Genomic DNA, 143,383 nt, shown 5'->3' with positions numbered 1-143,383 from the left:
CTGTGGCAGTGCCTGCGTCACTTGACCCCTGGCACAAGGTGCCACGTGAGCCCCGGGTGTCCAAGGGCCGCAGCCCTTCCTTTGCCCTTCTGTGCTGGAGCCCGGCGGTGCTGCCCGGCCGGAAGCGGGGGGGGAGGGGGGCCCGGCGCGGCCCGGCCCGGCCAGGCCAGCTGTCCCGGGAGCGCAGGGCTGGTTTATGCACCGCCTGCCTGAGGCAGCACTGGCAAGCGGCGCAACTGAGAAACAACCGCGCTCCCGGCCTCTGAGATCACTGTGAAGATCCCCTCCTGAAGCACCAAGGCACAGGTTCGGGGGGAAATGCCCCTGTGTCTCTGCCTGGCACCCATGGTTATCGACCTCTGTCAATTCAGACGTGAGAGACACGAGGGAGACGTGTATCCAGATTCTTACTGTGTCGGATCTTGCTTAAAAGACTCCCTTTCATTTCAAAGCATGTGGCCAGTTTGCCCAACTGGATACTGCTATGAAACTGAACTGCCCTGTGCCTGATGAAGGGTGGTTGCGCCCAAAAGCTTGCAATGAAACATTTTTTCCAACTATTGAGCTGGTCTAAATACCACATCTACCCAAAGACCCTTGCCTGCCTATTGCCTGATCCAAAGAAGTCGAGAGATGGTGGGGGGAGTTGTTGTTCTTCCTCAGTTCCTCTTAAATATCTGATCTAAGAAAGAACGTTTAGAATTACTGGAAACTTGCACAACAGCAAAAAAAATGTGCTTCTTATGAACTGGAATTCAGCAACAGATACAATAAGCTTCCTTTATTGCAGGCTGTGGAGGAAGGGTACAGAGTGTGCCCCTAGGGAAGAGAAAATAAAGCACAGGAAGTGGTTGTGAATGAGGCTTAAACAGAATCCTATGTAGCTTACAATTTCTAATTGCAAAACAGTAAATATTTTAAATCCGTTGTTACTGGAAAGGCTAATATTTTTAGGAACAGCATTCTCTACATAAACATTCACTTCAAATAATTTTACAAGCTACTTCATAGGCCCCCAAATGACCAGTAGCTGGTAATGTTGAACTTTTCCACCTTCTACAATCAAAAAGAAATAAATTGTTTGACTTGGTTTGGCACAGTCGTCGGTGTCAAAAGAGAACAAATCATTTGGTGTGCCATCAAAAGTATTACAAGTGGCATTTGAGGGCAAGCTTAGATAATCGCTTCTTGGCCTCTTGTGGGCGAAGATCAAGTGCAAAGGCACAGTGTGCTCTTTAACAACATATTCTTTTGCGTTTCATTGATCACTGCTGGATTTTGTAAAAGAATTCCAAAGAGAATGACATCATCTTCCCTCAGCTTTAGCCTTTGTCACTTGCAATGAACAAATGAGTCAGCGCATGACTACTGGTATTTTAGCCTGATAACAGCAAACTTTTGACCTGTCTGGAAAACCCTGCCAACATACATAATCCAAATGAGATGGTACGTAAAAAACAGTCAGTCTAGGCACCACAATACCTACAGTACTTTAATAATAATGAAGAAACTACCTGTATTATATATTTACAATATTGCTGACATATTTATTGACATCCATCACTTTAGTACTGATGACATGATGTAGGCATTTATCAATTAATCCCTGGTTCTGTGCCACTAAATTAACAGGAGCCTTGCCATTCACTTCAGTGTGCGTATGATCAAGACCTTGAGGCCTGATACTTAAAGCACTCTGCACCTAGAACCTCTATAAATCGAAGGCTTCCAAGAGTAAGCTTTCAATTACTTTGTATGTTAAGCACTATGAAAATGCTAGTTTGCATTATCATAGTTGACCCAAATGGTTAGATAGTTTTCTGGGTCATGCAGGTTGTTTCTGCTAGGAAGAGAAATTGATGATGGAGTTGAGTATTTTTTGATGTATTCATGTTAGTTTACAAAGAACGCATGAAGAAAGTTTCCCTGAACATAGTAGGAATTAAACAACAGGAGACAATTTATTTTCTCCTAATTCCAAGCCTTTTTTTAGTTAGTACTTTACAGCTTTTTCTCAGGCCAAACACCACACTGTCACGTTTCCTGGCTACCAATTCTGTGTTCTTCTGTGGTGTCTCTGCTGCTTTCACTCACACACACACACACACACACACACACACACACACGCACGCACGCGCACACACACACACACACACCCCTGCAATTAATTTGCTTCTATCTCCTATCCTTGCATTTGGTATAGGACCTGTAGAAAAATCCTTGGACTACATGACTCAGTCACTGACCAGGTTTGCATAGGGTAGGTACCCGTTCCTCATTTAGTTTGAATGAAAGGTATCTATCACACCCAACAGCTTCAACAAAATGGTGTGCATGCCCTACCTCCAGCACAATAGCATTTCCTAAAATTTTACAATTTGGAACCAGACCATACATGAATCAAGCAAGTTAAACATAAAAAAGGATCGACTGGCACTTTCCTAGTACAGTCCTAGTTTGAATATACATCAATAGGATCTTCTGTGACCATTTCTTGGGAAATTATTCCTATCCAATACAATAGTTTTCACTTTCAGGAAAGTTTTCTACATTATTTCATTTCATCCTGTCATTTCTAATTATATATCCATCCATTCTAATCTTGAGACATGTTTAAAAACCTGCATTGCTAAGATATATAGGAGTTTATTTCCTTGTATTACCTTGGACTATCCCATAATTTCCATTGTTTTTAGGTAACTAAACATGGTGCTGTGTGGCTCTGTGTTGATACCCAGATTATAAATGTCCCCTGATTTGTTATTATTAGATGTACTCTGAAAGTGGCAACAGGAAGTTTTTAGAAACTATATTTATGTACATGCAGTGCTACTTCACCAAGAATCCTTTTTTTGAGCCAGTATTCACTGGCAGGCAGATCCAACAAAGGTAATACTGCATCCAGACCGGTAACTACATGGTATAAGAAGCCCAGCTTAGAGATAAAACAAAATTACCTCTTTCTTATATGAGCTAATGAGAGAAATAATGGCACAGCCTGAAGGTTTGTTTATAAATGCATAATTATAATACGTTATGCATGCCTTGAATGAAGGAATGATGTCAGCCTTCAAGTATGTATCATACAGGAAGTTATTGATGTGAACATTTCACAAGGTACACGACTCAGATTCTCATGAGTGTCACTGTTTTATTACTCTGTTCTCTGTGATATACTGATCAAATATCTTAATTGTTCTGTACTTTTTCAGGGATCATTTTGCAAACATGTAATGACAGAGGCATGCAGAACATATTGCAGATAAACTGGCAGTAAAAGCTATCCCTTTATTAAATAAAAATGGAATTTTCAAAACACACATACACGCACACATACACATAACTTTTTCACTCTAGATTTTCTTTGAATAATGGAAACATGTTTTGAATACTAACTCAGGAACTGCTATGCTCACAATCCTTGACATTTTGGGAACACTTTACAGGTACTCATGCTTGGTTCTCATCTTACGTTTTGGCCTAAGCTGAATATTTCTTTTCCTTTGGTTCTGTCTCCTTGCTATTGTGTTACCTTCTTTTGAATATCTGAATGTAGTGATATTGTAGGAAAATTCATGTTGGCATGTTCTGATATATTATTTACAATTACAAATGCAGACATGTGAATTTGTAATTAAAGAAATGTCCAGTTCCATTGAATTAATTTATCACAGAAGTATAGTAAGTTAATAGGGTAGTAGAAGTTAGATTGCATGCATAATCAGTTATTTTGTGACTTGCACATTCATTATTGACTAGCATAATTGATGAAAGTGGAGAACAGGGATATCAAAACATTAGGAAAGTTATTTACCCGAAGCACCCTGTCTGCATTAACACAGGCAAAATACAGTATTATCTTATAACACACTATCACTTAAGTGTATGCCATATTGTATCAAACTTCTAAAAATAAACATTTAATAAAAATATCCCATGCAAGAATATTTTAATTGGTTTGTGTTCTTATCAGTTCCTGTCTGCAAGTACCTCCTGGTATGTGGCTTTAATTCTTGGCTAAAAAAAGGAGAGGTTTCTATCTCCAAATTTATATCTGTATTTTTTAAAGCCACACTACATGTTTGAGGGTATTTAATCTGAGCAATCGGTTTTTGTCCATTATATAAGTAGGAATAGCTGTAAACCTTATATTTGGATCAATGGTTCTGTTTCTGAATTTCTTATGCTGATAGCTGGCTCTGATCATTAAGGTTAGGCCTATCTCCTGCTCAATATAGTTTCAGGTTCATCCACTTCACAGAGTATTTTTGGCATAAATGTGTACGAAAGCAAATAACATTTTGCAACTAATTATATTAATACTGTTATGACTGATAATGTGATAATACATAGTAGGGCTGAATACTGTAGCTGTCAAAACATCTAGGAAATATGCAAGAAGCAAGATTTTTTGTGGTGATATTTTTTATTGGAAAAACTGTATAGTTGGGAGAGATGTTAGACAAGGTTTTGGGCACAACGTGCTCTTCTTGAGAACATTGAAGATGACAACCACAAGCTTGTCTAACATCTCTCTCAACTATACAGTTGGTCCTGTAAAAGGTGTCACCAAAAAGCATTGCTTCTTGTTACATGATAAATCTATTCACCTTGTAAGTGCCCTTCTTTGGATGATATTTAAGACACAATTAAGATTTTATGCATGTCAAATTCAAAAGGGCAAAATGCATGCATAACAAAATGTATTTATGTTGATAGATTAAAAATAAAAACCCATAAAATTATTCTTCACTATCTTTTAATCAGTTATTTATAAACTATTCCAGTAAACATGGTCTTAGCAGTATTCTCTGAATGGCTAGAAACTTCTAATGAAATGGTGAGAACAAACTCCAATTCTAGTGTATGTCAGAACACATTGAACTGATGGGAAATTTGTAATAGTGACATACTGGGCATGTCTACACGAGATGCTTGACTGCCCAGTAGCTGAAAAATACTGCACAGTAGTGCATCACAGCACGAACAGTGCTAAATGCTACTGCACACTATTACTAGGCTACTGCGTAGTAATGTCACCAGTTACTGCACATTTATTTAGTGCTTGCTAATGCAAGTACTAAATAAATGCACAGTAAGGACTGTGCAGTGACATCTTGTGTAGATGCGCCTACTGAGCATTAGGTATCTCAACCTGTTTCTGCTGAAATGTACAGAAAAAGGGAGCATAAGATAAAACACCTTACGTACTAATACTAAGATGTAAATCAGTGGCTGGAACAACTGTTTTAAAAAGATGGGGTCAGATCGACGGAGCAATGCTGATTTATGCCATGTGAGGATTTGTCCCGGTACATTTTTGGGGGGAAAACCAAAGATTTGGTGTAATGTCGTTCTTCATCTGTTAGTGTAATTTCCATCTAAAGGAAAATAAGGGTAAATCTTGTTTTTGAATAATAAAATAAAACATATTGCTTTTTTGTTTGATTATTTGTGTGAAGGAAAGGTATTAAGGTCCATACAAGTAGCTGGAGGATCAGGGAGTCAGTCAAGAAAACTATAAGATTCATTTACATTTGAACTAATGGCTGTAGAATTCAAATGTACATAAAATCATTTTATCCTTGCAGAATTAGATATTCAGAGCATTTGTTTAAAATAGTTCGAAGAATTATTAGATAAAAAGGCATAATAGGTGCAACTGACTAATTTAGGGTGAAATCACATAGTCCTAGCTCTTATTGGCACTCCTCACATGAAGGTAAGCAAAATTTAAACCTTAATGTATTTGTAGTAGGTTGTTAGGATTTAACAAAATAATAACAACTCTGTAAAACAATTTTAGTGTAATTCCTGCAGAGGGAGGCAAGTTGGTTTTGGATTCCTAAATTAAAATAAAAGATTGCCTTATTTTATCAAGAATATGCTTAAGGACATTTAGTGTGTTTTCATTGACTAATCTCTTTGAATACCTTTTCTTGAGTAATCTTCAGCTTTGTTACTAACATTCCTTTTGCTTGCTCTCCAAAGTGACTAAATATTTGTTCAGGTTAAAGATCTGTTGCTTATGAGTTCAGCTGTTTATTCAACAGAGTGCTACTGTTAATGACAGTGTGGGTTTTCTTTTGGAAATATGAAGCATTGATACCAGGCAGCTTGGCTGAACTGGAAAATAGTTTGTGATTATACTGTGTTACAATCTCATTGTTATGCAACAATTTCCATAGCTTTTATTATCATTATCACCTGTCTGTCTATCTGTCTGTCTGTCCATCCATCCATCCATCCATCTGTCTGGAGCCTTTATATAACTTATCCAAATGGTAAAAATGAGAGATATTTGGGTTGGCCAATACTGAGCTGTATTATGAAGCAGCAAAAGAAAAATAAAATTCTACTACGCAGTCAAAACAGAGTACCGTCGGATTCAAGTGGAGGTAGGTTTAATAGAATGGACATTCTCTTGAATATTTGCATAGGTAAATCCCTTAGATGTTTACATACATGAACACTCTTTTGAGAACAGTACATTGCCATACAGAATTATAGGACCAGTACTGGGTAACCATAGGAGTTTGTCCTCATTTTGTCCAATATTTAACCCAAATAATTTGCCTCAAAGGATTACTAAATTGAAAGCTAGTGGCAAAGACAAATAATTAAATATTTTTATCCCACCTCTTAAGTAATAACTAGTTAGTTGGCATAAACTTGAATCATCCAGCTCATAAGGCTTTTCATGTTATTTGCTTTTTCAGATGTGTCAACTTAAACATGTTTAATAAAGCTATGACTCGAACAGCAACTAACTTGGACAGCAATGAAAGTTTTTCTCTCCACTGTAGAGATGGGCAGAAATGTACATTACTTAAGGGCTCTCATTAAGAGTGCAGCTTCTAGAGTGGAAAAACTCTGAATATCACATTAGAACTGTAAGAGTAGCAAGTCATATTAAATTACACAGGAAGCTTTGCAATGACTTGCAACTTAATAGAGATATAACATTAAATATTTTATACACTATACTATGTCTTTGTAAGGATTGCCAACACTAAGATTATCCTTAGGAAAACCTGGTGGAGGAACTGTGGACAACAGGATGCATAGCTTGGAACACATGCTATGAAAATAACACGCATTTTTTGGGCACAAGTAATTGTTGTAATTGGGAAGGCTATTGGCAAATTAGGAATTAAAATTCCAATCCTAAGAAGTAATGCTTTGATTAGACACACACAGACACAGGGTAGTAAAACCCAGTGCTGATTTAAAAAAAACTAGCTCAAATGATCTCTTCCCACAGGAAAAAAAATGGCAGGTGTTTTAGTTCAAGGAGATTTCTATGATGAATCCTTTTCTGAGCTATAAACACATGATTCCATTGCAACAGAGGATTGCCATGGAAAGGGGTCAGGGGTTGGAATAGGACTTGCAATCTCTTGAGGAAAAAGCTGCAGTGGCCATCTTCAACCATTCTGATTCCTGGATTTCCACAGGAGACCAGATTCTAGACTCAAGTGTTGCATTTCCAAGCTGCTGTGGCCCATTTTACCAGCTAGCTGATTGAAGCCCCTGCTCATTGGTGGCATTACTCCGTTTTTGGCTTCTTTCTTAATCACTACAACTCAGTGGAAGTATTATTAACAAATCCCAAAGTATCTTTGTAATAAGTGTAATTTTAATCACATAGCATTCATTTCTGCCACAAAAGCATGGTATCATGTGTATTCAATGTTTTATTCAAAGAGAGGCTAATGTTCTTTTCCTTATTCAGATTTAATGCAGTAATAAGCTTGGCCCTTAACCCCTGTAATTTTTTAGTTTTCACAGAGGATTTAAAAATGTGCAATATGATTCCAGTAGTACAGCCGCAAAAAGTAATTTTTGTGGTTGGGGTGAATTACTCAAATTCAGCACTGATTTTTATCTAAATGGTTGTTCTGAAAACAGTAGAATTAATTTGAATGGATTAAATCCTCTTCAGGGGGCACATCTACACAAGACATGTTACTGTGCAGTTGCCTAGTTTACTGCACAGTAAGTGTGCATGTCTACATGTGTGCGGGCTTACTGCACAGTAAAAACCCTTAATTGTGATTAAATTTGCATTTGCAGGTAGCAAATTTAATCACAATTAGTTAATGCACAGTAACTCATGTGTAGACACAACCCAGGATGCTGTCCTGGGCCTGACAGTCCCATTCATGCCCGCTGGTGCCCAGCCCCCATCCCTAGCTCCGCAGGCCCCCTGGCAGCCACCCACCACCCTGCAGCAGGCCCTGGCTTGGGCCTGGAAGGAGGTCCTCTGCCACCTCAGTCCCCATCCTGGGTCCACCGCCACCCAGCCCCCCTGCCTGGGCCCAGGTCTGCCACTCATCCCAGCTCCACACAGGTGCAGTGCCAGAGCATCCAGCAGTGGGGACAGGACCACAAGCCAGCCCTGCTGGCCACGGACAGCCCCTGGCAGAGGTGGAGCCGCCCACACTGGAGGACCAGCAGCTGCTGTCACCCTGGGGTGAGCCCTCCACCACCACATGCACCACGGCATGTGCACCTGTGGGGATACAACCAGACGCCAGGGTGCTGGCCATCTGCCCCTAGACTCTGTCCCCTAGACACCCCCACCCCACAGCTTCCCACTCCAGGACACCAAAAAAACCCACTTTGTAAATAATTTTCACTGGGAAGAGGGTTTTTTATTGTTGGTGAATGGTTCTGTTTGTTGGGTTGGGAGGGGCCTTTGTGTGTTGAGCAGGGAGGGAGAGAAGTGGGGGGATGTGATGTGAGGGGAATAAAGACTTGTTGTTCAAATATGTGTCTGCAATGAGAGTGGTGCTGAGGGTTGGAAGGGGCTAGGGGGTCTGTGGGCAGCAGGGCAGGAGGGCTAGAGCATGGAGTGCTGAAGGAGGTGATCAGCTAGAGCCTCCTGCACCCGGTGCCCTGGCCCCTGCTGGTGGGGTACACAGCTCTCCTGGTGCTTCAGCAGGGGGTGAGACCCATGGCTGTCACTGCCACCACAAGTTATGCTCCATTGCCAGGTGTCCTCTGTTCACCATGCCTCCTTTGCCCAGGCCTCATGGAACAGCTTCTCTTGGGCCTTGCAGATGTAATTCAGCACACAGGCTGCGACAATGACCCAGGGGAGGTTGTTCTCAGTGACCTCAAGGTGGGTGGTGAGGGAGCGTCAGCAGTCCTTGAGGCGGCTGAAGGTGCACTCGACCAGGGTGTGGGTCTGGCCCAGGCACCAGTTAAAGTGGGCCTGGCAAGGGTCCACGTGGCTGGTGTAGAGCCACATCAGCCAGGGCAGGAGCAGGTAGGGAGGGTCCCTGATGAGCATGGATGGGACCATGATGGCACCCAGCTGCAGGTCCAACACCCCTGGTATAAAGCACTTGCTCTCCACCAGCCCCACCAGGCCAGAGTTCCGAAACACATGGGCATTGTGCGCGCTGCCACCCAGCCGGTGCTCACATAGGTGAATGTGCCCCAGTGGTCCATGATGGCCTGCAGGACCATAGAGTGAAATCCTCTGCAGCTGTAATAAAAGCAGTCTCTGTGGGATGGGCAGGTGACTGGGAGGTGGGACCCATCCAGGGCCTTGATGCACTGGGTGAATCCCAGTGCCCAGAACCCTGCCACTACCACCTGGGGGTCGTAGGCATGGAGCACATTGTGCCCCAGCATGTCCTGGAGAGCCCTGCACACCTCCAATATGGCTTCCCCAGTGGTGGCCTTGCCCACACTGAACAGGTGTCCAACAGACTGCAGGCTGACAGGCATGGCCAGCTTCAGAAGTGCTAGGGCCAGCTGGGTGTCATCAGGAAGAGCCGGGTGCATGCCGGTGTCCTGCTACTCCAGGTGGGGCCACAGCTGCTGGAGCAGGTCCCAGAAGGTGCCCTGGGTCATATGGAAGTTGTCCAGCCACTGCTTATCATTCCAGGCCTGCTGGATGACATGCAGCTGCTAGTCCTGGCTGGCATGGTGGGCCCAGGCACAGTGGGGCTGGAGGCCCAGGAGGGCAACAGTGGCCCTGGTAGTGGAATTCTGGAGCCCCTTCTCAGCATCCCTGGTGGCGGCAGCTGTGCAGCGGTGGCCCTGGGATGGCAAGCTGCAGGCAGGCAGGTGGTTGCTGGGCGTAGAGGAGCCAGGTGGGGTGAGATGGTCATGGACCAGGTGGTAGTCAAAGTGGTAGGCCAACAGGGCGATCGCAGTGGCCAGCAGGATTGCAGGGCACTGGTTGTTGCTGCCACAGACAGAGGCTGGAGCAGCCATAGTGCAGGGAGGCAGAGTAGCCACGGAGAGAGCTGCCACATACTGCCCCTGCACTTGGCATGTTGCTCCTGGGCAAGAAAGAGGCTGGCCAGAGAGCGGGGCTGGCTTTTAAAGATGGCTGCTGGCTGCTGGCAGCTGCAGATGGAGCCTGGAGCTTCCCCTAGTGGCCGCAGGGGCCCATTGCAGGGCTGCAGGGACCTGGGAGCAAATTTTCTCCCTAATCTTCATATGTGTAGACACCCATCCAAAAAACCTTACTCAAGTAGCTTACTGCCCAGTAAATCTAGGCTGGAGTAAAGGCATGTGTAGATGTGCCCATGATGGCTTATTTGGTAAAACAACTTGTAATACTAATTAATTACAGTTATGTAAGACTGTCATTTGGTTTATTGTTAAACAGGACTTATAGCTTTGTCCTTGCTGTTTTCATTAGGAGCATAGAAAGATGGCCATAAACCCTTGGGCCAAAAGCTTCAGGTCTTACAAAGTCCTCATTAAGCCAGAACTCCACTGGGAAAATTTACAGTGTAAGGACGTAGAATTTGGTTTCCAAGATAAACCATTAGACAAGATTCATACATATTACCTGGCTTCCAAATAATTTAAATTAAGGCTTGTACATGTTTGTATGTCTGTGGACACACGAGTGAACTTAATAAAGAAATTTAAGAATTGTGTTTACTAATATGCATGCCCAGTTCCAATCTCAGCCCCATTGCTACAAAACATTACCTACATTAGCAGTTTTCACTCATAAGAATAGTTCCATTTAATTTAATTGGAATAATGTCATAACCAGTAATTCCCCACCTCCACAAAGACTTGCACGAGCACGTACCTGAGTGTTGTTTCCACTCATCCAAAACTAGTCACACAGGGCTTATCCTGCCAAATTTCTTGTGATCCATGGTCATGTCTCTACAGTAACGCAAGTGGTACATACAGAATATGGAGAGGATCTGTGTTCATCATGACTCATAGGAGGAGCATCAATAGAATTCCCAAACCCAAGGTTAGTACTAAGTGAAAAGTTATGTGTGTGTTTATATATATAATTACTGCATTGTTTTAAATGGTAGTAGGTCTTTGCTCAGAAGCAATATCAAGGGAGCAGCTGAAAAAAGACCATAGGTAGAATTAGCCTATCAGACTGTGAAATCGATGTTGAAATAGGCTTATTTTTCAAAAACAAGTGCTGCAGTCTGCACTTCACCAGCTGCCTGTGTTTATACCATAGATCAGTCTTTTTTCCAACAATGTCCTATAGAAACCTGGGGTTCCATGATATGTCACTGGGGTTCTGCAAAGAGATTGGGAATAATGGCGGTCAGCTTGTAGGTAGTGAGCTGCCATTGTGGGACTGGGTTGTTTGGCTTTTCATCAGGCTTTAGGACAGGGGTTGATGTTCTGTGGCAGAAGAAGTAATATGAAAGTGTTCCATAACTTTAGGCAGGGAAGATTCTTTAGGTAGATGTGAAATCTTTTATTTAGATCAACTTCCATAACTTTAGGAAGTTTGAAAACCACTACCATAGATAAACGTAATAACTGAGAGAGAAGACAGATGAGTCTTTAAAAATTATAATATGAAAAAATCTTTGGTGCATCACTTTTAATTAACTCGCAAATCTTTCAGGAAATGAATTACATTCCATATATGTCACCTAAAATAATTACTTTTGTTGCTGTACTATGCATTCTTCTTGTAGGGACCCAAAGTAATTTCCCCTGCATATCATGAATCACTCAGCAGTTTACCAGAGTTTTAAGCATTGTGCTACCCTACCTACCAGATATGGTCCTGTTCCCACCAACTCAATGGAAGGTCTGTCTCTGCTTAATTAAGAACAAGACATTGTTTGTAGACTGGTCTGACCAAATTCAGTTTTCATGTCACTCTGTTGATATCAGTGAATGAATTAGGCTACAGCATTCTGTATTTTACTGGTGCCCTGAAATCCTTGACCTTTTGCAGATTATGGACCAAAATAGTTATCAAAACAATGAAATGTTGGCCCTGCTACTTGTTCATTCATATTCCTTTCATGAGATCATCTTGTCCTCACTAGTATCACATATTATTGAAAATAAGCCCAACTATGTCCCAGTCAACAGATTATGCAAAGTTTAAACATTTAACAAAAATAAATATCTCCTGCCTAGTACAAAAACCTCAACAATTTCACAACCTTTAAATCAGGAAAAAACAAACAAAACCATCTGCCAGGATCTATTTAGAATATATATTTTTAAACAACAGTTAATGATTTTTTTTAATTCATTGAAAGCAAAGAAGAATGAGCTGGCCTTATGATTGTACTCTGCTTGGCCTGGCAGAAGGGTAATGTGCATTTAGTTCCTGGTGTAACATTCCCCAGGAAGTATCTAGTATTGCTCAACAGTGACCCTTCCGTCTGACATAAGTAACCTGTAAAGGTTTAAAAAAAAAACAGCCAATGATGCTTGTGCCATTCTTTCGTTTTGCAAAGCAAATGACCTATAAAGAAGTCACAAGAGGATATTTATTCTAGGATAGACATTTTTTGAACCTTGGAAATATTAGGAATGTCACATCTAGTATGTCTTGTTTTCACTGGACAACTATCTGGATGCCTCCGAGTATGTGTATTGTGCACTCTTACAGCTTTAATTAAAGGATACAGTTTTGAACAAAGGTGTAAAATGCTAGGCACTAACATTCAATCCATATTAACTAAACTAGAGTGCTGGATATTTTAATGGAAAATTCCTTTTCTTTCAGTTATTCAGTCTCTAACCTCTTGGCTCTTCTGATGTCACAATTTCACCATGTCTTCAGTCACCACAGAATCTTCCAGAGCGGATTAGCTCTGGATAACCAATGTAAAAACAATCAGAGTTTCGTCATCCTTTTAGAAGAGCAACAAAATATGATATATCATAAATCAAAAGGAAGAATAAGTCCTATTTTCAACTTTTAAAAACTTACTTGTGAATATTTTGACAAGCTTGAGCACTAATCATTGTCATTCATTGCTGGCCAAAGGATGGTACTAGGGTGGCCACTGACACATCCCCAGAATACAGGACACCCTTTGGTGAGGGGGCGGGATCACCAGCCCCCTTGGCCAATCAGCAGTGAGGGGCAGGGCCACCACAAAAGCCAATCAGCAGCAAGGGGTGGGGCCACCACAAAAAGACTGCTATTGGGTCCATGAACTCCATGCCAATGAATGCATCACTCCCTGTGAAATGAGGGAGAGCAAGTGCTAGGATCAGCAGCAAGGTTGTGAGCCTCTGCAGTTCAGTCAGCAGGGAGCCTCACCTGGCTCCTCCTGCATCATGATTTCACATATCCACAGTTCTGCCATTCTCTCCACATAATCCAGCCTTGAGAAAATGTGGCATAGCAGGTGGGAGGGTTGAGCACCCCCTCCCCGCACTGGGATCTGGTCTCACTCCAGCCCAGCTCCACGCTTGGGAGCCAGGGGCACACACTGCACAGGGACCTCACCTCCTTCTCTATCAGCATTCAGCATAGACACTGGGCACCCAGGAATCTGCCCTGGCCACATTGTAGTCAGAGCTGGATGGAGTGGGATCGGTGGGTGTTGGATGCCTGTGGCAGTGCAGCCAGCTGCCCGGCAGGACCTTCCCCACCTTCCCCAGGAGACAGAAGGGTTTGACTGTCCTGGAGGAGAAATAACGGTTTAATGAGCTGGCCCAGGAGCGCAGAGGCCCCTCTGCCCAAAGCTCCCCCTCCCCATGCAGCAGGACACCCCAGGGACTTACTGGGCTGCTCTGTGGGTACAAAGACAGTGACAGGGCCCGGGCCCACCTGCACATGCCCAGCCCAGAGTCAGGGAGCTCAGGCATGCAAACAGCACCTCAGCTCTTGCTGTGCCTGCACATGCATTGCAGCCACAGTTTCTCACACAGGCACAGAGGGTCCAGCCTCTGGAATCCTCTACCGTCCTCCCTCCCTGCTCCTCCTGGCTGTGCGCTGCTCTACCTCGAGGCACAGCCAATAGAATTGTGAGGACAAATGACTGACATGTATTTTCACCAATGAACTGAAAAACAGTACTTTTTACCATCTGTTCCTCATTCAGGAATGGACAGGGAACAAAGAGTTTAAATGCAGGATGATCCAGTATAAAACAGGACCAATGGGAGCGCTAGATGGTTCCTATGATTCAGAGCCTTGAAAGGGCAGGAGGAGGAAAATTCAGGGTTCAGAAGGACTGTATGTACTTTTCTCATCAAATAATAAATCAATTGAGAAGTTACAGAATAAAGTCAAGAAAGAAGTAGAGGTAAAAAATATGATAGATTATTATTCAGCATATCTAAAAGGGTAATAACTAAATGACTTTAAAAGAAGCTAAAGGTAAAATGTAGGCAGAATATTAGGAAATGTTCCCCAAGGTGACTTTATTAGCACATAACCTTTAAATTAAAACAATAAGTAACGTATTGCTTGGGAGATGTCAACTAGCTGTTGTCAAATGCTAAGGCCCAAATCTTATTTTGCTCCTAAGGCACCTAAGTACATGGGCAGATCAAGGAGAAGAGTGAGGGTGGGGGCACAGCCACCTGCCCTTCAGCTGTGCAGTGCATAAGCAATGAGCTCTCAGAGCTTCTGGCTGGTCAGCATGGGGAGTCCTACCAGAGCTTTGCATGTGTGAGCTCACTAACTGGCTGCCATGGGCATTTGCCAGAGCCGATGCTTTCATGAAACTCCAGAGCTCAGGGTGAATGCTATTGCTGTTTGCTCCTCCAACCCTTTCTTTGTGCTCAGTTTGGGGTTGGGAAAAAGAAAGGGTGAACACGGGCAGCATTTCCCTACTAGTAGGAGTCTGCACTGACCAGCTGATGAGCTTAGAGAGCTCATTGCACATGTCAAAAACAACAGAAGTGGGGATGCAACTGTACTGGTTTATGTGTAACTTCTGTCCCTAGCCTAAATAACCTTAGTTCTTTCAGCCTTTCCTCTTTAATCTGGTTTCCTAGTCCTTAATCATTTTTGTTGCTCTGTACTGGACTTTTTCTAGACTGTCCACAATTGTCTTGAAGGGTGGGACCCAAAACTGGACACTTCAAATGTAAATCGACAGATGGGCAGATAGGTTCTTCTCCCCTTCACAAGTTTTTGTGACTTCTTGTAGAATAAGAATGATGAGATAATTGTTCCAGATGGAATTAAATGTGGAGAAGCAATAGCATAATCTGCAGGTAATATAATCCTTGCCAGCTTTAAAACAGGTCATATTTTAGTTTTTTACTACTTTATTTAATGCTTGATTCAGAACTGTTTAATTATAAACCTGCTGGTTTTTTTATTGGTAATCCAGGGGTATTGCATAGATGTGCTGTGTTTAAATAACACATAAGCATAAATAAATTAGTCTTGCCTTGGCTTATTTATTGTCATACTATCAATATTTTCAACTTTGATGAAAGGACCCCAAAAAGCTTTACAAATATGGGCTTTATTATTCACAAAATACAAATGAGGAATATGAGACAACAGTAGACAAACATCAACATTTTTATTTGAGATACTCAGAGCTACACAAGCAGATCATTATTGCCTCAGCCAAGTGGTTGTAGAGCAGCTTTGCAGCCTGCTGCGTGATTATTCCTCTTCTCTGTCTTCCTTCTGCATAGCTCCTCAGCTCACAGTTCAGCTACAATGGCTGTACACAGGGATCCAATTTATCTTTATCTGATGGAAAAATCATTGACTTGCAAATTACTGAAAAGTTACAAGGTTGATCTGCATTTCTTGTGGATAAAGTGTCCTTTGCCTAGTAGTTAGACTAATACAGTAGTCAAAAGGGGAAGTTAGGATTTAGTATTCCATTTGGGTTAGTCAATATCATCACTAGAACTTTAGATTACTATTAATTCATTAGATTTCTATACTGTCCTCCCCAAAAAGGCTTATGGCAACTTACAATAACAAAGTTAGAAAAAATAGATAAAATAATACAACAAGAGCTCTTTTTAGTTGCTCTAAGTTGGGAAAAAAGAAGTGAATTTCCAATATCATTAAACAAAAAGAGTACATGCTACATGAGACTGAGGTGCATCTGCAGGTGTGAAAAAAAGAGGGTTGCACACATTGTTATTTATGTAGGCTGTATACGAACATGGGCCTTCTCCCCCACTGTGGCCAGGCCTCCCAGCTGGGTCCTTCATCTGCATTGCATTTGGGCCCACCTCGCCAGGCCCCTCGTGATTCTAGTGAGCCTGTGCTTGCCATACATCACACCTCCTCACCTACCAGAACACTATTTTTTAGGGAAAACCACAACACTTAAAAGTCAGTCTGAGGAGCAGGGGCCTTCCTGGAGTAGGTGTAACAGATCCATGGGGCAGGCTGGCTTAAGTAAGAATTAACTGTGGGAAGGAGAGGGGTTTGGTTTGATAAAGTAGAATGAGAAACCCATAAACCATCACTGTTACCCTAATCCTAGATCCTAATTTGAAAGTCACTGCCTCATCCTACTATACAAAGTGAATTGACTCTCGTACTATAAGCCTCTGTGAGATAATAGCGTCATTCTTAAACCCTGATGAACTAATACTTTTGCAAACAAGTGATTTGAAAGACCAACTGCTTGTTGAATGGCAAAAGCTAGGCAGATGTGCCAACAGAGGTAGATCTTATAGTGAGAGCTCATCCTTAAACTAGCATTAATAAGCTTTTCTGGTCTTCTGATTTTAACCACGATCACTAAGACTCTGCCTAATGATGGAATTGAAAAAATATTGCATTCCATATAGAAAAATAGAGAGATCAACTTGAATGTAAGGTTTCACCTTGCTTGGCTAACTGTGCCTTCCACTGGAGGATGTAAAAAGAACTTACAAACATTAACTACAAAATCATTCCAGCACAATCTTGAGGTCAACAATACTGTTATCAAAGTTCAGTTGGGTAAACTGTGGGTCTGAGTGCTTAACAGCAGGAATTCAGAGAAGAGCACCCACACTTCCAAAAATTAGGCCATAAGCAATATGTCCAAGGTCACAGAATGAACCATAGTTAAGGACAGAATGCAGGTGTCCTGGTTCCCACAACCACTAGGCTGTTCTCCTGTAGGTAAAACAGCTGATATTTACTCTCAGCCAAGATGACCTTTTCCTGAATGGCTTAAGAAATCCTCTTGATCTTCGAATCCCTTTCCAAATGTCAAACCAACCTGAAAATTCAGTGAGTCTCTTGAGAAAGATCATTATAATGACATTATTCCATTGTTAGACTGCTTGAATGAAACAATTCTTAGATAAGCATTAAATTATTCCTTCACCTGGATTTACTGGGATATAGGTTACCTCATTTTACAGGGTCAAAACAGAAACTCCTATCACTATCAAAGTCCCTGGTACTCATGAGTAAACATTCATAAAGCAGTAAACAACAAATGCTGTTTTATGCTAAGCACTGAGTATGCACAAAAGGGAATATGGTACATGCATGCCAAAGAGGACTCAGAGAATGACTAACATGTTGCAAACAAGGGATTTCAAAGACAAACACAATCCTAAACTGATGGCAAATGGCAGACATATGCTAACAGAGGGAGAGCTTAAAGTGTAAACATTTTGAGAATCCTTCCTTAAGCTGTATGTCCTTCTGTGATCATTAAGCACAAGGATGAGCTCTTTGGACTGTTCTCACAGATGAGGATTTGAAAAAATCTGACACATTTGATTAGTGGGCACACAGCATCTCAAGGGATAATGTAAGAGGATCTTCCCAGATGCAACCTACCACTAAACTTGTATCACAAAAGTCAGAACAGTCTTGTGCCTGTGAGACAGCAGCTCCCTCCTAAATATTCAACACAATGAACTCAGTCCTGCAGTCCTTATTCAAAGAGGATTTTTTTCTCAGGACTAGAAATCAGGCCTTATGATTATATCTGAGCAACTAAGAAGAATGGACAGCAACCAACAAACCTGTGGGATAATTTCAGCTGGAAAATTCCTTGAATCTTCAGAGAACAGCATCAGTTACAAGAAATATATATAGCTATGTTGCACTGTTTGTCTCCGTTTCTGCAGGTAGAGAGATCCTACACCTTTTGGAAACAGCATGTTTCTCTGTGGGGGAAGGAAAGGCACTGTTTTGGAAGTATTTGCAGGAGAAGTCTGTATCTATGAGGCAGTATTCTGTATGTTGTTGCACAATAAGACTAGAGGTAGGTATGAATAGGCTGGGAAAAGGCAGGCACAAAAGACTCATTGGATGTGTCTACACAAACCACTTTACTGCACAGTACACTAACCTACTGTGCAGCAAAGCATCACCATCTACATAAGCACACATTTACTGCATAGTAAATTAGTCTACTATGCAGTTAGCTACTATCTGTAAATACAGGTAGTAAACTAACTGTGCAGTAAATACTATGCAATAACACTTGCATAGACACTGACCAGGAGCAATCCAGGTCAGTCTAGGCATCCGGGGGCCATAGGGGACAGGGAGCTCTCTGTCTCCAATTCTGGTGTTGATCAGCTCCCTGGCTCCCCCAGGACCTGGAAGCCGATCAAGCGCTGGGACTGGAGAGCTCTCTGCCCTGTGTCCTGCCTCCCAGGAAGGAGCTCTCAGGTCTGGGGGCTGGGAATCCAGCTCTTGCACACACTCCGTGAGGCGAGGAGATGACTGCTCTTAGGAGCAGGCAGGGGACTGGGAATCCAGCCCTTGCCCATCTCCTGGAACACCTCTGTGCAGAGTGGAGCTGGTTGTTCTGGGGAGTGGGCAAGGACTCGGAGTCCAACCCTCTCCTGTCCCCTGGAGCAGCTCTGCATGGCACAGAGCTGGCTGCTCTAGGGGGTGGGTGGGGACCTAGAAATCCAGCCCTCACCTATCTCCTGGAGCAGCTCCATGTGGCACTGAGCTGGCTGCTCTGGGGAGCAGGCAAGGGCTGCATTCCAGCCTGCACGCACTCATAGTTTCATACTTTCATAGTTGGTAGGGTCGGAAGGGACCTGAGCAGAACATCAAGTCTGACCCCCTGCCACGGCAGGAAAAAGTACGGGGTCAAGCAACCCTGGCAAGGTGTTCATCCAGCCTCCTCTTAAAGACCCCCAGGGTAGGAGCCAGTACCACTTCTCTTGGAAGTTGGTAACAGATCCTAGCCACCCTGACAGTGAAGTAGCGCCTCCTGATGTCTAGCCTGAATCTACCCTCTGCCAGCTTGTGACCATTATTTCTTGTCACTCCTGGTAGTGCTCGGGGGAACAGGGACTCTCCCAATGCCTGCTGGTCCTCCCTGACTAGTTTGTAAACGGCCACTAGATCCCCCCCCTCAGCCTTCTCTTGTGGAGGCTGAACAGGTTCAGGTCCCGTAGCCTCTCCTCGTAGTGCCTGCCCTGCTGCCCCCTGATCATGTGAGTGGCCCTCCTCTGGACCCTCTCCATGTTGTCCACATCCCTCCTGAAGTGCGGTGCCCAGAACTGGACGCAGTACTCCAACTGCGGCCTGACCAGTGTTGCATAGAGGGGGAGGATCACCTCCTTGGACCTGCTCGAGATGCATCTGTGGATGCATGACAAGGTGTGGTTGGCCTTCCTGACCGTGTCCCCACACTGTTGGCCCATATTCATTTTGGCATCAATAATGACTCCAAGATCCTTTTCCGCCTCTGCACTGACAAGAAGGGACTTCCCCAGCCTATAGGTATGCTGCTGGTTCTTCCCCCCTCAGGTGCAGTACCTCACACTTGTCAGTGTTGAAACCCATCCTGTTCTCATCTGCCCACCCCTGTAACCTGTCCAGGTCTGATTGCAGCCTATTCCTCCCTTCTAGCGTGCCCACTCCTCCCCAAATCTTAGTGTCGTCTGCGAATTTGAACAGGGTGCTTTTTACCCCCTTGTCCAAGTCGCTGATGAAGATGTTGAACAGTGCGGGCCTGAGGACTGAGCCCTGGGGAACCCCACTGCCCACATCTCTCCAGGTCGAATAAGACCTGTCCACTACCACTCTGGGTGCAGCCCTCCAGCCAACTAGTGACCCATCTAACTGTGTAGGTATTGACACCACAGTCGCCTAGTTTTTTAATGAGAATGGGGTGAGAGACAGTGTTGAAGGCCTTCCTAAAGTCCCTGGAGCAGCCAGCTCCATGCTAAGCAGGACAACTGCCGGCAACCCCTGTGCCCCCCCTACCCAACAGGAGGCTCACCGGCAGCTGCCTCATGCCTGGGATAGCTCCCAGTAACCCCTTGCCAGGCAGAGGGCTTGCTGGTAGCTGTGTATCCTGATGGGCACAGGGCCAGGAGAGCTGTGCCTGGTGCAGAGGCAGCTCTCTCCTGGCCCTATGCATATTAGGTCTCCTTCCAATGTGCATGAGGCCAGGAGTTGGCTGCTGCAGCCAGCAGAGCTCTCCTCTCCCCACCCCATGCTCCTTGCCAGCTCCTGGGCTAGCACCTGGGAGATTCTGGAGCTCCCCCTGGCTGCTGCAGGGGAACCGAGCAGGGTGGGAGCAACCCTGTACTGGACTGCTCCCATTGGAAGCAAATCTGCTCCCAAGAAGGAGCACATGTAGACATGTTCCTGGGAAGGCTTACTGTGCAGTATTTTACTGCACAGTAAGCCTACTGCAAATTAAAATCACATGTATGTGCACCCACTGATGCATAATTCTCTCCTCATTAGGACCACAGGGACTATTCTAGTTCTTAAACTGAAAAACCAAATCTCTAGCTGCTCCAGGCTTGATCCTGCAGTTGCAACATAGGCAGGAATCCCCCTGGTGTCAAACTGGACAAATCAACTCCGTAAGACAGGAGTAACTTCTCTATCACCAAACTGTTATGAGGCTCAAAGGATGTTCATAAAGTGGTTTGAGATCTGTTGATTAAAGCTATTCTGTTTTGTAGAGACTCATGTGGAAGGAGGCGAGCAGGAATGTGAATGTTTGCTTAAAGAGAACAAAGTTGCAAGGACCAAAGACAAATGTGTGTGTGTTCAAGAGTTTTTGCTGTATTGAGCTGTCTTAAAGCAGGTAAGTCATATCTATGTTGCTTCTGTTCTGAGCCCAGAGCTGCAGCTGGGAGTCAAGCCCAGTCTACTTCCTCTCAACTCTACGCGTGATGAAGACCAGGGTAGTTGTCTTAGAAGTATCCTCAACATATGCCCCATTGTTGTCCAGCACTCATGAGACAGAGGCAAAAAGCTGCACTGGGGTGCTTGCCCAGGACCCTCTTAGCCATCTATTCTGCCTAATTGCTAGGGTTGGGCACACATGTGAGTGTGAGTGGACTGAGCTGGACTTCTGGGGCACGTCTCCATGAATGGGAACGTGCATTTTTCTGAGGACAAACAATATGTGCTGCTGCTGCTTGTACCTGGGAAATGCCTGTGCATGTGCACTCTGGCATTCAGCATGTTGCCCTTGGTGGGGTAGGAGAGGCTGGCACTTAGGCTGGCCCCAGCAGCCTTACTGAGGGTCCTGAGAGCCTCTGGGGGCTGCAGCTGCAACAATCTAGCAGCACAGATCCTGCCCCATTTTAAGGCATGTTTTTTTTTGCCACTGGGATCTCCTAGTGTCAAACCCCCTCCCCATGCTGCAAATTAGCAGTGTGGGAAATGCCTGCATGTGCAGCATGTACAGTGTCACAGATGGGTCTTCAGCGCTGCATACCGCACATCTGTGCTCATCTGGATATACTTCTAGAGGTGTTTCCAGGTTCAGTAAGGAGGCTGTATAGATGTGTCTAGATTATTGTTGGAAACTTCTTATACCTTTTGTGATCCTGCAGATTACATCCATTACCACTCATAGTTGCATTAGATTTCTGACAGTTACAGCAAGTCCCCACAAGAACATGGGGTGCATTTGTAGCTATCTGTAGTAGGTAGATATTGGAAATAAGTAGAATCGGCACCATATGACTAGCCATTTCTATACATGTCTCGTGTATTTGTCCACAGGCCAGTTTCTGAACTTCTACTCCACGGGTTACACCAAGAGACTTGGGATCACAATTTTGGGCTTTCATTCCCAGCTTGTTCCACATTATAGACAAAGCATCACATTACTAACTTTGTTGTTGCTCAGTTTACTAGTCTGTGAAACAGATAATATATTTATCATTCACAGGATTACTATAATGCTTAACTGAAGTTGTAAAGCTCTTTGGATTAAAGGCATTTCTGAGCACAAAGTAAAAAGATAGTTAATCTGCATAATATTAAATAATCTCTTTTATAACCACCCCCTTTATAAGCTTGCTTTTAATTTAATTTATACTTCATGCCTATTCAGTGAAACATGCCTTTACAAGTGACATTACATGCTTCAGTTGCAGGAGCTCCTTTATTTTGTTTCTGTAATTGTTTCTTGATGTCTTTTTCCTGTTGTCTGTGTGTTTCTCTCAGATTACACTGATTTGCTGTTCATGTCAGCAACAAAACTTCTGTACAAATCATGCATGCTTGCCAGAATTAGCAGTTAGACAGTACAGTAAGTCTCTGTACAGATTTTCAGGCTTTTGGAATAAAGCTAGTGCTATTCAAAGTATGTCACATACATGTGTCAGCTTCCCCAAATCGGGATTTCCAATCTCATTTATGTAACATTGGGTTATGATTTATTTCCATTCCTTTGCATTGGTGGAGGTGCATGTTTTAATTTTCTACCCACGCAGCTTGGCAAAAGCAAGTGAAGTTAGAGCAATGTTCCCTCTATTTTTCCCTCTTTGTGCAGGATGAACAGCTGTTAGAGTGCAAGCTTGATTCCTATTAAGTGTTTTGTAAGAGTGGGGAAAAATGCACAGAAAGCAATGTCAAACAGAGAGAGTAAGACTCGGTAGTTGATATCAGATGTAAGGAGTAGAAACAAAGGGAAACAAATCCCTAGCCATTTGTGCAGGCTTTATGTGGGTCAATGTGCAACCGGCAAGAGCCACCCCTCCCAAAAAAACACTTATAGAAACCTCATTAAAATTCTGCTAGAGAACAAAAGGAATGGTTGGATTGATTTCCCTTCCTTAGAGGGAGTATCCTTTGCCAGAGATGATTGATCCTCGGACTTCATAACATACCTCTGCAACAAAAAAGTTGCTCCTGTGATGGAGATTAACCATTCTAAACTACTTTATGTCCTAAAAAAATGCAGGAACAGACAGAGCTCAGGGCCCTACAACAAAACCCTCCCTCCTTGCTCAGCTCAAATTACATACATAAATGCTGTACTGCATAGTTCCTACGCTCAGCATTTTTTTCAGGAACAACACATTTCCAGCAAGGACACTTAATGTGTTTTTGTCAAATGCTGTTTCCTCTCTTCTTGGTTATAGGAAAAACCCATCAACAGAGCCTTCAGTTTCTCATCACTCCTCTTGGTGAACACATACTTTGCAAGTAAGCCTGAAAGCTGGTTTCTCTGCTCCGAATTTTTAATATAATTTTGTAAATAAGAACATTATCATTAGTACTCTACAATTGTCCTCAAACTTATGTACAAAATATTAATGTACTGAATGATGCACTGGACAGTAAGTAAATACTGTTGTACAGTATTTGAAAGAGTTATCCAAGAGTCCTGAAATGCCTGCTTGTAGTGAAATGCTTCAGATGAACTAATTCTGAAAATTGATGCAAATTATCTAGAATACTATCAAGAAAAAAACCCCCAAACCAAACCAGAATGTTGACTAGAATTTCTATACACTGGGTAAAGAAAATAAAAGACCACACTTGCTTGAAATCAGTGTTAAATCCTTGAATTCCTTGGTTTCTGTACTTTCCCTCCAGCACAGCACGTGGCACTGTTTTAAATGACGATGTAGATGTACTATGTGGACACATGTAAGAACTGAACCTTTCCAAAATGTCACAGAAATGTCTTTACAGTTGTGTGAACTGTTGTGCCTCTGATACTAGGGAGAGGGAGAGTACTTGCACCTCTGATTCATGGCTCCCAGGGAATAGATGCCCTGTGGCTGTGTGTATATACACTTTTTTGCCTTCCTTTCTTCCTGAACATGAGTTCAGACTTCAATAGCCTATGATTTACCAAAGTCTGCAGTGTATTTGACTGACTTGAAGTGCCTGGTGGGGGAGGGCTTGGGCCCACATTTTTTGGTTCCCAGGACTGGGGGTACATAATTAAGGCTATGGGTAAGTAGGGAGTGAAGATTACATTTGGTTATTAGAAAGAAAGCTTTTATTGACCAAGCAAAGGAGCTCATTCATAAAAAATGCCAATAAAAGGAGAAAAAGAGTTGAATTCTGGCTTCATACCACAGTGCTAAGTTGCAGCAGTCTGTTGCAGGTGGTTAGGAGCAATGGAGTGTGGGATGCCTGGAGGACTGACCAGACCCATGTCATAGAGATTTTGATGTCCATATATAACAAAGAATTGGTTCACAGCAGACCAGTTCAAAATAGTACTTGATTTTCCAGGTGAACATTTGAATTGCTCCAGATAGCTTCAAATCAGTGTAACAGGCTTCAAGTTTAATTGGTATTTAAATTAGTCTAAGTGTTATGTGGGCCCATGCCCATGGATTCAAGTTTAGGATAACACCAATCCAAGGTCTGGTCTTCAGAGAATGTTTCTAATCTTTTACAAAGTACTATACAAATTTGTATAATTTTCTAGCAAAGAAATAAATGTAACAACTTCCTCATTAGATTTGACATTTGAGGTTGTTATTGATATGTCTTAAGTCACAAAGAAATAATTAATTTATGAACAATATTTGGTCACATAAAGAACAATTGTAACAACAAGGAACTTAGCACAACATTCCCTTTAGTTACCATTTATCAGCACATAAACGTACTTCACTGATAAAAGTGCTTCACTGATCAAAAAGAAGATAACATTTCAGTTTGGAAAAGTTTACACTCTAATTCTGTAATCAGACCTGCATGGATGTAAATGCAGGACTCAGACTAAATAAGACAAGACAGGCAAAGAATGAATAAAGAGGTTATGAGACACAATACATATGAAGTTATGTTGGTCACACACTTTATTAATACTGTTTTTATTTTTATTCCCCACCTCACAGGTGGGTCACCCATCAGAGATAGTTGTCAACCTCCCTGCTCACTGTACCCTATACTTCTATGTGCATCTTCTGTTTTGCCTTGCTCACACTTCAGATTTAAGAATGAAAGAGAAAATAATGAAAGAGCCAGTCAACTGGAGTATCATTGTACAAGTATATCCAACAGGAGAACAGTTCAGATCATTCAGTTTTATATACTTTCCCTCTTTCCTTCCAATGCCTCCTTAAGCCTTTTTCTCAAATATCTCCTGACCACTTCCTACATCTTTCCTTATTTATATGGCAAAACACCCATGTCATAACAATCTTTATCCTTATCAAAGTGAGTGAACATCAATAATAAAAAAACCTAGCTAACAGCCCATAAAAAATGAGGGGTGGGGGGCAGGCAGGGACTGAGCACTGCCGCTGCCACTTCCAAGGAGCCGGGGGGGGGAAGGGGGGAGCTTGCACGCAGCGGTTGCCACCACACTGCGCTGCTGCTGCTCTGCATCTGGCCACACGCCCACCCCCCGTGCCACATCTCCCCCTGCTCCACCGCCTCCCAGGAGCGGGGGGCAGAAGCTTGCACATAGCTAGATGCGGAGCAGCAGCAGCACAGGGCAGTGGGTGGCAGTGGCAACTGCTGTGTGCAAGCTTCCCCCCTGCCAGCTCGTGGGAGGTGGTGGCAGAATAGGGTGGTAGGTGGTGGCACTCCATCCCCACCGGCCCACTCATCATTCTTGACAGGGATTCTTGATGCAGCAGTGGCTGGAGCCATGGCCCCCAAGAGCATTACGGACACACAGACAGATGGACTAAGCCCGATAGATAGATAGATAGATAGATAGATAGATAGATAGATAGATAGATAGATAGATAGATAGATAGAGTAAATGCACAATTACTATACAAACTTCCCTACCCTTCCCCATTTTTTTTTGCCTGACCAAAAGATGGAAAAATCTTGATTCAGCAATCCAGTCTTATTCACCAAAGCACTTCAGCACATTTTAACTTCAAACACATTCTCAAAGTTACACACATACTCAGAATTAAGCATGCACTCAAATCCACTGATGAGCTGGGATAGATTTAAGTATGTGCTTAAATGCTCTGCTGAACTGGGTAACAAAAATTTCTGCTTTCCCATATACTCCAGAAACTGATGAATTCAGATCATTGACACTTCAAAAGAACAAAGCAGTATCTATTTATGCAAGCATTTCCCTTTTAAAAAAAAGTATAACATAAAAGAAATCTGAAATTTGGTAATTTGTGTGTCACTAGTTAACTAAGTCACCCTTTAACAGGATTTTTTTTTTAAATTATGACAGTTGTACCATAATTAAAATGCTCTCTTTATTCTCATTCTTCCTTTTCTTCTCAATTATAAGTTAAAATGCATCTTTTTTCTTTATACCGCCAAGAAATACCTACATTGTCTTCTATCATTTTAGATATGAGAATGTGTGGTGCTGCTTTAAATCTTGAAGAGGAAGCCAGGTAGGAACATGGTGGGCAAGGCAGAAACAGACAGAAAAAATAGCTTTAGATAATATGTTTTTTGGGACTGGGAACATTTTTCTCTTGTGTCTGTGTTGCTCAACTCTTTACAAAATAGAAACCTATAACTGTCTCTCCCAGGCACTGCTGTAATATAAATAATAAATTATAATAGTGAAGTTAACAGTTTCCCTAATTTTAATAAAATTCTTTGTTCAGTGATATAAGACAGTGAATCATGCCCATAAATCTCCAAGTTAAATGGGGTGACAAATTCTCTTCATTAGGTGCAGTGAGTTGATACTGGCAAGTTATGCTCCACATTTTTGGCTTGGCTCTGTTAACATCATTTGGAAGATACCATATTTTCTCACATACAGCACATACCTTTTTTCCAAAAAGCAGCAGGTGGAATTTGGGAAGTACATTTTAAATGAAGAAAGGCCATAATAGCTTGAACTGCAGGAGCCAGGGGGGTGGGGAAGGGGAAGAGAAAGTAACATTGTGCATTGGGGGGGGGGGGAGTAGAGGAGGGGCAGAGTGCATAGCAGCCCGGTAAGCATGCTGGACTCCCTAGCTGCTGGCTGTGGACACATTCTTGTCCCCTCCCCACCACAGATTCAATGCTGCAGAAGTTGCTACTGACTCAGCAAAAGCCTCTCTCTTAGCACTCAGGGATCAGTTCTCATGAGCAGATTCATAGGGGTGCAGTGGTGCACCCTCTTTGATTCCTGCTCCAGACAAACTTTAAAACTAACTGCCTGGGAGAGGCAACAGTACTTTTATTCAGGCAGTGCTCATTATCATCTCCCTGATTCCTATTAATCTTTCTTCACTCCACAGGTGTTAATGCCCCTCGATCCTTTTTAATGGTCTTCATGTTCCACTACTTAAAGCATTCTTCCTTCCACAATTTTGCTGTCTGTTAACCCTTCCTGGTAATGGCACTTTTAATTCCCAGCCAGCAGGCAGTTTTTAGCTGTAGCTAAAAAACGTAACTCAGGTGTGGTAATATTAAAGTAGGGTATAGAAATGACTGACAGTGAAGTATTGAAGGCACTGTCAAGACTCTCAAGAAGGCTGGATTTTGTATTATGCATCTGAATAAAAGACATACATTTCACTATAATACCTACAGGACCAATCTTTTGACTAGTTTGCCTAGTCTGTTGTGTTTTTTTAACCTAGCAAATTAGTGCCCAATCCAATAGTCCTGTTTATTTTTACTTTGATCTTAAACTTAGTGATATAGTGCTAGCCTCCTAGCATATTAGTTAAGCATCTAGTTTCTCTTTAACTGGAGAAAATGTGTGTTCTGTTATGTGTGATGATATGCCACACCATCTACACTCCCCTTTTCAAAATCCAGGATCTGCTTATGTCAGCTCTGTTGTATTTCTAAAGGGAAGCTGATCCCTGGGTGCCAGAGCAGGCTGACTGAGTTTTGTGGGCCTCAGCTGACCAGATGGGTCCTGCTAGCTACAGTTGGGCCACCAGCTAACCTGGCAGGCACAGTTGACTGCCCACCCAGCTCAGCTCAGCAAGAGAAAAGGAGCTGGGTTGTTTGACTCAGCCAGCAGCACCTGTGATATCCTGTAGCTAGGAGGCTAGCAGAGAAACCAAAGTATTTTTCACCCCCTCTAATGAGCTGCCTCTGTTTTCCCTGGGAAAACACTGTGCTTACCAGTATTTAAAAAGAAAGATTTTTTTCATTCAGTCTTAGGAAAAAGAAAACAAAGAAACAAAGAAACAAAACAACAACAAAAGAGCCCCCGCTCTAGTCCCCACCCTCCTCCAGCTGCTGCCTTCCCAAGGGCTCCAGGATGGCCTGCCTGCAGCGCCTCCTTCTGCGCCTGCTCCTCCCTGCACCACCTGGACCCAGCCCTGGCACTTGGTGCCCCAGTGCTGCCCCCACCTGGGTAGGATGGGGCATCTGTCTGCCCGAGTCCCAGCTGGGCCCTTCCTCCCAGCCTTGGGCCTAAGCTCCCCCTGCTCTGGGACCATCGGGGAGGCCTGAGTGCCCCAACCCTGGCAGCTGTTGCTGGGGTGTCACTGCCACCCTCTGCTAGACACAGCCCTGCACCAGTGGGCCCAAGCCGCAGCTGGTAGCAATGGGAGACGTGGGCAGCAAGGGACACACCTTCTTTCTCTTTCCTTTTTTTTCTCTCTCTGTCTTTCTTTCTCTCCTCTCTCTTCCCTCTTTTTTCCTGCTCTTCTCTTCTTTCTTCTCTCTTTTCCCTCTCATTTTATCTCCTTTTCCTTCTCCCCTCCTTTCTTTACTGCTTTCTCGCTCTTCTCTCCTTTTTCTCTTTCCTTCTTTCTGTCTTTTTTCTGTCTCTCCTCTTTTTCTGTTCTCTCTCTTTCATCACAGCATGCTGAACAAAACAAGAATACACAAGAACAAAGGTAGTATATGAAGTTTTATTTATTATCTCCAGGTTTAGAATGTTTAAAAACCTTAGCATTTACTGTAAAAAAAAAAGTGACTTTTATGATTATTAACTATATTAATATGCAGTGTGTCCTGTCATGGGCCTCCTAGCTTGGTTTTGTTTTTTTGGCATGCTGGCACTTCACAAGGTAGGCACTGCAGATTTTTTGGCAGGCTGGCCAAAAACATTGCCTACCCCTGTTCTAGACAAACTCCACTATGAAGCAGACAGAAATAGTATAAGACATACTCAATTATTATAGCTCCACTGAAGTTACATCTTACAAGGGAGATGTGAACCACAAAGAATATCTCCCTCCTAATACTTAATCAGTCACATTTCTACAGCATCAACCCATACTGTCAACAATCACTGAGGGACTGAGTGGATAAGAAGAAATACTTCTTTATATTTCAGTTCCAACCTGTAAGTACTGATGAAAATGCTTATTGTCTGGTAGCTGCTAGGTGGCATATGGAAAATTTGTCAGTCTCAGTTCAGTTCTGAGCAAACAATTGCACAAACCCACCCCCAAAAAACAAAACAAAACAAAAACACCCAACAAAAAAAAACAAACCCCAAGCAAGTAGCTATAACTGGCCCCTGACATGTCAGTAATAGCAGAAAAGCCATGTTTGTAACTGCAGGAAGGATGGACTCTTCTCACCTACTAGTGGTCTCTGCTTCAGGACTGAAGCATGCTGGTGAGGCTATGACTTACCCGGCTGCTGCTCTATTCCATAAACAGGAGTATGGAAAGAAAAAATATTTTAGCAGCTGTAGTAGTTTGGAGAATTTATCATGGTATCAGCATATTTAGCACCCCTGCTTAGTTTAACTGCCAATGAACAGGCTTTTCTTAACAATCTTTCTCTTACAGCATGCTATAACAGTAACCACTTCAGTTACAATATTGCAACACTTCTCACTACTCAAGCCTCAAAGCTGCCTGCCTGTTGCAACCCAGGTCAGGGTGGTTTGGATATTTAATTTTGCTTTTCACTGGCTAAAAAACAAAACAAAAACAACCCCCCCCCCCAGTACCTCTGAAACTGTGTGGAGATCAAAATTGGATGTGGAACAAAAACTACAGACAGGCTGAAAACTGTTGTAAATAAGAAAGCTTACAGCCATAGTGGAGGCAGCCAATGAAGGAAGAATCAATGTTAATATAAGCGTAATATTGTTTTGTAGCCAGCAAGAGAAGATAAACAGTATAGAAATTAAGATGTGAGAACATAAACTGCATTGATCAGTGCATTAAAGTGAGTCTTTTTCATCTTGTCCATTTGATGCGCAAAACCAATTTTTGTCTTGAACCCAAGCAAGTTCTGGGCTTGTCTATATACTCAGAATTTGGCTGAAATCAGAGGCCATTGAGCTAGCATAAATGCACCTCTGCTCCTCTTTGGATTGCTAGTGGAGAAGAGACCCAGGTATTTATTACCAGGTGCTTTAAACCTGCTCCTAAAGGACTTGGCTGTCCAACTGGGGAAAACATCATCTGCAAGGCTCCATATTGCAACCATTAGCAAGTGGGGGAGACCGGTTTCCACAGAGCTTCTGTCATTATAATGAGTTGAACACAAGTCCAAACTGTCCTTGTAATCAGGTTAAAAAGTCCCAGTTGTGGTATAACTTTCCACTGTGCCCTAACTAGGTCAGGGGACAAACATGTTCTAAGCAGGTCACCTGAGTCAGTACAGCCAAAGTACAGAAAGAGCCTTACATATTCTCTTTTCTGCCTGAGAAGAGAGAACACAAGCTGTTCCACAGAATATATATGCTATGATACTGTTTCAGTGCCACATAGAAATGGCACCCTTCTGCTGGTGACCCCTGTGACATCCACAGATTCCAGTTACAATGGGCCCCTGGTTGACAGCTCTCATTTGCTGTACAACACTGTGGCTCAGCAGATAAAAGCACAGGGTTACAAATTAACAGGCTCCTCTAGTCCATGTTTTTGCAAGGACTGGAACATATAAAAGATACTTAAAATTCAATCATTTTTCAACAGTCCATACCAGATGTACTATTTAAATTTTAAAACTATAGGTCATGTTTAATCATTATAGTACACATAAGAATACAAGTTTAATGCATGTTTCAATATTGGATTCATAACAGATTACAAGTTATAGTGCAATTGAATTTTCTGATAATGAAAAAAAAGAGAACCATATTTAAATTAAAAAACACTTTGAATATCATGTTCCTAGTGATATTTTCCTTGACAGGTCTAGACAGCTCTGAACTGTTAGTTAATTTGGGGTTTTGTTTTGTTTTAAGTTTTATGGTATAGGAAAGTTTCATTATATGAAGTTTATTCTTCTACTTTTCCTTCACATAAATAACCATTAAAGATGAGGTTACCAGATACTTTAAAGCATGGTTGCTCAGCCTGGGCCAGCTGGCCAGATCTGGCCCACAGAGCCATGTAATCCAGCCTGTGGTGTTCCCCTGGGTCCAAAAATTTGGCAGCTGGGGAGTGGCAGCAATTAGTTGCTGCTCTCCTGCTGCCAAATTTCCAGGCCTGGGGGGAACCCTGCAGCCAGCATGGATAGCATGCTCTGTACACTAGAGCAGGAGTGCAGGGCAGCATTGGGGCCTGTTCCTGGCACATGAGACTGAGCAAAGGAAGCTTATTGCCCGATTGGGGTGTGCAGGACCAAGTGAGAGTGAGGGTGACATGGACCAGACTGAAGTGTGCAGTGGCTGGTGGGGCCCAATCCTGGCACATGGAGCCATGCAGTGGCAGTGCAGGGCCCAATCCAACCCATAGACTGGCCTTGTGCCACTCATCTGGCCCATGGGACCAAAACTACTGTTTTAAAGAAATATTGATTCTCAATCCCTATTTTCATTGGGTATCCAACCCCCCTGACCACTTCTGAATATCATGCCTAATTTAAATAGGTTACTGTGTATAAACCCACTGTCTTGTTCTTTTTATAATCACATTGCTAAAAAACTCGCAGATTTAACTTAGCTGTGTTGCAGAAACACAGTAACATAAAAATAAGTCAGTCAAGTCAGTCTGATAAAAATTTTGCAATAATCTACGCCCTACAATAAAGAACATGTTCACTCCTATAGAAATTCCAGTTGAGAAAGGCCATTCAGAGAATCTTGTTTCATTCCAGAAGTAGGTATAGTAATTATATTTACTTTCCTAATTTTAACATGTCTACACAGAGTTATCCTGAATAATGCCAAGTATGAACACTTATTGTGAAACAGGCATCCACAAAAGCAGTTAATCAGTAGCAGTTGTTGCACTTTAAATTCTTACCCTATTTTAATCCAACCCCCACAATTCCACCCCCCCAAACAAAAGAAAAACACCTTACAAAAACTAAACAAAACAGACAGAAAACCTGCAAATATGGACAATTCCATTACTTGAATGAGATCCTCTTATTTGTGTAGCAGGGGATAATAAATGATAGAGAAATGTCCAGGATTTTTCATAGCGTCATAAAGAAGTGCGCTGGAAGGGACCTCCAGAGGCCATCTAGTCCCACCCCCTGCCTGAGGCAGGATCATCCCCATCCAAACCATTCTATACAAATCCATTGTCTAATCTATTAGACAAACTACACAGACAACCCTGACACAACACAAGACATAGCATACAGACCTGGCACAGGTTACACAGGGTGTAACAAGGCAGGAGCCCTGTTCCTTAGGATAGCTCTGGAAGGAGTGACCCGTGGATGCACCCTGCCGGGTGGAAAGGATTTCACACCTGGGGAAAGATTGGGTGATTAGCCCACAAAAACCAGAGATAAAACTGGCAGTGGGACAGTTACTGATTGCCTTTGGGCACAAGATGATGAGTGCAGGGGTAATCAAGACCCCAGAGAGACAAGAGATGTCTGACCTGTGATTTGGAAGGATGTTGAAAGCACTGAACTTCCTGGAGATGCAACAGGTCAGACTCAGGGTGATGTTGCTGCTGAGGATCATGCCGCTTGGTGAGTGCAGTAAGGCCCTGAGAACCGGCTCGGCAGGGGAGCAAAGTAAGAAATGGTATTTCTGGGATGAAGCATGGGGAAATAGAGTACCAGACAGGCCCTTACCTCGCTGGGACTACGATCGTGTAGGGGATAGCCAGAAGGATTGTAGGGAAGCAGCAGGGAGCCGCTGCTGGCATAAGCCGCAGTTGATGAATGAAAAACGTGGAGACTGCATTCCACTAATAAGGCAATTAGTGGTTAGATTAGTTTAAACAATGTGTCTTTAAAAGTATCAGCCTGGGCTTTTTCCTCACTTCCAACACAGATTACCCTGGCCAATGAAGTAATTGGCAAGGTTATTCTTACTGTATCTGTTACTTCACAAAATAAATCTACAAGCTGAGCAGGCAACATCCGGGTGATATTTATTGATCACAGACATTAAAAACTCATAGATCTCCTCCCTTTTCTTATTACATCCAAGTCGTGGCAGGAGAGTACAGAAAGGATACAAAGTTATTACCCGCTCACACAGGGGAACCATGGCAGCCAATGTCCTGCTTCTACAAATAGTGACTAACACATTCAAGGGATCCCAGGTAGAGGGCCATGCTCCCTGCTACAGAGGAAGTCAAAACTCCCAACAGTCCATACCAATCTGAACATAGGGTAAAATTCCTCCCTTTATTTTGTTCCTTTTTAAAGCAATAAGGGGAAAACCAAGCATCTTATTTCTCCACGACTCCACACAAGAAAGAAAAAGAATCGAACAGAAGTGCACAAGAACAAGCAGCAAGCCCAGAAGAGACACTGGTTTGTTTTTCTTTAACCCATCAGATTTAAGGGTTGCCTAATTTTCAGGATGCTGATACTTTGAGAAAAAAATGGGCAGAGGGAGGTGGTTAGCTGTGTAGCCTGAAGCTAGGCAGAAGGCAGGGCAGCGTAGAATCAGAAAAATGAGGGCTGAAGGGACCTCAGGAGGTCATCTAGTCCAACTCCCTGCTCAAAACAGGACCATCCCCAACTAGATCAGCCCAGCCAAGGCTTCATCTAGCCACGTCTTAAAAACCTCCATGGATGGAGCTTCCAACACCTCTCTGGGTACCTGTTCCAGTGCTCTACTACCCTCCTAGGCATAGAATCATAGAGAATTAGGGTTGGAAGCAACCTTGGGAGGTCATCTAGTCCAGTGTTTCTCAACCTGTAGGTCGTGACCCAAAAGTGGGTTGCAAGGATATATGAAAGGGTTGTGAACAAACCTTAAAAATGGATCAACAAACTTTAACAACAGACTGTCCTTCAAAGAAGAAAATGTGGGAAACTGTGGTTTTCTTCTTTCAGGCTGGCAGAGTTCCAGCCTAAAAGGGGCTGTTTCAGATCCCACCCCAGCCCCACACACTCACCCCGTGCCCCGCGCACTGGGGGCCTGGTGCAGCAGGACTAGACTAAGGGGCACTGGGTTGGGACTGACCATTGATGTTTACAAATGGGTCCTGGTACAAAAAAGGTTGAGGACCACTGATTTAGTCTAACCTCCTGATCAAAGCAGGACTATATTATCCTGACCAAGGCTTTGTCTACCTGGGTCTTAATGGACCTCCAAGGATAGAGAGTTCATAGCCCTCCTGAGCAACCTGTTCTAGTGCTCTTCTGAACTCCTAGCAAGGAAGTTTTCCCCAATATCTAACTAAACTTCCTTAGCTGCATCTCAAGACCATTGCTCCTTGGTTTGTCATCTTGGTTTGCCATACTGAAAATGCTGCTCAGGTGTCGGTTGTAGCCGTGTTGGTTTAAGGACATAGGCAGACAAAATGCTTTGGGTAGATGTGATTATCTTTTATTAGACCAACTTAAATAGTTGGAAAAATCCTTCTTGGCCAGCTCTCAGGTGCAAACAGCCATTGTCACGTGTCTGTACCCAAAAGCTTCAGGTGATGCTCCCTCTGCTGCAGTGAGTGCAAACCCCCTTCCTCAGAGACACGGGAGGCCTCTCTAGATCCTTTATGTCTCCCTTCTGCATCTCTGAACCAGTGTGGGGAAGCTGCCTTGCTCTGCCTCCTGCCCTCAGCTGAAGACATTTGCGGGAAATCCCATGCGCCCAAAGAAAAACAAAAAATCAGACGCCCACAAAAACCGATTCCCTCCAAAAGCACGTGGAAAAATAGGAGCGGCTTGAAGTGGGTTCTGCAGTGAGAGGAAAGCACAGCCAGAGCTTCCTCCCGGCTGCCCTGGGGCCTGCATCTTCTCTGGGAAATCCCCGTGTGTTTTGGGGGGGGACGCCGCGGATCCAGGGACAACCAAGAGGGCATGCAACGCAAGCGCCAGAGCCAAGGGAGAAAAGGCAAGCGAGCCTCCCCCAGAACGGGCCTGCGGGCGCAGAGGAGCTACAGGAGAAGCAGCGCCCGCCAGCAGGTTGCAGCCGAATCCCCGCGACAAGCCCCACCCCCTTCGCCAGCGCCACGTACCTTTTCTGCGCAACCAAACTTAGCTCCACTGCGCAGCCTAACCCCGGCTGCCCCTTTCCCGCGCCCAATCGGGCCCCTCCGCGATGGCCAGGCTCCGCCAATCCGCGCGCCCCGAGGGTGGGCCCAATCGCTATGGCAATGGGAGCCGGGGAAGTGGGGGGGGCGCGGCGGAGAGCGGCTCGTGGGGCAGCAGGAGGAGGGGTCGGTGCGCGTGCAAGTGCTGGTCTGCCCCTGGCTGCTGAGCCCATCGCGGCACGCACGCGCCTGCCGCTCCCTCTCCCCGGCGGGCAGGGCAGAGCGGCTCGGGACCGGAGGGCAAGGTAACCCCCTGGGGCGCCGGGGCTGGTGAGGAGGAAGGGGGGCTCCCTACTTGTTGCAGCGGCCGGGGCGCCCCCCACGTGGCGTTCGGGCAACTCCGCCGCGTTCTAGAAGCCCGCGTTCAGGAACCCCACGTTCTAGAACCCCGCGGGGCTCTCCACGCGGCTCAGCACCTGCCCGGCCCGGCCAGTGCTGCTCGCTAGCGGGGGGTGGAGCGCCCTCCCCGGGATGCGGGCCGGGGCTCCTCGCTGCTGCCGCCCCGCTGGAGTTAGTGCCCGGCTGGGAGTCTTAGATCCTCAGGGCCGGGGAGCACCTCGGGAGGGTACTTAGTCCAACCCCCTGATCAAAGTGGGGCCGTCCCTGACCACATCACCCCAGGCAAGGCTTTGTCCAGCCAGACCTTAGAAACCTCCAAGGATGGAGTGCCCCCCCCGCATGCCTTCTGACCCTTTGACATCACTCCTGTGCCAGTTTTTGCTTTTCATTTCTCCCAAGAAATGAGTTGGTGGTGGCACTTAGACCTCCTGCCCATCTCCACGTAAGCACTTAGTCCTAAATAGAGGCACTGGGTGGCAGCTATCTCGCTGCAGGACGGTGCTCAGGGACCATTTGTTGTGCAAGGGCCATGAGGGCTGTTTTGGCCAATTCATCCGGCCTCTTAAGAGGACCTTGTGAAAGACCAGATGGCAGGGTAATCCTGGGCTGTCAAACTCACCTGGCCCCATGAGCCAGAGCGGCTCAGGCCATGGGTTGGATCAGGCTTTGGACCCCTCCCCCACCATGTTCCCAGCCCACATGCCTAATTCAGCCCAAGCAGCACCTGCTCAGACCAGTCCAGGATGCTGGCCTCAGTGAGTGCTGTGGGCAGTGCTGCCAGGGACCTAGCCTGAGCAGGCACTGCAAGCACTGTATGTCCCAGGCACTGTGCATGAGGGGGATCTGGTGCACTGAAAGAGGCAGTGGCAGGGGCCAGATTAAGGGGCATCATAGGCCAGTTCTGGGCCCATAGAATCTTAGAGAAGATGGGTTGGAAGGGACCTGCAGAGATCATCTAGTCCAACCCCCTGCCTGCAGCAGGATCAGCCCTAGCCAAACAATCCTGTATAAATCCATCTAGACTCTACATCTGTTAGACACCCCTGGTTTAATACACTGGGCCAAACTACTCCAGTTGACAGTAGCACTGCTGAACTGTTAAGACAGAACACTGGAGTGTATTGTTATGTTAAGCAGAGCAAGAGAAGTATTTCACAAGGGGAAAAAAAAAAAAAAAAAAAGGCATCCTTCTTGGAGAATAAATGCCCATTTTCCCAGCCAGGACCAGAAACGTGACTGTGTGGGGTTACAAGCAGTTTGGGTTTGAGACGCGTTTCATTCAGTATTCATGCGCGGGTAGAACTGCCTCTGCTTGTGACAAAAATGTTTGCTATGGAAAAATAACGTCTGGCATTTTTAGATTACATTATCATGGAAGTAACAAGGCTGACACTGAACAAGGAAGGTTTACTCCCTTTTCCTCTTAATCACCCTGACAGTCCTGCATCTAGCACAGTCTAAACCAGATGGGGTTGCTAAACCAGGTGGGGCAACTGACAACTGATGCCCAAGAAAAAACGAACTTGCTAAATGGGCACTTTGTGTCAGTTTTTCACCAGTCCCATGGGATGGTCCTGCCCACTATGGGTCAGGGAGGCCCAGGTGAGGGAGATTCCTTGCCCTCCATTGAAGCTGACCTTGTGAAGGAACACCTTGACAGGCTGGATACCTTCAAGTCAGCCGGCCCTGATGGGTTACACCCAAGGGTACTCAGGGAGCTGGCAAGCATCATAGCTCAGCCCCTGGCATGGATCTTTGAGAGCTTTTGGCGCTCTGGTGAAGTGGTCGATGATTGGAAGAGGGCCAATGTGGTGCCTGTCTTCAAGAAAGGGAGGAAAGTAGATCCAGCAAACTACCGGCCCATCAGACTGACCTCTATCCTGGGGAAGGTCTTGGAAAAGATTAAAGAGGCCATCCTTAACAGACTAGCTGAAGGCAATATCCTGAGGGATACCCAGCATGGGTTTGTTGCAGGTAGGTCTTGCTTGACCAATCTCATTTCCTTTTATGACCAGGTGACTTATCACCTGGATAAGGGGGAAGAGATCAACTTTGTATATCTTGACTTTAAAAAAGCCTTTGATCTGGTATCCCACGATCACCTCTTGGCTAAACTGGCTAACTGCAGCCTCGACCTCACCACGATCTGTTGGCTGGGGAATTGGCTCCGCGGTAGGACCCAGAGGGTGGTGGCCGACGGGAGCCAATTGTCTTGGTGTGCTGTGACCAGTGGGGTTCCCTCAAGGCTCTGTCGTAGGGCCTATACTATTTAACATCTTCATCAATGATGTGGACATTGGTGTCAGAAGCAGACTGGCCAAGTTTGCTGATGACACCAAACTCTGGGGTAAAGCATCCACCCACACCTGAGGGCAGGAGGGTGATCCAGGCAGATCTTGACAGGCTCATGAAATGGGCGGATGAGAACCTGATGGTTTTCAACACCGAAAAATGCAAGGTTCTCCACCTTGGGAGGAAAAACCTGCAGCATCCTTATAGGCTCGACAGTGCTACGCTGGTTAGCACTACAGATGAAAGGGACTTGGGGGTCATGGTTGACTGCAGGATGAACGTGAGCCTTCAGTGTGATGCTGTGGCCAGTAAAGCAAGCAAAACGCTGGCTTGCATCCATAAATGCTTCTCAAGCAAATCCCAGGACGTCATTCTCCCATTGTACTCAGCCTTGGTGAGGCTGCAGCTGGAGTACTGCGTCCAGTTATGGGCTCCACAATTCTCAAGCTTCTCCACATCCTTTTTGAGAGTGCAGAGGAGAGCCACACGCATAATCAGAGGTCAGGAAAACAGACCTTATAATGAGAGGCTGAGAGTCATGGGACTCTTCAGCCTGGAAAAGCGCAGGCTCAGGGGCGATTTGGTGGCCACCTATAAGTTTATCAAGGATGCTCATCAGGATCTGGGGGAACGTCTGTTCACCAGAGCGCCCCAAGGGATGACAAGATTGAACAGTCACAAACTCTGCCACGACTGTTTCAGGCTGGACATAAGGAAGAACTTCTTTACTGTCTGAGCCCCCAAGGTTTGGAATAGACTGCCGCCAGAGGCGGTTCAAGCACCTGCTTTGAACGCCTTCAAGACACATTTGGATGCTTATCTTGCTGGGATCCTATGATCCCTGCTGACTTCCTGCCCCTGGGGCAGGGGGCTGGACTCGATGATCCTCCGGGGCCCCTTCCAGCCCAAGTGTCTATGAAATCTAAATGGGGCAGGCAAGCATGGAAAAGACTGTTCTCTGTGACGTGGCAGAGCATCTGATGAGTCACTCCCTAATGCTTACTTAAGGCCAATTTCTGGGTCATCCTCTTTTGTTCCTTACCCACTGCTGTCTGTGGGAGATACTGTACATTTTAACTCTACTCTCGCCCCTTCGTATTGGGTCACATAGGGAACTTGCAAGACTTCATGCAAGCAGCATACCCCTCAAACCAGTGGTGCTCACCCTTTTGGCCCCACTGGGCCAAATGAATGGTGTGGGGCTGGGCTGCAGGACAGTAGTGTGCAGGGCCATGGCTGGTGGGGCTGTCCATAGGTTTGTGTAGAGTCCTGCAAACCAGATGACAAGTCACCAGGGACTGAATCTGGCCGGTGGGCCAGGGGTTGAGCTCCCCTGCCTTAAGCAATAGAACTGCACTACATTGACCATGTAGAGTCTCTGCACTCAAAGGCAAGGGCTACATTTGCCCCTTTATACATAGATCTTATATTAAAACCAGAGAGAGAGTGAGATTAATAACTGTTTTTAAAATACAGGAATTGAATGTGCAGATTTATATTTAAACAATATGACATGAATTAACAAGATCAAGGAAATGCAACATTAAGGACTGTAGCCTCCCTTTGGTCTGCTCCTGACTTCCATTGCCATTAAAAGTTATGCATGACGTTTGTGTGTCTGATTTATTTTCTGTTGAGGGAAGGTTTGATTAAATAGCAGCTTTAACCTCAGGCACTAACGAAATCAGATATAAATTTGTTCGTTGCATCTTGATGCTGTAACTCAGTGTTAGCTCATCTTTTCTTTGGTTTTTGAACTTATGTAAAAATAAAACCTGGGCCTTTTGTAATTTAAGATAGTATCTCCTTAAGGAAATATTTCAGTGAATTGTCTGCATAATACCAGCAAGTGTTAATGCAGAACATTAGCTAATATGAAGGAAGTTACAAATTTATTTTAAAGATAATATTAGTTTCCCTTGGACATTCTAGGTCAAATGTTGCCTTAAATTACATACATACAACTCCACTGTGGCTATTGGGATGGTAGTGCAGAAATAGTGAGGCCTGTTACATCACACTTCTTTTACATATCACAGAAGCGAAAATATTGACCCAGTGATATACTGACTAAATAGATATGCATTATCATAAAGAATGAAAACAGTTCATTGTTAATTTAAAGGCTCTCATCTCAGTTGCTTTACCCTGAACTTGGGTACAACAAAGATGTTTGTATAGCAATGTCTGGCAATTCTGTCCTTTTCTTTGTTTGCTCAGCAGTCAAAAATATTACAGACGCTCCTGCAATACCCACATTATAAGGAAGCCTATTGTATCTGGAGCAAAAGTCAAAGACACCGCATGTCACCTAGTGCCAAGTCCTGCTTGAATGGAAGTCAGTGGCAGAATTCACAGCAACTTCAATGCACAATATAATTATTTGGAGAATGAAATACAGTTGATACAGAATATAGTTGATACTGTAATTGTTTTAATATGATTTAAAAAAAATCATCAACTTCAAATGTTTTTCTGCACAAAATAGTATTTGAGTAAATATAAGCCTACATAAACATGAACCTGTTTATGACAGAGAGTTCTCATCTTTTGTGGTGGGATTTTTAAGGGCCAGGGGTCAGATTTTAAGGGCACATAGATACCTAAAGACTCAGGCTGCTAAGGAGACTTTTCAAAAAACTGAAGAACCTAAATCTCACTGGAACCATGCGAGTTAGGCAGGTAGTCACTTTTGAAAAAACACTCATTGGATAACTATGTGCATCTTTAAGCATCTACATACCTGTAATAATCTGACTTCAAACCCTACTCTTACAGGTAATCCTGCTGGGCCATATTCTATGGCCATCACTGACCCAGATGTCCTGATGAGCTTAAAGTTCAATTTGTGGTGTTTAAGTATGTTATTAAGGAACAGGTGGTATACATTATGTGCGGTTACCTATTGGAACTGAAAGGTATTTTGGGTTGGCTCTGAGGAGTATGTATTATTAGGTTATGTTTGAGTAATGCTAGGCATTTGAAATTAAGTTGTTTTAGATGTCAGTGTTGACTGCCCTGCTCATGTTTATAGATAGGGAATGGACTTGGGCAGTCTTAACTATACAGGTGCTCTATGTAGAGAGTATATATAGTACTCAGAACTTTTCTTTGTACCAATACAGATCTTTACCAGTTCTCCAGAAGTGTTCAAAACAACACTGATTTTGGAGCCAGTTGGTGTTTTGTTCAAATAAGTTGCACAAATCTGGCCAATTGAATTCAGTAAGACTACTTGCATATGTATTTGGCTCCAAATCTAAAGGCACAGCTAATGATGCTGTAGGACAAAAGAGTTTTTCTGATCTAGCTTTATTAGGAGGAAGTAACATTAATTTGTATAAACCGTCTTATGCAAGACAAAATGTTACATGATACTTCATGAGGCTGCCTATTTCTCAATTAATGAAACAGCCTCATGGGTGTTTATTGTTCAAAGAAATGGTGATAGAAAACTAGTTGGAGAAAGCTTAGTGCACAACATATCGGTATTAGAGATTTTTTTTTGTTAAGTAGTGAAACATTAGCATTGTTATTCAGGTGCCAAGAAAAAACAAGCAGGTGTTCAAATCCTGCAAACCTTTCCCTGCAAGGGGAGGGCTAAGTTCTTGAATAAAGGCTTATGCAATAAAGGCCCCGCATGCAGCTTGCTTAGATGCCCTAACACTTTCTGATAGGGGCTCAACTAGTAAATACTATAAAGACTCAGTTGTTTCAGTTGCATTCTAGATGATCATATTTTTATGGTGCTTGGTAGCATCTCCTAGCACTATTTGGTATAGCTTTATTTAATAAAACTACATAATGATATATAGAGTGTTCTTGATGTATGTAGGTAGCCCTAACTGAGAACAAGTTGAAACAGTTAATCAGCTGTTGACTATGATCCTGGCATTGGGAAGGTAGGACAGGGAAGATGTAGTGAAAAATTGGCTCGAAATGACAAAAAAGAAGAAAATGTAAAACCATGGTCAAAGAGTTTTACTGGGGGGGGGGAAAAGGGGAGGGGGGGAAAGAGGGAGCAGGGGATGGTGATAGGGGTGCACCAGTAAAGATTTTTTGGCAGGTACCAATGGCCGATTATTAAACCGGCCATATTGGCCATTACTTATCCGATTGCTGATATGCAGTCCAGCAGCTTGGAGAGCAGTGTCCAGCTGGTAAGTCTTGGGGGGGGGAGGACAACACACATGCAGATTGAGACCCTCATGGTGAGGGAAGGAGTGGGGCAGGTGTAGGGAATGGGAATGGCTCCCTGCACTGCACACACCCTGAGGGGGAACAGGTACACCTCAGAGTTGTGCACAGGGCAAGGGCAGGCTGCCTGCTGTGGCCTCTTCCCAGCAAGTGGGGCTGCGCTTGGGCTGGGTGGGGTGGGGCAGGGTGGGCAGCAGCTGCACTGGGAGGGGAATTATGGGGTGGGTTATAGCCACCCCAAAATTTGCCTTAGCCTCCTTGTAGCTCTCCCTCCCAGCACTGGTGCTGCCCACCCCACCCCTGCCCCGGGCACTGCTCTGGTCCAGCCCCCATGCCAGGAAGAGGCCAGTGCAGCCCCTGGCCCCAGCCTGCAGCATGCCCCTCATGCCTCCCCTGGGGGTGCGTGCAGTGGCAGGAGCCACCTTCCAAGCCACCCACAGCTCTGTCCCATGCCCCGCCCTGCCCCAGCTGAGCAGTGCCTGCCCCTGCCCCATTCCCTCCTCACTGTAGGGGCCTGAATCTGCCCTCTCACATCCCTTCCCTCCTCCACAGGCATAGCTTGCCAAGCTGCCAGGCTGCACTCCTGGTGTGTTGCAGCTGCGTGCATACATGTGGCATTTATCTGTGACGTTATTGGCCACACTGACCAAAAAAAGCTGATTGCCAATAATGTCAGTTTTCCTTTTATTGGTGCCAATACAATATGGACTGAGATATCAGTGCACCTCTAGATGGTGATAATGCATAAAAGGCATAAGAGTAACATTTCTTGAGACTTAGCATGAATATGAATTACATACAACTTTTCAAAATACTTCAGTAAAGGGGGTTATGGATGTGTCCTGCCCCAAAGAGCTTACCATTTATATGTGTACACAGATGTACATAGACACCCCCCTTACCCTTCCACTCCTGCTGTTCTGCTGTCTAACTTTACTAAAGGCGAATAGAAGAAAACGAGTTGCTGCATGAAACAGTGGGTTTTGAGACGATGTGAGGGAGGAAAGAAAGCTTTCTATTCCATTCTATTTCAGGCATGATGGTTTTTATAGGCGCATCATTTTATATGTAGTTCACAGGCTTTGTACTTCTCCAATGTACAAAAATAAAATAGCCATAGCATGTTTATGAATATAACCAAGAATGATAGCATCCCCAAATCTCTGAGTTGTACTTCTTGCCTGCATAAACACTTCCATGTCAGGTTTAGCAGTTGTGCATCAATTATGCTAAAGCGAGACACTGCCATTTTCAGGTCATAAACCTGGATTTATGTGCACATTTACAGTGGCTGTACAAGTGAAGTTAGAGCTGGGATGCCCTGATTGTATGTTGCTTCTCCAAAAAGGTTTGTTGTATTGCTACAAATAGCCCTTGCTTTGAGGATTAAAGCCATGTTTTCCTCCCATTGGCTAATTGTTAATTAAGAAAATGAAGTGGTTAGGTTTGATACTTCCAATATTTGGTATTTATTTCATTATAATGTACTAGTGCAGAGTTTAGCTTGCCATCTTAGCACCACCAAAACATTCTTTGGAGCCCCTGAGGATATGGTTAGTAATGATCTTCTAAAGATTATAGCTCTTTCCACCTCCGAATATCTAGTCCTGCTTCACTGAAGTCAGAAGGAATTTGTCATTAACTTCAGTGGGAGCAGGATTAAAGTTGCTGGTGCACAGAATCTTCTTAATTTCTGGGGGGTGGTGGTTTCTGTTCACATAAGCACCGTAGTGGTTTCTTCCTTGGTCAGCATCTCATTCTAGTTCTTTCTTTTTTATCCTCTCCTGATGACTAACTGCCCAGTAGAGTGTCTTTGTTTTCACAGGAAGCTAAGAGTATTAGCTTTCATCGTGGACTTCAATATTTGTAATTTTTATGTTACTACTTTTGTAAATAGTTTTTTTTTCTGTGTACTTAAAGCAGAAATCTTTATAGTGCTAGAAGGGTAAACAGATAATACTTCATTAGTTTGGAAAGATAAAAGCTTTTGTTGACATCAAATGCTGATGATTCATTCTGTAATAAAGTTATTTTATATGCCATTGTTGGCATAGTATTCTTTGTATTTCCTTTTTTCCCCTGTTTTCACATTTGTACCTTGCTTACAAACTTCACGCCATGTTCAGTGGTTAGCTTAATAAATAGTGCACAAATAGAACATTTTTACCTCTCTGCAACTGTTTTAATTGATTCTCTTGAAAAATGCTGAAAGCATTTGCTGACAAAACAAAGGATATTTTCTTAACAATTAGTGATTGTGATGGGGGGCCGTCTTGAGGCCGGTCCCATCATCAGCCCACCCACCTGTCCAGGGCAGTCCGCCCACCTGACTCACCTGCCACAATTGGGTTGGAATTAAAAGAGTTGTTCCCAGGCGGGAGGCTGCCCATTTAATGCCCTGATGCCAAGGCGTAATATGTGGCTCCAAACCATCCCTAAACCATGTCCCATGCCTTGCAGATGGCATCACATACATTTCTCTTGGCCCCTTACTGGGCTGAACTCAATCTTGTGCCAAGCCTCTGATATACTACCCTTAGTAGGACCACACTCACTCTGCCCTTTTCTTGGGCCTCAGTCACACTGCCCTAGTTTATATAGCCTTTCTGGACCACCCCAGCTCCCTGCTCTGTGCACCCCTTCAGGCTTCATCTTTTGCACTCATGGTCCTGATCCCTTGCAGACCTTTAGGCTACCCAATTCAGGCCCTACTCTATGACAGGGTGTCGGGCCTACTGCCCCGCACACTGGGTTGATTCCAACCTCTGGTGTCTTAAACTCAGCCTGCTGCCCACTGAGGCCTCAGGTGTCTATCAGCATGCCTGGACCCCAAGCCTGTCCCTTCTACGGGGGAACCTACCAGGTCATGGGGGCTGAGGCTATATGGCACCCCATCCTTGCCTTTTACTGGAGAAGCACAGTTGTGGCATTTCCTGGAGACTGCCCCACCACAACATCCATCCCCAGCAGGATGCAGTTTTAGGTCTTACCCAGGACCAGGAACCTCCTCCATCCCCATAGTTCCTACCCTGACCTCCAGATGTTCCAGGAGCAGCAGATCTCTGGCTGGGGGATGTTACTTCAGCAGCATCCCTGCAGCAACTGCCCATTATGCTCTCAGGGCCTAGTCTTATACTTAGGCTTCCCAGCCCTCCACCAATCAGGCAGCCTCCTGGGTGCTTGTGACTACCTGATTGGGTTTGCTCCCACCCGCGGGCTGGTCTGGAGTCTGCTCAGGCCCTTAAAGTGGCAGGGCCCAAAGGTGTGCTGCCACAGTGATTAACCCTTGGCATGTAATTGTTCTGCTAATGCTTTTCATGAATGAAAGTGTTATCTGTTTCTTTGGCCATGTTTGACTGTACTGTTGCTACTTAAATAAAAAACAAGGGTGCAAACTAGAGGCTTTTCTCTCAAGATAAGATTTGTAAGATAATTTACAAATGATTTGTGCAAATCTGTTGAATTAAGTGAGACTTGCTGTACTGTTGGTAATTATCTTTCTGGTATCTCTCTCTTGTGGTTAGCACATATCCAGAGATGATCAAGAGGCTCTGATGGATCCACAAAGGAACTTGGGTCTTTCAATATTCAGTGATGTGGCATATAACTAACTGTTATGTTCCTAGTCACCATAGAGGAATAAGAAACCCTGAATTAAGGACATGGATATACATAACAGTGCAAACAATTTAAATGTGGGTTAAACCTGAAGTAGAAAGACATGCAAACTAGTTTAAAGCCATCTGCAGTTGTTCAGAAGTGTACTGGGACAATCAAGTGCTATTTTGAACAGGTTCAAAATTATGTGTGGACACCAAGCATTCTGCAACATAGGTCTGGTCGGTCAGGCCTCCAGGGTTCCCATGCTAGAACTCCTCCCCCTGCTCTCCCAGCCCTTTCCCCATCTTCTCCCCCACTGTTGCAACTGGCATGCAGCTCAGACTCTACTTACCCCTGTTTTTCTCTTTCTTTTGTCACTTATTAATGATTAAGCTCCTTTGCACTGCTTGTTCAGTAAAAGCTGTCTTCCTAACTAGCAGGTGTCTCCTCTCTCTACTCAACTGCATCCCTTTATTATGCCTCTATAATCCCTCAGAACCAAAAAGTGTGGATCCACACACCCTCTCCCCCAAAATCCTTCTCATCTGCAAGTCAGGCAAGCACACTCCAGACTTTTCTTAGTTGCAGGTTGTTGGTATTTATTGAATTCATGTTTAGGAGAGAAGGGAAAGCAGACAAGTGAAGATGCAGTGATCACCTAATAATAGAATTCAACATAAGACGGCGAGTGGGTAAGGTAACTAGTAGGGTGAAAGTGCTAGACTTTAGGAAAGCTGATCTCAATGCACTCAGGCGATTAGTCAAGGAAGCACTGCAGAGTAGGAGTTTTGAAGGGATGGGAGCCCAAGAAGGGTGGCTGTGCCTAAAGGAAATGATCCTTCGGGCACAAAGCAAGAAGATCCCCGAGCGAGGCAAAAAAGGGAAAGGGGCCAGGAGGCTTCCATGGCTGACCAGAGAAATCCAGGGCAGCCTAAGGGCCAAAAGGGGAGCACATAAAAAGTGGAAACAGGGTGAGATCACTAAAGATGAATATACCTCCTCTGCTCGTGCTTGTAGGGAGGCAGTTAGGCGGGCCAAAGCTACCATGGAGCTGAGGATGGCAACCCAAGTAAAAGACAACAAGAAATTGTTTTTTAGATATATTGGGAGTAAAAGGAAGGCCCAGGGAGGAATAGGACCACTGCTAAATGGGCAGAAACAATTGGTGACAGATAGGGGGGACAAGGCTGAACTCCTCAACGAGTTCTTTGCCTCAGTGTTCCTAAGTGAGGGGCACGACAAGGCTCTCAGTGGGGTTGTAGAGAGGCAGCAACAAGGCGCCAGACTTCCATACGTAGACCCTGAGGTGGTGCAGAGTCATTTGGAAGAACTGGATGCCTTTAAATCGGCAGGCCCGGATGAGCTCCATCCGAGGGTGCTGAAGGCACTGGCCGACATCATTGCAGAGCCACTGGCAGGAATATTCGAATGCTCGTGGCGCACGGGCCAAGTCCCAGAGGACTGGAAAAGGGCTAACGTGGTCCCCATTTTCAAAAAGGGGAGGAAGAAGGACCCGGTCAACTATAGGCCAGTCAGTCTCACCTCCATCCTTGGTAAAGTCTTTGAAAAAATTATCAAGGCTCACATTTGTGAGAGCCCAGCAGGGCAAATTATGCTGAGGGGAAACCAGCACGGGTTTGTGGCGGGCAGATCGTGCCTGACCAATCTAGTCTCTTTCTATGACCAGGTTACGAAACGCCTGGACACAGGAGGAGGGGTGGATGTCGTATACTTAGACTTCAGGAAGGCCTTCGATACGGTATCCCACCCCATACTGGTGAACAAGCTAAGAGGCTGTGATGTGGATGACTGCACAGTCCGGTGGGTGGCGAATTGGCTAGAGGGTCGCATGCAAAGAGTCGTGGTGGATGGGTCGGTCTCGACCTGGAAGGGTGTGGGCAGTGGGGTCCCGCAGGGCTCGGTCCTTGGACCGATACTCTTTAATGTCTTCATCAGCGACTTGGACGAGGGAGTCAAATGTACTCTGTCCAAATTTGCAGATGACACAAAGCTATGGGGAGAAGTGGACACGCTGGAGGGCAGGGAACAGCTGCAGGCAGACCTGGACAGGTTGGACAAGTGGGCAGAAAACAACAGGATGCAGTTCAACAAGGAGAAATGCAAAGTGCACCTACGGAGGAAAAATGTCCAGCACACCTACAGCCTAGGGAATGACCTGCTGGGTGGCACAGAGGTGGAAAGGGATCTTGGAGTCCTAGTGGACTCCAAGATGAACATGAGCTGGCAGTGTGACGAAGCCATCAGAAAAGCCAATGGCACTTTATCGTGCATCAGCAGATGCATGACGAATAGGTCCAGGGAGGTGATACTTCCCCTCTATAGGGCGCTGGTCAGACCGCAGTTGGAGTACTGCATGCAATTCTGGGCGCCACACTTCAAGAAGGATGCGGATAACCTGGAGAGGGTCCAGAGAAGGGCAATTCGTATGGTCAAGGGCCTGCAGACCAAGCCCTACGAGGAGAGACTAGAGAAACTGGACCTTTTCAGCCTCCGCAAGAGAAGGTTGAGAGGCGACCTTGTGGCTGCCTTTAAGTTCATCACGGGGGCACAGAAGGGAATTGGTGAGGATTTATTCACCAAGGCGCCCCCGGGGGTTACAAGAAACAATGGCCACAAGCTAGCAGAGAGCAGATTTAGATTGGACATTAGGAAGAACTTCTTCACAGTTCGAGTGGCCAAGGTCTGGAACGGGCTCCCAAGGGAGGTGGTGCTCTCCCCTACCCTGGGGGTCTTCAAGAGGAGGTTAGATGAGTATCTAGCTGGGGTCATCTAGACCCAGCACTCTTTCCTGCTTATGCAGGGGGTCGGATTCGATGATCTATTGAGGTCCCTTCCGACCCTAACGTCTATGAATCTATGCCTCCAGCCACAGGCCACTTATCCTGTGGTGTCCCCACAGCATGGATGCAAGCACTCCCTTCTCAGTTGCCTATTGTGAGGTATGCTGGGCTGGGTGCTTACTCCCGTGGCATTTTACGCAATCATGACTCAGTTCCTAATCAGTGACACTTTGGAACAGTTCAACTGCTAGTTGTGTCTGCACCCTTATATTCATTGTTGTTAGGGTCTGGAAGGGACCTCACGATATCATCAGGTCCAGCCCCGCTGCGCTTGGGCAGGAGGGACTGCTGAGATCAGATGACCCCAGCAAAATGTGCATCAAGTTGTTTTTTAAAGATCTCCAGGGTAGATGATTGTACCACCTCTGGGGGGATTCTGTTCCAGACCCATGGCACTCCAGTCATTAGGATTTTTTTCCTTATGTCCAATCTGAAGCGATCTTCAAGCAGTTTGTGTCCACTGTTTCTTGTCTTCCCCTGGGGTGCCTTGGTGAACAGATGCTCCACCAGGTCCTGATGTACACCCCTTCTATACTTATAGGCTGCCACCAAGTCCCCTTTAAGTTGTCTTTTCTCCAAGCTGAACAGTCCCATGTCTTTCAGCCTGTCCTCATATGACCTGCTCTCCAGACCTGTAATCATTCATCTGGCTCTCCTTTGGACTCTCTCAAGCTTCTCCATGTCCTTCCTGAAGTGTGGTGCCCAGAACTGGACGCAGTACTCCAGTTGCAGTCTCACCAAGGCCAAGAGCAGAAGGATGACATCCTTAGTTTTGCTTGAGATGCATTGGTGGATGCATTCTAGTGTTTCATTCACTCTTCCAGCTACAGTATTGCATTGATGACTCATGTTCGTTCTGTGGGCTATCGCAATCCCCAGGTCTCTTTTAGTTATGGTGCTGGCAAGTGTAGCACCGCCAGGCCTATAAGTGTGTTGCGGATTATTTCTCCCCAGATGAAGCACTTTACATTTCTCCATGTTAAACATCATCAGGTTTTGATCTGCCTACCTTGCAAACCTGTCCAGGTCAGCCTGTATCCCCAGCCTGTCCTTCAGCTTGTACAACAGGGGTGGGCAAAATGCGGTCCGTGGGCCAGATGTGGCCTGCCAGGCCATTCTATCCGTCCCACAGGGTGCCTAAAAATTTTAGAAAATTAATATATATCTGCCCCTGGCTGCCTGTCATGTGGCCCTCGACAGCTTGCCAAAACACAGTAAGTGGCCCTCCACCTGAAATAATTGCCTGCCCTGTTGTACAATATCTGAGGAGAGGTGGGCATGTAGGAAAGAGAAGCATGAAAGTTGGCACACTGAGAAGACAGACACCTAAGGCAGCCAACAGGTAGGCTTGGCAGAATTCAATTTTTATCTTTTTATAATTTTGATGGATAACATCAGTGTTTATTTTTAAGCATTTATTTTGAGTTTTTATTGATTTAAATTTTCAGGATCGCATGAAATTAGGAGTGTGGGGGCAGACAATTTATTAATGACAAATGTAACTACTGTAGGACTGCCACCAACTGAATGGCAGAGCTGCCATCAGGCCCAGCTCTGCTCACTTATAGCTTCCTCGTTCGCTTTGTCACTTCCTTTGTTTCCAGTCACTTGGGGTTTTCGGGAGTTTGTCCAAACTAACTACAGTCAGCACAGTTTTGTAGGACTGCTCCCCCTGTTGTCTCACACTCCATCAGCCATCACCTTTTTCTTACGTCCCCTTTCTATACATTTCAATTATTAACGATGGAAATATTTTTTCGTATGTTTGAGGTGAAATTGATGTTTATCAGTGCTTCCCAATTAAAAATGGCATCCTGCCAAGCCTAGCAGTAGAAAATGCTGAGGGCAGAGGTGAGTGCTTAATATAGACAGTGAAATATTCACGGGACAAGAACTGGAACCTAGGGCCTTTCTCCCAGGTGAGTGTGTAACTAGGAGTTTGGAGTTGTGCTTATGTGTTCTCTCTCTCCCTATATCAGTGATTCTCCATCAGGGAACTACAGTTAGCTGTGCAGACATGATTCACCAGATAAACCTAGAGTTTTCACATGAGAATTCACAGTGTTCAAAACATTCTGACCTGTTGGGGTCTTTCTGAGTTCTTTGCAACAAAGCATTGTTCTTATTACTTTTCTGTATTCGAGCAAAAGAGTAAAAACTAAGAACTAGCATTTTCTGAAGCATGCCACAAGTCTATTGAGAGGTGCCTGGAGTCTAAAAAGGTTGAAAACCACTGCCCTAGATCAAGGAATATTTAATTACTGGGGTAAAATACAACATGGGGGAGTAGGGGTGTGTGTGCGCACACGCATGTGTACCCATCCTCCCAATAGAGTATAGTTTGGGAGATTTGATTTATGTCTGCTGAAATAATAAAAGCTCACTCCTTTTTGTGTTTTAGTTATAGGACTAAGATGATAGGGAGAGTTGCATTAATATTTTTTCTGGACTTGAGTAAGGTGGAAAAGAAGTAAACTTAAGTGCCTAAAAGGTGACAGGATTTGGTCCTTTGTCTATAGCACCCCTCACAGCAATGAGGAACAGAAGTCTGACTTCCAAAATGGATTATGTGATTTCTCTTTAAAAGGATCATCAGTCAGAAGGGCCATGAAGGCCCATGTTGATGTCTTTTGACAGAAAAGTATTTAAATAAAAGGTACATCTTTTCTTTTTGCTTAATAGCTTAATGTCAGCTCTTGGTATCAACCTATTTTGTTTTTGCTGTATGTTACACAGTAGAATGGTTTCAGTGACTCATGGTAGTGATTTTTCCCAATCTGAGCACTGATTCATATCTTAGTCACCAGCTCTTATGCATGCAATGTTGATAAACATAATCTTGGGCTATGACACGTCTATGCCAGATGACTGTTTTCACTTTGTTAGTTCTGCAAAGCATGTTTCTAACTTTTAAAGCACAACAATTTGGGTGCCTCAAAATACTCTAAAAGCAATCGAGTGCCTCCAAATTTCTCTGGAAACCAGCTATTAAAATGTAGACTTCTGCGAAGTGAGGACATTCCTGTAGGTTTCCTGTTGGTCCGTGGCAGGCCTCTGACAAGCTTTAACTCTTCCTGGTACCCACATGTTTTTAGGCTTTGGCTAGACTATTAACACAAGTACTGCAATGAGGGCAAGTCACTTATAAAATGTAAAGTGCCTGATCCATGAATTCCTGATCCCCTTCTTTTGATGGGAAAATACCAGAACGTCTGGTTTTCAGAAGGCAGATGAGAGGGAAAGGGAGGGAGAGGGGAATCGGATCAAATGTTATCTGATAGCTATTTAAATTGCAGAAGATGGAATTTTCGAGAGAACCTAACTTGCTTAACTACACAAGACCCACTCAACTAAATAGCCAGACTAAAAATGACCTATTGAGCATCCTATTTAAAATGCCTTTAGAATCTGAAAGGGGTTCTCAAGTTCATGGGTATATATCCACAAACTCTTTTTACAGGCATGATTTAAACTAACAATACGTGCATCCACAGAATGAACTGGCTGTATAAATCTGTGCAGTTGTGTTGCACAAGCAGCTACTTAAAGGTACACGCATTCATAAATGAATGTGAATTTCAGTTGTTGACGCAAAAATGCATGTGAAAATCTTGTGGGTATCATGCCAAAATGTATCTGCATTAGAGGCAGCACTTCTTGAAAAACTGGATTAAATTATTTACTCTTATACTCTCTTTCTCATATAGACTGTGTTGACAGTAAACAATTGTAAGATTCATCAAGGTCCTATTACACTCTCAGGTATTTTAGCAAAAATTGCCAACAAAGGAAGCAAATAGAACCCAGATTTCCATTTGTGTTACTATAAATGTCTGGATAATGCCTGTCAAGCCTCGTTTCTCTTTGTTTCAGTGCAATGCAGATTAGGCTAGTAATTGTACCAAGCTCACCTTTAGTGTATGTGTATAGATGTGCATCTAGCATTTTAGGTGCTTAAAAGGCTGTACAAAGCAGGTGTGAAAAGGTCCCCGTGTAGTGAACTATAGGCTATATTCTGATCCAAGATACAGCAATGTAAATCCAAATTTCACTAACTTCTATTACACTGATATAGTTGAGGGACAAATCTGCCTTTGTTTGTTTGGTTTTCGTTCTTCAGCGTTCCTGAATAGTTAAAGCTAACATGTTTCAAGTGTCTCTGATTTCAGTGCTCAACCTGAGATATTTGGCCTAATTTCCAAAGCTTCTGAGCACCCTCCCATGGTATTAGTTGCAACTGTGGAAAGAAGTGACTGGATAAATAAACAGTACACACCAACGAAACTTTTTCGGCCTTTGTGATTTCCCCGAGGCTAAGGAGTGAGTCAGTGGTAGAACCAGAAATAGAGCTTGATTTCCTGGCTTCCAATCTCATGTTCCTCCCACGAAAGGAAACTTTAGTCAGGTTCACACAGAATCAGTATTAGTAAAAAAGGCTTTTGCAACTTTTGAGAAATATAACATATGACCACTTGCGTAGAATGGAAACTAATGTTATGCTTGTATTGCTAACATGCATTTGTATATTTGAAAACATCTTGGACCAAGCAAAGTCTATATATGTTCAGAGGCCCAAATTGTTTGCTTCATAGAAAGTGTGTTTTCTTTCAGTGAAAAAATAAAAATACACATTTCTTTATAACCTTAAAAAAATTCAAATGATGCATTAGAGCAGCATTGGCCACCTGTAGCACAGATACTACAAGTGACATGGGCAGCCAGTGTGTATGGCATGAAGCAGATTGGGAAGGGACAGGCAGGCTGCACAGTAGCAGATAGGATAGAGGGTGGAAAGCAGAGTATCAGATCAAGTGCGGAGCAGAAAGCAGAACAGTAGTTTGTCAGGGAGCGCAGGCCAGGGAGAAGAAAGCTGAGCAGCAGACTGGGTAAGGGAGAAGGATTGAAGTGGCACTTGGGCAGGGTGTGAGGCTAATTTGTGGCACACCTGCCAAAAAGTTTGGCCCACATTGCATTAGAGCGCATTAGAGGTCCCTTGGCTCTCATAAGCTTTTGCTTGTCTTTAGCTTATGGTCATGGCTTTTCCTAGGATTCCTGCTCCCTTGTTCTGTTCTGCTTGTCCAGTTCAGCAGGTGGCCCTGAAAGTGCATTTGGGGAGTATTTTCAGGGATGTGGTTTCTGCAGTTTGACTGTGGTTCTGTCTGTTAACCAAGGCTGCTTGCCAGCACTGCTGTCTTGTCTACAGCTGGTTTCAGAGTGGATTCCAGAGATCCAGCTCTTATTCTGGTTTGTTGTTAAAATATGCTAGGCTGGATTAAACTTTAGGTTTAACAAGCACCCACCCTCATTTAATGCTTTGTTGTCTTTTTCCTCTGAAAAGGGAAAAAAAAAAATTCTTCCCAATGACTGTACATCACCGTACTTTAGCAGTTAACCCTCCCCCCCTTCAAACATTTTAGATCCATATATGTAGGCTTGGCAGAATTCAGTTTTTATTTTTTAATAATTTCAGTGGCTAAAATTGATGTTTATTTTTAAGCATTTATTTAGATTTGTATCAATTTTAAAAATTTGGGATTGCGCACAATTCAGGATGTGGGGTGCAGACAATTTAATAATGACAGTATACTGTTAGCTTTATAAAATTGTAGGTCAAAATATAAAAAGTAAATATCCATAAGTCAAGAAAACATACCTGCTTTAAATCATTCTGTTCATTTGGTAGTATATTCATACCAGGCTGGAGCCTTCGCTCCCAGGCCCAGGGGCTCGGTTAGGGGCTGCAGGCTGGGGCTGCCTGTGGCGCTTGCTGCCAGAGGAGGCTTGTCCGGGGATGCCTGGCTGTCAAGTGCTGTTGAACTGCCTGAGCCCCGACTGCCAACAACCTTGCACCTCAGCAGCAGGACCCCACAGCAGTGTGCCCTCCTCCAGGCTCTGTTGCCAGCAGCTGGCATCAAACCAACCCTCCTCCCAGTGCATCCCACTCAGCACAGCTTGCAGCTTCTGCAGCAGATGCCCAGGCTGTTGCCAGAGTAGTGCGTGGGCAGAACAGCCGGGGCCCCCACCACCCCAACTGGCCACTGTGTATGTGTACATGCATGCGTGTGCACTCTCACATACATGTGCAGTGCCCCCTGTTCTGGATTTTTTTTTTCCTTGTGTCCCCTTTCTATAAATTTTGATTATTACTGATGGATATATGTTTTCATTGGTCTGTGAGTGTGCCGTGAAATCAACACTTATCAACATTTAGTGATAAAAATCGAATCCTGCCAGGCCTACATATATGCTATTAATATGCCTTCTCCCATCTTTTGAGGATTTTTTAATGGAGTTTTCCTCTAACTGAAATCAAACATGCAACCAATTTTTTAGCACAGATTAGAGCAGCAGGAGTTGTAAAAATTATGATACATAATCTTGGTTTCATTTCATAGCATGGACTGGATTATGCTTATCCCCAGGATTCCTGACACTATATTTGTAACGAAGGGTAAAGCAGTGATTCTCAACTGGGCTTCTGTGAGATCCTTTTAAGGATACCGGGGGTGGTGCAAAGATGTAAGCACATGCAGAGGGGCCAGGCAAGGGGAGGGGGAGCAAGGAGGCGGTAGTAGGCAATTGTCAATCCTTCTGGACCATGGTGTATGCATGAGAAGTCACCAGGCCCTTCGATGCATATGCCTACACAGGAATACAGAAGAATGGAGGCTGTCCAGACTTCCTATCTTCCCTTGAGACCCTTGAGACAGAATTCAAAGGCCAGACTGAGTCTGAGGGTCTGGTGGCTTGATAGCTGTAGTTATAGATGCGCCTGGGAATCTAACCTGGTCATCCCCCTGGCAGACAAGGAATCTACCACTGAAAGATTGCAATAAATTAGTTTTTGAAATGGGGTGATGCTAAATTCAGAAAAGTTATGGAGGGGTGCCTAGAGTCTCAAAAGTTTGAGAACCATTGGTCTAAGGCAGTGGTGCCCAACTTTTTCCCCCTTGGGCCAGATGGATGGTGCTCAACTTTTTCCCCCTTGGGTCAGTGGGCCTAATCCAGCACACAGGGTGGTGAAGTGGGACCCAATCCAACTAGATTGTGGGGTGGAGGGGTCAGGAAACAGCCCAGCTGTGACTGGGCCCTACGGAGGAAGGAGGCATGGCCCAGCTCTGACCTGGCTGCATGGGAGGGACATGGCCTTGCCCTGATCCAGTCCTGTGGAGCTTGGGAACATGGCAGTGGGGAAGCGTGGCAATTTTATTTGTCACTGCCCCTGCATTAAGTTTGCTGACCCGTGGGGAGCCCCGTGGGCCAGATGCCATGGCTCTGCAGGGCCACATTTGGCCTGTGGGCTGGGAGATGCGAATCCCTGGGCTGAGGGGCTGTTGCTGTTATGAGTAAAAGAGTATCTCTCTAACTAGTCACAGCATTGTTATCTGAAATGCTTGCAGCAAACGTGGTTCAGGTCTTTGCACTTTCTTTTCATTAACTGAACCAATTTGGTACATTCAGACTTATTTTGCTGCCTGCCTGTGTTTGTATGTGGGAGATGTATCCCATGGTACCTCAGCAGGAGAATAATGTGATAGGAGAACATATATAAGGAGAGGCACTAGCAATGCAGAGAGCAGTGAAGTTTAGGAGAAAGAAAGGCCAGGCAGTAAGGTGGCACAGACCAAGATACCAGATCCTTCAACATAGGACAGCAAGATTGCAAAGTGGTAACAGGAAGACAGATATGCCTATGTAGGTGGCTGTTGGCATAGGCAACATACTGTTAATTATTGTTGTGCTAAACAGATATTGTCATGACACAAGTTATGCCACGAACTGGTTACAAAACTGCTCAGTGGAAAGCTATATTTGGGCTGGGTCACAGAGTAGTTGTTCTACCCTGTCTGGTGATCATTTTCTTGGGGGTGGGCCAGAATGATCCAGTTCAGGTTGAAGGAAGGCTGTGGCAAGGATCTGGCTAAGGGTGAAGCATCTGGCTTCTGGGCTGTAGTGTGGCACGGCACAGCGTGGCCGAAGCCTTCCACTGCTTACTTGCACCATAGGCTGGAATCAGTGGCTCTGTAGGCCAGATATAGTCTGTGGGCTGTACGTTGCTGACCCTTGGTCTAATACACATGAAGAACAGGAGGGGAAATTAACTGCAAGTCTGCCGGTCTTAGAACTACCTTTTTTTGTAGTTCTGATACCAGTTTACTATTTGTTTCTCCCCTTACTGAGTACAATCTTACAGTTCCTATTGGAACATGTACCGCTATGTACCTGCTTACTCACACCTCACGCACAAGAATATTCTAGTGTCAAAAGTTGCTAAGTATTGATACATATGAATCCTAGTCTACTAGCCCATCACATTTAAGAAGGTTGGTAGAAACATTTGATTTGATAGTTACTATAAGACTCTGAGATTCATTTCCAAAGTATTTTCTTGAAATCAGGAAACTGGGCAGAGAGCACTGTAAAAAAAATTTGCTTACCTTAATTACTGCATATTTTTGTAAGATGACAACATTTTAGTCTCTGATGTTAACTCATGAACTTCTTCATGCATTAGCTGTGCAAGCTCAGCACAGGCCACTTGTTTTAGAAGCTGTCAGCTCTTTGCAGAGGGCTAGAAATTAGCTTACTGATTCTAGCAGATCAATTCCATTTTGTTTTTAAAGGAGGCAGCAAGGATTTTTTTTTGAGGGGGGGAGGTGATATTTTAATTGTAATATGGAAAAAAAGTGTCAAGTTGGAGTTGCAGGCATCAACACTAGTTATTTAATGATTTTAACATTGCTATTTTCATTTAGCTTGTCACTTAAGGGCCATCTAAGGTCAAGCAAAAGCATGAAGGTCTTATGGGTGCTTCATTTTACATCCAAGAAAATTGGCATTGCATGCTGTAATTCTAGCTCATCTCATAAAGATATGCTGTCACTGGATCTCAATACTTTGTGATAGAATTAACTGCATGGCTAGCTAATTCACTTGTACAGAAATTGCCCTTGTAACAAATATGCTTTTTTTTTGTCTGTCTCGCTCTACATTCATGACATGCTTATATCTCTTTCTTTGATTTGCCTAAGCTAATTATACACTGACAATATTACATCAATATTTCCAAAGTCATCTGTATTACCGACCTAGCAAGGAAGTCTGCAGATATTTTATCATTAGCAGTTGAGCTCTGAAATGAGTAAGTGCCCAAGAGCTGCTTCTGCAGAATATAAGGCTTTGTCTTTTAAAAATAGTAGCCAAAATATTCAAGGACCTGCCTACAGTACCAATAATTGAAAACCTCTGGTGACTATGGCTTTTTTCCCCTATTGGTCAGGGGAGAACAGTTGGGGAGAATCTTTATTCCAAAATAGGCAAATATGCCACATCTCTAATACCTGATCCATCTCCCCTTCATATCATTAGGGTTTTTTTTTTAATTTCATTAGTTGTAGCATCAGGTCTTTCTTAATACCAACTAATTGATTTTGTGTGTCTGTAAACATCTAAAATCAGTGTAAAGTTGCTAAATATTCTTTCATCCCGAACTATTCTACAGAGTTAACATACATTACAATAGAACAGCAGCTTTTTAGAGCATCTTCATTTACACATGTAGAAGCCAATATAGTAATCTTTGTCATGTTCCATTCCTGTCCTGACTGTGGTTAAAGTATTAGCTACATTACAAACACAAGCAGTGTAGTATTATTTCTACTTTTGTTGAGGCCTACATATAATAAAAAGCTGCTTCTTCTATTGCATTTTTTAAGTCTTTATACTGTATTTGTGTTTAACCCTATTGGGTTCTTGATAGCAACAGAACAGGTAATTGGTGAGTTATTATTAGTGCATGCAGGCATGTTTGTTTGTACTGAATATTACAACACAATAACTTAGTTGATACTTAGTTTTATGAGTTATATTTTTTATCTTTTATTTCAGATGAGGTGGACAGCTGTCCTAGTACAACAGTGTGTTCTGCTGGTGACATACCTCCTAATCACTTTGGAAGCAGTGCCTATAGACATAGACAAGACAAAAGTGAAAGGAGAACCCCATGTAGAAGGAGAGAAAGTAGAAAACCCAGTAAGTAAATTAATTTTAGTAAATGAAGATCATGTATTATGGTTTTAGTGCTTTCCATCTTGAAATGTAAATGCATTTTTGTTGGAGTTACATATGGAGAGAAAAATAGTCAAATTCTGCATGTCCATGTGGGTATCAAAATCTCAGGTTTAGGCATTTAATATTTGCTCCAGATTCCTTGCTCAGATAGGACTGGCAAGGTAACTAAGGCAATGCACACAGCTTCTGATGGGATGAATTGCCATTGTTTAACATAAACTTCTCCCAGTGGATTGAGTATCTTTAAAAGAATTTTTCACCCATTCATCTTTGCCGAGATGAACACAACTCCTAATTTGGTCTTCTAAAGTGAATGACAGAATGTTAGATTAAGTGAACACAGATTTTTTTCAGACACTGAATTTTCTTGGTAACAAAAGCACAATGTCTGTGAATGCAGTAGGTAATCATGTCAAAGAGACAGAGTTAAGATTATGTGTTCACTAAAGCGGAAAATGAATTTTTGTCCAAAGTGTATGTAACAGTTTTTAAGCAATAATATTATTTGATGCCCACTGCACAGCAAAGTTCTGCTATCAAACACAAAATCTTGGAAAGGGCTTATTCTGTTCCCAAAACGGTTTCAGTACCAGCAATCTGGACTCCTGTGAATTGTTCTTTTTGCTGAAAACTCATAGGGAAAACAATGGATGTAAATATAGCCTGATGCTACAAGAACTTTGTCCAGCTTGTGAAAACGCCCCTTTTTCACAATCTGGATTGTCTGTTAAATCCCCAGCAATGCAGTTTTGATACCCTGCACTTCCATTAGGTTCCCCCACTCTGATTTACTTGATATTTAGAAGGCAAGCAGGGTATTGGACTTGCATTCCTTGTGGTTGCTTCTTTCAACATTGGAAGTAGGTGGAGAGAGAGAGGCAAGGAGAGAGAGAGACTTTTTAAATCTTTATTATACAAATATTAAAAACCAATGGTGCAAGTTCTAAGTGTGTGGCCCTCCTGCGGGTTGATGATCATGAAACACTTGGCAGCGACAAAAAACACCATGTCACTGGAGTTTGAAACCCACTCTCCCATGCCTCTCAACAAGCTGTCTGTCTTCCTTGCGGAGGGCCCCCTTGATGGCCCAGCACCGCACAAGGATGTCTGCATTTTGTTGCAAAGTGAAGTATCCAGATTCACATGTGACATGAACCTGGACCAGAAAATGGAGGAGGCAGAAGACTTGGAGGGTGTCATTGGAATCAGCCCAGAGGGAGAGAGAGAGGTGGGGAGAGGTGTGGGTGAAAGAGAGAGAGAAGAATTTTGGGTAAATGGATCAAGTGGAAACTCAAAGCTTTTTTCCTTCTTGGGGGAACTAAAAAGATTTACAGAATTCTGAATCACTTTGGCTTATTTGTCTAACAGGTGAATTATAAAAGCTCTCACAATCTATTTGCATGATAAACCCCAATGGGTGTGACGTGCATTGTAACAGCTTTCTTTATTCCCCTGTCGGGTGCCAGAATAAAGCACAGGAATTTAACTTGTTATATTTTGTACAACTGAACAAAAGCACAGAAATTCAAGTTTTATTGCTGATGCTTTGCAAGTCAGAGCATTATACCTTGGATGTGGCTGGGGTTTGAGATTCAGTGTAATTTTTATGCAATCAGACTTATATGAAACAAATACATATAACAGCGTATTTTCCTGAACTGAAACTTTTTCTTCTAAAGGATACTGGACTTTATTATGATGAATATCTCAGGCAAGTGATAGATGTCTTAGAAACAGATAAGCATTTCAGAGAGAAACTTCAGACTGCTGACATAGAGGAAATAAAGGTAGGTCAAAGATCAACAGCATTTAATTAACAATGTTTAGACAACTACAAATCAATGAGATTTTAAGACTTTAGCATATTGAAATTTGTTTGTTTGTTTTACTTTTTTTTCTTTTATGTTACCTTTCTCATTTGGTTGTATTTAAATGCTTTGGCTAGATCTTTAAGTCTGTAGCTATGGGACAGAGTCCCTGTTTTTTAAAGGAATGGTGATATTGGATATGGGAACTATATATCTCAGGGCAGAGTTTCTCATTTGCTTTCTAGCTCAGGGGTGAGCAAAATGGTGGATTCAGCCCAGCAGCCAGACTCCCATTTTCCAGCAGCCCCTGCCCTTGTCACTTTCCATTGAGATCCCAGCAGTGGCCAGACTGTGACAGCATGGGGCTGGGGTTTTTATGTAGACCTGCCCTAGCACTGCTGGCAGGGTGTGTGGTAGGGTGGGGACCTGCTTCAGGTCTGGGGGCTGGGATCTTGCAGCGGTGACAGCATGGTCCAGAGCCAGGGCACAGCCATGATCTGCTGCCTGCATGCTGCTGCCAATGGTGTGGGCTGCAGATCGTGGCTCTGCCCCGACTCCAGATCATGGTGTTATTGCTGCAAGGTCCCAGATCCTGAGCAGCAACCTGCCCAGTTGTGCACCCTGCCAGCACTGCTGGGGCCAGCCTCAGTGGAAACTCTGGCTCTGCACTGTCACAGCATGGCTACAGCTGGGGTTTCCCTGCAAACCAGCCCCAGTGACATGGGCAGGGGCTGCTGAGAAATGGATTTCACTGTGGGCCCAATCCAGCCCACAGGCCGGACTTTGCCTGCTCCTGGTCTAGCCACTATAAAGGAGCTAGAAGCAGATTTCTTGCTTCAGGAAATGCATGTTAGAGACTCTCCCCCAAAAGAAAACAGGAAGACTTAGAGTAATTTGAATTTTTGAGTCAAAGCTCAGTATTCAGTTTTCACAATGGTTTGACGACATTGGTAACTACTACTAGTACAAATGGGGTCTGATCCCTCATCTCAAAATTGTGTGCCCTGCCTTGCACATGTGGCATGGTAGGAGTCATGATTGTTGAGATTGGGGTTCAGATTCCATTGTACCATTAAATAAATGTTTCCCAGGGACTTTCATATCACACAGCTAAAAGCATAGCCCTCACTTGTTACTGCTGGTCAAATCATTCAGAGTACTGCTAAGCCAATCACAGAAAGGCTTGTCTACCCTCCAAAAAGAAAATAATATGTAACAAGTGAATACAACATAGAAGAGAAACACAAAGGCTGCTTACAGACTTAAAGAAAAAAACCCAAACCAAAACAATGCTGTAATTTAAACTCAGTGCACCCCCATGCCGAGCCCAGCACATGTCCAGAAGAGGCATCATGTTAGTTGGATCTGGCTAGCCTAACATCTGTATAGATTGGGCACTTCAACAGGGCTTTTTTGGTGCATTTATGTAATAGCTGATTCAATCAGCTATTAGATAAAAGAGCTGAAAAGCACCGCTGAAGCACATGATCTATACAGACATTGTGGAGCTGGGTCGAACTAACAAGCTGCCTCTTCCAATAAAGCAGATTTTTTTTTCTTTTTCTTTCTTCCCCTCCCCCACTCCCTTGTGTCTGTCGGTACCTAAAAAGGCCAGTTCCAAAGACATGGGGAGTCAAGGGCATTTTATGCCTTGAAGTTTTGTGCTAGAGGTGATATTAGTGTTTGGAGTGTGACGGGGTCATCTTGAGGCCGGTTCCAATGTCAGCCTGCCCACCTGTCTAGGGCGGTCTGACCTGTCTTGTCTGCCATGCCTTGATGTAAAAAGAAGATTGCCTATTTAATGCCCTGATGCCTAGGGTGTTATACACAGCTCCAAACCTCCCCTTTACCATGTCCCATGCCTTACCGATGGCATCCAGTTCCACTATTACTCCCCCAGCCCCTTAACTGGGCCACACTCAGCCTCTGGCCCAACTTGGCCTCAGGTGTCCTCAGACATGCCTGGGCCTCCTGTCCCCTGACTGAGGCCTCAACTACGGTTACTCTGGTCAGCCCATGTGCAGTCCTTCAGGCCCCATAAGGCCCTACTCTGCCTCCTCACTGAGGCTGTGAGGTCTTATACTCCATAGGCCTCAGGTGTCCGTGAGTGTGCTTGGAGCTCACTCTCTGCCTACAGCCCACTTAGGCTTCAGGTGTCTGTCAACATACCTAGACCCTTTCCCAGGCCCCACTCAGTGGGCTTGGGCCTCTGTGCTTTTCTATCAGGGTGTGCCCTACTAGCCTTTCCCCTCCACAGGGTACCCACAAGGCAGCGGGGTCTGAGACTTTCTGGGGCCCCATACTTGCCCTTCACTGGGGAGGCACAGGTGTGGCATTTCCTGGAAGCTGCCTTGCCACAAGCAGCCCCACCACACCATCCAGCCCCAGCAGCGTATAGTTTTAGGTTATTCCCCAGGACCAGGAACCTTCTTCATCCCTATAGTTCCTACCTTGTCCTCCAGGTGTTCTGGGAGCAGCAGCTGCAGCCAGGTATTGTTCTCCCTCCAGCTCCCTGCAGCAACTCCTGGCTCTAGTGCTCAGGACCTGCTCTTATTCTCCAGCAGATAGGCCCTCCCTCCAATTAGGCAGCCTCCTGCTGGCCATGTGACTCTCCTGATTGGCAGTGCAGTTACCTGCAGGCTGCTTTTCTGCCTGCTCAGGCCCTTAAAGTGGCAGGCACCAAAGGTGTCCTGCCACATGGAGGATATGAGATTGAAATGGATTTCTTTCCTTTGCACAGTTCTACTACATCAGGCCCTACTCCAAACAGTACACTAGTGTTCTCCTTTTTTCCCAGTCTCTCACCATGATCACTTCTCTTAAGCCCTATTTCAACCCTGCATTCTAGCTGGCTACTCCAGATTCCCTCATGGACTGGCAATCAGTAGGGGATCAGCGAGGGAACTTGATCTAAAGCAAATAAACTAAGTCTGTGGAGAAGAGAGCACTACAATTAAGATCATATGGGGATTTAGGCACCTATCTTCCTTGAAATCAAAGGGAGTTAATCACCTAAGTATCTTGAGGATCTGTACCTAAGCCTCCATTCCTTCTGCATTACATTTTGTCTCTGATGTTGCAGCTAGTGCCTCACTGCTCATGGCTCCATATACACAGTGCAGTCCCTGGGGCTAGCATCAGTCTTTTGAATCACACTGGTGATGACTGATGGTGTGCTAACTGCTCCTCAGCTCTTACAGTTATCAGCAAGAAGGTGGAGCCTGCTGCATCATGTGGATCTTTAGGTCCTTGTGGACCAGAAGTTGAGAAGAGTTAGTTTAGAAAGTGTCAGTTTTGAAGAAATCTTTAAATGCAGATATCAAGTGGTGCTTTAGGCCTTGGTTTAATTATGGTATATGGAGCACCATAATGTTTAAAAAATGTTTTTGTTCAGGGTCTTTCCTTGATATTGTTTCCATAAGTTTGTATCCTCTCTCACAATAACATTTGAGATGCTTTTGATGTTGATAAAGACTTTAGTATTGCCAGAGACTGCCAAGAGTAGTCCTACAACTGCATGACTGTCTTACATAAATCATTTACTCTGTTAACAGAATGGAAAGCTAAGCAAAGAGCTAGATTTAGTAAGCCACCATGTCAGAACAAGACTGGATGAACTGAAAAGACAAGAGGTGGCAAGGTTAAGGATGTTAATTAAAGCTAAAATGGATTCCATTCAAGGTAAGAATACAAAGAAGAATTTACAGGTGGGTTTAACTTAACATATGGGTCTATAGCAGAGAGGGGCTCCAAATCCTTCAACTGGATCTTTTGCATAACAAATCAGTGTTAATAACGAAACTAAGCTGTAGCAATGAGTGGGTCCCAGTTCACATTCCTTAGCTGGAATAGCACTAGAAAGTGACCCCCTTCTAGGAAATAATGGAGAAGAGAGAAAACATCTGTGTCTTACAAGTTAAAAAAACAATTGTTGCGAGCATTTTCAGATACTTACAACCACTTCTCAGGCATTTTTCTCCACCAGCATAGCAGTTTCCACATCCCTCATTTAGGATTAGTAACATGACAGAAGTAATTTATCAAATTTCACTGTTTGGGCATTTTCTAGGCACAAAATAGCATTTTTGAAAATGTGTATAAGAGTTTCTTTAGGATCAAGGAGTTCAAATCTGCTAAATTTTCCTCCTCTAAATATTCATTCCACCACCAAAGGTTAATTTTCAGGCTTATGCCAATAAAGTAAAATTTCAGCTCAAGGGGAATTTTTTTATTGATGTACCAGTTCTAAGTGCCAGAAAACTGGTATTTGGAATGATTGCTTTCTCATCTATACTTATACCATTACTAGTGCAGTTCTACAGTCTACTCATTAGGCCTTCATTTTAGAATAAAATGTCTGATTTCCAGCAAATATAGTTAGTATCAGTTTGTTTGGCAAGTGGTGCTGTCTCCCTTTTTTGCCCAGTGCTGTAGGATTAAATTATAAATGGCAAAATTTAAATTAAAAAAAATCCAGAAACACTTGAAAACTTTTTAATAGGTTTTTTTCCAGAAAAAAAAATCTAAAGACCTGGGTGGAATTGGTTCCAAAATGCTTTACTACTTTGTAAAACTAACAAGCCATAAAAAAAAACAATCCTCAAAACAGGCCAGCAAAGAAAAAGATTAATCTACCTGTATGTTAGGTGCTTGATCCCATTCCCTTTTCAAGTCAAGGAAAGGCTTCTACTGAGTTCAGCGGACAAGGAATTAGTTCTTAGACTTGTGAATACTTTATATTTTGAGTACTATGGCCCCTGCTAGAGGTTAATTTAATTGTGCAATGGGATCTGAAGAATTTTATCTGAGGATCCCCCAAAACACATATCTTATCATGCCAGATGTTAAAGGTACAGCATGGCAGGACACACTGTTTTGGGGATCTGGGATACAATTCTTAAAATTCCTTTGCACATCTGCTGGTGCTCAGGGAACCTGGCATTGGAGAGCAGTTCCCCACCACTGCATCCTTGAAACTTGCTGGCATATGGGGAACAGCTCAGCTGTACACATGCTTTAAACATGTCATGGCATGAGGACCCAGCATTGGGGAATAGCTCTCTAGTACCAGGCTCCTTGCATTTCAGTAACTTTTAAATGGGTACATGGGCAGCTTAACATGGGTTAGGTGGCCTCTGATGCATGCTTCTTGCACACTGACAAGTTTGCCGGGGCAGCAGCCCTGCACTAGGGAGCAGCTCCCAAATACAGACTCTCTGCACATCCTTTAAACTAAGCAACATACCAGATATTAACTTTGTTTCAGGAATCTTCCTTATCAGTGAGACATAGCTGATTTAATTAGGAACTTTCCAGAGGTGGATTTGTAAATTGTGCTGTGGGTTTTTGCTGTCTTTATCACTTGACAACTTGCCTGAATATCTGGTGTGTTACAAAAAAATTGTGTGAAACTCACTTTTAACCTGCAACAAAAGTAGCATCTGAAGAGGGCTTCTGTTGCTCTTCCCTGGTGCTAAAACATTGCCAATGAGCCTAGTCTGGAGGCGGAGAATGGGTTATGGGTCACTCATGCCAGGAAAACCCCAAATTATTTTAGGAAAGGCATTAATTTTACCATCTTTGAGTTTAGTGCCTATTCCAAATGGTATCTCCACTACACTTAAGTAATATAAAATAGGATCTTGGGGCTATTTTTCTTTCTTTGAATAAAGGTTCCTATCCAGAGAGCATAGTAACCTATCACACACATGCCTGAGAACCACAGTTCATTTTTGTTTTCTAATATATACATTGGGGTGTGATGTTATATTTCTAGGGCAGGCAAAGCTCTCATACAGAGCTCTAGCCAAACTAGTTAAGAGCAACTAATAAATATAGTAATGTGGCTAGTAATCCTGTATAAGTGATGGCCATCTGTCACTGCCTCAGAATATGAATGTTATTGTGTCTTGTACAGTATAGTTTGTACTGAAACTAAAACTATGGACAGATGTTACATTTGTAGCACTACATACATTTGTATGGCTGTCCCCATAAGCACTACAAAGATGGTGCAAGTGCTACAAACCTGTTCCTGTTTGAAACAGGAAATTCGCTGTAGTTGTATGTTTTGTAGTGCCACGTGTGATGTCCATTCAGTTATGGGAGGTTTACGGGGCGGGGGGGAAGTTCAGGCTTTTTGTGATAGCTCACTGACAGGTTTCCTTGGTGAGAGGAGAAAAGCAGCAGCCCCCCCCCCATCTCTGTCTGACTAGAGAGCATGCCATTGTGGGAACTTTGTTGTGCTCCATCTGGGGGGCTGTGTATGTACTTCCACCCCGTGTAAGATGATTTTTAGCACTACAAAGTGCTAAGGCACTTGTAGTGCTACAAATTACAGCTTGAATCATCTAAATGGAGATGAATATGTACCATATATATTTACCAGTAGAACAATGTTAGTGGTTGCAGTGTCATGAGCAATGCAGATTGTGATGCCACTGATTTAAATAGGAGCTGCAAGCTTTTCTGTAAATCAAGCCACTTAGGTCTCTCATTTCAGGCACCCAAGCTTGAAAAATTTGCCCAGAGTGTATAATGCTAATGACCTTGTTTTCAGAAATGCTTCGTGCCTGATAATACTGTTGTGGCCAATGTGAGCTGTCAGCCGCTTTGAAAATCAGGCCTTAAGCATGCACTTAAGACAATGCTTTATCATTTCTTTTCAGCATATTATCTTTGAATACTTTTTGATTGCTTAAAATTGTTGGATTCGAACCTAGAGAAAGCATATACTTCTCACTGAGGTCTATGTTTTACTTTCCAGTTTAAAATTGCAGCTGGTTTGGTTTAACAGGGTGTGCATTTAAAAAAAAAATATCCAGATAATAGTTTAATGGATTATTTGTTTTTATCCTACTGTGCAGTCTTATTAATCAAACATAACACAAGGGACTTATTTTTAGAAAGTAAATAAACTCTCCCTGAAACAGGATATTGTGCATTCACACTCGTGTGCACACGCATTCCATTGTTTTGGAAATATCAAAACGTTGAGCTTGGGAAGAAGGCAAGAATTGGACATTCTGTCTCACAAGGGAGCACCGGTCAGCAGGTTATAATCATGTAAAAACAGTTAAAATTGAAAATATTTGTTATCATGTGCAATTACTCTGGTAAGCAGTCTTAACAGCCTCCATAAAATAAATTCCTAGTTCTGCACTTGTTAAAAAAATTCCAGAGGCATCTTAAATTGCAGGATATATGTATATTGTGCTGTTTAAATTGCCTTTATGCATTCTGCTTGTTAATAGTTTTTTCTCAGGAACCATGTCTAACATTTCAAACTTCCAACTTGATTTCAGATAGCTGTCTCTGTTTTTTTGGTTTTTTTTAATAAACATTTGTTTTTCTTTCCTTACAAATGTAGATCAGGTGAAAACAAGGACTGAGGATTTTTCTGTTTCTGTTCAGTGCTGGGCCAGGGGTCCTATTTTATATCTGGCCAGACAGTAGCATAAGCTGTGAGCAGGGAGGGAGGGGGCAATGGTTAATCACTTCTTTCAATGCCCCATATTCTGGAGTTTCTACTGGGTTAGTCCTCAAATTAATTTAGAGCAGTCTAAGGGTAATTATCCTGGCCAGGTCCCTAGGTGCTATTCTGCCTGTTGGGATTGTTAAAGCTTATAGGTAGTTCCCCAGGCGCTCTATTTGGAGCATTCTGGCTGCTTTCTACTGCCAGATAAAATAAATTAAAATACCTGTTGATGTGGTATAAAGGTCTTATTGTAAGCATGTTACTTCCATTACTCTCCATATGAGATCTTGAGACTGAGCCTTAAACATACATACAAGCTACAACAGCATCTGTCATGTACTTCAGAATCATGGGGGGAAGAGTTCAATGGCTGGGAGAGAATAAGGAAATATTTCTCTGATTAGTTAATTTGGAAAACAACATGTCTGTAGCTATGAGAGGGTTGAATGTTAGCACTGGGACTAGATGGATTTGGCAGGCAGGTGAAACAGTCAAAGGCACATTATAGATGTGGACTTTCTGTATCTTTTGCTGTTTACACAGTATCCATAATATGAAGGAACCACATGAACCCAGTGGAATGTGAAAAACAACACTTATTATCTATATATAACATGCAAAACCGAACTACACATACATGCCACTGCTCTAGCAGTGTCTATAGCTTCTGAAATGGAAGGCAATCTGGCCCAGCTAAGTTCAAACTATTTAAAAAGACACTGTCCGATTACAGTTCCCTAAGGGATTCAAGTGCTAAACTTGCTGTATAATTTGGCCCTGTAATTTTTCAAAAGACTGTAACCGTGGCAGAGGGGGTTGCGTATCTGTACGCAGAGCCAGTCCCTTTGCCTTGCTCTGTCTCCATTTTCCATTTTGTCAAGTAGGGAGAATATCACTCCCCTATTTCACAGGGGTGCTGGGACAATATATATATTAATGATAATTGCAGTTACTGGAGTAATGCGCATGGATCATTGTGATACTGAAGTAATGGGGGCCATATAAGTACAATCAAATACAGAGAACCTTTTGCCTGTAACTAACAGGAATGAGTAAAACCTATTACTACATTTCTAAAAAATGTTTTACAACATATAAAGGAGGGAATTTAATTAGGCAGAAATTGTGATCTCACAGTGGAGGAATGGTGGTTGGAATATGCAGTGGCCAGTGTTTGCTGGCATATGATAATAAAAACACAGTGCACAGTTGTGGGAAGAATATCTTCAGTTCACCAAAGGATGACAAGCTGAAGGAGACACTTTCCCAAAATGTTTTACTTGGATTCAATATTTATTTCCATTTGCCGAGACATCTAGTTGCCCAATGAAAAATTGATAGCTTTCTAGAAATCATCAGACAATACTGATGACATAAAATGTATGCTGTTCAAGATAGTAATATTCAGTGGGTGTGTTGTCAACAACCACAGTAGCATTTAGAAAATCCCATTAATGAAGAAGCACTTAATGCTGTCTTGAACCGTGCATGCTTATATTATTAGAGGCAGTCTCTAGAGAACAGAAGCAGGGAAGTATTTACAGCGTGATCTTTGCACACAGGGTCTGACTCCCCACTGCCTTTTACCTCATAGTCACGTACAAATGGGATTTAAACTGCTGCCTGTCTAATTTGGTATGTTTTTACATACACTTTGGCCAGGTGTAAGTGACTTTGGAAGGTGTGAGGCAATCAGGGAATTGGGTTCTGAGTGCCCCTTCAGCAGGATGATGAGAGTCATCTTGGCAGAAACTCCCCTCATATGTCTAATCAGGTGCCTTGTTAATATGTTGGTTTACGCAGACTAGAAATAGCATGCCATTTATATACCTTTTGTGGCACTTAAAATGTTTGTAACAGCTGCTTGCTGAAATGCTTTAATTTTTGCATGTTGAAATTACAGTGTAAAATGTAACCTTCTATCATGGTGGGAGGAGAATTGCAAGGGTCCACTGAAGCTTGCTGATCTTTGTCAAGCAGTACTATTCTGGAAGCATTGCTATTTTACCTAAGTGCCTATTCAGTCCCTGGGGAGCCATCAAATATTTGCAAGCAACATGCTCATGTATGAAAATGTTTAATGTCCAGATTGCTATCCTCCAAACTTATCTGATGTGGTTTGTATTTAAAATTAATGTGCTAATATATATTTTCACCTTATTCTTTCAGACACTGGCATAGACCATCAAGCACTTCTTAAACAGTTTGAACATCTCAACCATCAGAATCCTGACAAGTTCGAACCTAAAGATTTAGACATGTTGATCAAAGCAGTGGGTATTAAATATAAAATACTGTAGCTGTCCACTTGTTATTGATTGTTTCTCTCTGCAGTGAAAGCAAATCCTTTCACTTTATATAAACCAATCTTATTCTGAATGCCACACAGCTTTTATTCTCAAAGGAATGTTGTTAGTTCCATTATGTACCAGAAACTTCTGTGCCATTGGCATGCATTATCCTTAAGAGACCACTTATTTTTTTTCAGGCAACATCTTGTAGGGTTCTCATTCACATGCTGGTGTCAACAGCTTTGTTAGTAAAATTTGACTTTTCAAGGGCACCTATAATTAGTGAAATTTTGCTAGATGCTCATTATGCCTGTAATATATTTTCAAACTCTTGATTTTTACTCCCAAATAATGTTTTGCTTGCCACATAATGCTTTTAATGTAAGCTAATAACTACTCCTGTGAAGGTGATCAGGTGAATTCCTGGACCTAGCTTGTGTAGCAGAGGCTGCAACATCTCACCACAGTAGAATTTCAAAGATCTTGTAGTACAAGTTGCTTCCACTGAGGATCATTGTACATTTGGTACATTTTGTAGAGAGTTCATATCAATCATGGGCATGGTTCTTGTTCAGTTGACATCTTATCAGAGAGAAACAATTTAGCAGAGTGCAGCATGGCTTTTTTCAACAGTTGCAAAATTATGCCTCCCACAGAAAACAATTTAAGCCTCAGATACACAGCACACAGAACTGCACATCTGAGATTAGAGTCTGACTGAATGTATTAGCCCAAAGACTGTGGTGACTTATGTTTGTTTTGATTAGCTCCCCTTAATTTACTCTGGAGAAATTGTTTTTTTTAAGCTTCTTGGCATTTATGAACACAATTTAGATATATATTTAGGTGAACAGGGAGAAAGGAGCAAGTCTTCAAACTGTTTAATCTTTTGTGTTTGGTTTTTTTTAATCAGCTGAAATAGTGACACAATTTACCAAATATTTTAGGAGGACACTTTTCTCTAGAAAAGTTTGTTTCAAAATGTTTGTTTTAAAAATTGGGGCATTTAGATAGGAAATAAGTGAACAAACAGTATCAGGCAGAGATGACCGTGTTCTAGAAGGGAGAACATTAAAATGGTATACATCCTTTAAGACCTAAAAATCCCAAATGGAAAACTACCCACCTCCAAAACACTTCCCATAGTAAGCATACCTCCAATAACTAGCCACCTTAGTCGGTAAAGTCAAGTAATTCACATGATAATACATGCTAGCTTACACAGTTCCATATGATTATGGTTTACCTTTGGGCAGTGATTCTCAACCAGGGTGCCATGAAATCATTTTATCAGTGCTATAGGGTGTTGCACAATATTAGCACTGTTACGTGTGCAAACACCTACACAGGATTTGCACAATAAACCCAGAGGCTGTGTCCACACAAGCAGGGGTGTGCATTTGCAGCAACACAAATAATAGCAGCACTACTTTGTGCTGAAGGGCATGCCCCTCTCATGTGGTTTGCAGTGGGACACATTGTCCTGCTGCTCCACATGCTGCAGTGGGGGCTGCCTGGGGAACAGCATGCCTTAGTGCATGGCTAGCCGGTAGGCAGCCCCCATTCTGAGGCACCCTGTGCTCCAGCCAGCCAGGGAGCAGTACATGGAGACACTGGGCTGCCTGCTCCCCCATCTCCATGCACTGTGGAGCCCCTGTGCTGAGGCACCCTATGTCCCAGTCAGTTGCTTCCTGGCTGGCTGGGGTGCAGCAGAGGCCTTGTGTTGAGGCATGCAGAGACAGGAGAGGAGCCAGCCCAGGGCTGCCTGCTCCCCCTGTCTCAAGGCACACTGTGCTCCAGCCAGCCTGGGAATTTCTGGTTGGGGTGCGGAGTGCCTCAGCGCAGGGGCTCTGCAGCACAGAGACAGGGGAGCAAGCAGCCCTGGGCTGCCTGCTCCCCCATCTCCACATTGGTCCTGGCACACAGCACTTTGGCATGCTTTACACCACTTTTTCTCAGGGTTTTTTTTTGCTACTTGGAAATCCCAGTAGCAAATTTTGCCCCAGCACTGCAAATGAGCTGCATGGAGCACAGTTTAGCATGCAATGTGTGTGGTTTGTGGCGCCACAAACTGCACGTGCCTGTGCGTCTAGATGCGACCAGAGATTTCAAATAGGAATCCATTTTGTCAAAAACATTCTAAGTTCTTTGCAGCAGGAGAATCAATCTGTTATTATTGGGATAATTATTTGAGGAGTGTATGCTACTATTTACAATTATGTTAATTGTATTATCAGCATAGGAGATGCTGAACTTGAGTTAATTGATTGTTAGCTCATGTATAATACTTCCTCTTACACTACTGTATGGACAAGAAAGACAAAACATAAGATGCTAGATTCTGTGAAAGTGACTGGTTTTGTTAAAATGGATAGAATGGGAAGAGTGAGGATCTCAGGTAGTTAAATGCACGTTTGGCAGATCAATGGGAAAGTGACCAGCCTCACTCATATTTCTAAGCATATTAGTTTTAAGCAAGATGGTCTCTTCAGCCTAAGTGTTTCTATTTGTAGGCTACAAGTGACCTGGAAAACTATGACAAGACACGCCATGAGGAATTTAAGAAATATGAGATGATGAAAGAACATGAGAGGAGAGAATATTTAAAAACGCTGAACGAAGAGAAGAGACGGGAGGAGGAATCCAAATATGAGGAGCAGAAGAAAAAACATGGAGACCACCCTAAAATTAATCATCCTGTAGGGACACAGTCTTGTACAATTCTCTTAAATACTTTGCATACTGATAAGCAAATGCTTATAATGAGAGAGGCATGGATAACACCTTGGTCATTCTCAGTGCTGACCTGATTCTGACCACACTGAAGTCAGTGAGAGTCTTACTGCTGACTTTCTTTCTTTTTTTTGGTTGTCCCTACATTTTGGACCCAATCTGAAGCCTACTGATGTTAGTAGGAGTCTTTTCCCATTTGAGTAGATGCAAAGAGAGATCAACATCAAGTGCATTACAGTATCTTATTCTACCTACCTGTTATCTTTACTGTTTTTGATATGTAATTATGTTATATATAAGCAAAATGCTAGTTCATAAAGAAGGCAGAAGTAATTCAGGAGGAAACCAGGAAGGCATTTGAAGCTTTGAGGATTCCTTCATTCCATCCCTAGCCTTGCTTACAGCAGTCTTTCCTCCAGGCAAGGAAGGTTGATTGCAATTCCTTTGAGATGCAGCTTTTAAGTGAATCTGTGGAGTTGTGCAGAATGATGCCTATTATTCTTTTTCCCTGAGTCTGAGCATGCTACTTCTATGACACTCTTAACCCCTTTATCTTCTGGAAATATAAATTGTGAACCACAGCTGGTGGACATCAATGGGAAAAGACTCCCATTAACATCACTATGCTTTGGATTGGTTCAAAAGGTTGGGGCAACTGAAAAAAAACTAAAAAAAACAAAAGAGAGAAAATTTAAGTCCAGGTCACTGTAATGACGCGATCACTTCTTGAGCTATTTTTCTTTTTGTATTCTGTTGACAGGGTAGCAAAGACCAACTGAAAGAGGTATGGGAGGAAGCAGATGGGCTAGATCCTAATGACTTTGACCCAAAGACCTTTTTCAAGTTACATGGTAAGAGCAATTATATTTGATTTAAAGATACAAGTGACTCCTGCATTCTCTTCTGCTGAGAATGTTTCTTCAGAAAGTTTGTTATCATATGCTATGAAGAAATGTTATCACACAAGCTGTTTGAATGAGTCTACAAATATGGAGAGGATTAAACAACCTGTTTTATTATTTCAAATTGCTCACACAAGAGCACTCCAGTATGAAATCAGAAGGAGCTTCATAGGGCAGGGTTTGGCAATCTATGGTCTATGGCAATGTTTCTCAACCCATGGTACGCATACCCCTGGGCATACGTGAGACATGGGCAGGGGGTACGCGGGTGCTGCATTTTGGTTTTTGCCTGCTTGGGCTGGAAGTTCTGGCTACCACCCCTCCCGCCGTGTCCAGTGTGCTGGGGCTTTCACTCCCCAGTGTGAGGGTACTGGGGGATAGGGAGGGAGGCCCTGGACAGGCTGCTTTGCCCTGGGCTGTGATGGAAAAAGTGGGACTCGGCTCACAGCAGTGAAGTCATAAGTGCCACGGTGGGACTTCTGCTTTTGCCGCGTCAGTTGGCAGGGGGTGCGTAAGGTACCAAAGGTTGAGAACCACTGGAGTCTATGGGATGAACCTGCACCATGGAGCCCTCGGATCTGGCCTGCAGATGTGGCGCTTTGGCAATTGGTTGGGGCTTTGGCTGCAGGTGCTTTCCCCATGCCACTGTGGGGAAAAGCACTGGCTATGAGTGGGACCTAGCACCTATGTACCTGCCTTTGATCTAAGGTGGGTCATTCCAGCCCGTGGCCGGAAAATGTTACCTAACACTGTCATAGGGTATTTGTATGAGCGGGTCACTAAACTGTCAAATGGGATAACGTTCAGAATGTTAGTTCTTCATACATTTATGCTTCACTGGTAAAAGCACAACACTTGCATGTGGCAAGTGGGACAGTGCAGTTATTGAAAGGGGCTGTCCTTTTTTGCCATCTTACCAAAAAATGACCCCCTTAGGATGAACAAAAGAAGGTTGTGGGAATGAACATGCAGATTCACCATCTCATTCCAGACCAGTATCCATAGTGCCAGTCACCTCATTGCTTCAAGAATGACAGTGGAGATATCAAGCTCCTTAAGACTGTAATTCTTTGAAAGAAAATACAATCAAATATGGTTGCTTCTAATATTTCTAGTTAGTCTGCAGCCAGCAATTGAAACAGTGGGACAGAGGTGTAAATTTTCTCAGTCATCCTAATAGGGCATTTGGTTTTAAACATAATTACAAACCCTTACTTCTCAACCTGGTTAAATGCTTCACCACTGAAGAAGAGCTACGTACAAAAATGACATTTGCTCTGTGCAGCTGGCTAGGCCCAGCAATAAGCTGGCAGTTTGTTTTAAGTGACAGGTTGAACAGTAAATGGAGGAAACTGGTTTTTACTCACTCAGCCCACGTAAGAGACAACAATGCATAAATTGCAGGAAATGTCAACTTACAACTCAAGTAAAGTACTGAATGTTATGGTTTATCATTATGTTTGAAATTGTTGTGTAATTTAGTCACTGTGCTTCATGATAAATGTATAAAAATACTAGATTTATTTTTTCTTTTCTTTTTCTAGAGATCTAGATAGATACTTCCTGGAGAGCTGAATAACCTCTTTCATAGCAGTTTCACAGAAACATAAATAACCACCTTTTGCCATTGAAAGTTATATATTAAAATCTTTGATGCAGCTAGCCTAAATTACTGTATAAGCATTTATTTTAAGTAGACTAGGCATTTTCTCTCAAGCTCAGAAGTACATTTCAAATATTCGTATTAAAAATGGATAGTCATGTAATTTGAATCATGATTCCACAGTTACCAAGTATTTCAGGTATTTCCGTTTTTGTGTTCATCAGCAAAACCATTCAGCAGTGAATCTGCTCTGAAGCAGGTTTACAGAATTCTGAAGATGTGGAAATTCGCTTAGAGAAATTTCCATATAGTTGGCCAATTTTTTCCTACTAATTTTTGTTGTCCCTGAATATATTTGCAAATCTTGGCTAGATTCTGATACCTTACTTACTTATGTTCAGCAGCTTTTTTGCATAGTCCCACTGTGACCTTTTATCATGCCTTTAGTTTTCATATTTGAGAAGTAGAGGAATCTCTGCAGACTTATTTTATCAAAAGTGAATATTCAAGTAAACAGAAATGACAGTTCACACCAATCAAGGCCTGATTTAATGTTAAGTGGTATAATTTCCATTTCAGATCCTGTATCCAGCAGTTTATTAGATATAGAGTTTAAGCCAGTCTAGGTTATATACAGGCAACTATTTATTTGACCCAGTGAAAACTGTTGCATTCACAATTTTTCTGTATTCATTAAAGTTGTATTTTCAACTACTATACCTTTATAGATGTCAATAATGATGGCTTCCTGGATGAGCAAGAATTAGAAGCCCTGTTTACTAAAGAGGTAAAAAAAAAAAGTCAGAACATTTCAATTCATTCAGTAGGTTGATTCTTCTCCATTTTAAGTGGATACTTGTTTTGTTTTGACTTAACTACAAATTAAGTCGCACATCAAACTCCAAGCATCCTCAACACGCTTTTAAAAATGATCTAACTCGATAAGGAGACAAAGAATGGAGAATCTAGTGGTTAAGGCACAGGGCTGGGACTCTAGAGGCCTGGAATCCACATGCCACCTCACCATAGACTTTCTTGTAACCACATCCCATTTGTACCACAGACCTGGTATAATCACCTTAGTATCTTGTGGCTGTTCTGTAGGGCCTACCTGCCTGCCCAAGACTGCCACTGAAGAAGCAAACCAAGCCCATTCACTGCTTCACATTACATACACCCAAGCCTGTTATTTAGGCTAGATAAATAGCATAGAGTGACCTCAGTGGTTTGGAGGGTATGCCTGGAGTGCATATTCTGGAGCAGGGGTGTCAAAGATCTGACCTACCAGCTGGATCTGGTCTGTTGAGCCTTTTCATGTGGCCTATAGGGCTCCTGGAAGGGCTGGAAATGTGGGGGTGGAGTGACTGGGGGCTCTCAAGAGCTAGAAAGCCTGAGAGTGGTGCTGGGGGATATATCCTAGGCTACTCAGGGACAGTCTTGGTTTTCCTAGTATATTTTTCCTTTGGGAGGGAAAAATACAAGTTAACTCCTTAGTTAACCCAGTAATATTCTTACCACTACCCAGCGTAAAAAATGTTCTTACTTCTCCTTGGGTCAGAGACAAAAGGTGGGGCTTAAAGCATACATGCAAAGTGAACAAATTCAGGCTGGTGTGGATCAAAGAAGGAAATGAAACCCAGAAGCACACAGCCCTAGTGGACTACCTTGCCATAGGTCTCCTCTTACACTAATGGAGTTGGAGTATAGTACAGGGAAAGAGGCAGCCTTTTAGATGGGATTGCGTCCACCATCACCTTAAAATCAACTCTGAAACCTATTCAATAGTCAGTGCAAATCAGAGGTCACGCTGGAAATGGGATAATGCTTTAACAAGTGGGCCGCTTAGTTCAGTACCAGATATATGTGCAAATCTTGTACCTGAATGTGTGGAGGCACACTTCTGTGCCTAGGTGGATCCCCGCAGATGTCTACTGAGACAATTACTGGGTCAAAACCTGAATTTTCAAATGAATTTTGAGAGTAATATCCCATAGCAGGTATTGTAGTACTTCATTTGAAGTAACTACAAATATCACCCTTTACCATTCAAAAATTCACTTGCTGCTTACAATATTGTGTTGAAATAAATTATTTTTTTTACATAAAAGCATTTACTTTTTGTGGCAAACCCCTCCCCCCACAAAAACAAAATCCCTCCAAAAAAACAAACCCCAAAAACTTAGCTAAAATAAAACAAAAAGATGCCAATTTTAGGACTGGTTCAAATTGGTGATACTTTGTTGTTAAGCAGTACTGCCCACAATTTTCCTAAATGTGTTGCAATGTGAATGAGCAGCTCTTTCTTCCAATTAATGTTTGATACTTTTTATTTCAGCTGGAGAAAGTCTATGACCCCAAAAATGAAGAAGATGACATGGTAGAAATGGAAGAAGAAAGGCTAAGAATGAGAGAGCATGTCATGAATGAGGTGCGGTCAGAAATGTAATGTAATCTGCTCATTTGCACATGTGCAGTCCTATTTTAGTGAATAAGGTTGTTCAGGTACAGCAAAAGGGAAGTCAGGCCATTGTACTGTATACAGTGTTTACAGACATTCACTTAATTGCAATCCTACAGCCACATCATGTCCTCTCAGAGACATGCCTGATCAATGGATGAAATTGCCTGGAAAAAAACTTCTGTGTTTTCCCCATGTCCTAACCTCAAGAAGGCTAATATTTTGGAGTGGTTTGTGGCATGGTCTTTCATCCCTACAAAGGTTCACAGATTCACAGAAATTACTCATGAATCCTAGACCATGCCATAGAATAGGGCTGGCCTTTGCAATAATTCCTGCTTGTTATATTAGTCATCATAGGTCCAAGTTGAATCATTTTGCCAGTGCTCTCCTGCAAGCAATTCATCCTCGTTTTGTTTTAGAAGTGTTCCAACAGCCCCAAGTGTCAGCCTGTGACGCTGAAGGTCCATGCCAGTTCTTACAGTTATTTCCTTTGGGGCAGGAGAACAGGAGTGTGGGGACGGGGAAAGGGCAGGAAAGGCTGCTGCTGCTTAGAGTGGCTGTGTGTCCACAGCAGTTCTTCTGCTCTTTGCTGTACTCTCTAGGCCTGAGAATTACAGATGGGTAGCTGTGAATTTGATGGCAAAGCAACTATCCCCTTCGTCTGGTAGAGGCCAATTGGTTTCTTGCTATTTGAAACCCCTCCAATTCAAAAGTAGCTGTTGCTGTGGCTTATAGATAAAAAATATGTACCAGAAAAATCAGTTGTAAAATATTTTGTCAAGGAAAATGTTGTATGCCTTTGAGAGCTTCTGTTAACTAATTCTTGGCTTAATACTAGGACTGTACATAATATTTTCAGGGAAATTTAGAAATATTAACTAATCAGATGATTAGCTTTTATTTCAGATTTTTGAAATTGCATCAGGTTTTTGAAAAAAGAACTGAAAAATGTTGCTTTTTTCTTATTCAAAGAGTCCATTGAAAAATGAAAGGGACATTTGAAGTTCCTGCATAATTGTAGGCTCAAAGCCCCAACATTTCTTGCAATCCATAAATATATTTTCTTCTATGTCATTTCTGCTTTAATTAGGTTGACCTCGACAAGGACCGATTAGTAACTTTGGAAGAGTTCCTGAAAGCTACAGAGAAGAAAGAATTTTTGGAGCCAGATAGCTGGGAGGTAATTATAATGTATTCAAAGTGGAACATAGTGTACTGTTATCATTGGTCAAACCAAGAAACCAAGCGGCATGTCTCTGATTTTCATGTTTCCTCTTCGTCTTTGGTATATGTGCATGCTGTGGTGTAAAATGGGTTAGTTTAATAAACATGATCTTTATGTTCAAGAACATAAATAATAGATCTTGCGCCATCATGTGGATTACATGAAAGCTTGTTTGCATAGGTCTTTGAAACATTAAACAAATGCAGGCAGTTTCACTGTAGATGTCTTTAGATATGGATCGAGTTTCATTGGAAGCATGAGAAATTATTCTTTTCTGCTTCCCCTGAGATAAGCAAAAGGGAGTATCTCCTTATGCTTGAAAATAAGCTGGAGGGATGAAGTCCTTTGCAGTGGCATGTATTTTTGGAAGTATCAAACTGAAATTTCTTGCATTGTTAGCTGGTGAATGTTCACTGTGAGGATAACTAACCCCCTCTCAAGATGTATTTTGCTCATTCTTGTGTAAGGCTCCTATCTTTGTGGCATTTTTCTTGCAGACACTGGATCAGCAGCAACTTTTCACTGAAGAGGAGCTAAAGGAATTTGAAAGCCATATTTCTCAGCAGGAAGATGAGCTCAGGAAGAAGGCAGAGGATCTTCAAAAACAGAAGGAAGAGCTACAGAGACAACATGACCAGCTTCAGGCTCAGAAACAAGAACTTCAGCAGGTGCTGTCAAAACAATAGGAAGATTTGTTCCCTTCCATGAGCCATTGTTTAAATTTTAGACACAAGTTAGTACTAACTCTGCTCCCATTGATAGTTTTAGACATGAGGGCTGCAGATTAATTGTAAACTAATTTTTATACCACAGTGTGCGAGCTGTGACTTCAGGCAGTGTCTCTCAACTCTGTGTTTCCATTGATGAAACTCAGAAGTACAGTGTACATTTTGCCAAGAGACACTTAGTTATGCAAAATAAAAAGAAGTGGAGGCTATTGAGTTTTAACGCTCCCTCTTTTTATTTTTTTCCTATCCGCCAGGTTGTACAACAGATGGAGCAGAAGAAGCTTCAGCAAGGAAATCCTGCATCAGGACCAGCTGGGGAACTAAAATTCCAGCCCCGTATGTAAACTGCATGATATTATGGGTACATGTTTCAAAGTTTTTAAAAATCCTTCCTTTCTGGGCAAACCAGCTTGCTTGCAGTGGTCTGTTATCTTCTCCAAAACAGATCATTGTTAGTAAACTTTCACACTTTCTTTTTAAAGAATTCCCAAGAATTCCAAATGGATTGGAAAAGCCACAATTCAAACTTGGCATCATGTGGCCCAGAGAGATGGGGTTTGCCCTCTTTTGAAGTGAGCATGTTTGGGCCTTTCACGCTCTGCATGTGTCCTGAACTTTAGGAGGTTCTCAGAGCATCTGAGATGGGAAAAGATAGGGCACATGCAGATGGCCAGCTTCTGATTGGTATTCTCTGAGTCTCCATTTGTGAGATTGAACCTGACTGCTAATACATGAGCCTTCACTTTCATCCTTGTATTCTTGCAGTTTTTCCCCTAAGTCAGTTCTCATCCTCTGCACACTCCAGAATAGAGCAAAACATTGATTCCTGAACCCTTTCTTGAACTACAGTTGACTGTGTGGTTTTGCTAATAGGTTAGACAATGGATTTGTATAGGGTGATTTGACTAGGAATTGATTCTGCCTCAGGCAGAGGGTTGGACTAGGTGACCTCTGGAGGTCCCTTCCAGCCCTTTCTTTTTACAATTCTGTGGCCTCTGCATGTTACAAGTATCACATAATTATCTGGTTAATTGTACAATTATCTGGTTAATTGTGCAGTTACCTTGAGACCAGCTACACATGCAAAGTAGTTATCATGCCAGAAAAAGTTCCAAACAGCTATAAAGTTAGACCTTGAAAATGTGTACTAACTTTATAGCTGGTTGCTTTCAAGCTGTAATTTGTACATGTAGCAGGGTCTCTCCTGTGGCTGACAGCTCCATCAGCTGTGGGCTCCCAGTTGCAGGGATGCACCATGGTCAGCTGGGGCTGGAAAGGATGGGGACCCTCAGCTCCAGCAACTGCCAACTCTGTGTCCCAGCAGTCCCCTGCAGCTCAGAGTCTTGCAGCTGCAGACCTCATGAGGTTCCTGCAGCATGCCTCCCTCCAGTTGGGTCCTGGTAGCCCCAGGGCACACTGTGATCTCCCAGCCCCTGGAGTACATGAAACCCCCATGGCTGGGCAATCATGGCTGCCACGATCTTGAAGCCATGGGGTGTGTCAGACCCAGGATTGGGCTCCCCCGTGCACTGGCAATAAGGTGCAATGTGATTTAATACATAGGAATCTACTTAAATCATGTTTTTGCATTTTTTGGGGAAAGCAGGAAATCTCGCCCCAGTACTGCACCAGTAATTACCATTCAAATTTTTGGGTGGATTTCTCTCTTATCATTCTAAATTAACTGTGGAAGAAGTCATAGATTCATAGATTGTAAGGCTGGAAGGGACCTCAGAAGATCATCGGGTCCAGCCCCCTGCACCGGGCAGGAAAGACAGCTTGGTTCAGGTGGCCCCAGCAAAGTGACCGTCCAGTCTCCTCTTGAGGATTTCCAGGGTAGGCAATTGCATCACCTCTGGAGGGAGCTTATTCCACAGTCTGGACACTCTAACTGTGAAGAAGTTTTTCCTAATGTTGAGCCTGAAACAGTTTTCCAGGAGTTTGTGGCTATTACTCCTGGTTTTCCCCTTGGGTGCCCTGGTGAACAGATGTTCACTGAGCCCTTGATGTATTCCCCTGATATAGTGGTAAGCTGCTACCAAGTCCCCTCTCAGCCTTCTTTTTTCCAGGCTGAAGAGTCCCAGGTCCCTCAGCCTTTCCTTGTATGGCTTGCCATGCAAGTCTCTGATCATATGGGTGGCTCTTCTCTGAACTGTCTCAAGCTTTACCATGCCCTTGTTAAAGTGCGGCACCCAGAATTAGACGCAGTACTCCAGCTGGGGTCTTACCAATGCTGAGTAGAGCAGAAGAATCACTTTCTTGGTTTTGCTAGAGATGCATAGATTGATACATGCCAGAGTATTATTTGCCCTGCTGGCTACAGCTTCGCACTGCCAGCTCATATTCATATTGTGGTCTATTATTACCCGCAGGTCCCTTTCATTTGTAGTGCTGGCCAGTTTGGCGCCATCAAGCCTGTAGGTGTGTAGGGGGTTGTTCATCCTCAGGTGGAGCACTTTACATTTCTCAATGTTGAACTTCACCTGGTTCTGATCCGCCCAACTTGCTAGCCTGTCTAGATCCACCTGTGTCTGTAGCCTATCTTCAGGTGTGACCACGCTTCCCCATAACTTGGTGTCATCCGTGAACTTGGCCAGTGAGCTCTTCACATCCACATCCAAATCATTGATGAAGATGTTGAATAGTACCAGACCAAGCACCGATCCCTGTGGGACACTGCTGGCCACTTCACCAGGATGACACAGATCCATTCATTAGGACTCTCTGGATCCTACCCCACAGCCAGCTTTGTACCCACCTGAATTTCTTGCAGTTAAGCCCACAATCCTCCAATTTTCTTGCGAGAACATTGTGAGATACCAGATCAAAGGCTTTTTGGAAGTCAAGGTATACAATGTCAACCTCCTCTTTCTTATCCAGGTGGCGAGTTACCTGATCATAAAAGGAGATGAGGTTGGTAAGACAAGACCTGCCCATGACGAAGCCATGCTGGCTGTTGTTCAGAATCCTACCTTCTGCAAGCTTATTGCACAGACTTTTTAATGAATTTTTCCAGGATTTTCCTTGGGATAGAAGTTAGGCTGATTGGCCTATAGTTACCTGGGTCCTTCCTCTTCCCCTTCTTGAAGATGGGCACAACAGTGGCCCTTTTCCAGTCCTTAGGGACCTCCCCAGAGCACCACAAGTTTTGCAAGAGTTTTGCCAGGGGTTCTGTTATGACTTTGGCCAGCTCCTTCAGTACTCTCAGATGGAGTTTATCTGGTCCTACTGACTTATATATGTCTTTTTTTAATTGGTCACGCACCAGTTCTACAGCAATAGTAGGAAGGTGGTCATTCCTACCCTGCTCATTCTGTACTCTATCTGGCATGATTTCCCCTTTGGCCTGGTGAAATACCAAAGTAAGTAGTCATTCAGGAGTTCAGTTTTCTCCTGAGTGCCAGTAACCAGCTGTCCTGAGTTGTTGAGCAGTGGCCCCATACTCCCATTTGTTTTTCTCCTGTTCCCTATGTACCTAAAGAAGGATTTCTTGATGTCCTTGATTCCCATTGCTAATTTGAGTTCAGTTGCCACCTTAGCCTTTCTAATCTGTTCCCTACAAGTGTGGGCTGTTGTATAGTTCTCTTTGGGGCCTGTCCCAAGCTTCCATTGTTTGTATGCCTCTTTCTTCTTTCTTAAGAGGACCATGATTTCCCTGTTTAGCCAAGAGGGCTTCCCAGCCCTTCTGGTACCTTTTCTCCACATGGGAATGGACTTCCTTTTGTGCTTCAAGGATCGTGTCCTTAAGGAATGACCACTCTTCATGCACTCCTTTCGCCTAAGTCCCTGGTCCCGCAGCACTACCCCTACTAGTGACCTGAGCTTGTTGAAATTCACAGTTTTGAAGTCCAAAACTTCAACCCTGCTATCTGATTTGTCTGCCTTGTGATAGACAGTGAACTGGATGGTTTCATGGTCACTGTTGCCCAAGCCACCTTCTATATTTAAGTCGGTCGTCTTTGGCCAGAACTAAGTCTAGGAGAGCGTTACCTCTGGTTGGCCTGTGCACGTCCTGAGCCAGGAAGAGCTCTTCGATGTAGGTCAGGAAGGAACATGACTAATCTGACTTGGCTGAATGTTCCTCCCAAGAGATGCCTGGGCAGTTGAAGTCCCCCATGATGACCATGTCCCGTGCACGTGAGGCCTTTCTCAGTTCTCGGGTGAACTCTAGATTGAGTTCCTCCCCCTGGCTATATCTGTAGTATACGCCTACAGTTAGGTCTCTCTTGCCACGGCCCCCCCTGCAGCTTGACCCAGAGAGTTTCAAACCATTCATCTTTGGAGCCGATGTCGGCCTCTAAGGAGGTGCACTGCTCCTTTACATAGAGAGCTACACCTCCACGTTTCTTCCCTACCTGGTCCCTTCTATGCAAGGCCTCTATGGCTGCAGGCCAATCACATGAGGAGTCCCACCAGGTCCCTGTAATCCCTACTAGATTGTAATGCCCACTGGAGAGCAAGAGGGCTAGCTCCTCCTGCTTGTTCCCCATGTTCCTGGCATTAGTGTACAGGCACCTGAGTCCTCCTGTTGAGACCCTTGGTTTTCTGTCAGGCTGAAGGAGAACTATTCCCTCAGCTCCCACAAGAGTGGCTCTCCTAATGTCCATATCTATGGAGCTTTCTTGTATGATGGTCCCCAGACAAGCTGCAGCCAGTGTTTCCCTGTTCCCCAGCAGTCTTAGTTTAAAGTCCTATCTAGAATGTGGGCCAGGATGATCGGCTCTATCTAGAAGATCCGTTAAGAACAGGACTTACCTTTCCGTGTGAGGTGGATGCCATCCCTTCCCAGGAGTCTTCTCTCTCTCTCTCTCCCTGAAGCGCACACTGTGGTCAAGGAAGCCAAAGCCCTCTTGGTGGTACCACCATTGGAGTCATTGGTTCACTTCCTCAGTGCATCCTTCTCTCCTAGGACCATGGCTTGCAACTGGGAGCATGGAGGAAAAGACTACCCGGGTCCCTGACCCCTTGAGCCCAGCCCCCAGAGCCCTGTAGTCACACATGACCTGGTCTGGATTACTCCTAGCTGTCTCTTTTGTTCCCACATGGATGAGGAGCATGGGGTAGTAGTCATAGGGCCAGATGAGCCTGGGGGTCTTCTCTACAACATCTCGGATGCGAGCCCCAGAAAGGCAGCAGACCTCACACGGTAGGGGTTCTGGACAGCAGATAGGTCCCTTGGTGCCCTGCAAGAGGGAGTCCCCCATCACCACCACGTTGCACTTCCTTTTGGGGGTGGCAGCGCACTGCTTACCATCCTCCTCCTCCAGTGTCACCATCAGAGCCTCTTTGTGCATGGGGAGGGGAGCATACCTGTTGTGCAGGATCAGAGGAAGGGCAACCATGGCCTTGTGTTTTCTGGAGCTTGAGGTGACCATCATCTAGGTAGCTCCAGGTGGGTCTTTTTGGTTAGCCTTCTCGTTGGTCACGATCTCTACTTCATTCCCTTCTTCCTTCTTTTGGAGAAGGGCATGGCAGTAGCTATCAATGAAGTCTTCGTGGGCCCTGGTGGTGCATAGCTGGCGTACCTTCTCCTCAAGCTCATGCACCCGGCCCTCCGGAGGCTCCACTAGGGAGCGTGCCCCCACAAGCAGGGGTGCAGCTGTTTCAGGCAGCGCCCACAGTCCCAGGCCAGGGGCTCTGTCTGGGTGAAGATCGCAGTGATGCCAGGAAACCTGCAGGCAAGTCTTCCTTGAGCAGCTGTGTCTGTGCTAACCAGCAAACTCTAAGCAACTGATAAAATAGATATGCATGTATAACTGAGGTTTCAGTGCTGGCTATTTTATTTGCCCAGTGAAATTGTGAAAAATTTTGTTTTTCTCCTATTTAGAGTCTTTGCCCACATGGCCCATCACCCAGGTGCCTTCTTTGTTAATGTCCTTTCTTTTTGAGATCTGGATATCTCTATGCTAGTAGGATCCCAGGAAAATAAGCATGTCTGAGACACCATCTGTCTCCTTCCAGACATATATATTCCACTTTTATCTCCTCATACTCACTACCCATCCCTATCTGCCTCCAGACAGCTTGTGTCTTTCTGTTTATGTGCTTGAGGATCTGCGACTCTATAGTCAGCTCCAGAATTGACCAGGAAGCAGGGAAAATGGACGTAACAAGTTTTTTAATCTCTGCTGCAGTTTCTGACTGTGAGAACCAGCTAGGACCACACAGGCCAGGGTTACGCGTTAGCGTCAAGTTCTCGAAGAGGGGAACACATAGATGTGTTGGTCTTGGTATTTGGTACTTATATGGCATCTAATGTTTTCAGTGGATTGTACAAGCAAGTCGGACCTCAACATCCTTCCTCATGTGTACTGTGTCCCAGGGTAGTAGTGCTCATTGTTGGCTCTGCAGTTGAGTGATGTGGGACTGATTCACAGGCTGGAATCAGGCCCTGTGCCACCCCTGCCTGGACGTGATCAAGCTCTGAAGCCCCCATGCACCAGGATCAGGCCCTGTACCACCCTGCGCACCACATTTGGTGTGTGCAATGGCCCATGGGTCTTGCCACAAGTCTGTGGGAAGCCCCAAAGACTGGATGACATGGCACTGGGGCTAGATATGACCCATGGGCCAGGGACCAAGCACTCCTGTCCTAGGGGAAAGAGAGGGGATACACATCTTGTGGGAAGTCACATTAAACCTGGGATTAAAACTTGGACATCATGGTTCCTAACCATCGGGCAGTTCTCTAGACTGTGCTGCTTCACTTCCATTATCATTGGACTTCAGAGGAGGTGATCAACTGTTTTTCCAATCCTGGATCTATTATTGTTTCTACTGCAGTAGCGTCAGGTCAGGACAGGGTCAAATAGGACTAGGTTTCGTTGCTGATTTGATCTTAAAAGATCTGCATGAAATTATGTACAATTAGAGCTAGAGTTCCTTTCCTTTCAAGGAAGGAAGACCAACCTGCTGCCTCTGGTCTTAGCCAGCCAGCATTGGAATACACAGTCCCAGGAAAATGCGCTTAGGGTCACACACTTGCTACTAGCAGCCAGTTTGCCTTTTATTACAGTCCAGAGAGGGTGACAGGTTTTCTGAAATCCATATTCTTGAGACACATACTGCACCAGTAATTACCATTCAAATTCCCTGGACTATTTATTAGAGGAGTAATGGCATTCATGTTCCAGTCAGAGTGGGGAAACCCTCAGATTGATTTGCAGTAATTACTGATGCTGTTTACATTGCTCAGTGATAAATTGCTTACGTCTCCATTTTGGTGTACAACCAAATTAGTATCTTGACATTATATAAGGGCAGCCAACAAAATATATTAAAGGTCACTCTCTCTACCACACTGTAATACAAAACATTGGACTACTGGAAGCCCTAATGCAAAGCACATTTTGCCTACTACGGCCAAAGATACATTTTCTTCGAAAAAGCTTCCCATGCCAACTACTTTAAAAAAGCAGGAGTCTCTAAAGGCTATAATTAAGTATACGACTAGCAACAACATTTCAGAATACCAGTCAGTATATACGCTCATTGGGATTGACAGCATATAAATGGTTTGCTGAAATTGTTCAAGAATATCCAATTCAATTAGAGGTGGATACCCAATACCTTATATAATGGCTGACATTCCCAAAAATAGCTATTTCAATCAAACAATAAAATAGAACAGTCTTTTGCACCTCTGAAGGCATATATTGCCTAATGGGTAGTCCACTGGATTGGGACCCAGGAGACCTGGGTTGAATTCTACCTCTGTCACTGCTTTACTGGGTGACCAGGCCAAGTCATTTCCTTTTTGTGCCCCATTCTCCCCTCCCCTCCTCCCCCCCCCCCGGTCTCTAAAACAGGAATAGAGATACTGGACTCCTTTGTAAAGAGCTTTGAAATGTACTGGTGGCAGGTGCTGTGTAATAGCTAGGAGTTAAACAGATACAAAACCTTGCTGTACATAAAAAGACTTTTAAAATGTATTAATGGAATTAACTTTGGCAAAAGTATGATCCTGTTCTCAAAAGTAAGGTGCCTTATTACACATGACCAGGTAATTAGACAAGTGATCTCCCCGTGTTTGATGCTGACAACATGAGATATACATACAAATTGTTCCTGCCAGCTTTTTGTATGAAACAGGATTTTCTTCAAAAAAAAAAAATCACAAATTACAAACATTTTAATATTCTCACTAGTGCATAGCCAGTGTGTATTCACCAAATTATTTTTGCTGAGAACTTGAATAGCTGGTTTAGCCAATCTGCAGCTGTAAGATACTGGCTCCACCAATGGGAAATGAAAGAGAGATACATTTCTTTCTCTCGCTTTCATTTCTCTCTTGTACAAAGAAAGTCTGACTGTTGCCCTGAAGTCTCCATCAAATTATGAAAGCTGATGTTATATAAAAGTAGGTGAGGGGATGATGAATTTGCAGAAATTACTTGTTGGCACTCTGGGAGTAAAATTCAGTCACTTGGTTCATGTTTTCAAAAGAGTTTTAGAATTAGGAGTCCATTTCATGGGACACAATTTAGAAAAGGCTAATTCAGCTAATATCCAAGGCATCAAGTTGCTAAATAACATACCGAACAGAACATTTCATAGAGCAAAGAATGTGTGGAAACAGTGATCCAAAAGAAAATTCTGCATAGTGACATGTGTTTATAATGCAATTTAGATACAGTGGTCTTATTCCTTGTGATACTTTCTCCTGGGCTATTGCTCAGATACAAAAATCTGACTGCTTCCATAGATCAGACCTAGGAAGCTTTTAGCAATCAAATCAAAGTATTTAAAGGGATGGTAAGGAGCTGTGGAATATTTTATTGTAAAAAAGCTTTTCCTTTTTTGATGTCAGATTAAGGAGTCATTTTTTGTGTAATAAAATACAACAGTATGGAGCTGGAATTTCAGCTCAACACGTTCATCTCTCTCCTTCTGGCTGACATAATTCATGTTTGTCATATACACAGATTTACTCACATGCAAAGGGAATCTTCAGAATAGTCTGTTTTGTACCTATTAGAATCAATTAAACGCTTATATTAGGAGAATGTTGATGTTTAAAGCAGCGACACTATATCATATTTACATTTAAAAAGCCTCTTCTTTGCTGAAGTTGAAGACAGAGACAAAATACTTTTAATCTTAAATTGGCAAGGAGAAGAACTGAATGACCTTGAGGGTTTTTATGTGTAGACTGTTGCTTTCCCTTCTCGCAGTGTTCCATCCTCTGTCTCTCTTTTGAAACAGTAGTCAAGAAGATCATTTATGTAGACTATTGCTGCTCTTAATTACAGTGTTTTTCTTTTAATCTAGTCAGTCCCTGTTACATTTCATTGTTGTGATGTCTGAACATTGCTGTTCCAATTTTGCACAGCATTATTACTTTATCTCTGCCTATAAAGCATTTCATATGAAGCAGATCAAGTGACATCATAGGCGCACCATTTACTGAACTGAGAAAAGGACAGTGTAACAGACCTTTACAGCTTTTAGTAAGAGCAAACATTGACTTATCCTAATTGCCATATCAGGGCACACGATACAAGCCATTTCCTGGGCAATATTAACATGTCATTTCTGAAAATTTGCATCACAAATATGTATTTTTAAAAATCTGATTTCTGTCATCAGAATAGGAAGCTGGGTGCATTCTGACTATCACTTATGGTTTTGCTTGGTATCTAAAGATAGAAAGGTACCCGTCTAAGTCCATGCCTTTTATTAGTAATTAGAAATGGGCATTTCCTTTGTTAAATATGCACTTGTCAGACCAAGAGCTGTGGGAGCAAAGGATCCCAGATTAATACGCAAGTTAAATAGAACCTCAGGACCTTGTTACATGTTGAACTGTGAGCTGCTCAGATATTGATGGGAGTTAGTGCTAGCTCGAATTCGAAGTAGTCATATATTCAGGCCAGCAGGGGCCTGGAGGGCTGAAAGGTAAGAATTCCCCACCTCATTTCAGGCTTTGTTCTGCCTCCAGGACTCCCCTCTGCCTCTCAGGGTTCCCCCTGCCCCACCACCCTCTGTCTCCAGAGTCCCCCCCACTTACTTGTGGCTGCCCATGCAGTCTGTCCTGGGGGAGCAGGCAGGGAAGGGTTAACCTGCCTGTCTGATCCTTGCCGCAGTCGTCATCACCATCACTGCTGGGCTGTTGCTCTTCTCCAGGCTGAGCCCAGCCCAGAGAGCAGCAGCAATGGTGGTGGCTGGGCAGGCAGGTCAACCCCTTCCCTGCCTGTTCTTCCAGGACAGACTGTGTGGGGTAAGTGGAGGGGGAGAAGAGTGGGACAGTGGACCCAGTCTGGGCCAGTGAGGGAAGGGGGGGCAGGTGGGGTGTTCACACTAACGTGGCCTAGAGTAGCTACTTGTTAGTGTAACATGATCTGGGTAAAACAGGTTAGAGAGAAACCTTGGCTTGAGTGGCCTAACTTTAAGCCACCTAAAGAGTGCTTCAAACTAGTTTCAGGTGTTAATGTGTAGACAATCCAGGGGTTAAGAGCTCCAGGAGCCACCTAAAATAAATGTGTAACAAGGCCCTCAGAGGTTCTGGATCCTGCCTTTAATAAATTCAGACTTCACTAAAATAATCTTCCAGGTCTGCTGTAGACTTATATATTGTTTACACAAAATGCTTCTCTCTCTTTTGGTGGGGGGTAAGGGGTGGTGGGGGCTGCATGCTTCAGAGTCTCCCATGACCTCTCCCTTCTTACATTCTTTAAGATCCCTGCATCTGACTCATCTTTATGGATGGATTGTGTTACCTGATTAAACTCATTTTTAAATTATCTTCTGGGCTAGCAAGAGATGAGAGAAAAACAAGAAAAAAAACCCCCAAATAAACTATGGAGAATGAATTTATTATTACTTGGCTAGCTCATAATCTAGCACTTAATTTTATTAACAGCAAATACATTGCCTGTGGGCGCATCTACGTGTGGCGATTTAAGGTGCATTAGCCATTTTTAAGGCACATAAAGGACATGGGTCTACACATGTGTGCCCTTAATGCATCTTAAAAATGGCAATTTTAGGCTAATTGTGCCTAAATTTAATACCTGCATAAAGAAGTATCAAATTTAGGCACGGTTATTTAAAACACCTTAACCCACATGTAGGTACCTTAATGCTCCTTAAGGCTTTGTGACTGAGTGGGCTGGAGCTGAGCCTGCAGGGCCCTGCACTGCCACCAGGTGCTGCCAAGCAGATGCAGCGGGTGCTGTTCTGCAAGACACTCTGGAGCTGGAGCGGCGGTTCTGGCAGCAGCGGTCCCCATCAGTATGCTGACCGACTTAGAACAAAGTCAGCGGGGGGCAGGAGGCGCGAGGGTTCCTGCCAAAGCACAAGGGAAAGTCCCCTTCTTCTGCATGTCATCCCCCCCACCCCCTGCAACTCCATGCAGGGGAAAGGGGGGTGGGGTAGGGCTTTTGCTAGTGGCTCTGCTGTGCCTCTCCCTTGGGGCGTGTTTGCTGGCAATGCAGCCCTGCAGCGGTGGGATGCCTCGCTGTCTGCTCGTGATTCAGACAGCCTTGCTAGGGCTCCCACCCAGGACAGCAGGCAAGCTGGGACTATGTCTGCCCCTAGCTCCTGGTACGACTTTCCCTGCTCCACCAACCTCTGTCCTGGGCAAGCACCTGACTTCCATGCCAGACACTGCCCTTGGGAGAGGCAGCATGAGCTCCTGGGGGCTCTGCATAACTCAGCCCTGGCAGGCTGAGTGCAATGTGGGTGGGGCTCTGTCTTGGATCAGGTGTACCAAGGACAGAACCAAGCCCCCTCCCCCATTGCACTCAGCCTGCCAGGGCGGAGCCATGCAGAGCCCCCAGGAGCTCACACTACCTCTCCCACCCTGCAGTCCTAGCCTGCTTGCTGTCCCATGTGAGAGCCCCAGGGCACCTGAATCCTGGGCAGGCAGTGAGGCGTCCCATCCCTATAGGGCTGCATTGCCTGGTCGGCAAGCCCACCCTGAGGAAGAGGCAAAGGGAAGCCACTAGCAAAGGCCCTGCCTATGCTGTGCTGTCCCCTTCTCCTGCAGGGAGTTAGGAGTTTGAAGGGCGGGGGGCAGCTTTCCCTTGTGCTTTGGCAGGAACCCTTGCGCCTCCTGCCCCCTCCACTGATTTACCTCACACCGACAGGGATCGTTGCCCACAGAACCACTGCTCACCTGCTGTGTCTTGGTGGCGCCCAGTGGCAGTGCAGGGCCTCATGGGCTCAGCTCCGGCCCGCTGTCACCTGATGCTGGGGAGACAGAAACACAGGGAGAGGATTAGAGTCAGGGCCAGGGCCAAGGCCAGGCCAGCCACATTCAGGGGGACTGGCAACTCCCACCCCAATGGTCAATGTTGGACTGTACTGCCCAGTGGGTTTCCAGTGGCTGTCCAGGGTGCTGACCAGGGCAGGCTGCCCAGCAAGCCACATTAAGATGCCTTAAGTCATCCACATGTAGATGTGTGCCTAAATAGCCTTAATGTTCCTTAGGCTAAGGTGCATTAAGTTTAGGTGCACATAGATTCACTCTGTGACCTGCACTGGAACCTTCCTATTCTATTCCTTTTTCAGTTTAGCACTTTTACTTAGGAGACTGACACTTTCTTGGTTTTTTTGTTCTGCAGCTGAGGAACACCCAGTTGGAAATGCACAAAACCATCCTGCAGGAGGTGCTCAGCTTTTACCACCAGGACACGTGCCAGTTCAAGAAGCAGCTGCTAGAAATGATCATGTTCAGATTCACCCTTAACCACTGTGCCTCAACTTTATACCGTCTTTAATATTTTGTGGGTGGGGACAGCGACTGAAACAAAATCAGAGTTCATATCAGAAATATCAACTCTCCACTTTCTTCCCCTGAAGATAATAAAGTCATTGAGAACGTTACATTTACAATCTAAATTCTGTTGATATCTAAAATATGAATGAATTCTCTCCAATGCATCAGTGACAAAGATAACAAAGAGACTACTTGCAGGCAAACACTGGGGGAGAAGGATAAAAGACGTTTAAAGCAGTTATCTCCTTCCATTCTGTAAGCGAAATCTCCCATGCAATAGGAGTCTGTATTACCAATAGTTAGGTAGGAATCAGCACCTTGCTCTTGGGAAAAATGGAGAACTGGACTATGGATCAAGTTAAGTTCTCCCTCACACACAACTTTTTTCCAGAAGTATGGAACAGCAGACTATGGAAAAGCTAGATCTGTTGATGGAGGCCTTCAGTTTCTAGCATAGCCAACCCCTTTGAAAATGACACCAAATAAAAACAGCTTCCTAGGATTAAATTCAAGAAACCTGCCCTTTCAAAATCCATGCTAATAAGCTACAGTGCAGTGTTATTAGGCTACTGTGCAGTTACCATCACGAAAAAGCCGTGCACATTTAGTTAGTACTTCATTAAGCAAGTACTAAACTAAATGCGGAGTAACTACTGCACATTAATGAATGTGTAGACATGCCCACAGCAAATAGCTTTCATGTTTACAGATGCCTAAGGATTTTGCTATAAGCCTTCCATAAAAATACTGTATTGATGGGGTATTGTTTTGAACCATCCTCATTGTTAAAGATAAATACAGTGGAGCAGCTGGGTGCTCATCTTGCCTAACTGGCTCTTGAGGCTGTACTTTTGTCTCCATTCCTTTCACAACATGCCAGCTGCTCTCAACATTTTGCATGCTGTTAAAATGAGCTTTTTATGTTGATGAAAAATATTGCACAAAATAGAAGGACTCATCGTCTTTTTCTGTGCCAATTATCCTACCCCTTGTGATAAAACCTTACTTTCCAAATCCATTGTGTGTTTCAACAAACGTTTCTCGGACATGACATTTTGACACTCTCACCTTTTCTACTATTAATACCCCTTCATTTTTCAACAATCAGTATAACCATATGAAATCTCCTGAAACAGGCACAATAACCGATTATATTGTTCTGGTATCGGTACCTAGTTAGCTTCCCCAACATAAGCCAAAACCATAATTTGTAAGCCATCTTAAAATAATTTGATTTTCCTGTGAATTCTGGGAGAGAGAATGCTACGGAGTTGTCTTAACTCTTGCATTTCAGGCTAAAAGAGCATCTTAAAACCCAAACAGGTCTTTTACATGAATATTTTATGATAGAATGCTAGTCTGAATGTATACCCAAATGCACATTTTGGGAGGGATGTTTCAAATTTCCTTCCCATTCTATAACTACCTGCTAACAGTGTCACTGTAGGGGATCCAGTCACCTTTAACACAAAAGCATGCAAGCAAAGCTGTTTCAGAGAAATGTTCCTTTCAGATCAAGACTTGTGTTTTTTCTGGTAGTGCGATGGGTGTGAATTACTAAAAATTATACTATTTATAAAGCTATTACTTTACAGAAAAAAACATTAAGGTGCTGTAATAAGTGGGCCATCTCAGGGCTGGTCTAGACATTGGCTCAGCCACTTGTCTAGGGCAGTCTGCCCACCTGCCTTTCCTGCCATACCTTTGATGTAGCTGAAGATATTCCTAGGCAGGAGGCTGCCCATTTAATTGCCTTGATGCCAAGGGCAAATACATGGCTCCAAACCTCCCCTAATACCATCTCCCATGCCTTGCAGATGGCATCCATATCCATCATTACTCTCCGGCCCCTTAGCTGGGCCATCACACTCCTTCCCCGCACTGAGGCTCCTATCTTCCCATGCCCCCACATTGGGGCTTCTGGGTCTAATGCTACTTGGGCCTCATGCCTCACTTAGTGGGCCTGGGCCCAGTCTCAGGCCCCCTTCAAATCAGCCTGGACCCTGCCTCAGGCCCCTTTCAGCAGGCCTTGGCCCTGTGTTTTTCTTTCAGTGTGTGCCCCCCTAGCCTTTCCCCTCCACTGAGTTATCTGCAAGGCAGTAGGGGTGAGGCTTTCTGGTGCCCCATACTTGCCCATCACTGAGGAGGCACAGGTGTGGCATTTTCCAGAGAATGCCCTGCCACAGGCAGCCCCACCACCCCATCCTCCCCAGCAGGTGTAGTTTTAGGTCATGCCCCAGGACCATGAACCTCCTCCATCTCCATAGTTCCTACCCTGAAGCTCCAAGCTGTTCTGCCAGCAGCAGCTCCAGCCAGGCAACATTCTCCCTCTGGCTCCTTGAAGCAACTACCTGCTCTAGTGCTCAGGGCCTGCTTTTATTCTCCAGTAGCTAGGCCTTCCTTCCAATCAGGCAGCCTCCTGCTGGCCATGTGACTCCTGATTGACAGTGCAGTCACCTGTAAGCTGCTCAGGCTCCTTAAAGTAGCAGGCACAACCTATGCTCTGCCACAGATGCCTGTTCCAGAACATCTAAGGAATTAGGCATCCTCCATCCCCTATCAATATGTCTTTTGGCAGTAGGGAGCATAGTCATTCTCCAGTTTAACTGTAAATGACTTGTGGTTTCCATTGGAAAACTATTCCATATGGTTTAAGAGCTCACTGTCAAGATATTTTTTCTGATGAATTAGATTTCCTCCATTTTATTTTAATTGCCTTTGTGCCTCAGGTCCTTCCTTGTTGACATTTATACTACTCAAAGGCTTCATCTACATGAGACACTGACTATGTGGTCATTTAGCACTAGTATAAACAAGTACTAAATGACTGCATAGTAACTTGAGTTACTGTGCAGTAGTGCCAACAAACAGCTTTTTTGTGATGCTGACTGCAGCAGCCCAAGACTGCTGTGCACTAGCATTGTATCATGCTTTCTGCCACAATGATCTCGGGTTACTGTGCAGCCAGCATCTCATGTAAACAAGGCCAAAGAGTAGTAGATCTTCTTTGAAGAGGAGTAGAATGGTCCTTTAAATCATTCCTTAAATCAATCCGTCCAGCTCTTGAGCCCTTTCCTTTTTGGTTTGACAACCATTTGATGACCCTTCTCTCCAGAGTCTGAATTCCTTTCTGTAGTTCCATCCCTTTGCTAGGGATCCCTCTGTAATGAGCTCCAGGGATAGTTGCAGACAGGACCAATGGAGTCATACTGTCCAGACTCAAGATACACTGGGACCTTAGTGTGACATGGGGCTCATCCAAGGGGTAGCTCGGACTTTTGGTTTGTATGTTTATAATTGCAATTGGGCAGTTCTTCCAAACAGTTCAGGAGAAAATCTACAAGGAGATTCTCAGGGAGTTTTCCTTTATCCCCTGCTTGCAAATGAAAAGGTGATAAGGCCATAAGTGTTTGTACAGGCCCAGAATGGAGGGACTGTAATCCTTGTTTGAGATCTCTTAATACTGTTTAGCCTTCTGGCCCCATGAGCCAGGTGCAGGGCTGGTCTGTGGACCAGATCCTGTACACAGGATGTGTCAGTATGGGGCACTGGCCCCACCATACGCTGGCCTGATCTAGTGCTCAGGGTCACGTCATCCAACTTGCAGGGCTCCCTACAGGTCCAGAAATTTGGCTGTTGAGGAACAATGATTAATGCTACCACTGCTACCCCACCACCAAATTTCCAGACCTGTGGGGAGATCCACTGGGCCAGAGGATGAGTACCACTGTCTTAGCCCTACTCTAAAATGAATGTGCCCTTTGTATTACGTCTCTTTCATCACAGGTCTTTGCATCGCATGTCAATTCAGTGTTTTTGTGTATAACGCAATATTGACTCTCTTTTAAATGATTAATAAAGCTGAACTTGCCACAAATCACTCATGCTCCCAATGGTACATGTACCACTGGCTAAAGAACTCCTTTACTCAAATGTAGGATATCTTTTTTCTTGTTTTTTAGGGTAGATTGACCCACCGCGCACCCCTGGACAAATTCTCTTTCAAGTGCCGGATCTGTTTGACATCCAGTATATGTGACTGTAAGAATTTATGTCTTTTTCTGCTTTACAGAAAGGCATAATGTAGCTTTTTTTCCCACACTTATTTATCTTTAGTCCAGACCCTTGAACACCTAACTTTTTATAGAGTATGCGGTAGCCAGGCCAGGCCAGGCCTTCCCATTCTGGAGCTTCTCTCTTGGGGTTCATTCATCCAGGGCATGGTGCACCACTATTTAATTCACTATTTAAAATTTTAAAAAAACCCCAACCCTGTTTCATGTTGAGTCTCCCTCTGTCAAGAACTTCTGCCTTACAAAGAAGTTGTGCAGCAAAAGGTTTGGTTAACTTGCTGCTTGTACCTTGCCTTGGTGCTGCTGCTTTCCAGATGAAACTACTGGAGATTCCTGCATGAAAACAGACTGAAATAGTGCTATCCACTTCCAGATGTGTATATCTCAACCAAGATTTTCTTATTTTGACCACAGAAAGTTCCAGGAAGCTCTGCAAAATCACAACGTTTGCACTAAAAGTGACCGTTGAAGCTAAATTGAGGAAATGGAAAACTGTTAGCTTCTAAAGCAGTGGCTCCCAGCCCCAGGTCACGACCCAAACGAGGGTTGCAGGGGCAATGCCGGGGGTGCTGAACACAAAAGATGACCTGCCTCTGCCCCAGAGCTGCCGCCGCCGCCACCCCACTCTGCTCCCAGCAGCGGGTGGTGGAAAAACAAGGTTGGGAACCACTGCTCTAAACCCTCAAAAAGAGTGATCAGGGACTGAAAAGGCAGGGGCTGCTGCTCCTTTGGGGGACCCACTTTATTTTGAGAGCCATTTAAAAGAGCACTGGGCGCAGCTACATGTTCGCTTAGATACTTCGTGTAATAAAGGACTAACTAAATGCACAGTACCAACATTTCCTGCAAATAGTGCCAGCTCAGTTATTTAATGACACTGCAGGTTAGCCTAATAACACTGCCCGGTAGGCTCTTAGCTCGGTGTTGCAGCGCCCCGCTACTGCGCAGGGTTATTTACACTAATGCGCAGCAAGCGTCTCGTGTAGACGCGCCCACCGAGCGCAGCGCGGATGCGGACTCGGCTGGCGGTGGCTGTGGCTGCCCCGCAGCTCTTGTCGTGTCGGGGAGGCGGCTGATGCACGGCAGTGCGGTGCCCCGCCGTTGTCCTGCTCCTCCCTCGCCCCGGCTCACCCCGGGCGCCGGCAAGGAGGCGAGGCTGGCAGGGAGGGGGCAAAGGTGCGCGGGCGGCACATTGCCCCGGCCCTGCCGCCGCTCTTCCCGGGGCGTGGCGGGGGCAAGCGAAAGCGAAAGATGAGCGGAGCACCATGGCGCTGCCCCGGGGCTCGTCCTGGCTGCTCGCGCTGCTCGCGGCTCTCAGCAGCGCGCTGCCGCCCGCAGGTACTGGGGAAGGGGCGCTGGATCTCCTCTCCTCAGCCTAACGCTGCGCGGGAACGCCCGGCTGCTCCGACCGCGCACAGCCCGCTGGCACGGGGCAAGGGGAAAGCAGAGCTTGCACGGGGAGGTGGGAAGAAGGGGCTGCAGGAGGGAGGTGGCAAGGGGCGGAGGTGGCAGGCAGCTGTGATCGTGGGCCCCTGCCCTGGGGAGGGGCTGGAGCCAGAGCCACAGCAGCCACCTGCCCCCCACCCATACTCAGGTCTGAGATGAGGGGCTCCCCCATGTTGGGGGGGGGGGGGGGGGGCTTGTCTTAGAATCACGTAAATACGGTCCTAAGGGACCCGTGGGAGGTCTCCTTGGTCCATCCTGGGCCAGTGGCTGGTAATGATTTGGATAATGGTGTAGACAGATTCTTGAGCAAGTTTGTGAACCACACAAGCCCGGCAGGATCGCAAGTACAGAGGGTGGAAGCATAACTCAAAAGGATCTCACCAGCTTGGCCTGTTCTGCAGCCTGTGGGCCAAGGTGCTGACCTGCCATCTAAAAGGCTGTGAATTCAAGTCTGAGGCCACGTTTACATGTGCCCCTACTGTGCTGTTGTTACTGTGTCATCGTATAGTACTTCCTAAGCAGGGAACTCCTCGGCCTGTGAGTGCAGGAGGACTATTAGGCAGGCCAAGGCAGAGATGGAGCTCAGGCTAGCGTCCAAGATTAAGGACAACAAAAAGTCCTTTTTCAAGTACATTGGGAGCAAGAAGAGGGCACCAGGCAATGTAGGGCCCCTGCAAGACACAAACTGTAATCTTGTGGCTACACCAGACAAGAAAGCTCATATTTTTAAGTTTCTTTGCCTCTGTTTTCTTGAACAGGCACTGATCCCACCTACCAGAGGTAGGGACAACCTCAGGGATAGCTCTATCAAGCCTTCAGTCAGCGCAGATGTAGTTAGGGATCTTCCGGAAAAGCTAGACATTTTTAAATCTGCAGGTCCAGATGCCCTCCACCCAAGGTTGTTAAGGGAGCTGGCAGGGGTCACCTCAGAGCCCTTGGCCTGGCTGTATGAGCTTTCATGTTCATCTGGCCAGGTGCTGGGGGATTGGAAATTGGCTAATGTGGTCCCAATTTTCAAGAAGGGAAGGAAGGAGGACCCAAGTAACTATAGGCCTGTAAGCCTCACTTCAGTGCTCGGGAAGATCTTGGAGAGAATCATCAAGGAGCACATCTGTGGGGGGCCTGCAGGGGAGATCATGCTCTGGGGCAATCAGCATGGGTTCATCAAAGGCAGGTCCTGCCAAACCAACCTGATTGCCTTTTATGACCAAGTAACTAAATCCTTGGATGATGGTGTTGCTGTGGACATAGTCTTTCCGGACTTTAAGAAGGCCTTTGACACTGTCTCTCACCCCATCCTCATCAATAAATTAAGCAACTGTGGTATTGATGCCTACACAGTTGGATGGGTAAAAAATTGGCTGATGGGGCGCACCCAGAGAGTAGCGGTGGACGGGCTGTACTCAACCTGGCGAGATGTGAGCAGTGGGGTACCCCAGGGCTCGGTCCTCAGGCCCGCACTGTTTAACATCTTCATCCGTGACTTGGACGAGGGCGTGGAAAGCACGCTGTCCAAGTTTGCTGATGACGCTAAGATGTGGGGCGAGGTGGATACACTTGAAGGGGGAGAGAGGCTGCAACTAGATTTAGACAGACTACAAAAGTGGGCAGATGAGAATAGGATGGGGTTCAATGTAGACAAATGCAGTGTGCTGCACCTTGGGAGAAGAAATCCACAGCACACACACAGGCTGGGGAGTTCCCTTCTTGAGAGGTGATACTCCCCCTCTATGTGACTTTGGTCAGGCCGCAGTTGGAGTACTACGTCCAGTACTGGGCGCCGCACTTCAAAAGGGATGTGGCCAGCCTGGAGAGGGTTCAGAGGAGGGCCACCCGCTTGGTGAGAGGGCAGCAGGACAGGCCCTACGAGGAGAGACTGAAGGGCCTGAACCTGTTCAGCCTCAGCAAGAGGAGGCTGAGGGGGGACCTGCTGGCTGCCTACAAGCTCATCAGGGGGGATCAACAGCAAATAGGCAGAGCTCTTTTCTCCCCAGCACCACCTGGGGTGACAAGGAACAATGGTCATAAGCTGATGGAGAACAGGTTTAGGTTAGAGATCAGAAGGCAATATTTTATAGTTAGGGTGGCCAAAATCTGGAACCAACTTCCCAGGGAAGTGGTCCTTGCCCCTACCTTGGGCAAATTCAAGAGGAGGTTGGATGATCACCTGTCTGGGGTCTTGTGAACCCAGCATCCATTCCTGCCTGTGGCAGGGGGTCAGGCTAGATGATCTGTTCAGGTCCCTCCTGACCCTAGCTACTATGAAACAAGGGAAAGCCAGGAGAGCAGCCTGACATTCAGATTAGAAGATACAATCAGGACAATCTTTAAAAACTCTTATCAGTTTCTTTACTAAGAGGAAAGCTGTGTCGACTAAATAGAATAAGATCCCGATTAGAAATATATACTTCTGTGTATAGGTAAAGTCTTTTAAAGTCTTTCTTTGGCTTCCATAAACAACCCATAGCCATTTACATGCTAAAGATCAATTTTATACAGTCACTCTCTCTAGAAACCTTCACTTCATTCTGTGCAAAACAAACCAGTGCCAGTACCATGGAATAAGCCTAAGTGTTCCTTTGGGGAGAAGATCCCAGCTGAACTATTTTTAAGCAATTCTATTTGTACCTATTAGGTACCTAGACACATGTCCAATACCTCCGAACATCAAACAATCTGTAGTTAAAGCACTCCTGCTGTCATTTTGAAGTGTGGGATGTTGACTATATGAGATGCTGCAGACACTTTAATTAGAGTGGCTCCCAAGAGCTGCTCCAATTAAAGCACCCCCTCCCCTGCCCCAACCCCAGAGCATGTGTAAGGACAGCCATTGAGACTAAATAAACTTGTAAATGGGAAATACTATGCCAGCTATTCTCCCAGATGAAGTCCTCAGGGTGGTTATGGGTAAGAATGAATGCCATAACTCCTTCTTGCCACAGAAAACAGGCCTCACAACTTTTGGTTTAGTGTGGAAATGTCTTGCATTTTCTTCACAGAAGCAAGGTTAGGAACTATTGGGGAGAGGAAGAGCTCATATAAATCAACTCCCTATCCCTCTGAGCAACCCTTCGCCTATCCTGATTTTTCCCTGTTTCTGGGGGAGAACTCGACAGCTATCTGCTGCTGGGTGGCAGACAGAGCCAGGACTTCTGTGTTTTAAAATATTTGGAAAATGTGTCCCTTTATTTCTCCACCTCATTATTTACCTGGGTAGATGGTTCAGTTTCAGGCCTGTCAGATGCAAATGTTGCACTAAAACAGACAGCCCTTTTAAAGTTTCTCTACATTATGGTAGGGGAGTAGGGAAGAAATAGAACCCAACCCACCATCATACATATCAGGGGGCCATAATTAATCAGTGCTAACCCAATATCAATTCCTCAGTCTCACCTCCTAGTTAGTTAAATTCGGGAGACCACCTCTGGGCTTCTTTGGTCTGTGCAGGTCTTGCTAATGCATAAAGCACACTAATGAAGTGATATAATCTCCATTACATTTCATAATTTGCCCCTGCCTCAACATGTGCTGTTTCATAGCATCTCTCCATTGGATGAAATCCAATCCAAGGATTATTAATGGCCCTGACCTGAAGGAGTTTAAAATCAATCAGACACTACATGTGCTTTACTTTATGAAGAAAACATAAGGCTGGAAAATGAATGAATCTTGCTGACAGATTCATAGATGTTTGGAGCTGAAAGTAAAACATACCTTCTTTAAAGGACCTTTTGTAGGACGTATTTCTTATATATTTTTCTTTTTTGAAGGAACCATTACAGTGAGGATGAAGACTAAGCCTGTGATTGCATCACTGAATGACAATACCTCAATAGCATGCCAAATCCATGGATATGATATACCACTGGATAGCTCCAAAATGGGAGTCACTTGGTCTCGGAAGACTTCTAACACAGACAAAGAAGAGACACTGTTCCAGTTTCTTGCTGGAAATTCTACTTCTTATAGATTAGGAACCAGTATATCTAAGGATGAGCTTATAAGGGGAAATGCTTCACTTTTTCTACCAAAAGTACAATTTAAGGAAGCAGGAACATACAGATGCAAAGTAACTGTTACACCTTCTGCAGCTGAAGACACAGGTGTTTTGGAGGTAGTTGGTAAGTAATTTTTAGTTCTTCTGTTGTTTTAGGCTACTGCAATCCATAAGGTAAAAAAGACTGATATATCAGAGGCATCTTTGAGGGATCAGAACTGTATGATTATCCTAGGACAACTAAGGAAACAGGGAAAGTTGTGATTCCAATCCTGGTGGTGGGGATGCAGTATAGAGATCTTGGACTCTGTGTTTCCCTATTTATGACCACCTTTCATTTCACAGCTAGAAAAGATGCAGGTCCTTTTCCATTGCAACAGCTCGACAATTCTACCTATTCAAGCATTTCCCTTTCAAGCAGAAATATAACTTTAAACCTGGGGGTGTCAAACTCATTTCATCCTGTGGGCTGGATACAGACAACAGGGCACTTTTTGAGCCAGAAGACTCACCTCTAGTGGCAGGGCCAGGGTCAATGGTGGCAGGGCCAGTGGCAGTAGGCTCTGACAGCTGCCACTCCCCCTGCTTCCACAGAATTGCATCCCCAACAGGAATCCCAAACCATGAACTAGATAGCAGGGCTTGTCACAGAAGTGTTGTGCTGGCCCTTCTGACAAGGTACTTCTGGCAAGCCATGGGGGTTAACACTGCCACTGTTCACCACATGACTGAATTTCTGGATCTGGGGGCTGGATCTGGAGGTGTGTTTTAAGACCCTGAGAAGGCCTGTGGGCCAGCCAGCTTGACACCCCTGATGTAAACAATCTATTTGTCATTGTCATTAAGCTTTTGACCAGGAAGGGCTTTTAGCATTTAATTCTTATGGTTGATACTTGTATTAATTCCACAAATATTTATTTACAGTGAACAGTCTAACAAAACCATTGGGATCCTAATGATAATGCATGCTATTTATAGTCCAAATGTTATTGCCTACTGTATTCATGTTTGTGAGAAAAATTCTAACATAAAAACCCTCTCACTGCTCCAATGAAGATTAAGCATTGCAGTTATCTGAGATTTCTGTAACACCTGTGTACAAAAATAAAGAACTCATGACGATGACTACAATCTAATTCTTATCTTGCTGCAGCTCAGCCAGTTGTCAACTTGTTCCCAGAGGAAGTCACAATTGAAAGTGACAAAGAGAAGACCCTGTCATGTGAAGTAAAAAATTTCTATCCAAATTCACTTAACATTAGGTGGGTTAAGGTTTCAAAGAAGCATCAGGACAGTGGTGTAGCAGGAGAAGACATCTGCACAGGAACTTCTGTGGAAAATGAAGATGGCACGTTTAATGTCATCAGCAAATTAAGGCTGCAGCCATCTTTGCAAGATAGTGGAAATGTCTATAGGTGTATAGTGAGTCACAAATCATTGCAAGACAATTTACTTGTCACTGCCACCTTGACTGTGACAGGTAAGCATTCCTGCAGCATCCTTTTCTCTTTCCTTTCAAAACATTACTGGTTCCAGAACACTGCAGCTAGACCCATTTTCTAGGAAGTTGAATCATGTCAACCTTACACTGTCCCCATAGTGCAGCAATAGTAGGTGTCCTTTGAGAGAGACAAACAGGAGAGCTGACCATGCAGTGGCACTCAGAAGCGGCACATCCAGATGAGCGTGCATGTGTAGGGATGCATGTTTGCTGCAGCACAAGTGGTAGCAGCACATATTTGTGCCACTGCTTTGTGCCCCAGGGCATGGCCCTGCGTGCATGCTCCGGCATGCATCAAGTAGTCCCCGGTAGGGAAGAGGAGGTTAGGGCCAGAAACTGTGCTCGCCTTAGCAACCTTACGTGGGATCCTCCTAAGGTAGCAGCAGTGTTGATCTGTCTGCATGAAGCCTTTCTGGCAGCCAGAGCATGGCTCTAGCCAGCCAGGCTCTGTTTCTGGCTGCTGCTGCACACACTGTCCTGCTTTTTTTTTTTTTTGCAGTGGGTTTTTTTTTACACCAAGATCTCCCAGTGTCAAATTTTGGTGCTGTGCTGCAAATGAGCAGTGTGGCAAATGGGTGCACATGTGCTGCGTGTGGTTTGCAGCACCTCAAACAGCTTTGAGATACCACAAACCATACGTGAGTGCTCGTCTGGATGTGGTCATGGGATTGACTTGACTTGCCTATCAGGAGAGGAAGGAAAGCAGAGACACTATTGAGAGCCAATTCTGTAAAGAGAAAGGGTCGATATGACATCAGTGCTGTTTGGGAGGCTCCATGTTTTTGTGGCAGTGGAACAAACAACATTTTAGAGCCTCAGGGAGATTACTGAGTTGATCCAGAGGTGTCTTTTAAGAAAGGGTACTTTTATAAGTTTTTATTGTTTTCATTCCTTGGACTGTTGCTAATATGCATATTTTAAGTGAGCATCCTTAATGATCTTTCTGGTGAAAGCATTTTGTAATTGTGATTTGATGCAACACAATGCGGCTGGCAAGCAGTAGCAGGTCCAGGAATGGGGACAGCCACCACTTCGGCGGTGTTGTGGATGCTCTGAGCTCTCTGCCTGGTCAGTGCAGGCTCCTGCTGGAGCTCACCAGCTGACCAGGGAAGGGTTTTCCCAAAGCACCTGCTTTCACATGGATCCTGAGCCCAGGGAGTGAGTGCTGCTGCTGTTTGCCCTTCCTCATCCCCCCACACCCACCTGAATTCAGCATTGGGAAAGAAGAGCAGTGGTAGCGCTAATTTTCTGGTTGTCAGAGTTGTGAAGGAACTTTGGGTGCACCCTGCACCAAGACCTCACATGCAGCACAAACCAAAGTAGGGTGCAGCTGGGCCACCACAACCACACTGGATCCTCTCCTGCTGGCAGTTATTCTCTGATTCTTTTAGAAATAGGATAGCCAGAAATAATTCTGATTCTACTTAAACTTGCCACATTTCAGATACCATATTTACTCAAATATAAGGCAACTCCCCAATAATTAGATTTTAGACATGGAAAATTATAAATTTGTTATAATATTCCACATCTAGATCTAGTTAATCGGAGGGTCATCTTAAAATTTCTCTCTCCCACCACTGCCACAAAGAAGGTAGTGGCAGGAAAAGCAGCGGTTGGGGGGCAGGTAGCCTGCCCCACAGCCCTTGTCCACCTCCTGCTACTTGTCTCCCTTTGGTGCCTGCCCCACCCTCCCCCCTGCTTAATCTTTGCAGCTTCTCTGGCTCCGTCTCCTTCAGGAGCATGGAGCACTCAGCCATGGAGCTGCCTTTGCTCTGTGCTCCACTTCTCCCATGCTCCACACAACTCTCCCTTCATTTCCTTCACTCTACACATCCTTTCACTTCTGCTTCCTCAACACCCTTTCCCTGTACTCCCCCAACACTGACCGCATGTCCCTTCCATGTGCTCCCCCTCCCTGCGCCGCACATCCCCTTCTTTGGACTTCCCTTTATGCCCTCATTCCCCTTCCCCTGCACTCCCCCTCTGCACCGTATATCCCTTTCCCCATGCTTCCCTCTGCACTGCAAACCCCCTTTCCCCTTACTCCCCCCTGCACCGTGCACGCCTTTTCTCCCGTGCTCCTCCCTGCACTGTGTACCTCCTTGCCCCACTCTCCCCTTGCCCCATACATTCTCTACTTGCTACATGAGCTACCCTGACCCTGTCCTGAGCCACAGCAGCTCCTTGCTTGACCTGTACTAAAATCTAAATAACTAGTTCTCCATTTACATGGAAGATTTAGTCCTCATGTCAGACAAGGAACTTATTGGAAGCAGGCAAAACATAATCAGAATGTTCTTTAATTTTTTTCATTCACAGCCCCCAAGTCAGATGTGGGCACTTTAGCTGGCATCTGTGTTGGAACCATACTACTTTGCATCTTCACGACTGCAGTGGTAGCTTTCATATACAAAAAGTATTTAAAAAGAAGTAAGTAATTTTCAAGCTGCACCTCACTAACAATTCACAAAAAAATGTTTTTGTGAACATTTTGACTTCAAGCCTAAATCTCAGTGAAAAACTAATAGAAAATATTGCATCAGGATGCTCTTTGCTCACCTAGCAATTGTATTAAGGCTAGCTAGGTCATCCAAAATTAGAACCCTTGTTCCTCTACTTATCCAAAACCCCAGTTTCCTCGAATGCTTCAGATGTTCCCAAAGCCCTTTTAGGAAAAAGAGAGGCAGAGTGATTCTGTGCTTGTTGAACACTTTTAAATAAACTAGATTGTGGTAACAAGGAAAAGCAGTAATTTTGAGTAATAAAGGTGTGCTGAACTTATATATCATCCCAAAAAGATTTACTCTTAAAAAGTTGCCTTTTATTGGTTAGGCGATTAAAGAGTATCATTCTAAATTACCCCACCCAAACACATCACCACTAGTAAATGGCACTAACTTAAACTCAATGTAATGAACTGTTTTTATTACTAACATCATTAAAATATTGACACACAAAGGAAGAGCTGTGGTCAAAAAAGAACTCTTGACTAATCTTTCACATACAAGATTAACATAGAAGACTGAAAATAGCTAAACTCTATAGTAAGGTATATTTCAATGATTGTAGTAAGAAAAACAATTGAAGGAACACAATTGTAAGGCAGTGAAATTGCACAGTTCAGTAATAAAAGAATAAAGACAGTACTGCTAAAAATGCTCACTTTGATAATTGCACTGCTGTAATGTATGGATATAGAAGACAAGCAGTTTACTTTTTTTTCCATTCTTGAGTTACTGTATTGAGCTACTTACTAACATTTACATTTTTCCTTACAGTTCCACCAAACATAATAGCATTCACAGGGAATGTGGAAATGAAACATTTGGAGGATTCTGTTTTGTACTGCCAGATTTCTGGCTTTCGTCCAAAATGTATAATGGTAGATTTTTTTCTTAAAAAACATCAGCAAGAAAAAGAAAAAATTTACTCCTGGAAAAGCATACAACAGGACACTAAACAAAGCAGTGAAGGAACTGCTCTCTTGGAGAAGTTCAGAGATTTTCAGTTTCAGTTAAATTTGCAGTCACGTGATAATGGCACTTTTGAAGTTTCATGCACCATTCATGTACGTCCAAATGTTCATGAGCATGACAATGCGGAGCTTTCACTAGAAATTAGTCACGAGGCCCTTCAGAGGGGGCCCACTATAAGAACGACATTACTGAAGGTCAGAGGTAAGCAAACCACTTTGCAGCACATGAAGGGGAGGGAGGCAAGGTAGAGATGCACCTTATACACTAAGGGCATGTCTACATGCGATACAATGTCACTGTAGTGACATGCTATGGCAACGTAGCGACCACGTGAGTCTACATATGACCAGCACCTACTTCACTGTAGTGATGTGCTCCCTCATTATAGTGCACCACTATGGCAAAGTAGCGGCAAAAAATAATTGTGCACCCAGTATATGGTGCAGTACAGGCTGTTACTGTGCTGTGCTCTTCCGGCCCAGGCCTGTTCCTCCAACCCCTGCACTCTGGGTCCTCCAGCCTGTCCCCCACTTTCAGCTGCTGGTAGGGCATGGTGGTGGCAGCAGCGGTGGTAGTGGCATGCTGTCACCGTACCTCCCCTCTCCTCCCTCACTCCCCTCCCTGTTGGCTTTTGTCCTGGCCCGGTGGCAGCGGCAGTGCACTCCCCACCATCATGGCAGGCAAGGACGGAGTCCCACAGTGAGCCCCACCCCTGTTTTCTCATCCTGTCGGAGAAGGGGGCGAACGGGCCCACTCCCCCCACCCTCACCCCCGGTGCTTTGGGACTGATCCCCCCTCTCCCCCTTTCAGGGCTGTTGTCGGGGTGTGGCTGCAGCAGGGCGCTGCCACCTTGCCTCTCCCCCCCACCCGCCTTCCACTCCTGCTCCCCTCCCCTGCCAGCTTTGTCAGGGCCTGGTGGCTCTGCATCCCCCACGTCTGACCCCACCCCTGCTTCTTATCTGGTTGGGGGGGGAGGGGGGAACAGGCCTGTTCCCTCCCACTCTGTCTGCCCCCCCCCACCCCACTCTGTCCCGTGTCCCTGGCCTGGAGGTGCTCTGCTGCGCTGTCTCCTGTCCAAACGCTCTTAGACCACTCCGACTGGTTGTTTCAAATCAGCCAGTCAGAGTGCGAATAAAGCGTTATGGACAGACAGATAGACAGACGAAGGCTTTTATGATATTAGAATAATATAACTTTCAATGTGGTATATTTGTGCATGCGTGTCATATTTTGTACTATTTAATGCTCTTTAACAATAAGAAAAAGTAGCAATGGTGTGAAGCAGGTATAGTAGAGTTGGGTTTCTAGTTTAGCTTTGTCAATGCATCTCAGTACTGGCTGGTAACACCCCTACTAACCCTAGCCCTTGTTTTCCTTGAATAAAGTATATTTAAAGATAGTACAAGAGAAATAAATCAACCTAGAGGTGCCAGAAAAAATATTCTATATAGGAGTCATGGAAAGGTTGTGTCAATGTCAGAACATTTGATAATATTAAGGATATTCTGGTGCATGTTTTCATATTTTCTCAAATTAGATTGTATAACATTAGATGGAAACTCCTAAGTATTTGACCAGACATTTAATAATACAGGAACTTTTAAGTGTAGATTTGTCATTTTAAATTTCTCTCATGATTAAAGCAGCCCTTTTAACTGAAATATGAAGATTTACATCTGTCACCTTTTCTCAAAACCCAGTGTCTTCTCTGTCTTGCTCTGAGATTCCAAAGATCTTGTCTACTGTATTACTGAAAACAGTAAAACTAGTTCTGGAATCACTTGTATTACCTTTAAATTAATAAATTATTTTCCCTACACTAGTGCCATGCAGTCAGAAATACAAACTTCTTTATAGGATAATTATTTTTTGTCTGTCCATACAATTTAGAAGGTTTGGTCCAGAATGCAGATGATGCCTAATCTTGGTTTCATAAACTGAGCAACTGTGTAGCAGAAAGGAATATTAGGTGCAGCTCAAGAGGCACTGCATCAGTCAAGCAAATTTCTGCTCAAACTTACGAGTAGCAGTATGCAGTGCTTTTTATGTCAGAAAAATGTGAAATTAAAAATATTTCAACAGTATAGTGCAAAATACATACCTGGTAGTTTCCATCCAGATCTCTACGAACTTAGGTCAGAGGGCCTCTTATATGAGGCTCAGCATGCACAATTCCCATTGATGGGAGCTGATGGTGTTCAGTACCTGAAAGGAAATGCTCAGTAGTTATAGAATTGGTCATGTATTGTCCATCATATTTTCAAAGTTGATTTTGGTTATTTTCCTTTCTAGCTGAGCCAGATTTGGATCCAGTGCTGTGTTCTACTGATGAGCTAAAACTTGATGAGCCTCTGACTCTGACCTGCAGAATTCATTCTTTTTTTCCTAAAACAATTGAATTACAGTGGTGTAAAGATGAACAAGCATTGGAAGAATCCATCACTAGTGAAGAGACTAAGAGATCAGATGGACTTTTTTTCTATACCACTAATTTAACATTTGTTCCTAAAGCTGAGGATGTTGGAAAGAGATTCACATGCAGAGCAAAACATAGGCACTCACACCTGTATAAAGAATCTTCCTGGCAGCTGGAAAATCTGGGTAAGTTAAAGTACCAAAGCATTATTTAATTTCTTTTCATAGAAATGAATTTGATTAACCATCTTCACCAAAACAAATGTTCTGCTTCTAAGAGATACAATCCTCCTTCTCCTCCTCTGGGTCATGAGATAATACTCAGGTGTTCCTTACTAAAATGCCACCTGTTCAGAGAACCAACACAAAGCATAGAAATAATGATACCATATTTTGAAGAGTTATATAGTGCACAGGTCTCATATTTGTGAAGTTCTGCTTATGCCTGAATTTCATCTGAATGTCATGTCCATGGCAAGAGAAAATGTTAACATATTAGAAATATAGAATCATTGAAAATTAGATTTGGAAAGGCTCTCAGAAGGTCATCTAATCCAACCCCCTGCTCAAAGCAGGACCATCCCCAACTAGATCATTCCAGCCAGGGCTTTGTCGAGCTGGGCCTTAAAAACTACCAAGGATGGAGCTTCCACCACCTCTCTAGGTAAACTGTTCCAGTGCTTCAGCACCCTCCTAGTGAGAAAGTTTTTTTCCTAATATCCAACCTAAACTTCCCTTGCTTCAACTTAAGACCATTGCTCCTTGTTCTGTCATATACCTGACACCTGTTAAGCTCCAGAGCAGGCAAGACCATTGTAGTTCTAAAAAACAGGGTTTACATCAACTAGTTCTGTGTTAAAAATACAAGTTGTCTTGTCCACACTACAGTTTAACGTAGGGGCATGCAAAATGCGCATGTGGCCCTCCAGGCCATTCTATCTGGCCCCTGGGGCCCCTGAAAAATTTAGAAAATTAATATTTATCTGCCCCTGGCTGCCTGTCATGTGGCTTTTGATGTCTTGTCAAAACTCAGTAAGCGGCCCTCCACCTGAAATAGTTGCCCGCCCCTGGTTAATGGTGTGTTGTTTTCTCTTGATGGCAAGGCTCATGTGACCTGTCTCCGAGTGAGATCCTTAGATCCGTTATCTTTCCAATATGCTGAACTCTTTCCTGAGGATGTTCTTCAAAACCCTGCACTTTGTTCAAGTTAGCAAAATACCTTTTCTGATACCAGATTTATAACTGAAATTGTGCGTGTGTAGGTACCCGTGCAGCTTTTATTTATAAATTGACATACAAAGATACAGCATGTTAAAGTCTCCAAAAGAGTTTTCTGGGAAATTGTTTTGAACATATTAGAATAAAAGCACCAGAGAATGGAACAGACTTTCTGTCTCCGACACCTTCTGTCTCTGACAGAAGAAAGTTGCTCTTCCTTGAAGAGTTATTTTATTTTGAATCTCAGCTAAGGTGCAGTTTTAGTCTTGTTTTCAAACTTGTTTTAAACCCTTCCCTCTGTCCAATCACTGTGCTCTCTTCTATGGAAAAGTCCACTGTGAATTCATAAATCAGTGGAAGCCTCATGGAAAGTGTACACTTTGGTTCTGTATCTTTCAACTCCCTAATCATTTTATATTGTTTCTTTTTTCCTATTTAATTTGCAGTACTTAATCCACAAGTTTCAGAAATTGTATGTGATCCCAGTATTCCTGAAGTTGGGAAGTCTGTCACGCTATCCTGTACAATGACTAATTACTACCCAGCAGAGTGTCAGGTGCGCTGGATAAGAGACTTTGAAGAACTTGGCAATGCTGCAGTTAGAATGCAGGACATCCAGCCGAATACAGCAACAAACCTGCATCATAAAGCAAGTTATATCACAATTATGCCTCAGCCAGAGGACCATGCAGTCACATACTTTATGGAAGTTACCCATTGCAGCAGAACTATAAGAAAAGCTTATCCTCTCATGTTAAAAGGTGACTAACTAGCTCTTTTTTGGACAAGTTATTTATGTGCTCTCCTTTGTTCTAATTCACACTGCTACTCTAGGTCAGTGACCTCTTGTAAAGTTGATACATTTTGGATCAGTTTAATTCTCACATTGACATCTGACCATTGGTTATGTTAGGGAAATACTAGGAAGAACAGCAGTTCCCTAAGCTTTCCCAATAATAGCTCAATTCTCCCAACTCCAGAGACCCCAGCCTCACACATTTAAGGGAAGGATGTCTTATGTGCAGAGGGTAAATGTCACTAGGCAACCGTGTCAGGATGCTACTGCACAGTAATGCCGGTTATTGCTCACTCATTTAGTACTTGGTTATGCACTGCACAAGTCAGTGTCTTGTATAGACGCAGTTACTAAAGGCAGAATTAATCTGGGAATTTCAAAGCTTCTCAGGGGATTTGGAAACCAAATTCTCATGAGTTTTAACAGGAATATGGCATCCAAGTCCCTTACATGGATCTGAAAAGTCTCAGCCTTATGTTTCAAGCCTATGAACAACAAGAAAGAATCAACATCTCTTAGAAGTTATTCTTTAAAAAGTCATTGGCAGGGAATATAAGCATATGAAGTATCTCTGCATACTTTATAAAAAAGGTAAAGGAGTTATTCCTGAGAAAAGTAGTGAGTTGAATAATCAGTTAGATAGTGTAGGTGTTTATATGGGAAGCTGGGAATTTAGCTGTCTTGTAATGCATTAAATCCACCAAAAGAAAAAAAAGTGTCTCATGTTTAGTAAATCTTTGGTAACGCTAATCCATAGTTTTCTGTCTTTCAGAATCATTAGCTAAGCAACAATAAGGTCTGTTTGATTAATTTTCACATCCTCCTCTGCATGTCTCTAATACTGACACATATTATAGCATATCTATATTTTATTTTTTCCTTAAAGAACATATCTCTTTACTTTTCAACCTTCTGCAGGTTTTCCAAAGGTTACAGGTCCTGTTTTTCATCCAAATGATATGAAATATGGAGACCCATTCTCTGTAACCTATGAAGTGATGGATTTCTATCCCAAGGATTTTCAAGTCCAGTGGTTAAAGGAAGAGGATGAAATCAGGAGTGGTTCAATCATGGAGGACCTAAAACAGGACTCAAAAGGTTGTTTCCACACATCTTGTAAATTTGACCTAACTCCCACTGCTTTGGATTATGGCAAAAAGATTGTCTTCAGAGTGAAGCATGAGACTCTGACACAGCCCATTACAAAATACATGTTCCTAAAACTCCCAGGTATGTATATGAAGTCATTGGATCCTTTCACTTTAGTGCATGATAGAATTTAGTGCATCTGGACTTCTGTCCATTACCCACAAATATATTTTTCCTTATGGTCTATCCAATATTACTCTATCTCCCCATGACAGGAAGTGACCCCACAAGAGGGCAGAAAATGTTTCTGCTCTCATTCCCCCACTTCCTCCTTCCAAGTACAGGTTTAGGTGTTATAGCAGCCCAACAGCAGAGGCAGCTTAAGAGATCTTGCCTACACCCCACTTCTGGCTACTTTTTGATGTACTACTAGTGCATACAACACTTCATGCAGACATCTCCACTTGGAAACTTTTTTTGCCTCTGGAACTCCCTATGTGGATTGTGACTGACAAAAACTAAGATAAATCCTGACTGAATTTAGCTGAGGGGGGTTTATGTTGTATTTATCTAGAAATTCTGAATTCCAAATGGGAGAAGAACCTGAGATGCTTTTCTGTTAAATGTGTTAAGAAGAAAGACCCACTTTTTCAGGCCTTGTCTATATTAAAGAACAAAACAAAACCACAAACAAGAAATGATTCCCCCCCTCCCCCCCAAAAAAACCCAACCCCCCCCCAAAAAAAACCCCACAAAAAACCCAAAAAAGAATGTTTCCCTCTCTCATGAAATGTTTGGGTTTCACCATTTCAGCAGCCTGTTAGTATTTTTATCAGATATATTATGTTTAATCTGACCACATGACCCCCAACTCTGTTTTCCTCAGGCATCATTTCTAAGAGGAACATTTTTACTGGGTCCATTTACATGTGCGCTTTACTGCAAAGACTAATTAGCTCCACAGTAAAGTGTCACTGTCTACACATGCATCAGTATTGGGATCCAGTAAATTAACTAACTCCATCATCAGATAGTATTATCTCCGTCAGTACTATTTTACAATTGAGTTCTTGTGTGCCAATATGCATGTATACATGGTGACAGAGGATGGCTGGGGCACAATGTTGCTGAAGTGCAGGGGCTGCCTACTGCCTAGCCCTGAACTTTAGCACCCTCATGCCTCAGCCAACCCCTCCATTGCCCAATGCCACCAACTAGAGCCTGGGGCTGATTCCCCAGAATCTCTATCCAGCCTGGGAGTTGCTCTTCCTCCCCTCATCCCCTGGTTCACAGTGGTGCATATAAATGCCCCCACTGGCACATCAAGACATTTCCTGCAGAGCTGCCTAATTAGCTCTGCAGTAAAAGTCTCAAGGTCTACACTGGTGGTCCTATTAGGCCACAGGAAACTAGTTAGCTCTGCCACAAATTTGTACTTGTAAATACACTTGATCCCTTAGCCTGTTGAACTGGGTCAGAGCAGCTTCAGCCTGGCAGGTTGACCATCAGGGCCCCTGCCAGTTGAGGCTGCTCCAGCTCAGCTCAACATGCTGCAGTCTTGGGAGCACATGATGACATGGTATCCAGGAGCAAAAAAAAACTTTGGCATGATAAGCACCAGAGTTTATTGCTTGGTATTAATTTAACATGCAGATGCATCCTCTGGGCAGATCTACACGTGCTATTAATGCACTTTATGCTTACTAGAGGCATCTACCTATGCAAATGCTGCTGCAGGGGTTTACTCCAGAGTAATCTACTCTGGAGTAAATCCACCCTGGGCAGGCATTTGGGAACAGATTTGCTGCTCCTGGTAGCAGTTTGATCCTGCCCCCTCTGGCCCTGCAGTGTTCCTGCTGACTGCTGCAGAAGGCCCCTAGGCTCCCCCTGGGTGCTAGCCCAGGGAATGGCAGAGAGCACAGGGCCAGGAGACAGCCATCTCCTGGCTAGTGCTGTGAGATTTCTCCCTGCCCCCAGGAGCTGCCTGCTGCTGGGGTGGGTTCTGGTGGTGGAGCCTGCGTGGGGACAATGTCCCTCTGCCCCGGTAGCAGGGAGCTCCTGGCCTCTGTTCTCCAATCAGGGGAAGGGGGTTTGGAAAGAGCTGCAGGGGAGGGGCAGGTCCCAGCCCCCTGCCCCAAGATTGTGGTGGGGCAGCTAGCAGTGAGCAGTCCCAGCTGGGTGGGGATTCCCCACCTGGGTGGAGAATCCCCACCCAGCTGAGGGCTTGCTGCTAGCTGTCCCACCAGCAACTTGGAGCAAGGGGCTGGGACCTGCCCCTTCCAAGCCCCGTGCCTTGATTGGCCAATCGGGGCACAAGGCTGGGAAAAAGTTGCAGGGCTGGGACTACCCAAGACTGGGACATTTTCCAGCCAGCCCCAGGCTGCACAGGGAAGTCTGCATGTACAGCTGGCTGGGTATTGCCCAAAATGGGACAGTTCCTTGTCAGCTCCAGGCTGCACATGCAGTCTTCCCTGTGCAGCCCAGGGCTGGCTGGGAACTGTCCCAGTCTAGGGCAGGTCTGAGCCAGCTCCAGGCTGGCTGGGGAACTCTCTCCATACAGAGACCTCCTTGCTCCAGCTCTGCAATCATGATCACAGAGCAAAAGCTGGGAGATTGCTCCCTGCCCCCGCTCTGTGATCGCAATTGCAGAGCAGGACCTGGGAGCTTCCTGCTGCCAGGGCAGGGGGACATTTTCCCCACCTGGGCTCTGGTGGCCGAGCCTGCCCTGGCAGCTCCTGGGGGCAAGGAGTAATCTCCTGCCCCCTGTTGCCTGGCCAACAGGGAGCAAGTTTGTCCCACCTCCGGGGTAGCTGCCTCCCAGCCCTGTGCCCTGATTGGCAGGTACTGGGGCTAGTAAATAGTCCCCTGCCCTGGGTAGGTGCCTATTTCTCTGTACCCCATTTTCATCAGTAGATCAGAGTGGGGGCTGGGACACTGTCCCCTACCCTGGGCTGCTGCTTGCTCCCCAGCCCCCATTCCAATCTGCTGATCAAAGCAGGGGCTGGGAAGCAGGCAGTTGCCTGGGGCTAGGGACAGTGTCCCAGCCCCCTACTACCTGGGCTGACCAGGAGCAATTTGCTTCCAGTCAGCTGTCTACATGTGTGCTATTGTGCAGTAGTTGCTGGACAGTAAATCTCCTACCTGTATCTATAGGTAATAGCCAACTGCACAGTAGACTAATTTACTGCACAGTAAATGTTGTGTATGCATAGATGGTGATGCTTTACTGTGCAGTAGATTACTTCAGAAGGGTCTGGGGCACAGGCTGAATGAAAATGGGTGCTGGTCTGAGATTTGTTCAGTCATAATCAGTGTGCTAACAAAGTACATTGCATTATAGGGCCTTATTTATGCCACTAGGGAGAAATAACCTGTTGGCACAACTATTTAATACAGGATTGAATCCCCCTGCTTATCTCAGTAATTTAAATTTAGGGGCTCTCAACCTTTGGCCCATAGGCCAAGTCTGTCCTTCAGTGCCTCATCGTCCTACCCACAAGCCATGGCCCTGCATGCTAGGTTGGGTGTGCAGGGCCCAATAGTGCATAGGGCTGAGTGGAGGCAGCACGAGGTCCCAGGGCCTGCACAGAGATAGTGGAGAGCCCCAGGGCCCAATCCTGGCATACAACCTGATCTCAGCGCACTGGGGCCAGCTGGGGCAGCATGGGGCCCGAGATGGGCAAATGGGCCTGATCTGGTACACAGGATCTGATCCAGCCTGTGGGCCAGCACCACACCACTTATCTGGCTCACGGGGCCAAAGGATTGAGTGTCACTGCTGTAAAATGTGCAATATATTGCAGCTGACTTATACAGGATCAAGGCCAGGTGCTCAATGACACAGGAAAAAAAAAGTCAGACATAATTACCATGGTCTGCACACTGCTTGACAGCTGTGGTAGGGGTTGAGCTGGTTGGGACAATGATAGTGGCTGGGACAGCAGTGGTGGCAGCTGCCATTTTTGTCCCCCCCTCCTCTCCAAGGGGATGCCTGGGGCTGGGTTCCTCTTTGTTCACTACTGGCTTCAATGCTTCTCCTTTGGTTCAATTTTTCTTCTCCCTGATAATCGCACTAATATATTTCACCAGGAGTATCTTATCTCAGTCTTCCTAATGGAAACTTTGCCCTTCTGTTTAGCAAAGTCTCCTACCGTTTCTGAAATAAGAGCAACTCCTGCCCGACCAAACGTTGATGAGACCATCTGTCTTGAAGCTTCTATATCTGATTTTGCACCCAAGGATATAAAAGTTGCATGGTATAAAGACTGGATGAAGTTACAGGAAGACAATACCCTAAATCCTCAAATTGCAAGAAATGGTTTATGTTTCTATGTGAGCAAGTTACAATTTTCTCCAAAAGCATCTGATAATAAAACTTCTCTCAGATGTGAGGTTATTCATCTAGCAACTCATTGCTTTATAGAGAAATTCTTTGAATTGAAACTCAGAGGTAAGTCAAGTTCTTTAAGAGCCAATTTAAGTGCAAAAAGTACCTTACTTCCTGAGCCCACTGATTTCCACTACACAATGCATAGAAAATTACCAGCAACTGGCCTAAATAAGAATGAATTGCTACAAAAATATATATATGCTTTTTAGCAAAGATTTTGCTTTCCTATTGATACCTTATCTACCCCTATGGTAAGCATATGCTTATTATGACAAGGTACTTTAAGTACAGAGCATCAGGGGTGAGAAAAAGGCTGTGTACTTGCTCAGAACATGGGCACTGACTTCAGATAATGAACAGTGAATCCTCTTTAAGGATACTAGTTGTCAGTGGACACATCTACACGAGCAATTAATGCACAGCAATAAACTGCAGAGCTTATTGCTCTATAGTTTGTTTGTGCTGTGAAGCTCATAGACATGCAGCTTAGATTTGTACCTGGACCACAACACACCGAGTTAGGTCATAGCAGCTTTGGTTGCCAGGCCCCGGGGGGCAGACTGCCAACCTGGGGCTGCTCCAACTGGGCTCAACCTGCTGCAAAGGGGCTGGCTGGGGCACAAGGGGGCTTCAGTGTGGGATTAGCCAGTAGGTAGCTCCTCGTGCCCCAGGCAGCCAGCTCAGCATCTGCATGTGTGCTACTGTGCACAAAAAAAAAAAAAAATAAAAAATAAAAATAAAAATAAAAAACCCACTCTGCAGTATTTACTAGTCCTACCCTGCTGCAGAGTTTATTAGTTTCCTGTGTCCTAATAGAGGAACATGTGTAGACACTGTGGTGTTTACTGCACAGTTAATTAGTCAACTGCACAGTAAATGTCTCATGTAGACAGAGCTGTCCCTTGGGTAGGGCAAATTGGGGCAACTGCCCAGGGTCCTGCAGAGCAGCTGCAGCCCCTCCTGCAGGGTCTGCCAGGAGCTGGTGGTTCAGCCCCACGCTGCGGATGAAGTGTCCAGCCGCTTGCTGCCACCCCCCCTACTGCATGCTGCCTGCCGGCTTCACATCCATTGAAGAGTGGCTCGTTAGGGGCACACAGGATCTGCTTGGCCCCAGGCGCCAAATGTCATTGCTACAACACTGCCTTTGCAGGGGCCCCATGGCCCTGTGCAGTCTGAAAGAGGCTCTGCACAGGCTGATTTGTCCCAGACCCTGCACCCACCTAGGGTCAGCTCTGCATGTAGATACTCCCAGTATTATGCAATTAGCAGCCCTGAAAACTGACTCACTTCCCACATTTGCAAGGCTGCTAATAAGTGTCCCAGAAGTAGCTATTAGAAACTTTGAAAATGGTGGGAGGTAGAGACTTCAGGGCTGCCAGTTCCACAGCATGGATAGTGCTGTGTACTTAAAGAGAATTGTCTACAGTCCTGTCGATGCTATAGTATTAGGAGCTCTGAGACCGACTCAGTCCCATTGTTTTTGAGGCTTCTAAAAACAGCATGTTGCCACCTGTTTCCCCTTTACTGTTTTCTGGTGCAGTTGCTCCGAGTACAATTTAGGTTATAAAATAGGCTGAAAGATCCTATGGATTTAAGTGGCTTATGCATTTAACCAGTAATAGATGTTAATAACAGATAATAGGCAACAAATTGGGACAGGCATTGTGTTATACAGTGAGGCAAACAAGGTCTCACTCCAGCATACATATAAGTGGGAGTACACTGTATAAATCAACAGAATATATTTTCCTAATTTACAGATTTTTCAACCAGTACTGGAGATCTGTCCACTCTGACTACAAATCAAAATCACGAAGGATCATTAACAAGTAAGTATATTAACACACAGTATTATTTCTAATGTCCAGATTAGTTCCAGAGCCCCATGCTAACAGTGGTCTAGAACAGGGGTAACCAGCTTGGGTGTCACAAGTGGCAGCCTCTGTGTAGCATACAGGAGACGGGAGAGGAGAGGTAGCACAGTTCCAGCTAGGGCAGGAAGCAGAAAGCAAAGCAGCAAATCAAGCAGAGAGCACAGGGCTAGGAGCAGAAAGCCGAGCAGCAGATTGAGCAGGATAAAGGGACCAGAGGGACACCTGGGGTGGATACAGGGGTAATTTGTAGCAAGCCCACCCAAAAGTCTGGCCCTCACTGGTCTAGAACACTGTTTTAATTTTCTCAGGCACAGTAGAAGGAAAGACTTATGGGGCATGACAGGAGGCAACACTGTCTGTGTGGCAACATCCCTTCTCTTTCCCCACAGGAGGCCCTGTGATCTATGTGTAGGGAGGGAGTGGGGCAGGCTAGATGTGTACCGTTTTATCATCTAGACTGCATGTAAAGAATTAACACAAAAAAAATTAATACCACCCTGACAAATAGCCCTTTTGGCTATAGAAATCCCTCAAAGATGGCAAGAAACAATTCTGGGGTCCATGAGAGGCAGGGCAGCTGATGGGGCCTGCAGAGGCCAGAGAAGAAATCTGAACACAAAGAGCTTCCATATGGATGGTCTTGACTTCCAATGTACCCACCAGAACTCAATAAGGGGAGCCTAGGCACTTTTGGCCTACACCACTTTGTCTTTGGTTTATTTAAGTGCCTTTGAAAAGTATCAATGATATGTAAACAGGAAGAAATAGGATTGTTAAAAAATTACAAACCCTACCAATCGAACACAGTTTAGTTAGCGAGTGTGGCCAGTTAATTAATACTATTTATTGCTGAGGGCTTTATTTGTGATCCCATTATCTGTCAATTCCATTTTAATCCAGACCCAAGATCCTCTATTCTTGAAAGAGCTCCTACCCTGACAATACAGTGCCTTACCAACAACCCAAAGGCTGGTGAGAATGTAACACTTCAATGTTTTATATATGGAATAAGTACAGACAACACTTATGTTTCATGGTATAAGGGAAGATATCCTATTGAAGAAGGAATAGAGAACACAGACTGTGAGGATAAGCCTGGTTTTACTACATCTGTAAATTTTAAAACCAAAGGAGATGAGAAAGAATGTAAGATTAGGTGTGAAGTTGTTACTGAAGATGAAACTTTTGAAGAAACCTACACCTTAAAACTTGGATGACCTCCATTGAGTGAAGATCGTAAACATCACCACAATTATCACCATCTGTAGACTACTCCTGTTATCAAAAGACAGGAATACCCAGTTACCCGTGAGGGCACACTTCTCACAGGAGGGCCACTCTCTCTCTCTCTCTCTCCAGTCTCTCAGTCCTGATCCTCAAGGGAAACTTACACAACACTTCCCAGAGACAAGCCTATGAACTCCCTTTCATCAACCTCCTGGATACTAGAGATCATGGACTAAACATAGACATTGGATTTTTGACACATTATAATCTGCCTGGCAACTGACTCCCCAGCCCAGCCCCTGGCTTCTTTACTTTTCACTCCATCCACGAAGAGCACACACCAGCTGCTGAAACCTCCTTAGCCTGATGAAGGGTTTTTGAACCCAAAAGCTTGCTTAATAACTATTCGGGTTGGTCTAATAAAAGATATCAAGTTCACCCAAGGAACCTTGTCTCCCTTTGAACAGTATAGGCTGAGGAGTCTTCAAGGCCATCCTTTTCCACCAAAATAAAAAACCAAAATCCGTTTAGGCACACTTGAGAGAAGGTGGTGGGCAGCCCCAAAATAATGACAGTCATCCCCACGGTGCAGCACCCCTATCTGGAAGTACCCATGACCCTGGTTGGGCAGACTTCTTTGGCCCTCAGTCTCCTTAAGAGATGTGGATCAAGGTAGGCTTAGACCTCACCCTTCCACCAAAAAAAATCTATTCAATTGCAACCAAAATGAGGCCACAGGCAGCCCTGAACTTGGGCCTCAGCCTGCTGGGGTTAGCAGAGTAGCTGTGGGGCTGTGGCAGGGGGCCTTTTAGCCAGCCTCATGCTCCCCAAGATGGTGGCTGGACAGCCTTACAGGAAAAAGGGCCACGCCTGGGGCGCTGCTCAGTGCCCTGGCCACAGTTTGCTGGGACCCATCTGCATCAAAGCTCCAAGTGCTCAGAATTAAACATGGGGTGGAATCAGGGCCCAGTATGCCCAGCCCTTCAACTTTCCACCCTAGAGCCCTGGCACTGGACAGGTGGGCTCAGGAGTCCATTGGAGCTCAGCTTGCTGTAGGAGGGCATAAGACAAGCCTGACCTTACCCCCTCAACTGACAGTAATTAATTCACATTAAAAAGCCTTAGATGGGGTTATTGCACCATACCTACTTAGCAGCTGGGCACCCATAGTAGGGCCAGTCAGGCTCTACAAAAATGTGCCCCATGGGCTCAGAAGCCTGCCCAAGTTATTCTTGTGTTAAGGCGCCGGGGGCGGGGGGTGGAAAACCAAAAATAAATCTTCTGGCACCAGAACACAAGCACCTCCACCCAGCCACAGGAAGATGGGGACAGTCTTGGCTCAAGAATAAAGTAACTGCAACACCAAAAACACAGAAGCCAACAAGAAGCCTGACTGAGTAAATTTCTCCCCTAGGTCCTCAGATGTAACAGGCAGATGACAACACCTGTGTTACCCAGAAGGCTCTCCTGAAGAGCTCCTGGTGTCCTTGCTTGTTGCATGGGCACCCCTGCAGGAACCTCTGCCCCATTCAGGAGGTCAGTCAGCCTGGAGCTCCTGGCCTTTCACTGGGCAGCTATAATGCAAGTGCCAGAGATACCACGGTGCAAGACTCAATAGCTCTCTCACTGCAAGTCCATATGTAGTGTGAGCCAAGGCATCCTGGAAATGTGAAAATCTGAAACTTGAAAAGTTGGGCCTCATCCGAGTGAGTCCCCAAGCCAGATGAAGAAAGCTGAAGGAAGGTGCAAACACAGCACTTTGCTCCCTGTAGCCTGAATGCCCAGGTCTGGAGTCAGCAAAAAGCCTGCCTGTCTGGCATGTTCTCTGGGCTTCTTTGCAGCCAAGACCCCTGGGTCTGTACTGCACGTGACCCACAGTAAAACAAAGAGATAGTGAGGGAACTATTAAAGGGCAGCTTGTGATCTGAACAGCAGATTTTGGGTGTAATAAACAAGTACTCAGAAGTCCACAAGGGGGACTTGTACAGACTGAAGATCAGACACCCACAGCCACACTTGAGCCCCCAACTTTTCGAACAGAAAGCCAACACTTGGCTGCTAGGCCACAAAACAGGACAGCTACCACAGGTTGAAGGGTAAAACTACCATGAACCAAGAACAGATTCAGACGCTGGTCACAACAGCATTATCATAATTTAAAAACAATGTTTACAAGGCATGTCAGGGGGCCTTTTACTCACCAAAGAGAGGCAACAAGCAGCCACAAGCTCCACGCTTTACTGGTCAGCCTGGTGTTGAGCCTCAGAGATGCTATGCAAGCCCATAGGGGTGCTGGGGCTCAAATGGTCTCGGTTGCCCCAAAACTGAAAAAGAAAAAATGTATTTTATCCACACCAACTCTCCCATCCCCAGAGACATTCCCAGGGCTCCCATTGAAGCATGGGGTAGAATTTGGGGCTTGGCGTGACATGCCATGCCAAGCCCTGCATCTTTGCAAGCCTGAACCCTGGCACTCTGGGGCCCCATCTCAGCTTGACATGTGTCAGGGTGGGGAAGGATCAGCTTCAGAGATGCTTTGAAAGCCCTAAGGCCTTCTTACCTGCCAGGGCCTCAACCCTCTCGGCTGCCACAAAACAAAACAACTCTATAAGAGGGCCCTCTGCCTGGCAAAAAAGAGCCCATAACAGTCCCAAACTCCCCTTGTAGCTGCCAGCCTCACACTGAACCTCAGAGATGCTTCGCAATCCCCCAGTCCTGCTGCCTTCTTACCTGCTAGATCCTGAACCCTCTCCGCTGGCCCCAGACTAAACAAAACAAAACAAAGCAAAACAAAACAAAAAAAACCCAAACACACACCTTATCCCCCCCACCAAACATTTGGCCACATCGACTGCCCATCCCTACACACATTCCCAGGGCTCCCTTTTGGCCACCAGCTTGCAACCCAGGCCTTTCTACCACAGAAGAGGTCTCCACAGGCATCTCCCTACTGACCCAGGGCTCCACCTGTCACCAATCATAAAAAGGCACGCACCCCACCACTTTTAGGAGCCCCCCCAAAAAGTAAGGGGCCATGTAAAAGGGCTCTCTGCCCAGCAAAAAGGGGCCACAAGGTACACACACTAAGAACCTCCCCCCAGATGAACTCAAATTTTCATCCCTCTAAATCAACTTCCTCTCAGAAGAGGGAGTTCTTCACCCTTATCCACCATGGTTCCCCTGACTGTAACTGTGACTGTGACTTCCACAGTCACCTGCCTAGGAGCTCACCTTTTCCCACCCAAAGTGAACTCTTTTGGCCTGAGAGCAAGCCTTTCAGGATAATAAGCCCCTTCTCTTCCAGCCAGCCAGTCCTGTGGCTCAGCCCCAGCACAGGGGTTTCTCATTAGCCCTTCCTGTCCTGCCAGCTGTCTCTCTTTTGCTGCAGTCTCTGCTTGCTTCCAACCCACCTATGCAGAGCTACCGGAGGCTGCAGGTACTTTGCCTTTCTTCCATTTGCTGCCTGCTACACAGGGCTTCTCCCTAGTGGCATTTTTGTCTGTCCTTTGAGCTGGATTTTCTTTTCCTGACCTCTTATCCCTTCAAGCCACAAAAACCCTGCGGGTTTTGTTTGCCCTGCAGACTTTCCCTAGTGACAAGGCGAGGGTTCCCTGTTTCAGTAAGGAGAAAACCTTGTGTAACAAATAATAGTAGGTAATGGAGGATAAGAACAAGATGGCATAATTGACTTGATTCCATACAATTATGGCACACCAGCCCAGTGTCTGGCTTCTTTACTTTTCATTCCATCCAGGAAGATCACGCACCAACTGCAGATGCTTCCTCAGTCTAATGAAGGGTTTTTAAACCTGAAAGCTTGCTTAAAATTTTTTTTCTAACTATTGAAGTTGGTCTACTAAAAGATATCAGACTCACCCAAAGAACCTTGTCTGCCAATGTCCTTAGGTCAACATGGCTGCAACCTACACCCTTGATTCCATATGTACCTTGGTGATTTGAAATAGACTACGAGACCATACTAACCTCCCTTAAAACTTCTATTTTTTATTGCTATTAAGAATCCACTCTTCTAATACATGAACAGAACAGTTTGATTATTTTTTGCAAAAAGATCTGGTATAGCTTCATTGTATATAGAGCTGAGAAATCTTATTTCCCACATAAATGTGAACCTGCTCCAACTTGAACCTCCTTAACCAATTCATATACCAAGAATAAAATATTAACATTAGGGCTGTGCGAAATTTTGCCAGCTGTTTCATTTCAACTCGTTTCAAGCTGATAACAGCAAAATCAAAATGAAACAAAGGGCTTTGAAACTGCCTCAAAACAAAACGAGGGCAGTCGAAACATTTCAAAAGTTTGAAAATGTTTTTAAATGTTTGCTAGGTTCTGGTAATCCGTGCAGAAGCTGGGTGAGCTGATGGGAGCTGGGCAGTCCTGATCCCAGCTTGAAGTGACACTCTACAGAGTGTTTTGCATCCCTTAGAGGAACTGTCAGAAAAACCTGATCCCAGAGCTTCTCAACAGAGCCCTCGACTGGACTCAGTCTGGATTAAGGCTAGGGACAGACATTGCACCTACATCAGTTTAAGTGATCAGAAACTGGTTTAAACCTGTAACAGAACAGATGTTCAGTGCACATAAACCAGTCTGAAAGTGGCTGAAACCAGTTTGAGATAAACCTGGTTGAATGTAGTATCAGACTTAACTGATTTGGGTCAAACCGGTTTATACAATGTCTGTCCCAGACCCCTTGCTGGTTTAAGTTAAACCAGACTCCCCCAGCATCCTGGCAGGCTTTCTGGGCTGTGCAGGGCTTTCTGCTCCACAGCAGGGGTGGCCCCTCCCCTCTGCTTCCTGTCTGCAGCTCCCACAGAGACTGTCTGCCTGGCTTCCCCCTGCTCTCCCCCCCTCACTGTCCCCTCACCACTTCCTGCTACACAGGGATCCCCCGTCCCCTCTGCCTTACACAGACACCTCTCAGCATTAGCTAGCAGACCACATGCTGGCTATGGTCTGTGCTGTGGCAGACAGGACAAAGGCAGAATTAACAGGTAGCTGGTAATGTCTTTCTGTTGTTTTCTTAATGGGCTAATAAACTCTGAGTTAGGGGTGATCAACACTATGTTATCAATTCTCTGCCAGGCTGGTTAGAAGTGGGGGTCGGGGGGGATAACCCCTTCCTAATCAGAGCATCCTACCTTAGCCTGGCTACACCCCTCAGCTCAGCACCGTGGAAGGGAAGGAAGGGCTGCTCTAGCACTCTCCGGCTTCTAGCCTGAGCCACTGAAGGCATGTGTCTGCACTTTCTCAGTTGGAAGGGGATGTCTGTACAGTTACAAACTGATTCAGTCTAGTCAGGTTAGACTAACCTGTCAAGATTGAATCAATTCAGGCTCAGGTTTTTTGAATGTCTGTCCCTAGCTTTTAGGTCACTCTTAGCTCTGTCTGCCTCTGCATTTGGGATGGCAGACCTGAAATGTAACCCAAGTAAAGCAGCTGTAGTTCTCAGAGCCCAGGGGTTGCTGTTTTTCTGCATATGGGGCAATGACATTAGCAAGGGGGCAGTGTGTGGTTCTCATCCCAGAACATGGGCAGGCAGGAGATTGTTTTGGAGTGCTTACAGGAAAGGACAGCTTTATAGCAGGAACCAACACCCTCTTGGGGTCTCTCCATAATTCTACTGGGCCAAGATCCTAAGATTTCCTAAGGAGCCAGGACTCCAGTTTCCTGTTTCTAATTTTGCCCCAAACTGTCATGCTGAAATTTGCTGTTGTAATTTGTGCAAAATGCACAGAAGCCACTGGAGAAGATTCCTACTGGGCTTCTGATCAAACCCGTCTACCCAGGACATAAAGCAATGAGCAGTCTCTCAGCCAATGGCAGGATCCATCTTGGGCTTGATTCTGCAGCCCAGGATGTTCAGCAGCACCAAGGAAAGCCCCCATGCAGCTAACTTGAGAAAATGCATTTCAAGCAAAGGAAAAACTCCATACTTGGGTCCTGTGAATCCTTGGGACTCTCAAGGATTATGGGAAGCAACAGATGACCCTTGAAGGAATTTTCTTGTCAAAGAACCACTTCCCCTGGAGCTCTTTGCTAGCACTGTTAGGCCAAGGGAGTCTCCCTCGCTGGGCTGGAAAAGACATGGCTTATTCAGCTCCAGGGGGGGCAGAAACATGAGCTCTCCTCTGGGACCAGAAAGTAGGCTTTCAGGAAAACTCTGACAATAATGCAAAGTCCCTGTGTATGCAGCTGGTGTAGAATTATTTGCCCTGTTTCAAATCTTTGTGCTTTGGAACAATTTGGCCTAAATAAACCCCTGTATGGTGGCCGATTAGCAGTAAGCCCATTTTACAGACGAGGAAACTGAAGTTCAGAGGAGGTTTTTGACTCGCCTAATATCACAGAGAGTTTGTGGCAGAGCCAGAACTAACACACAACAGTTCCTGCCTCCTATTTCATGTCTAACCCCCAGCTGCTTCTGTGTCAGTAGGGTCCTGCCAGTATAAACACCACTGCATGTGTGAAGAGAATCCAGGCACAATGTCTGGATCTAGCTCTCAGTCCTGATCGCCAGGTTATTTGGGTTTGAGCACATTGCTCTTGTATCACCAAGGGAAAAAAAGGTGTGGATCCATGGAAAGGAGGAGGCCTGCAAACATAGGTGTCTCTAAGATGCAGCGAAAGCAACGAGGAAATATACTCACAATGCATGATATCAGATAGGGCCTTTGTTAAGGTGTTCCCTGGCTGAAGCCTGCAAAATTGTTTCCATCTTTCTTCCCCTCAGAATGCTAGTTACTATCCTATGCTTGTCACTGGGCCTGACCCTTATTAGTACATGGATGAAGGTGATTGCACTAGTTCTCAGTAATTCTGTCATCATCTGAAAGGCTTTAAGGCAGGAGCGGGCAAACTGCAGCCCGCAGGCTGGATGCGGCCTGCCAGGCCATTTATCCAGTCTGCAGGGCCCCTAAAAAATTTAAGAAGTTAATATTTATCTGCCCCTGGCTGGCCTGTCATGCAGCCCTCGATGGCTTGCCAAAACTCAGTAAGTGGCCCTCTGCCTGAAATAATTGCCTGCCCCTGCTTTAAGGATACCACCTAAGGCTTTGCTTATTTCTACCCCCATTCCTGTCCTCTCACAATAGGTTTCTCTTCAGGTAGACAAGGCCAGATCTGTTCAAAAGTATTTAGGTGTCTAACAGTGCAGATATGTGAGTAGTGGGGTTCTCTAAAACTGTGCCTAATTCACACTGTCAGGTATCCAGGTTGTAGCTGTATCGGTCTAGAGGAAAAAACAATCAGGACTCCTGGTAGAGGTGATATCTTTTATTAGACCAACTAGATTTTTGGAAAAAAAAATATATATATTTGCAAGCTTTCAGGCACAAGCACCCTTCTTCAGGCATCAGAGAAAAAATTGTACAAGTTCTCCTGGGTAGAAATGAAAGTTCATATTTCATAGGAGAGTTGAAGGTGTGGTAATATCTCGTTTGGAACAGATCATTTTAGAGGCAGGTTAGGCTCAGAGAAAAGTTGGAATAGTCCGTTTACCTCAAAGTTATTTGGTGGTAAGCAGGATGTAGTCATATTTCCTTCTGGTTATGGTGTTTCATATTTCACAGAGGAGTAAATAGATGGAGTGCTCTCCTGGGCTGGCATTTCTTATGTGGTGAGGTGTCTCTGAGCTCTGTGATGATGTAAATTACCTCGAGCAAAGGCAGGAGCAGGATCTCATGTTTCAGGTGCTCAAACTTGCTTCCTCCTTGTAAAATTATGAAGATTTCATTTAAAAAATTGGCTAAAATTCAATATCTTCAATAAAGCTTGCAAGTTGATAAAGCTTGCAATTAAAGACATTTTTCTTTTGCAAAACTCTGGTTGGTCTAATAAAAGATATTACCTCTACCACAAGTCCCGATTGTTTTTTCCTCTAGACCAATACGGCTAGAATCTGGCTACCTGACACGTGGAAGATATCGAATTTTGGCTGATTTTTAAAATGAAATCTTCATAATGGAACAAGTAACATTTAATGCACAGCTTTCACGTGGACTACCACTTAGAACTTGGCACCAAAGAAGAAAAGGGCAAGAAATCCTGTGTTCTGCAGATAACTGCAGGATTTTAATAGACTTTAAGGCTAGAAGGCTTGATTGTGATTAGCTGCTCTGGCCTCCTGCCTAGCACAAGCCAGAAAAGGTCACCCAGTATGCAGTAATTAACCATACTAAGCCCAATAACTTGTGAACCAAGAACACCCAGGAGTTCTGACTGCTGGGCCCTGTGCTCCGTCTCCAAGACTAACCTCCCTTCCTCAATATGGGCAAAATACTCAATGGAAAACAAAGGCTTTTCAGAGCAAAGGCTGTCTTCTAATGTGTAATTGCATAGCATCGCACCCCAGAGTCTGTCTCCAAGTGTGGCACAGGGTCAGGGAGCCTGTCTAGAGAGGCACCAGCTTCAGAGAATATATTCAAGCCAGGGAAATCTGTGGCTAGGGTGGAGCTGGTGGAGCCTGCAGTGACAGGACTATTGCGCTACATTTCCTCAGGTCACAGTTTCATCCTGATGCAGAAGAGGAAGCATTTTTAGATGTTTTTTATTTGTAAGAGAGAAACCTCATTTCCTGCCCACCTGAGCTTGTAACTGCTCATGTCTGCCCTACCCATGTTTCAAAGCCCCTCAGAGAGAATACAATTGCTGATGCTTATTTTCCAGGGACACTGGCAGGGGCTGGGGTGAATGGGGCCGCAGGGTAGGTTGTAGGATGCTCAGAGCCTGGGAAGCTTGTCCAGGGGAAGGGGTGTCCCACCACTGTGCACACTTTCGGAGAGGCCCAGGAGCACATGCCCCCCAAATTTGTCTGTAGTGCAGAGGCAGGCTGCTGCTGCAGCCTGGGCTCTGTGCCCCACTGCCATTGTCTAGGGTGTCTGGATGGTCCATGAGTGGTGGCATGGGGGGCAGGGGTTAGGGGACTAAAAATAACCTGGCATTCAGGGGTTGGGGGCTAGGTAGAGAGTAGCCCCAGGGCTGGGACCAGTGGCTGGGCTTTTCAAACCCCAGGGCTGTGCTGGGAACTGTACAGAAGTTCAGTTAGATCAGGTGGCCATTTTTAACCCAATCTATCCTCCCCCTAACCTCCCCAACACCTGTACCTAGCCTATCTGCCTGGCAGAGCCCCACATCTTGGTTAACATGTGGTAACACCTATGCCCTCAGCAGCAGTACCCAGTTCACTGCCCACACAACCCCACCAAAAGGCAAGATACCCAAACCTGACCATAAAGCCCAAACCAAGCAGACACACACTCCCGAAGCTACAATGCTTCACCCTCCTCTCTCTCTGCCGTGTTCAGGAGAAGAGAAGCAACAACAATCAGAACACAGAACATAATTTATTGTCAAACACATTCAGAAACACTTTCCCACACAGACATGGCTGTGGCTGCTCCCTTGGGAACTTCCTGCATTCCCAACTGAGGGGAGATGCTGATTCTGCTGGGCACTGAGCAGCTTTGCTGCCCATGGAGGAAGCTTCCAATGACAAGATTCTCCTGCCTCTCACCAGAAACCTTGGCAATGGCAGCTCTTGGGAAGGGGATGCAACTGGGCACTCAGGCCTAGTGTGGAACAGGCCTGGTTTATGTTGGTTTGCACCTGATGAAGGGACCCTACAGACAAGCTGCCCAGGGGAGGATTGGCAGTGGCACTGGCTACAACTTTCCCCAGCCTGAGGGACCCCAGGAAGCCAAGGGAGGCCAGAGCCTGGGCAGCTGTGGCTGGGAAGGGGCCTGGGCAGGACAGGCAGGAGATGCATTCAACTTCTCCCTGCTGCACCAGGGGAATGTGAGCAGCCTGCTTGGGGCAAGGCTCTCTTAGGCTATTTTCAGGGCAGAGCAGATGCACTGGGCTCCAAAGCAGGAGGGGTCAGTCCCTGTAGCTTCTCAGCTTCTTCTGGGCTCCAGAAGGGAAGTACAGGGGCTGGATTTCTGACTTACAGCTCAGCAAGCGGGCAATATCTATCCGTTCGGCACTCCTTGGGGTAGCATACTCCATAATGATGCCTAAACACACAACAGGGAGAACAGATCAGCTTCCCATGGTCAAGGCACAAGGAGAACTCAGCCCAGAGGCAAGTCTTCAACTCCCCTGTGCTGTATTTGCCATCACAGGTGGGTTGTAGCCAACACGCTCACTGTTGGGTCTCATGGTCTGAGTAAAGGGATGGGAGTCAGGAAGAAAAGGGCAGTCTACACACAGGCTGCTCCCAATGTCTCTGGTAAACCACAGAAATCTGCCTCTCTCCCTGGGCTGGACGGGGGGGTGTAAAGGGCACCGGGAGCCTCTCCGCACCCTGAGCACAGGGGCAGGCTGAGCAGGGACTCAGCCTTCCCTGACAAACTGGGGTGGCAGGAACTCCAGCAGCAGGTGGACATGCAGCGAGATGCAGCCTCCTTCCCAGAAGAAAGAGAAGCCCCAAGGAGTTTCAAGATGGGTTCAATAAGATTGTGCAGGGATCTCTTTGACAGGGCTTTTCCCAGGACCCTGCACTCAGTGGCCCAGGAGGCCCGTGACCCTTTCCATCTGCCTTCCCCATGAAGTGGTGCTAAGCAATTGTAAGCCGTGCTGGGTGACCACATACATCCTTGACACGTCTCCACCACTCAGGATTACTGAATCATGGCACAGGGCTTGTCTGCCAGAACCCCCAGCCATACTGTCCAGTTGAATGCCTCTCAACACCAGCATTGCAACACCAGGATCATCATCCTTTCCAAATCCTTTCTGGGGAACCTGAGGCACAGGCTGATTAACAGCCTGATCCTGCTCAGCAACAGCTTTACCATTACTCTTGGGGGAGGTGCGGGGTGGAGGGGGAGAATGAAGAGGGACCAGGCATCTTCTCTCACCCATAAATTTGATGGCTGCTACCCAGATCTCTGGCCACAGGCTCAAGTAATGCCTCTGGGCTGCCTGGCAGAGACCCTCCAGGACAGCAGGTTTTTCTTTGGCTTGGAGGGAACCAAGGACATGTGAGCTCCCTCTGGTGAGAAGTGCTCTCACACCACATACTGGTACTGATCAGGAGGAAATGGGAGCACCAAGGGACTAGAAGGAACAATTTTGGCTTGTCCCATGCCTCATGGTCCTAGACCCAACCCTTGCAGCTATTTACACTGTGCCCCAGTTCCCTCCATCCATCCTACAATGAGCCCTGCCCTCAGTCACCTCCTGCCACTCACGAACTCACTCACCAAGTGCCTGCAGATGTCCCGCAGCAGCTGCTCTCATTTCACCTGCTCTGACCCCTGGATATGGAAGGCCAGGGCTGCCTGAACCCTCCTTAAGCCCAGGTAAGGGCAGCAGAGGCCCAAAGTTGTTCTGCACTCCTGAAAAAACATGGTCACACCAGGTCTGAATTCCCTGCTGAGCTGAGGCCAAGGATTGCCTCTTGACCCAGGATTAAGCCCAGGCCAGGAACAGGACAGCCTGGCCAGGAGGTGACTGGCACTAGGCACAAAGGAGTGACTGTGAGCAAAGAAAGGACTTCTGCCTTTCATATGGCATCTACAGACAGCACCCATCTCCCCCTCAGTAAGGCCATGCAGGAAGATTTTTGACATGCACAGGGGGCAGATGTGCAACCTACCCTAGACCTGAGAGGCAGCCCTAAGCTCAAGGAGGTGCCTGGATAAAGCCACCTGAGTGGAAAGGGATGGTCACCACCGGACGCAGAAAGGGCAGGGTGCCCCTGGGGCTAGACTGTGGAGACATGGTGGGGCTGAGGAAATCAGTGTCACTGGTTCTTACCATGGCCATCTGCGGGTTGGGGTCCTCCAGATGAAACAGGAGCATTGCCAAGCTCTGCCTCACTTGACTCCTATAATAAGCGTGCTATCTTCTCTTTATGCAACCTGCCAGGGCACTGAACAGGGTGAAAGCCATTGAGCGAAGATTGTCATTGCCCTGTGGCTGAAAAACCCCAGTGTGCTCACAACCAAACTTCTCTCTCATGGGCCTGGCACAGCTCCTGACAGGAGCCTTTGGTTTCCAGCCTGTCAGGTGGTCTGCCATGGAGGTAGGCTCTGACAGCTCCTGTTCCAGGTGGGCTGCCCAGGAGCCAGTGCACTCACTGGAGCTCAGGGAGCAGCAGCAAGCCTCGTTCCCTGAACATGCTGTCACTGGGGGCTCCGATTCCGAATCCCAGCAAAACCAAATCCCCCAGCCCCTGTGCTCACTTGTCTCTGCCCAGCTCTGCTTCTGACTCAGGAGAATCAACACAGCGGAGAACAGCACCAGAACCCTACCGAGCCCCGTGACCACAGCTGCAGCCTCGCCCAGTCTCCCGAGAGTCCCTCCCGTCATCCCGTTCTCTTCACTTGCTTTTCCTCCTGAAAACTCATCTCTTCCACAGAACTTAAGATCTTCCAGTTCGGACTGGAACAAGGGGCAGCAAGTGCATCTCCTACCTCTGAAATGGCCCCAAATGAGGAGCATTGGAATGGGGGTGGGGAGTGCTGCTCACTCACATGGTTGAAGAAGGTCCTGATGTACATGACTACATCCCAAACCAGGGAGCCCCGCATCTGTCCCTAGATGATTCAAGACAGCAGCCAGTGAGTGCATGCCCTCCCCGCATGATCTGAGCATTGGTAGGCACAAACGATGCCTGGAACAAGGTCTCCAGGATGACGTTCTGGTGTTTTTTCAGCTGTATGAACAGAAGACATGACACATCGATCAGTGCTCACATTACTCACCTTTGGGCTTTCCCATTCAGAGCGTTTGGGACTTCATCTGAGCAAGCCCGCGTGACGACATTCCCATATGCCTGTGAGACACAAGGCACCCACTTCTGCACCAAAATTACACTAGTTACACCCAACTGTCTCCAGAGACACCACAAGGGGTGAGACAGCAAAACTGGACACACTTCAGGTTCTTGTGCCCCCTTTCGGCCCTACCTCATTGTTTGGTCTCTACAGTCAAGCTGCGTTCTAGAGTGCAGAAGGATTTCAGCCTCACTTGCTCAGGGGCACCACAAACTATATTACCCAGTCCTTTGGCTGCCATCTGCTGAACCAGGTTATTAAAGTCCCTGGTCACTGTTGAAGTAGATGAAGCACTGGCTTCAGGAGCTTCTGCTCTTCGATGATGGGGTCACAAGCTAAAAGAAATCAATGTGTCTGTGAGATCCAGCACAGTCATTCCCAACAGCCCAGCCCTGCAGCAGAAAAGTAACCCGTGCCAGAGCAGAATCCCACAGAACACCGTGAGGAAGAGCCTCAGCATGCAGTGCTCTCCTGTTGGACATGGGGAGGCTTGTCTGCTTAGAGCCAGGCAAATCATGAAGACAGGGGCTTAGACTAAGTGGGAGTGATAATGCCGATGTGAGTAGATCGGGACATTGCTTGCTTTAGAGTAGTGTCTTCCTGGGATGCTGGGTGGATATAGAAGATGCACTAGTCAGGACCAAACTCAGAGCTGCTGGCTAGGATGAGGGCTCAGCAGGGGCAGTTAAGTAAAGAAATCCTTGTCTGCCTCTCCTTCTCATACGGCAGAAGTGGCGATGCAAGGGCAAGGATGGAAGAGAAACCTCTCAACTGCTTCCAGTGATCCTCCTTCCTAGGAAGGGAACTAAGGGACTCCCCAGGGAAAGAGCACAGCAAACAGCTGCCTTTTCATCAAGCTGCTCATTCTCTATGGAGCCTTACCTAGCTGACGAAGGCCGTACCAGTAATGTGCAACTTTTCAGTTGTGGAACTGACCCACTGCAAGACCTGCCCTATGAATTTGGGCATTATTATGCCCAATGGGAGCAGAGCCCTGCAAGAGAAAACCACTAGTTCTGGGACCGGCTGGGCACTGCCAACCCTCAGTTGCTCCAAGGCGGCAGCTCTCATCTCTTGGAGCACAAGCTCCACATCTCCAACCACACGCAGGTTCAGCACGGAAAGTTCCCTCTCCACCACTCGTTCTACTGCCTAGAGCACAGATGCAATCCAGCCTGCCTCTTACCTGGCCAGCTGGCACATGCCCTCCTGGTGCATCTGGGGGCTCTCAGGGAGTGGCCAAGTTCCCTCTTTGCAGAGGGCTGCAGTCACTCTCTTCCCAAGGCTCTTAGATATGGCATAGGCCATGGTCTCCACATAGAAAGCCTGGGGGGAGAGAAGGCCCAGATTTACAGACTGTAATGAGATGCTGCGGCCAGAGCAGAATCAAAACTCCCTGTTACTCAGGAGGTCCATTACTCAGACCACTTGCTGCACAAGGCAGGCAGCTCGGATCAGACTGATGCTGCCATTCTCTCTCATGCCTTGCAATTCCCTGACAGGGAGGGCAGGGCCTTGCACAAATCAGTGCTGGAAGCCAGATGGGATGCATGGAGGCTCTCCCAAGCCAATGCACTACAGAAAGAATTGGGCAGCCTTTTTTATCTCCCTACAAGGACAAAGGCCACATGTAGAGCATGGGAACATGCACAAGTAACATGCTCAGGTCCCAAGCACTGGGAGCCCAGTGTGTACTGGTCACTAATGGAGATTGTGAAGCCCCTGGGCTGAAACTGCCTGGCCTGTCCCAGAGGAGCTCAGATTGGAGGAACAAATAGGCCCTCCCAGACTTAACATTTCAAATAACCCCTCTTCTCAGACAACCCCCTGCTTCTTTCAGCTGTCAGGACCAAGACAGCTCAGCACAGCCCTCGGCAAGGACAAGAACACCCTGCAGGCAGACAGCCTGAACTGAGGCCAAACCTGTGAAAGCAGATCCAGCCTATTCCTTACCTGCAAGGGTTGCCCACTGCTCACACCTGCCCCTTCAGCAGTTTCCTCTGCCAGATGCTCCCTGTGGGCATTGGCATGTCCTGCCCCACAGTGCAGCCAACTTGCTCCAGAAGAGCACAGAGGATCTTTGGGAGCAGCTCCCTAAACACTGGGCTGGAGTGGATGGTGGTAAGCATCTCCAAACATGCACATGTTGCCTGAAGGGATAGAGAAGACCAGAGTCAGCCTGTGGAAGACACCTGGAGATCCATAGCTCCAAGTCTAAAGGTCTCTTCCTCACATCCAGGAGAGCACAGAACAGCTCTGGCAGCAGCTCCCTTAGCACTTGGCTCCCTTCCTAGTCACAACCTTGCACTCCCAGTCACATCCCTGCATTTCTGCCTTGGAAGTACAGGGGCACCAGCAGCCTGAATGGAGAGCTGCAAAGCAGAAAGAGCCTCACGGTTACAGGAGTTTCTAGTTCCAAAGTCTCATGGAGTCAGTCAGCTATGTAGCATGAAGCTGCTGTTTCTGCTGCTGATGGAAGAGCGGGGGTGACCAGGGGGACAGGAGAGCAGGGGAGAAAAGATCGCCACACAGCCTGGCATCCTACCTCAAGCTCTTGAGTATCAGGATTATAGCACTCAAGGGGAACTGACAGAGCTGGATCTGGGCTGTCACTTACTGCTAGAGGTCTGAGGGCCGTGGTGTCCTCAGCTGAGCTCCCATCTGTGCCAGCTGGATGTTGAATCTTGCTCATGAACAAGCGTAGTATGTGGAACATGAAGAAATCATCTCCACTCAAGGCCCTCCAGAGGTGTCACTGCAATTTAACACAAATTACATAGGAGCTGTGGATACTCCTGTGATGTCATGAAGCAATAGGACATTGAAGCAAAGGCCTAGGGCTCTCCTGGTCTAGGATGGGGTTGGGGCACAGTGATGTCTTCTGCCCATGCCATTAGGCACAAGCCTGGCATTTCCTATGAAAACACACTAGGACATCGACTCTTACCAAGACATCCCAAAGGATCTGCAGCTGACTTGATACTATGGGCTTTGCCAGGCTGTGGGATGTGTGTGCGCCACCAGACACAAGAGGTAGGGAGTAGCAAGTACCTGTCCACTGGCAGAGGCTTTCGAAGGAGGCTGCTGGTCTCCGCCTCTAGATGGAAGCCAGCAAGAATGGAAACGCCTTCCAACAGGAAGCCTCTCACAGACCTCTCCTGGACTGTCGGCGTCCAGATAAAAAAATGGTGCCCAGGATGTCCGGCACCTGGAGGGCAGATAACAAGAACAAGGGTCCCTTTCTCATTCAGCCAGCACAATCCAAACCAATCCCTCCCGCAGTTTGGCAATTTGCTGCCGTCTAAGAAATTCCTTGCTTTAAGGGACCAATATCCAGACACTGCTGCCTTTGGCTGATCCTAATAAGTGAGCACGTCCCTATACACCTACCTGGGGTAAAAATGGACACTGGGACATGTGCACAGACACCAACCAGCCCACACACCCTCAGCCGTTCCCCAGCCCATGTGCACACACCTACAATCTAATTGCTTGTGCTGCCCGGGACCTATTTCTGCCTGACATTAACCCACGTGCTCACACAAACACCAACAAATATCAGTATCTGGGGGTGGTTTTAAGAAGTGTAACCCAGGTGGCTGCCCAATAGTTGCTACCCCTGCCCAATATCAGGGATGGTGTGGTGAGAGTGGGGCAGGGCTTCTGGCCAGCACCAATTTACTTTCTAGCTGGCCCCTGCTCCCCACAGAGCAGCCCCTTGTCCCAAGAAGGTCTAACACTTAACTGATTTAACTATTTACACTTTATTTACAAAACAAGAATAGGAAAGGTTATTTACAAGTGAATAATGGCATAACCAGAATCACAACACCAACCAGAATGCATTAGTCAAGCCTTGACTCAAGAACCACAGGTAGGGTAACTGGCAGCCTTCAGCCACTGCTGAGGTGCTACCACAAAGAAGCAAGGTGCTCACTCCCTGCAGCTCCAACAGGCTTCCCAATAAGCGACAGACTGCAACAGCTTAAGCTCTTCTGGTCTGCAGCAATCAAATTGTATCAAATCCCAACCCCTGAAAGAGGCTTTAGGGTGACCTCCGTGGCAACCAAAAAAGGCAAGCAACAAGCAACAGAGTAGGCTCTTGCAGCAATCAGCATGACCCAAGCACAAAGCTCAGGGACGCCATCTGATGACAATCAGCTGCAGAATAAGGGACAGGACTGAGTCCCCTCTGGGGCAGTCGGTGGCAGAGGGTCAGCAGCACAGGCAGCTCCCAGGGGTCGTTGCTCTAAATCCCTGCTCCAGATGACTGACCGGGTGCCCCACATACCTCGCCAAGTCCACTTTGAGCGCCGGCCTGCACCCTGAGCTTCCAGGCACCCTTATCCTGGCGCTCTGCTGCTCTTCAGGATCCCAATGCCTTGCCTGCTGCTGTCCCGCTTCCCCAGGGAAGGTGAGGGGTTTCCTCAACTCACCAGCCCAGCTCCGGATAAGGATGCCACCTGCGCTCCTGACCACTGCTTCTTCTCCGCAGCGAAGTGGGGGACCGACTGCCACCCCTAGCTTCTGGGACGCCCGGCAAATCCAGCACACTGCGATGTGGCCTTGGGGCACCAGCTCTCTGCCCCAAGCCCTGGCCGCTGCTCCCTCTCTGCTGCAGGGCTGGAGGCACGGCCAACTGCTACTGTCTTTTCTCCCAGGGCCTTCAAGCCTCCTCAGAGGGGTCTCTGCTCCCTCTGCTGGGTCAGCTCACGCCAGTTCTTCTTAGGCCTCCTGCATCATTCCCCAGAGTCACTGTCAGCAGCCCCCACATGCCAGTTTGGCTGCTGCTTTTACCCCCTCTGGCAGTCCCTCCCTGGCTTGCAAACTGGCCAACCAGGGCTCAGGGTGGCTGGCCCCCGGCTCCGGCCATCCCCCTTCCATGTGAATGAGGGGATTGAAAACCCCTTCTTCTGATTGGCTTCTCCTTTTCCACAGGCCAGGGCTCCTCTGCTGCATCCTGGGGTCGCTCAGAGTTCACCAGCACTGTTTCTAGCCTAGGGTAAGTATGTCAAACCAATCTGGTGAGCCCACATTGGCAGTCTGTTACAGAAGCCAAATTTTGGCCATTTGCCTGTGTGGATGCTCAGCTCAGGACCAACAAGCACCACCAACTTCATACCCCTGTGAGGATCCCTGGGACCTCACGAGCAAGATGATTGTAACTAATTTTTCCAGTTGAGACCAGCTCTGCTGGAACTGCACACTGGAGTTTACACTCCTCATTTCTAACTAAAGCTCCCCATTCTGCACATGGCCAGGCCTGCGGGGCAGTAGGTCCAGCTGCCCATAGCCAGTCCCATCCAGAACAGGAAGAGGTTGGCTGCAATATCTCTGGTATCCATTCTTTCCTGCGCCCTGTTCCCAACCCTGTGGAGAGGAGCAGGATGGAAGGAGCATTTCACATGGCCTCTACCAAGGCTGGGAAATCATACAATCATAGAAGTAGGGTCGGAAGGGACCTTGTAGATCTTCAAGACCGACCCCCTGCCTGGGCAGGAGGAAAACTGGGCTCAAATGACCCCAGTCAGGTAGGCATCAAGGTGCTTCTTAAAGACCCCCAGGGTAGGAGCCAGCACCACTTCCCTTGGAAGTCGGTTCCAGATCCTAGCCGCCCTGACTGTGAAGTAGTTCTTACGGATGTCTAACCTAAACCTACTCTCCAACAACTTGTGGCCGTTATTCCTTGTTATCCCGGGGGGCACTAGGGGAAACAAGGTCTCCCCCAAACCCTTCTGGTCCCCCCTAGTGAGTTTATAGATGGTCACAAGGTTCCCCCTCAGCCTTCTCTTGTGAAGTCTGAACAGGTTCGGGTCCCATAGCCTCTCATTGTAGGGTCTGCCCTGCTGTCCCCGGATCATGCAGGTGGCCCTCCTCTGGACCCTCTCAATGTTGTCCTCATCCCTCTTGAAGTGGGGCGCCCAGAACTGGACACAGTACTCCAGCTGTGGCCTGACCAGTGTCGCGTAGAGGGGGGGGATCACCTCCTTGGCCCTGCTTGAGATGCACCTGTGGATGCACGATAGGGTCCGGTTAGCCCTGCTGACCGTGACCTTGCATTGTCGGCCCATGTTCATCTTGGAGTCAGTGATTACTCCAAGATCCCTTTCTGCCTCTGTGCTCTCAAGAAGGGAGTTTCCCATCTTATAAGTGTGCTGCTGGTTACTACTGCCCAAGTGCAGCACCCTGCACTTGTCCATATTGAAACGCATCCTGTTTTTGTTAGCCCACCCCTGCAACCTATCCAGGTCTTGCTGCAGTCTTTCCCTCCCTACTAGCATGCCCACCTCACCCCAAATTTTGGTATCATCAGCAAAATTGAACAGGTTGCTTTTCACCCCGTCGTCCAAATCGCTGATAAAGAAATTGAACAATGTGGGCCCAAGGACTGAGCCCTGGGGGACTCTATTGCCCACTTCCCCCCGGGCCAAATATGACCCGTCCACCACCACCCTCTGAGTACGACCCCTTAGCCAATTAGCAATCCATCTGACTGTGTAGGCATCGATGCCACAGTCGCCTAGTTTTTTAATGAGGATGGGGTGGGAGACAGTGTCAAAGGCCTTGCTGAAGTCCAGAAAGACTACATCCACGGCAACACCTGCATCCAATGCTTTTGTGACCTGATCATAAAAGGCAGTCAGGTTGGTCTGACATGACCTGCCACTAATGAAACCATGCTGGTTGCCCTTGAGCATCATCCCCGATGCCGGCCCGTCACAGATGTGCTCCTTGATGATCTTCTCAAAGAGTTTCCCCAGGATTGAGGTAAGACTGACAGGCCTATAGTTGTCCAGGTCCTTCCTCCTCCCTTTTTTAAAGATGGGGGCCACATTGGCTATCTTCCAATAACTGGAACCTGGCCCGAGCACCATGAGCACTCATAAAGCCGTGCCAAGGGCCCTGCAATAACCCCTGCTAGCTTCCTCAACACCCCGGGGTGGAGAACATCTGGACCTGCTGATTTGAACACATCCAGCCCCTCCAGAAGCCCTCTAACCCGGCCCTCCTCAACCTTAAGTCTGGAGGTGTTCCCCTCAAGTCCGTCTTGAATCATGGTGGGGGAGTCCCGGTCCCTGCACAAGAAAACGGAGGTGAAGAATTTGTTAAAGAGGTCTGCCTTCCCCTCTGGCGCAACCACCAGATTGCCCAGCACATCTTGCAGGGGCCCCACATTTCCCAGTGCCTTCTTCATCCTCCCTATATATTTGAAAAAGGACTTTTTATTATCTTTGATCTTGGATGCTAGTCCTAGCTCTATGTCTGCCTTAGCTTTCCTAACAGCCTCCCTACAGGCCCGAGCAGTGGAGGTATACTCTTCTTGCCTGAGGACACAGACCATCTCTAGCTCCTGCCTTGCCGTGGACCCTGTGCATGGTGTGCCACTGAGGGAAACATGCATCTGTTCCTCATGCCTCATGGTGTTCCAGCCCAGCCACAGTCAGGTGCCTCAGACTCCTTGTTGCCCTCTCTTGCTGTATTTGCCCCAGAATCTGTGTTTCCAAATATTCTAGGGCTGAAAGTTCTTATCAATAACCTAGATCACTGAATCCCCATCTTGCCTTCCTGTGCTCTTTCTCTTGGATGCAGCTGATCTGCTCTTCCCCATCTCTGGCTAGTAAGGGAAAAGGACCTTGCTTCGTGTCCAGGATCAACAGTAAGATTGCTGTTCACTCCACATGAAAGCAGTGTTTGAAAAGCATAAAGCAAATGCAGAAAGTCTCCTCAGCTTCAACTTTACCTCATCCAGAAGGGCATGCATCCATCTCCATGCTCCCTAAGGACTGTAATAAACCAATGTCCTGCTGCTGTGGCACATGTGGGGCTGGCAGACAGCATGCCATCCATTATGCTCCCCACAAAGTCAAGGGCCTGGTTGGATGGAAAGTATTTGCCGATGACCTGGAGACAAATAGAAAGAAGGGAAAAATGCACTGAACCCCAGAGTTCAAGAGTGATATTAAAGAGTTGTGCTGGGCATAAGCTTCTGTCCTGTGGCGACTTGGTGCATGTGCAAGAGGTGAATCCAGTCTTCAATGGAGAGAGCATCATTTGACAACACAGTATGAACACAGCCAAGCTGCACCCCAGGATAAATTAAAACAGGCACACAAGGAGACCAAGTCCTGGCCGAGACTCTCACTCAGATGCTGTACTGACAAAGGTTTGTTCTTCTGTGCAGGGACAGAACTATCTACAACACTTTCTAATCTTGTTCCGACTTATTCTTTCTACCATAGACATGGATAAACAGCGGCAGACAGTGGATGAACAATAAGTGTCCCAGATGCCTCCCCCATGCACTCCAAACCATGTGTAAGTAAAGGAACGGACAATGAAAGACTCCCATTTCCCAGAGTCTCCACACCAGCTTCTTGAGCCACTGACCTTCGCCATGTGGGAGGATGCTATAAGCACAGCCTCAGGGCTGTAGGCTTTGAGCTCCTCATGGAGACCTCTCAGCTCCTCCTCTGTGGCATCCATGGTCATGGAGTGGTCTGGAATGAAAATAAGAAGGAAAAAGTGCTGCAATGATGTCTGAAACAGAACCTTAGCTCCATGGAGGAACCATGTGCAATGCCATGGGCAGTGTGGTCCAAGGGTGATGTTCGAGGTCTGAGTGACTTCAGTGGGGGCAGAGGTGCAGTGGGATCAGAGCTGCTACAAGCCTCTCCCCATTCTTGCTAGGGGAGGTTATTTTCACACTTCCCAAAAGAGGGCCAGGCCCTTCACACCACACAACTCTTCTCTCCTAGGAGGAGATCTTCCAAGGGCCAGTCATGGCCCTTTTGAAGTGCTTTTGAGGTGTCACTAGACTAGTAGTGAATGGACAGAGGAGAGGACTAGGCATTACCGGAGGGAGAAAAGGGGCAGACTCACTTGCACCTACTCAGAGTGCCCTCACCTTGTAGGTGGAGAAGGCAGACAATGCACTGAGCAGCCCATAGGCGGGATGTGGCCAGAGTGGTGCAGGTGTAGGGTGCCAGCAGCCCTAGCAGGGACCCAGATTGCTCAAAAGGCTCTTGCAGCTGAGAAAAGAAGGAGAAAGAAATGAATGATGTGTGCCTGGGTCTGGCTAGAGTGATATTCAAGTTTATGATCCTGGGAAGGTAAAAACAGGAATGCATCCCTGTGGGACCCTGTCTGCTAGGGAAGCTTTCTGCATCTCAGGGTGAGGCTGCCATGAGGATATCAAGGCAAGAGAGTTAGACTATACTTACTCTGCAATAGACTGTCTCCCTATAGGCAGCAAGCAGCTGGGAGCTGGCCTGCAAGGCCCCATCTCTCTCCCACTCCTTGTCAGAGAAGAACCATGTCTCAAGAAGCTGTCGGGAGAGCAAACTGCTGTCAGAGGAATCTTTAAAACAGCTCAGAGGAACCATTTCAACAACAGACATCACCATCACCACTGAAATCTCTCCAAGCAATCTGATTTTTTTATCATCTGGATACATCCCAGGCAGACTAGTTCCCCTGAAGCCAGAGGAGATGTTGAGTGACCCCAGCACAAGATGGTGCAGCTACTAGGGTTGTCAGTGGGATGCAAGGGAATTGCCATCCATTGCCCCAAGGACACCTTGGAATGTAGCATGAACTGGACTAATGTAGCTGATGTTAACCGAGTGTAATAATAGTGAAATACAACCATGTTAGTCTTGTCTTGTAAGCAACTTGAAAACTCTATTTTGTATCCTTCTGCTTGACATAAGTGAATAAACTCTGCATAGCCTTTATGTATGAGTGTGTGTAAAAGGGTGAATGGTGAGAGAATGGCAGAGACAGGAGAAGATTTAACTGTTCCCAGTTCAGAAACACCTCAAACTCTGTGCAGCAACTTGCTGGATACAAAGTGTTTCTGAGGTCTGGGAGTGGGTTACGTATTGAAGACTGCCAAGTATTCACTTCCCTCGTCCTTCCAAGAGACCCCTTCAGATTCAGCCCAGTAGACACAAAAGTGCAAGCATCACACACCCACTCTGCTCCATCTGCTCTAGGGGCCCAACCAGCTCAATCCTCTGTGTCTTGTCAATGTGATTGTATCAATGGGCCAAACTATGTCCTGGGCACCAAGACACGTCATTGGGAGTCTATG

At 45.3% G+C, this 143,383-nt stretch overlaps 2 protein-coding genes and 3 long non-coding RNA genes across 9 annotated transcripts; 3 read left to right on the top strand and 2 right to left on the bottom strand.

Annotated features, from left to right (window-relative positions):
• The first annotated feature begins 35,762 nt into the window (after window positions 1-35,762).
• Window positions 35,763-93,086, top strand: NUCB2 (nucleobindin 2). 2 transcript variants are annotated; one of them, XM_019477022.2, is made up of 13 exons: window positions 35,763-35,915; window positions 58,848-58,991; window positions 60,710-60,817; window positions 64,393-64,519; window positions 70,485-70,588; window positions 73,120-73,305; window positions 74,100-74,190; window positions 76,573-76,631; window positions 78,180-78,272; window positions 79,396-79,485; window positions 80,028-80,198; window positions 80,513-80,619; window positions 92,825-92,914. In XM_019477022.2, the coding sequence occupies exons 2-12, from the start codon at window positions 58,848-58,850 to the stop codon at window positions 80,600-80,602; spliced, it is 1,263 nt and encodes a 420-aa protein (XP_019332567.2). In that variant the 5' UTR covers window positions 35,763-35,915; the 3' UTR covers window positions 80,603-80,619; window positions 92,825-92,914. The 2 variants fall into 2 exon arrangements, with proteins under 2 accessions (XP_019332567.2, XP_014457898.2); XM_014602412.3 differs by having other exon boundaries at window positions 35,764-35,915; window positions 80,513-80,594; window positions 92,825-93,086.
• A 101-nt stretch (window positions 93,087-93,187) lies between these two features.
• NCR3LG1 (natural killer cell cytotoxicity receptor 3 ligand 1) lies at window positions 93,188-120,922 on the top strand. 3 transcript variants are annotated; one of them, XM_059722623.1, is made up of 12 exons: window positions 93,188-97,020; window positions 97,467-97,710; window positions 102,269-102,619; window positions 103,649-103,975; window positions 106,319-106,429; window positions 107,278-107,676; window positions 109,768-110,076; window positions 111,555-111,869; window positions 112,823-113,134; window positions 117,132-117,443; window positions 119,144-119,212; window positions 120,158-120,922. In XM_059722623.1, exons 2-12 carry the CDS (start codon window positions 97,635-97,637, stop codon window positions 120,472-120,474), a joined length of 2,898 nt encoding a protein of 965 aa, XP_059578606.1. In that variant the 5' UTR covers window positions 93,188-97,020; window positions 97,467-97,634; the 3' UTR covers window positions 120,475-120,922. The 3 variants fall into 3 exon arrangements, with proteins under 3 accessions (XP_059578606.1, XP_019332670.2, XP_019332669.2); XM_019477125.2 differs by lacking the exon at window positions 97,467-97,710; XM_019477124.2 differs by lacking the exon at window positions 93,188-97,020 and having other exon boundaries at window positions 97,028-97,710.
• On the bottom strand, window positions 103,754-123,848 carry LOC109280554 (uncharacterized). The gene is made up of 4 exons (XR_009460011.1): window positions 123,716-123,848; window positions 122,686-122,808; window positions 109,577-109,680; window positions 103,754-103,825 (listed from the first exon to the last, which is right to left on the bottom strand). It is a non-coding gene; the product is annotated as an uncharacterized LOC109280554 (long non-coding RNA).
• Window positions 123,849-129,692: 5,844 nt separating this feature from the next.
• LOC109280552 (uncharacterized) lies at window positions 129,693-136,431 on the bottom strand. 2 transcript variants are annotated; one of them, XR_002086926.2, is made up of 9 exons: window positions 136,342-136,431; window positions 135,908-136,045; window positions 135,244-135,440; window positions 134,477-134,616; window positions 133,513-133,625; window positions 132,988-133,169; window positions 132,269-132,383; window positions 131,713-131,847; window positions 129,693-130,521 (listed from the first exon to the last, which is right to left on the bottom strand). It is a non-coding gene; the product is annotated as an uncharacterized LOC109280552 (long non-coding RNA). The 2 variants fall into 2 exon arrangements; XR_009460012.1 differs by having other exon boundaries at window positions 132,269-133,169.
• Window positions 136,432-136,661: 230 nt separating this feature from the next.
• Window positions 136,662-143,024, top strand: LOC132248689 (uncharacterized). Its single transcript, XR_009460013.1, has 2 exons — window positions 136,662-140,735; window positions 140,881-143,024. It is a non-coding gene; the product is annotated as an uncharacterized LOC132248689 (long non-coding RNA).
• The last annotated feature ends 359 nt before the right edge of the window (window positions 143,025-143,383 follow it).

Source organism: Alligator mississippiensis, chromosome 2 (assembly GCF_030867095.1).
Source record: "Alligator mississippiensis isolate rAllMis1 chromosome 2, rAllMis1, whole genome shotgun sequence".
In the NCBI taxonomy this organism is placed as follows: Eukaryota; Metazoa; Chordata; order Crocodylia; family Alligatoridae; genus Alligator; species Alligator mississippiensis.
The sequence above is the reverse complement of the archived record's forward strand: the minus strand, read 5'-3'. Positions and strand labels throughout refer to the sequence as shown.

Coding starts and splice junctions, on each gene's coding strand:
- NCR3LG1 (XM_059722623.1), top strand. CDS start 97,635: ATGACCTGCCTCTGCCCCAGAGCTGCCGCCGCCGCCACCCCACTCTGC. Junction 106,430..107,277: donor CAAAAAGTATTTAAAAAGAA/GTAAGTAATTTT, acceptor TTTTCCTTACAG/TTCCACCAAACATAATAGCA. Junction 111,870..112,822: donor TTATCCTCTCATGTTAAAAG/GTGACTAACTAG, acceptor AACCTTCTGCAG/GTTTTCCAAAGGTTACAGGT.
- NUCB2 (XM_014602412.3), top strand. CDS start 58,848: ATGAGGTGGACAGCTGTCCTAGTACAACAGTGTGTTCTGCTGGTGACA. Junction 70,589..73,119: donor TAGACATGTTGATCAAAGCA/GTGGGTATTAAA, acceptor TTCTATTTGTAG/GCTACAAGTGACCTGGAAAA. Junction 78,273..79,395: donor GAGAGCATGTCATGAATGAG/GTGCGGTCAGAA, acceptor TGCTTTAATTAG/GTTGACCTCGACAAGGACCG.